Consider the following 144,179-nt stretch of genomic DNA (forward strand, 5'->3'; position numbering starts at 1 on the left):
TATTTGTTCCAGTTTGGAGCTGTCTTCTTCTTACTTGGATCACCTTTAATCCTTTCAATCCTGTTTGCTTCATGCTTCAGAGCCACTATTGGCCATTCTTCAAAAAGGTTCTCTTCAGCTGGATAGAATTTTTCTTTCATGATATATGCAATAAGTTCTTTTCTTATCGCCTTTCTTTGATCTGTCTTTTCTTTGCTCAGAACTTGTGCATAATCTTCCATCAGCTTAACTTTTGTAAGTAGGAACTCCAATCTTTTAGAAATAGCTTCATCACCCTGATCTTTACATTCGAGTTTAGCTCGAATCTTTGCTTGCCTTGCTTTCATTTCAAGATATTCATCCATGTATTCTGGAACTATGAAGCCTATGAGAGAAGGAAATTTTCTTTTTGAAGGATCATCCTCGGTGTAGAATTGTTTCATCTCATTTTTATAGCATCTAGTTCCAATGGATATTTTGCAGCAACATGATCAAATTTTTCATCGGTGGCTTGAGTTGTTTCTCCTTTTCTTTTGTAAAGCTTTGTGGATGAAAAGGATTTTACTTGTGACATAGGAATGGTGAGAGCAGTGGTGGATGATTGACTAACAGCAATTGAAACAACTGGTGTTTCAACCGCTGTTGTCATTACAATTACTGATGTATCAGCAGATGTCTTCTGCTTTTGAGCAGGGGTTGTGATGGCAGTTGTCTGAGTTGTGATGAGTGGCTGACTAACAGTAGTTGGAACAACAGGTGTTTCAACCATTGTTGTCATTACAACAGATGTTGTAACATCTGTTGTCTTCTGCTTTTTGATAGGAGGTGATGATGGGGTGGCTGTTTTTGATGGTGATGATGGTTTTGGTGCTGTAGACACAAATGGTGGTGGAACAGTAGTTGTGGTGGTGTGTGGTGATGTGGTGTGTGTTGATACTGCAGTTTTGGTTTGGCTACTTTCTGGCTCAACATATATACCATCATCAATTCCCTTTTTCTTCCACTTGATCTTCTCCCCCTTTTTGGCATTATCTGAGAAGGGTTCGTTCATGAAGAGAACAGTGGAGGGAACTTTTCCAGAGGCACTTTGAATGTGAGCTTTGATAGCTTTGATATCTGCCTGGGTATCTTTGAATCTTGATTCCACCATATTTGTCAGCTTTTGAACATGTATAGCATGCTGCTGATCTGCCATCTGCTTTTGTCTTTCCAGCAGTGGTTGGAACATGTTCCATAACTCATTTGCAGCAGGTGCCTGTTGAGCAGGTGCTTGAGCTGGAGGAGCAGTGGATTGGGCTTTCTGAGCTTTTAACAGCTGCTGCACCATCTCCTTTATTTCAGCAACTGAGGTTTCCAGGTTTTCAACCCTGCCCGTCAATTCCTGGTATTTTGAATCATCACCTGAATTAACAGGATCATCTGAATCCCCACCAGCAATGGTTTTACCAATGTATGACTTAGGAACAGAGTCCCAAAAATCAGCCATTGATGCCCCTTGTTCTTGGTACTGTGGACTTCTTTCTTCAGCACTTGATAACCTTTTGATGTTGCCAGTAGTTAAAACAATCTCACTAGTGGTTCTCAGTGGTGCTATTGAAGAAATTGCCTTCAAGGGAGTCTTATGAATGTAACCACTGTCCAAATGTAAACCAGTGGGTTCAACATTTGTAGTGGCTGCTCCACTTGAACTACTGACAGGAATTACTTGTAATTCCTGTAGTGTAACCTCCTCAGTTGTTGCTGGGATAACAGAGGTATCAACATCAGACCCAGTCACTTGTGGGAGTATACCCTCAGTGATAGGTGTTTGAGAGGAACTGGTTTGTGTCTGAGTAATACCAACTGTATGCAACAAAGGTATCATTGATTGTGGTAATATGGAGGGTGAGGGTGAAGGGGTTGAAAGAGACATGTCCTTGGGATTAGGACTGTGGAAGATGGATCCGAGTGGGTCCAGAGCTTCATATTGTGGGGTCCCTGTGCTTACAACCTGATCCTTTTGTGAGGATGCAGGAGGAGTTTGAGGCAAGGGTTGAGATCTTTCTTCCATCTGCTGTGAGGAAGTAGCAGCAGTGGTTATTGGTGACTTTTGTGCTGTCACTGGCATTGACTCTGGGATCTCATCTTCCAGAGGTGCCTTTGGTTTGGGTTTGGTGGGCTTTCTGGATGTTTTCTTTTTGGTCTTTTTAGTTGTGGCAGGTGTGGGTTTCAAAACAGTGGGTGTACTGCTTTGATCACCTGGAGCAGTGGGCTCAGCAGCAGATACCTGAGGAGCAGTTTCATCTGCTAAATTCTGCTCAGGCACCTCTGCTTTTGTTTTTATTGGTGCCAAAATTCTAGAGAATGTTTCAGGTGTTAAACAGTTTATTTTAAAAGAAGCACCTTGTTTGGGCAATTCTGCATCTTCCTTTACAAATTTTTGTTTAAAATAGTAGCTTAGAAATCGTGGAAAGAGCAGAAATGCTTTATTATCAATGTTTTTCACCAAATCATCAAATATTTCCTGGGAGTAGTTAAAATTTTTATTATTTAAAATTGCATACCCCAGGCATTGAATTTTTGATGGTATTTCATTAAAAGACGTTGTTTTATTAGAAACACACATCAATAGAGTGTGAAATAAAAATCTGGGTGCAGAAGGAAAATAACCCTTTTGTAAGGTATCCCTTTTCGGTTGCTCTGCATAGCCCCTGTTCATGAAATCCTTTTTCAACTCAGTTTTAGAAAATGAGGTTTTACCTTTCAAGTCATTGAGTTTGAAGACTTCAGAAATAGATTGTGGAGAGATTTGAATCTTCTTACCCTGTATCGAGGAGTTGATGGCTATGACAATGTCTCCTTGTTTTTCAAGAGTGGCATTTTTCCAGAACTCTCTCTGGGTTTAAGATAAATGGGAGCGTCTGCTATTAACAAAGTTTTATACTTTGATGCAGATAAGGTATCAATGATGGAGTCGAAGGTGTTGTCGGTTGTGGGTTTTGTGAGTATACCCACATAATTGTGAGGAGCTTTGTAACGGATTTCTGTGGTTTCAGCGGCCATTTGAGTGGCGTCTGTTGGGGTGGAGGAAGAAGATGGTTTTGATTTTGACTTCGATTTTGGTTTCATCATTTTTTATGAAGAAGATCGAAGAAAGTTTTTGTGAAGAAGAGTGGGAAACTGCTTTGAGAAGAGAATTTTGGAATTCAATTCGACAGTGTGAGCCCCTGTTTGGGTTTAATCAGGGTTTTATTTTAGGGAAAAAGTGAATGCTGATGTGGCAGCGGTTATAACGATTTGACGACTAAAAAGCTGACCACGTGTCAACACCTGATGAAAGAGTAAATAATGGAGGACAGTTGTTTTGACAGCCACTGATGGATCAACCATCAGTAGTTACAACGGTAACAAAATAAGGCAGTGGATGATTTTTACTATCAGTGGATAGTATATCAGTGGATAGAACAATGATTTTGAACATCATGTTTTTCAAGATTTTCAAGGAGCAGGGGTTGACTTTCAGCGGTGGACAGACTTTAGAGAGCAGATGTTGAGGCACAACAGCATTTAAGGTACAACAGTGGTATAAAGCAATAATGAGGGTCATTAGTATAACAACTGTTTGTGCAACAGTGTTTTGACTTTTAAATAATTTTAGCATCTGCTTGATCAGAAGTGGGTATTGATTTTGCCTTGTGTAAACACAATATCATGTCCAACATCTGTTTACCTTCAGAAATGCTATACTCAACAATTTACATTTTGGATGTAAATTCTCAAGTTTAAATTGCCAGCGGTTATCTCAGAAATCTCTGTTCAAGGCTTTGCCACATGTTCATTTTCCCTGATAGTGGTTCAGCATCCCAGATGATGAAGACTTTTCTACTAAGGCTACTCAATTTGTATCTAATTATTTGAATTAGAACATGAGTGTCTCAGTAGTTCAAAATCAATTTGCAATCAAATGATGATCTGTGACAAACAAACTTGCGCTTAATATGACTTTAACATGTGTGCCATTTCCTTTTGATCAGATTTAGGGATAGTAATTTCACACAAAAATAAGGAAATTATATCCTAACCGGTGAGAAAACTTTTACTATCAAAAATGAGTAAAAGTCCAAAATATATTATTCGAAAAAAATGAAGTAATATATCCGGTTTTATTTGAGAAAAACACCTTAAGAAATGGTTAAAGGAAGTTTTGAAAATAACACCAAAAGGATCTAACAGCTTTTCAAGTAAGAACATGATCATATCATTCTCAAGTTATTTTGACCATTGTTTAGGGTCATTTTCTTGACAATTGATTGTAAATTCTTCTTTTAAGGTCAATCACTGGAGATGCCATTGTTACAAGAACGATTCCTGTATTTGATGAAAGCACACAGTTGCATGATGACCACTGTTTACCCAACTTTGACCTCACAAGTGTTTTATGCTTATACTCCTTTTCTTTTGGTTTCAAAAGCTTTGAGATAAGCACACTTTTGAGTTTTGTTCATTTTCTTCTTCCCTTTTTACCCTTCCCATTCATAAGTAATAAATTACTTACTGGGAGGTTTTTATGAAAGAATCCTTAATTCCAAGATCATTTTCAGCAATGTTTTGAGAGATCTGGCTACATTTGTACATGTTTTATTACCAATTCTCACATTTCATATGATTTGGACTGTTTTGACCCCAGATTTTCTTCATGTGTTTTGACAGAGTTGATTTGGTCCTCCTAAGGATACTCACCCTGCTTTTTAACACATAAGATTTCATGACTAAAGCTTTATTTCCCTCTTTCTAAGTTAGCAAAACACTAGTATTTATCATGAACATAGGTTTTGTTAATCTGAGGTTCATACTTTAGCATAAAACATAATGAAATCATCACAAATTCCATAACAACAGTTGAAATCAATTTTGAATGAAGATAATCATATCATAGTTACCAGATAAGTTTCCAGATCTGGGGACTATGAGTGATTTGTGCATGACATCACTAGTTGTATGAGATTTGTGAATCTTATGACATCTTGGTTGTTTTACAGAGTATCAGATTAATCATTTTGAACATGATTTCTCTTGCTCTGTTTTTCAACAAAATGCAATCAACCTTAGTATCAATAAATTTTTGAGCTGAACTGTTATGTCAAATTGATTGTTAGATCAAATTTGACTGTCCAAGCTCTGATACCAATTGTTAGGATCGGAGGCTGTCATGATTATGCTTGTTTGTAAGAATTTGACAAATCAATGGATATAAAACAATGTAAAGTGCAGCGGAAATGGATACAAACTTTATAAACACAATCAAAGAAGAGAATAGTTTGATAAACACATGCTTTCTCATTAATGTTTTGGTCAAAAATCAGATGAGGATAATGCAACCAAACTCTTTGTTACGGGGTATGATGCTTGAATTGAGGAACAACGATAAGGATCAATTAAATGTAAATTGCACAAGTGACACAAAGATTTGTACGAGGAAAAAGCCCTTGATCAACGAATGATCTCCGGCATAAAAAACCTCGGGTGATGGAAACTACCGATCACCAACTTCAAATTAATCAATAATTGTTTACAACTTCGGATAATAGCGAGCTAGGTACAAGGATCACTATAGTGTAACGTGCAAAAATGTGTAAAATTGCTAATTGTTTTGCTGTATGCTCAAGAGTGCGGTTGTACGAGTGTGTGCAGCCAAAGTTAGCCAAGTGTTTCTCAAGCTAGCTCGCTACCCCTTTTAAAAATAGAAGTTAACTAGCTTAACCAACTATCCGCAATTCGTGCCATGCTCCCACGTTCTCCACAAGACCAACCGAGGATGCCAAAGTCTCTGCCGCCATAGTGATGTACAAGACCAAACTGTTTCTCAAGCTAGCTCGCTACCCCTTTTAAAAATAGAAGTTAACTAGCTTAACCAACTATCCGCAATTCGTGCCATGCTCCCACGTTCTCCACAAGACCAACCGAGGATGCCAAAGTCTATGCCGCCATAGCGATGTACAAGACCAAACTGCAGATGGCCTTGGAAGCTCAGGATCCTGATTTTGACAGGAGCACCTGGGATGTGGAAGGCTGGAAGGCAAGGTTGGCTGAGCTGGACGATGAGGAGGAAGCTGAGGAGATCTTGACGATTGAGGCTGGAAGTAGTGGCAAGGATCATGGGGGTGAAGCAAGTGGAGCTGGTGGTGGTGATGCAGCGAAGGTTTAGGCTGCGTGATTGGGCAATGATGGACACTTCTAGACATAGCCGGAGCCCAATTTTTTTGTTTTGTTGGTAGTTTGTTGAACAATTGTCGGTTTGTACTTGAACAATAGTTTTAGGGTTAAGGATCCAGGATCCTTCAGACAATAGGTAGGATTGCAAATGGTGGAGGGATCCTCTGTTTGCGGGATGAAGCCATTGTGATCCTGCCGCCTTTTAATTACCTGCATGCTAAGACCGCACAAACAATGGACACCTGTTGCCAACCCATGTGGACGGGCCACGTTTTGCTGGTAGAAACGTAGGTTGGCAATCTTGACAACTTTTGATGGTTTATCCTTTGTTAATAAAATAACTTTAATCTTTTTTAGCTTATCTTGTGTTGTTATCCTTGTTTGTCTTTTTAATTTTCAATTGTTTTGATGTATACTTATCTAAATATGAAATCTTGAATAAGTTAGATTGAAAATAATTAGGATATGATCCAGGATCAAATATCCTATAGTTGAAAAATCCCAAAAAGTAGTATATTTTTAAGGATCACAGGTTTAGTTGTCAGAATACAAGGGTTATTCAAATAAACAATGAACAAAATTAAAATAGTTAAGGATCATACCTGAGGATCCAAGTTAGGATCCTAACCTCTAATACCATAACCAGGATAACTATAAGACAAACCTTAGAGAGAAGTAAGGATCAAGGATCCTTGGTTGTTTAACTTCAAAGACCTGAAATAGAACATAACCTGGGACTAAGCCAATATAAGATAAAAGTTAGCAACTGGGGACAAGCCCAAGGATAACTGGGGACAAGCCCAAGGATAACTGGGGACAAGCCCAAGGATCGTTTGTAAACTGGAGTATGGCCCTAACTGGCGACTATCCAAACTTAGTGACATGAAGATGCCAAAGCCTTAGCTAACGTGAAAACGTTAGAAACCTTAGGAACGGATGTATGGTACGTCTACCATTATACGTAGGATCCTAGGTATAGCCAGTACAATGGAATTATCAGCCCCTAAAGCGAGTACTGGTCCCACTGCCATGAACTATACCAGGATCATCATGCGCTACAGGCGGAACTAGGGTCAAGCCCAGATAACTGGGGTCAAACCCAAGTGACTGGTTGCTTTTGTGGATAACCATCCTTTTGCTAAGGATACCTAAACTTGCAAAACTCAGAATCACGTGAGAAGTGGATGAAGGATGCAGGATCCTTATCCTTAGGTGAGAAAGTAAGTAAATGAAATAGTTCAAGATTAGGGTGTTTACCATAGTAAGGATCATCTGTGCTTTAAGGATCCTTCAAGGATACCCATAATGTAAGGATCATCTGTTTTATGAGGATCCTGTTCACATGAAATATTTCTTCAAGTGGACAGCATTCCAGGCTCTTGGTAGCAAATCACCTTCCATGGTCAGCAATCGATATGCCCCCTTTCCTGCCTCAGCTTCAATCAAATAAGGGCCTTCCCATTTTGGTGCCAATTTTCCATCAGCAGGATTGGTGGTATTCTGAAATGCTTTCCTTAACACCATATCACCAATTTGAAACTTCCTGATCCTGACATTTTTGTTGTAAGCACCAGCCATCCTTTGTTGATAACTGGCCATCCTTATCCTAGCCAGATCCCTGATTTCTTCAATAGTATCCAGGTCTTGAACCAAGTTCTCATCATTTCCTCAAGATCACGGATACTTGTTCTAGCGGTTGGAACCACCATTTCTGTAGGGATCACTGATTCTGCCCCAAATACCAAAGAGAATGGAGTCTGACCTGTAGCATTCTTGGGGGTTGTCCTATCAACCCAAAGCACATAAGGTAGTTCTTCTGCCCATTTCCCTTTTTTGGATCCAAGCTTCTTCTTCAAATTGTTGATGATGATCTTGTTGGATGATTCTGCCTGACCATTAGCTTGTGGGTGGACTGGTGTTGATGTTATCATCTTAATCCCCCAGCTGTCACAAAAGTTAGTAGTTCTGCCCCTAATAAATTGGGAACCATTATCACATATAATCTCAGAAGGGATGCCAAATCTAGTAATAATATTTCTTTTAATGAAGGATATAACTTCCTTTTCTCCGACTTGGGCAAAAGCTTCAGCCTCTATCCACTTGGAGAAGTAATCAGTCATAGCAAGCATGAACACTTTTCCACCAGGTGCCTTAGGGAGCTTACCAACTATATCCATACCCCATCTCATAAATGGCCAAGAGGAGGATATAGGATGCAAAAATTCGGCTGGTTGGTGAAGGATATTGCTGTGTCTCTAACAAGGATCACACTTCTTAGCATACTCCACAGCATCTCTTTTCATAGTTGGCCAATAGTATCCTGTCCTCAGGATCCTTGAGAATAATGCCCTGCCCCTAGTGTGGTTTCCACAATCTCCTTCATGGAAGTCTTTTAAAACTTCTTGGATTTCAGGATCCTCAATGCATCTTAAATATGGTCCTGCAAGAGATCGCTTATACAACATATTATTTAAAATTGTGAATTGAGATACCTTAACTTTGAAAGCTCTAGGGTTTTCTCCTGTAGGAATCTCTCCATGTTGTAAGTATCTCATGATTGGCAGGATCCATGATCCTGATCCTGAATGAGATCGAGTATCCTCACTAGGGATAATTGCAGAATCCTCTCCTATTTCCATGGCCACGTGATCCTCGATGGCAGGAGCCAGGATATGGATAATGGGGATACTTATGTCCTCCGGGATCTTCAAAGATGATCCTAAATTAGCCAATGCATCAGCTTCTGTATTTTCTTCCCTTGGTACCTGTGTCAAACTAAAGGAAACAAAAGAGAGTGCCAATTCTTTGACTATCTCTAAATATTTGGTTAGCCTTTCACCTTTAACAGCATAGGATCCATTAAAGTGATTAGTAATTAGCAATGAATCTACATGTACCTCAAGATACCTGATCCCCATATGCTTAGCAATTTGCAAACCAGCTATCAAGGCTTCATACTCAGCCTCATTGTTAGTGGTTTGGAACTCACAAGCTATAGAGTGGGTTATTATGTCCCCCTGTGGCGATTTTAGTAGTATTCCAAGCCCAGTGCCTTTGACATTTGAGGATCCATCAGTATAGAGTATCCAAGGATCCTTGGTCTCTTCTAGGTGCTGGACTTCCAATTCAGCTTCCTTTTGCAAATCACTACTGAAATCTGCCACAAAGTCAGCTAATGCTTGGGATTTAATGGTTGTCCTAGGCTCATATCTTATATCATATGCACTAAGCTTCACTACCCACTTAGCCATCCTTCCTGACATTTCAGGTTTCCTGAGGACATTCTTAATTGGAAAATTAGTTTTAACAATAATAGCATGAGTTTCAAAATAATGTCTTAATTTAGTAGATGCCATAATTAAAGCAAGGATAAGCTTTTCTAGGTGTGAATACCTGGATTCGGCATCAAGTAAACTCTTACTTACATAATAGACAGGATGTTGTGTACCTTCGTGATCCTTAACAAGGACTGCACTTACTGCTTTTAAGGATACTGCAAGATATAAGGATAGCACGTCTCCTTTTTCTGGTTTCATCAAGGCCGGGGCTGAGGATAGGCAATCCTTGAGAGCTTTTAAGGCACTTTCATGCTTCTCAGTCCACTCAAATTTCTTATTCTTCCTTAGGATATCATAGAATTCCTTGCATTTCTCTGAGGATTTGGATATAAATCTATTCAAAGCTGCGATCCTTCCTGTTAGCCTTTGGACATCCTTAGCATTGGCAGGAGATTTGATATTCACTAAAGCTTTGATTTGTTCCGGGCTGGCTTCAATACCTCTCTTTGTCACCATATATCCTAAGAATTTACCTGCTTTAACACCAAAGTGACATTTTGAAGGATTAAGTTTCATATTATATTTGTCAAGGATATCGAATGCTTCCTCCAAGTCCCTTAGGTGATCCTCGGCCTTTCTAGATTTTACCACCATATCATCTATGTAAACCTCCATAGTTTGTCCAATCTGATCCTTGAACATCATATTCACCAGCCTTTGATAAGTTGCACCTGCATTCCTTAGTCCAAATGGCATAGCAATATAACAATATATACCGGTTGGAGTCATAAAGGCCGTATCCTCTTGATCAGATGGTTCCATCTGAATTTGTTGAAATCCAGATGAAGCATCCATAAAAGTCAACAGTTCATGACCCGCCGTTGCATCCACCATGGAGTCAATGTAGGGTAATGGGAAAGGATCCTTGGGATATGCCTTATTTAAATCTGTGAAATCGACACATACCCTCCACTTTCCATTTTTCTTTTGAACAACAACCACATTGGCCAACCATCTTGGATACTTGACCTCTCTAATCATACCTGCTCGGAGCAATTTCTCTACCTCTTCCTGGATAATGGCATTTCTTTCTGGTGCAAACTTCCTCTTTTTTTGATGGATTGGTTTGAATGACCTGTCAATGCCAAGTTTATGAGTGATAATATCTTTAGATATACCTGTCATATCCTCATGTTTCCATGCAAAGGTAGTTTTCCTCCTTTTGAGGAAGGATATGAGGTCTTCTTTCATTTTGCCAAGGATCCCTGATCCGATATAGATTTTGGATTCAGGATCACCAGGATCCATGAGGATTTCTACTACATCCTGCTCTCTTGCCTCCAAGACATTCCTTGGAGGATACTTTGATTGCTATTGTTCCCTTGGCTTTGAGGCTGGTTTCATCGATGAAGTGTAACAGTTTTTAGCCTCCTGCTGATCACTATCAATCTTCACTATTCCCCAAAGGACTAGGGAGCTTCACACATTGATGGTAGGTGGATGGGACTGCCTTCATATCGTGTATCCAAGGCCTGACAAGGATAACATTACAACAAGATAAACAGTCAATAACACAAAATTTTTGATAAGAATGTAAGCCTTCAATATATATTGGGAGTTTAATGTCCCCCAGAGTATTCTTAGTTTCGCCACTGAATCCCACGAGCACTGAGGATCTTGGTATGATATCAGACTCAGGGATATTCATCTTCTTGAGAACATCAAGCTGGACAATGTTCACAGAGCTCCCTCCATCTATAAGGATCCTGCGAACAAAATGATTAGAAATAAAGAGAGTAATAACCAAACCATTGTGATGAGGATCCTGAATATCAACACGATCATCCTCATCAAAGGTTATGACTTTTCCTTCAGAGACACTTGATGTTCGAATGGGTCTATCTCCATTATCCATTTTGGTTTCCTTTGCATGCCTTTTAGCCGCTGAGAAGGATGTGCCACAAATGTCTGATCCTCCAGAAATAAAGTTTATTACTTGTGCATCTGCTGGAGGGGCCGGAGCTTTCTCAGGGATCCTTTCAGGATCCTGAGTCCTTGACTTTTTTCTCCCCAATAATTCCTTCAGGTGCCCCTTGCTCAACAAGTATCCAATTTCTTTTCTCAGTGCAATGCATTCTTCTGTGAGATGCCCAAAATCTTCATGGTATGCACACCACTTTGATTTATCTTTAGTTGCAGCTGGTCTGTCATTTTTCCTGGGCCATCTAGCATTATCACCTAAATTCTGCATCGCAAGGATTAGTTCATTGTTATCAACAGAAAAACAATATTCAGAAATTGGAGGATAATCCTCATCATCCTCTTCTTGATCAACCGCATGCACATTCTGGTTATCAGATTTGTTATAGGATCTGAACTTGTTGTTCTTGAACGAGGATCCTTGCTTTTCTTGTTTTGAGGATCCTGCTAATCTCTCTTGAATCCTCTTATCATCCTCTAGCCGGATGAACCTGAGTGCCCGGGTTCTTACCTCATCTAGGTTCCTACATGGAGTCATAACAAGATCATCATAGAACAATGAATCCCTAAGCAATCCCATTTTAAAGGCCTCAACAACCGTGGCTATATCCAGGTTAGGAATGTCTAAGGATTCTTCACTAAATTTAGTGATATAATCCCTTAATGATTCATTATGACCCTGGGTTATCCTATATAAATCACTAGTTAAACGTTCAAATTTTCTACTACAAGAAAACTGATTATTAAATAGGTTAACTAGATTAGCAAATGAGGTAATAGAGTAGGGGGAAGACTTAGCAGCCATTTGAGAGCTGATCCAGTAAGAGTGGATCCAAATCCCTTGCATAAACATGCTTCCTTTAACCTTTCTGGGATTGGACTGATCTCCATCCTCTCCCTGTATTGTGCTATGTGTTCTTCAGGATCCGTTGAACCATCATACAACTTCATGGTTGGCACGTGGAACCTTTTGGGTATCTCAGCATCACAGATTGGTGGTGCAAAACGAGATATTTTATGGCTCCCATCTGCAATCTCCGGGATAGGTTTGACCACTCCTGGAACACTTGATATCATATCCTTTAACTTTTGCAATTCTTTGGCCATGGCATGATTGATACCTGTATCCTGCATGAATCCATGGTTAGTGGTAAGAGAATTAAAAGTGTTACCTCCCAGCGGGTTCAAATTAGGAACACCGGATGTGAACCCATATTGTTGAGACTCTGGGATGATCGAAGGACCAGTGAAGCAATGGTCTGCATTGGAATAAAATCTCCCTGATGGACATCCGAACTTCCTGTTTGCAAACTCCTTAAGGATCCCGGCATCTGGAAGGATCCTTGAAACTGGGATGATCCTGGAACAAAGGATGATCCTTGAACCTGGGATGATCCTGGGACAAAGGAGGATCTTTGAACCTGGGATGATCCTGGGACAAAGGAGGATCCTTGAACCTGGGATGATCCTGGGACAAAGGAGGATCCTTGAACCTGGGATGATCCTGGAACGAAGGAGGATCCTTGAACCTGGGGTGATCCTGGAACGAAGGAGGATCCTTGAACCTGGGATGATCCTGGAACAAAGGAAGATCCTTGAACCTGGGATGATCCTTGAAACGGCCAGAACCCTTGAATCTGCTGCGCTCCTGGGCATCCTCCTGAATTCGTGAAGGATCCTATATGCTGAGGATGGGATCCTGTTGGCTGGAAGTATGAACCTGATGCCTGAGTCACTGTTGTTGATCCGTAGTGCACTCCTTTTGGCCCTCCCACATATTGAACGTCTGGAATCACTGAGGGCTGAGAAGTTATCACCGGAGTATCAAAATTCAAAGATCTGGGCACCAGTGGGGAATGATCCTCTGCCGATCTCTTTTGTTTCTTGAGATCTCCAATTTCTTTGAGAATCCTTTCGTTGGTCTTATCCTGCTGTTGTATATGCTCCTTCATCTGCAAAATCAAAGTAAACATGTCACTAGTAGTAGGAGTATACAAAGCAGAAGAAGTTGGAGGTTTTGAGAAAATGGGAGTTGGTTTCTTCTCAGCATTTTTCTGAGATCCAGCAGGTGGTGGAGGCAAAGGTGGAATGCCCTGAGATGAATTGACCGCAGACATTGCAGTAGAAGTATCTTTTGATGATGAAGCCATGTATTTGAATGCAATGAACCGGAATGATCACAAACAGAAAAACTTCTTAGGAACGAAGCACCAATGGCCCCACGGTGGGCGCCAAACTGTTTTGGTCAAAAATCAGATGAGGATAATGCAACCAAACTCTTTGTTACGGGGTATGATGCTTGAATTGAGGAACAACGATAAGGATCACTTAAATGTAAATTGCACAAGTGACACAAAGATTTGTACGAGGAAAAAGCCCTTGATCAACGAATGATCTCCGGCATAAAAAACCTCGGGTGATGGAAACTACCGATCACCAACTTCAAATTAATCAATAATTGTTTACAACTTTGGATAATAGCGAGCTAGGTACAAGGATACCTATAGTGTAACGTGCAAAAATGTGTAAAATTGCTAAGTGTTTTGCTGTATGCTCAAGAGTGCGGTTGTACGAGTGTGTGCAGCCAAAGTTAGCCTGTGTTTCTCAAGCTAGCTCGCTACCCCTTTTAAAAATAGAAGTTAACTAGCTTAACCAACTATCCGCAATTCGTGCCATGCTCCCGCGTTCTCCATAACGTCCATTTCCAGTCAAACACGTGCGAAATAACCGTGGAATATTCCTTAGTAACGTTGCCAAGACCAAGTCCAACAGGTTACTCCTGCAAAACAATACGAAATTCAAAGTAAACAATCGTTAGAATAAGGATCCTTAGGGTGATCCATGATCCTGATCCTGAAGCACTTTTGAGGATCACTATCTGTCACAGAAGTAAGGATCACTAATAGGATAACAAGTGAGGATCATAGGTCATTAAAAATCCTGCCCTAACAATTAAGTTGAATGATTACAATGAAAATCAAAAGATTACAAGCATGCTTACACAACTAAACTCCCCCTCAGCCTGATACCCCAAGGTTGGTTGCACAAGATGAAAGGATTGAACTGAGGAGAAGAACTCACTCAAAACGATCAAGTGTAACAGTACAGAGTACTGTTACATTTATAGACAATCCAAACCACTGAAGCATCTCAGTTGACGTCACCATGAAAGTGACATCTAACAACCTAACAAACACTATCTACTGATCTACACAACTACTGCTTTGCTAACTACTGATATTGCATTACATTTCAAGAGATGAATAAAACTGCTGCTGCATCGTTCTACTGCTGTGAACCCAGCAGTGCTTGTCATGATCGGCAGTGCTTGAATCAAGGCAGCAGATTGAACAGCAGTGCTTTTGGTCTTCATCAGTCCTTGAATGGAACAACAGTTGTAGGTCAGCAGATGTTGATAGAAGCAGTACTTTGGAGTATAGCAGATGTTGGAGCCACAGTCAAGGGGAAAGCTTATAGTAAACAGTTGCTTATTGTGAGTCCGTTGTTGTGATCCGGTTTTGGCTTTCATTATCTGTTCCTCTGGTAGGGTTCAATCCCAACACCGATAAATTTTCAAACTTGGATATGTCACAAATTGAAAGAACTTTCTTGATATAGTAGGTTGGGTTTTAATTTTTCGTACTATCAAATTTGAATCTTTGAGAAAGCATGTATATAACTTGTGGCTTAAATCTCAAAATAATGGACTAACAAGGTGGGTATTATTATTGGCTTTTTGACACCACTAGTATTAAGTTGTGTGTTTCATTCAACATTCTCTTCGGATCTCCTTAGGGTAAGGGTGTTAATTTAGTATTGTTTGATCAGGATGGATTTGTATGGGTTTGTTGGAGTGAGAAAGAATGAGGTGACAGAATAGATGATGGATTGGTGTGATAAGAAACAAAGAAGTAAAGTGGGTGACTAGATTGATCCATGGCTCACAAATGAACCTCTCAAGGAAATGTGCCTAAACCTATTTAAACTAGTTTAATGCCCGTCCGGTGGACGGGTTTTTAGTGTCGTAATGACATGTATAATATAAACTCTACAAATGAGTTCACATTAACATGTATAATATGAATAAAAACGAAAAAGCAATGTTAGAGACAAATTCAATAACTTAGATTGCGAGGTTGGACACAGATAGTAAATGAATAAATAACTTTGTAAATGAATCACCACATTATCAAATTTTTGTATCCCTCAAATTACTATACATCACATAAGCATAAGTGAAAAGGGCATGCCTGGTAAACTAATATTTGTGATGTCTTGGCAGCATCATGAAATAGTGTCCCAAATATTTTGGGCCAAACCACATGCCAAGCCAAAAAAATCACCTTAATAGGTGTCTAACTGTTCCAATCAAAACTAATCCCGTTCCCCGAATATCTAGCCTGTTGAAAATGTAGTTTAAGACTTTTTACTGAGAACACACCTGATGCATCCAGAGACCACTTCCATCCATTCCCGGCCTCAGCCCAACCAACCTGAACACCTTCGACAAGTCCTGGAGCTCCCTTAATTCTACATCAGATTGAAGTTGTCTAGACCATTGAAACTGTATAACAACTGCCCCATCCACCAACCTGACCTGCTCTGCTACAACCACATTCTTCAACCTTTCCAGCCCGAACAGAATAGGGAATCTGACCTGGAGAGGAACTTCCGAAACCCAACACTCTCTCAAGAACTGTATGTTGGTGCCATTACATGGAATACCCTTAAACAAACTTGCAAGACCCAAATATTTGCTATTAAGTAAATCACTTATAAGGTTAATTAAGGAATTTCTCTCGCAAAAACCAGTTAGCTATGAACTTGGTTTTAAAAAGCGATAGCGCACAAAAGCGACGAGATTTAAAATTGAGGCACGAAGCGCAAAAGCGGTGGGCTTTTCTCTGAGCAAGTAATGTTGAGCACTTGTACAGAGGGTGTAAATTTCTAGAACGCTTAGCACTGCATGGTATGGAATGTAGTGAAGTTGGAAATTAATATAAGAAAACAAAACACAAGCACTATGGGTGGATTAAAAAGTTAGTTTTCCTTCTCAGACCTTAAAGTCAGGTTCATGCTTTCTGCAGCAGATAAACGAATCCATCTCAGTTTGAAAACATAATCAATCAAAATCATTAGGTGCTTACTGATCCCTTTTGCGATAACTGATGATTTTTGAAAACCTTACAGTATATGCAGATGACAAGAATGAATAGATACATGCATCAATAATTAGACTCATTTATTGCTTAAATAAAACAACAATTTATTTATTCCCTGAAGTGATGATTTTGAAAACCTGAAGCATTCTATTTACAAATAGAAATAGTGTAATCCAAACCAAACATATTCACACACTATCAAATTCAAATCATCAAACCAAACACATCGTAAATAACTTTGCAAGCTGGTACCTTTGGGATTTAAGAACTGGATGACTGTTCCATCCTTAAATATGTTAACCGCCTAATAATGTTGAGTTTACTCCTATTCTCTTCAAAGTGAACTAAAGCCTTTTATGCACCACCTCATCTCTGCAAAGAGAACAAACCACAAACAAAGACTGACCTTTGGGTTATGTGCACTAATATTCATCGTTTTCCAGATCTCTAAATCAATGCAATCAATTAAATTTAACTATTAAAAGTCTTGAATCAATTAAATTGCTAATAAATATGATGATACCTTGAATAATTGTAAGAAGGAGAGAAAATGACCTCTGCTTTGAGAATTCCATAGCGTAAGGGAGGACAAAATTGACTGTACAGGGGAAACTCATAGTTTTCTGACTTCACATATCAAATTGAGAGGCTCAGGGGAAACTCATAGAAGAATATCACCAAGTACTGAATAGTTTTCCAACTGACGACAACTGTTGAGAAAAGCACATGTAGGTTCTCGGCATCACCAGGTGACTTCACTTGACTGTAAATCATTCAAAATTCACTATCATATACAAAACGAAAAAGAAAAGAAAACAATGGCGTGAAGAAATTAGGGTTAATTACCTTGCTGAATTGAGATAGAGGGGGATAGTAGCAAAAATGGCATCTAGAAGCAACAGTCGTACAAACTCACATGAACCCTAATTTTTCCAATTTGGGTGTAAAACAAATGGATGATTATATGCCTTCACAATTGGAAGAACAAAGATGAATGTTCAAACGAAACCAGGAGGTTCCTCTGCACGCTGTTTTGTAGGGTTCTCATCGAGAATTTACAAATTAAGTAGGGGAAGGAGGAGTTGATTTGTAGAACGTGGGAAGAAGCAGTTGTTTGGTAGAACGTGGGAAGAAGTGGTTGATTTGTAGAACGTGGGTGCGATTGAAGCTGTAACTGCCAAAAGAGGAGAGACTCCTAAACCTCCAGTAACTGCTGCTTTTATAGTTATTTTGGTGAGTTTAAATGGTCAGGATTTGATTTCAGCAAGATTAATGGTTGAGATCCATTTGAAAGGTAGTTAGACTTAATGGGTTCCATAGATATATATAATTGGAAGCTGAAAAAAAAATACGTGGTGGGAAATAGGCTTTGCAGCAATAATAATTATGGAGGGTACAATTGGAAGTGGAATAGGGGGCCTGCTTCATATATAGAAATTGCAGAATATAATTGGGACAAGTGGGACTGGATCAGAAGCGAATCGGACAAGTGGGACTCCCTATCCAGCGGCAGTGACAAGTGGGACTGGATCGGAAGCGAATCAGAATGCTTTTCGATTGGTGTCGTTAAACGGTTACTTCGAAAAGGTGTTGACAACAACGACAATTATGTTATGAAATGGAGCAAGCTAGTTCTTTTGAAATGTAATGTGCAAGCCTAGAGAGCGGAGATGGGGAAAATTCCTACCACGGCGGCGCTTCGAAACTGGAATATTAACATTGATGACGTAAACCGCCCCTTTTGCAACTCGAATGAGGAAACAGTTGGACATATCTTCACTTCATGTTCAGCTGCATCGATAGTGTGGCAGCATGTTAGCATTTGGTGTAAGGTGACCCCGTTCTCCGCCTCGACGGTTAGAGAAATTCTGGAGATACATGACCACGTCGACCTTAAAGGGCCGGCTAAAGACGTGCTCCACGGGATCATTATTATTGGTTGCTGGAGTTTATGGCGGGCTAGGAATGGTATCAAGTTCGAGAACAAGCAAGTGCGGATTGAAGACATTATTAGGGAAGTAAAATCAGTAGGATACCTTTGGATTAGTAGTAGACTTAACGCAAGGTCCATCTCATGGACCGAATGGTGTAGTTTTGTGAGTATGTAGTTCGGCTTGTGTTGGTTTTGTCCACCCCGTTTTGTGGGTTGGTTGTTTTTATGAAGTTTATGTTTCAAAAAAAAAAGTGGGTGACTGGATGAGGGCAGTAGTATCGCGATTTGGGTGAGTGGATACTTGTGTTTTGTATTAATTTTTTATTGTATTGTGTCGTATAGTATCGTGTCGTGTCATGTTGTGTCTTGTTGTTACGTATTGTACTGTATATTTTTTCATTATTAATTTTAAACATTTTATACGTATTGTAGTGTATCATTACATATCGTATTGTATTATATCATATCGTGTTGTATCGTATTATACATTATACGCAACCAGCCAACCATTCAACACATTGTAAGTAAACATTACAAATATAAACAAACTGAAACTGCAAATTTAACTAGATAATAAGTCTGTACATACATAACAAAATCAAAATACATCAAAATGTGAAAATACAAAAAAGGACAACAAACTATCCTAAACCTACGCCTGACCTCTGCGGATCCTGACCTGCATCTGACCCTTGTGAATCCATAACCCCCGTCGGCGGGCGCTGATCGTCAGGATACAGTCGGTGCGATGGTGTCGGTAGGGGCCCGTGACCAAGATGCTATGCTCTCTGAATACCCCCTGGAAAACATGTATCAACATGTCCTTAATATGATCGTGGTGGCGGTCTATCTTGACGGTTGTATATGTTAACAAATTACATTTTTTAAATAATGTTTTAAAAATTAACTTAACAAAAGTTATAATTGTCAAGTCAAATTTATTAAATATATATCTTGACGGTTGTATATGTTAACAAATTACATTTTTTTCTGTTTGCATCATACATAGGTTTATTCAACCACACAAGCGTATGTTTTTTATAAAACATAACTTTTTTATTATTAATTATATAAAATTGTATTTATCAATGCATGTAATACACCTGAACATAATGTAGTATTTATATATAATAAATCCGGAGAAATATTACATAATTTGGAACTTGGAGCAAAGTGTACATAGCTAAACATTATTGTTATCACTATTATTACATCTTTGTAATACGCATATTTATTAATTAAAAGAATAACTTTATTTTTGTAATAAGCAATTTTTATCAACTAAAAGAATAAATTTATTAAAATAACTTATTCTTGAAGTTAGAATGTGTTTCTTGTTATGGACATGGATTGAAAAGAGAAGCAATTGGTTGATTATGTTTTTCTTTTTCTTTTTTGAGTTGCAATTGGTTTATTATCTTAACATCAATTTTATGATTATCTGGTATGCTGGACAGATGTGATGTATCTGTAAATGCTAATATTTGATGATAAGGTTTTTTACAACTCGTTAGAGTGTCTTTTTCTAGTAAATTAGTGATTGTTTTCTATACGTGTTATTTATGATAAACTTATTAATACCCCATATGTGGGATCTTTTTTATGTTTCGAATTTGTTAACTTTGTTAAAACTTGAAATTATAACAAATATAGAACTGGTAGAATAAAATTTGAATTCTAAGTATTACAACTTACTTTAAAAATGAGTTTGAGATCGGGTTTTGTATGTCCAGAAAAAGCCATAAACCTTGGGTACACCATAAAAATGAGGTCATATTTAGAATACACTTTTAAAGATAAAAAGTAAACTATTAAAACACCTCTCAAATCGATCCATTTTCATCCCTAATCTTTTCTTGATAAATTTTTGTGAATCATGTTCACACGTTCAAAGTCAAGACTAACTTAATTTGATGTATCTGATCTTTGATTTATGAGAAATTAATTATGATACAGAAATTTGATATAATATTTTTTTTTTTACTATGATACAGAAATTTGATGTAACATGCTAAAAGTAGCCATAAAAAGCACAATAAAGGGACCTTTATTCATTTTTTTTTAATAAATATCTATTTCACGTCTTTAAGAATTTTGGTTTTTTAAAGGAATTGATGAATATACTATATGTTTTATGATAAATGTCTATTTACATAGGCTAATTCTATACACACCCCCCCTTTTCCTGATTATACCCCCCCTGTGAGAGGAAAACTGTCGGTCCCACGCAGGCCCCACCTGTAAGTATGTGAGAGGAGGGGGGTGAAAAAAGTAGATAGGGGGGGTGTAGAAAGTAGCACCCATTTACATATATCTTTATGCCGTACAGGCTAAATGAAGATTAAAATCTACACACATATATATAGAAACGTGTGTTATCCAAGTTGCCATTCTTATTACAAACTTTATCACTTTGCGTTTAACTTGATTCGAAATTCTTGTGTTGCTAACTTGTCATTTGTTGTTTTATGGTTTCTTAGACAATATGTGCAAACTACTAAAAAGAATTATAGTAAATCTATGTGACATCTTAGAGATGGCTAATGGTTTTTTTTTTTAATTCATCTTTAAAAAAAAAAAAAAAAACTTTGTTTGATACCAAGATATTGCATAATCCTAAGGTTAGAGAGATATCACAAAATGACAGTAGAATGTATTGTGATTCACTTAAATGTTAAGTAATCCAAGTTATGTTGAAAACTGAAACTGCAGTTCTCCACATATGTGAATCTTTAGTATTGGTTGTAGTTTGGAAAATTTCTTCTTATGTTTGAAACTTTTTTTCATTTGAAAGTTTACATATTATGATGTATACAACTTAAATCTTCATGGGGATTTACCATATATATTAATGATACATAACCAAGTGGCGTTTTTATCATTTCTAACACTTGAATGCGAGTAGTCAAGACACCGACATCTACTGTTGGACCGTGTATTGATCGTGCTCCCTTTGTGGAGAATAATGTCTCTTTTTCTCTCATAAACATGATCGGTTTGTTGATCATTCTTAATGGTTCATTTTACATTGTTTAAAAATCCCAAATGAACTTGTCAATAGGTGTTTTTGATCATTTAACAAGTTATTCAACATTTCACTACTCTTTTGAAATATTGAGGAAGTTTGGTTTGTTATTTTGAAATATTTCAAAAAATATATATATATAATCTGAGTGTTTTTGTGTATCATTTAACTAATATCACAAGATGCAACATTTTTGCCAATTTTACTTCGATATTATAAATTATTTACCTTTCTAAAAAAGTTCATTTAAAATTTTGAATACAGATATTAATTTTCTCTTTCCAATGTGCTATTATTTTTAACCCATTGAAATTAGGATTCACGTGACCTTTCATTTGTGAGGTTTAACTCATTATATCATGTTACATGTAACTAAAATGAGTTGGAAGATACCTCAATTTATTCAATGAAAATAAGAAAACATGTATTATCTTGATTATCCATACTCATCTCATTTTGCACCACTTCTTCAAGGTATTCTAGATCCTTCCAAACTTGATTGTCACATCTATAGAGCAAATTTTCATTTTTTTTTCATCTTAGGAATTTTGATTCTATTCTCAAATCATTTTTTATTATATTTTGTATTTATTATGCATAACACATGCAATAATCTAGTTTGGAATTTTAATATAATCCCCGTCGTTAAAAAAACTAGTATGATTTTTATTTGAATCCATAGAAAACCGTTTTGTGGCTGGTCAGGCTGTGTCGAAGGTAGAATCAGAGAAAGTTGCTAAGCATGAAAAAAGTTTGTGCTAAGAATCAACATGTCTTCATCCCCTTTGTCTTTGATACATTTGGTTCACTTGTTCCTGAAGCTGTTGCTTTTTTGGACAGAGTGCAGAGGGTCGTGAACAACAATTTCTCGACGCCAAGGAACCAAAATTTTATTTTCGATAGAATTGGATTTGCTATTTAAAAAGGGGTTGCGGCGCAGCTTATTGCCCGTTTACATGCCATTCTTATGTAATTTTTCCGATATCTATCCAGTGGTATTAAAAAACACAAAACTAAAAAAAACCTCTTTAGACACTCAAAAAATCCATGGATCAATATTCTGATCTTTGTAAATATATATTAGCTATTAGCTATACTTTTATAAAACAAATTTTAACAAGTATGAACATAGTTTGAGTGAATGTGTGTAAGTTTGATGACAACTTTACGAAAACTTTGGTTTTTAAGATGGCATTAGTTAGTGAAGAAATTTTAGGTTGATAAACAACAAGGAATATATTAAAGTTATAGAGATGTTACAACAAAACAAAGTTACATTCTGTACATCCATCGTCCATCTCAATCAAAGCATGAATTCTTACTTGTTATATCTCGTAGACTTTTGTTTTTTAATTAAGGAATATAAAGTATCAACATATAAGTAATTCTTTTTTAATATTTATAATACATTTTCAATTTTTTCTTATTACTATCACTAATATTTATAATACATTTTCAACTTTTTCTTATTACTATCACGACAAAAAGATACATTTTATAATACGTGATCTTGCTTACAATAAGGTAACTTCTTTTAAAAAAACATTACACCTTAGTAATTAACTAATTAATTAATTATTTAAAAAAAACATTACACCTTATTAATTAATTAATTAATTTTAATAACAATTTTAAAGTTCATGAATGGTGATTTACTAATTTTAAATAGATTTTTAGGTTTTAATTTCACTTTTTATACTTTATGCAATACCCTGAGTATAATTTTTACTGATTTGAATTCTTCTTAATAAATTTTGCTCGTTAACCTTAGAAAGAAAATTGAATGCGCGGTTGTATTTAATTTTCTTTTATTAACATTCCGAAGTAAATATTAATGTTGAAAACAGACTTCAATCTATTCAAAATCAAATATCTTTTTGTATCGTAAACTATATTGAGTACTGGTATCGTGACGAACCGATTCCGATCACACAATATTGATATTGGCATCGGTGTTATCAAAATTGGTTTAGGTCATACAACTTTCATGTAATGAAACCATTATAAATAAGATTTTTTTTTTCTATCGTAACTATACTCGGTACTAGTAACGTAATGAGTTGAGCTACAACCAACCAAACAATATCGGTATCAATATTGGTATAATCAGAACCGATGTCAGTATTTGTTTTTATTATTTTTGGTCGTCTCAAAACACGTGTCGCTATCTCTTTGGGTATATCACAACTTTAAGTTTTTAGTTACATGAGACAACTTTTGTATTGTAAATAACTTTGCTTATGGTAACTTTTTACCAAACTAATATCATCCGAACAATTTGGTACTGGATACCAATACACTTAAATCTTCTAGAGTTTTATGCTATTATTTTCATGGATATATAATCACCATTATCTTCATCTTTGGATACATCCGAAGTTGTGGCGTATTTCATTAGAGAGATTCGTGGCGGTATGAAATTTATCAATCATTTTGTTGAGAGCTCGTATCAGCCACGTACAATAGAAATCAAATCAATCGAGCTTGTGCAGCTGTTCATGAGCAACTTGTACGTGATTTTCTTGGTGGCGAGCCTTTTTATAATGATCAAATGTTTAGACGTCGTTTTTCGTATGAATCGATAATCCGAATGGATAGTCGGAGATTTGGAGCACGAGTTTGATTATTTTATACAAAAAAAAAACGAAGCAGGAGGTAAGATAAGAAATGTAATGTATGTTTGCATTATTTACATAACATGATCGTGAGGATCAAGGCTTGACCATTTGCCAAAGACTATTGAGCCAACTATGATGCTCAATAACGAATAGAAAGAAACAATTAGTCGACAAATATGAAATAGGGAAACACGTAAGTTTTTCACCGCAGATTTAGTTGTACATCTTTTGAATTCATCATCGTGCTGAAGATTACGAGTATTGTTTTCGTATTTTTTGGTTCTTATGTATGTAACGTTTTAATATTAACTAGGATTGCGACCCGCCGCAATGCGGCGGGGATTCTTTAGTTATAACTAAGTCAATCTAGGACCCGCACGTTATGTTAAACCTGTCAAACGGGGGAAAAATAGACGATGTAAAAACGTTCACCCAAACACGCACGTTGCGTCATGTTAACTCGCAAAATTTAGAACGAAACGTAAAACCGTTAAATCAAAGACGCACGTTGCGATGTGTTAAGTCACAAAATTTAGAACCAAGCATAAAGCGAAAAATTTGCGGAAAATAAATCCATAAAGGATCAAAGTTGAAAGTAAAAAAAGTTGTGAAGATAGATTGTAAAAGATAAAAAGTTTTGGGTTAAAAGTAAAAAAAATAGTTTTGGGTTAAAAGTAATTTATGAATTACTTTTGGGTGAAAAGTAAAAAAAAATCAATTTTTTTTGGAAAACCCCCAAAGCCAACGTTACGACAACCATATGTGTAACCAATTTTTCTTTGAAAACCCCTCAAAGCACACCCCGCATTGCGGTTGGGAGTAAAACGGTGTGTCAAATAGTACTAATGTCACACAACCGTCATCTACCACCAACACTGACTCGACCTCCGATATGCGTGTTGCGACAAACCCGTCAATTATGGAAAAATAGAGGTAAAAACGTTGAACAACACATGCACGTTGCGTCGTTTAACTCAAAAAAATTAGAACTATACGTAAAACGAAAATTTGCGAAAGATGAAAAGTACAAGTAACAAAAGTTGCGAAGTTAAATTGCAAATAATGAAAAGTTTTGGGTTAAAGTTAAAAAAAACAAATTATATAGGGTTAAAATTGGAAAAGATAAAAACTTTTTGGTTAAAAGTAAAAAATCAACTTTTTTTTGAAAAACTTACAAAGCACAATGTACAAGTGTTTATGCACAAAAAACTTGCAAACTTATATATGGAATAATGTTACGGTTATTTTTTTTGTTATTTTCCAACTTCCAAGTAAATTTATTAAATACAATGTTTTGTTAAATGCTTAAAATAATAATAAAAAAAATACATATAGGTTATGAAATATTAAGAATTTATTACAAAAATGCTCTGTACACGAATGAGTACCGCACCCCCTAAGCATTAAGAAGTTATTACAAAATGCTCTGTACCCGAATGAGTAATGTACCTCTAAGCTGTGTGAGTGTTTTGTCACCTCCTACTTATGTGATGCTGAAGTGTCGTCTAGAAGACAACATTTTTGTTTCATATTCACTTAGCCAACACAGATGTCCTAATAGACTAAAGTAACCTAATCATTTTTTAACCAAAAACGTTTCTTAAGCATCGATACCAGAAGAATGTTGTGAACATTTTTATAAACATTCAAAGTAACCTAAACGGGAGATCTTAAGCATCGATACTAGAAGAATGTTGTGATCATTTTTATAAACATTCAAAGTAACCTAAATGGGAGATACATGACTAGTTATTATTCTTTTCAAGTTTTTTTAAGTATTAAGGTAAAGTGATAATCGTAAAGAAAAACATATCACCAAATAATAACTGTTTTTCTTTATTTATTTATTTTTTTAACAAATAACTTACACATCCTCCAATCTTAAATCCACACTTTCATCCCTTTAATACAAAAAAAATAATTAAATTTTAAATCATCCAATTGAAACAATTACCGTAAATGCCACGAAATCATATTAAAACAAATTTACAGTTAAAAAAATATGATTTAATTTATTACAACATTAATATTCCATTATTTTTATACATATCATAAAACCTAATATAAGATTTGTTTACATTCAAACCTAATAAGATACAATATGATGATTTTATCAATAATTTAAGCATTCAATGACCCAATTCATCACAAAGCATTTATCAGTTGTCACAGTTTGTTATACTTCTCAAATCCTAATTATAAATTCTTAAACTTTAAAAACAAAGATATTTGAAATGCATTAAAATCCAATGGTTACAAATGTGTTACACCTAGGAGTACACGTGGCATAACATCTGAGGAAAAAAAACCTCCCCTTTTAAGATTCTTCAGTTACTCTTGAAAATTTAAACTTTTTATTCCAATTTTTATGATAAAAAGATATGATGAAAAGCAGGATTAACCTCGGCTTTTCAATTTCTCCATACAGATAAACCTCCTCTGCATGTATATATACATACATACAGAATCTGTATCTACACACCATTCCTCTGTTTCAGATACAGAGCCATTTAAACAACTAAACGGCTAGAATTCGAAAACCCAGAGTTATTATGGAAGAATTCACTGTTTTTTCCGTTTAATTCATGGGTTTCTATCTGGGTTTCTGCTAATTTAAACAGAGGATTAAACCCCTGAATTTGGGGGTTTTTGAATCTTGAATTTTTTATGTTGATTTAAGCTGTGATTGTTCTTCGATTGGTGAATTTAGTGTTCGTGATGGCTGATGTTTATTCTACTTACAAGAAGCGAGATGATATCTGTGACGATGTTTGTGGTCAGGTATGTAATTTATCCAATTAGGGTTTTATAGTGTTCATAACAATTTTCGTTTCATTTTGGGAATTTTGATGAATTGATGAGAATGCGCTTCGATTTGGTGCTAAAATCGAAACCCCTTTAATCCTAGAACCGTTTTGATTCACCAAGTTTGTTAATTTTGCCCCAATTTTGCATTTTTCCGTACCTCTGTTTTCTAGGGTTTTAAGAATTTTTCCCCAAATTTGGGATTTTTAGTATGATTATCTTTGAAAAGGTTTAATCATTAATTTAATTTAATTATTTGTTTGTGTGCAGGAAGTAAGCAGGATGTCAAGAATCAGATGCATGATTCAAAGTCTTGATTTTAGAACAATTATAATATTATTTGTGATTATTCCAACTGTGTTCATGAGTATATACTGTCATGGACAGAAAGTCACATACTTTTTAAGACCCATATGGCAATCACCCCCTAAACCATTCATTCCAATCCCTCATTACTATAACGAAAACGTGTCGATGTCGACTCTCTGCAAGCTCCACGGCTGGACCGTACGCGAATACCCTCGACGAGTGTTTGACGCAGTCTTATTCAACAACGAAATCGACATGCTGACAATCCGATGGCAAGAACTCTACCCTTACATAACCCAATTCGTCCTCCTCGAATCCAATTCGACATTCACAAGCATACCAAAACCACATTTCTTCGCGATCAACCAACACCGGTTCGAGTTTGTAAAGCCTCGGTTAACCTACGCCACGATCCCAGGCGGGTCGAGAAAGGGGATAAACCCGTTTTACGAAGAGGCGTATCAACGAGTGGCCCTTGATCGCCTCTTACGTATCGCAGGCATCGAAGACGATGACTTATTAATCATGTCGGATGTCGACGAGATCCCCAGCGCGCACACGATCAACCTCTTGCGATCGTGTGACGGCCCACCGCAAATAATGCATCTTCACTTGAAAAACTTCTTGTACTCATTTGAGTTCAATGTGGAACATAAAAGCTGGAGGGCTTCAGTTCACAGATATGAAAAGGGTAAAACAAGATATGCTCATTACAGACAAACTGATTACTTGTTTGCTGATTCAGGCTGGCATTGTAGCTTCTGCTTCAGAAAGATAAGTGACTTTGTGTTCAAAATGAAAGCTTACAGTCACTCGGATAGGATCCGGTTCGCTCACCATCTTGACCCGAAAAGGATCCAGAAAGTGATCTGCAATGGGGATGACTTGTATGATATGCTGCCAGAGGAGTTTACATTCAAGGAGATTATTGGCAACATGGGGCCCATTCCTCATTCATATTCAGCAGTTAATCTGCCATCACATTTGTTGAATAATGTTGAGGAGTTTAAGTATCTTTTGCCCGGAAACTGTGTCCGGGAAGGTGGTTGATAATTGATTGACTGCAGGTGGTTGGTGTGGGAAACTGAGGATATGGTGGTGACATGGGCAATGCATGTTTTGATTGTACTGTGCAAGTAGTTGATGCATGTTTTGATGACATGTAGGTAGGACAATGGATAGATGTTGGTTATGGTGTTTTTTTTGTCTGGTATGCAGCCAAATATACCTTTGATTTGGAATATGTTTTTTTGTCAGGTTTCTGCTGGTCCTCTGTAATCCACATATTATAATCGCTTATTCTTATTTTGTTGGTTTCAACAACAAAATAAATTGGAATTTAAAAACAACATAAGGAAAATGAATCTGCATTCTAATTCTATCTAAATTTTATTTCGTTTTGCAAAACAAATACATCTAAATTACAAATCAAATTTCAATTTTTACACGAATTCCCATTCCAATTCCATTACAATCCATGAAACGAACACTACCTTAACGTACAAATTGAAGGTTTTGCTTAAAAACGCGGTGACATTTTCGTAATTATCAAAATGACTCTACAAATGATCTTGTAGGGTAATTTTGAATTGTATGTTGTTTCATAAACTAGTAGGGTAATTTTGATATTCTTGTAGAGTAATTTTGATAATTACCCTACAAGGACATTTTACAAAATTATCCTACAAAATCAAAATTACCATACAAGATTATTTGTAGAGTAATTTTGATAATTACCCTACTAGCAAATAATTACGAAAATGCCACCGCGTTTTTTTTTGTTTTTTCATGTCTTTCGTACGTTTTGTACGATAAGACACTTTGTACGTGAACTTAATTCTATAATCATATGATTATTTTGATAGGTAGGAAATCTAATACTAAACCAAATGCGAAAATCAATGTTTTTTTGAACCAACTGGATATTGAACCAATCGTTTTACTGGTGCGACTGGTTTTTAAAACCGGATGACGTTATTCGCTAAACAAAATATGAACATATTTTATGTTTTGGTGTGAATTTATAATTTTAATAAAATATGAAAACTTAAGGAAAAAAATATGGAGTTTATTTGCAATTTTAATAAAAAATATGAAAACTTAATGAAATAAAATAGAGTTTTGAGGATTCAATGAGTAAAAACTAAAAAGTATATTTTTAGGAAAAAGTAAAAACAAAGTAACCTAAAAATCTGGATATTCCGGTCCGATCATCCGATTTGGTCAGAATGTTTCAAACGGTGAACATGCTAAATGGATTAACCAGACCAGTTTCATGCCCGGGTCCCAATCCTATAGTATGGTCTAGTTATGAAAACACCGGCTAAAACAGACCCTAATCATTGGTTATGGTAAATAGATCCGAACCTAAAAGGCAAACCCAAACGTTCTAGATGAGTATTCGGGTACGATATTAGTATTACCAAATTTTACGGGTATGGTGTTACATGTATGTATCTTTATTTTATCGAGTAAGTGTTAATTCATTGATCTTTAGTTTTTATTTTATTTTATTTTATTTCTATCACATTGCTTATTAAAATTGTATGAAGATTAAAACAATAATAAATGTAGGTGAGAATTGCTACGGGTAATTTTAAACAAACTAGTGAAAATACTACATACTAAACGGATATAGAACATAATTTTACAATTGGGTATTGTTGTACATCAGTATGAGTAACGACTAGGAATAGAATTTCAAGAGAAACACATAAACAAAAGTAAGATTGAGATACAAATTCACCACTCAATCTATTGCGAAACTAAATAAGAATCAAGATACACACCACTTAACTTAGATTTTCATTGCAAACGGTTCCTTTTACATAGAGAATTAAGTCCATGATCCCACGTTTTCTTAGAGAACAACAAAAATTAAAGGAAACTGCTACTAAAAGAAACTACTAGAATACCACATGTAGGAGAACTAAATGTGGGTGATTAATAAAACTAGGTTTATCACTATGGCCGCGTTGCGGCGAACTTTTTTTTAATTTAGTATGTGTTTATATATGTTTTGAAATCATTATGAGCGCGTTACGCACAGAACCGCTGACAAGAATAAAAAGAAAATGTAGAAAAAAAAACAGTATAAGATAACCGAAAGAAAATCAACAAAAAAAAGTTTTATGGTAATGATGTTGTTCGTATGACACCTGTGGTCAGAGATGAGCAAATGGTATTGGGTACCGGTACTGAATTTCCCGAACCGAAAAATTTTAAGTCAATTCGGTAGCAACTTTTGGCGTTCCTGGTACCGGTTTGCTACCAGTTTTTACCTTCGTATACCTGTACCGTAACCGGTATTTTGGTACCAGTTCCAATTTAGTATCGGTTGGCATCGAGCTCATCCCTAGCCCTTAAACTAAAAAAAAAAAAAAAAAAACACTAAAAGTTGAAGAAAATCAATAAAAAAAGTTGTATGATACCGTTGGTGTTTGTAAGATACCCATGATCAGGGATGAGCAAATGGTATTGGTTAGGAGTACCGAATTTCCGGAACTAAAAATTTTCAATATCAATTCGGTACCGACGTTTGATGTTTTCTATACCAGGCTGGTGTCGGTTTTCACCTTCATGTACCGAGACCGAACAGGACCGTACCGGTATTTTGATAAAAGATGGATAAATGGAAAAAAATACTGAATTTCTTATACCGAAAGATTTTCAGTCAATTCGGTAGCAACTTTTAGCGTTCCTTGTACCGGTTTGCTACCAGTTTTTACCTTCATATACCGTACCGTAACTGGTACTTTCGGTACCAGTACCGATTTAATATCGGTTAGCACCGAGCTCATCCCTAGCGCTGAAATTAAAAAAAAGGAAACACTAAAAGTTGAAGAAAATCAATAAAAAAAAAGTTGTACGATACCGTTGATGTTTGCACAATACCCGTGATCAGGGATGATCAAATGGTATTGGTTAGGAGTACCGAATTTCCCTAACTAAAAATTTTCAATATCAATTCGGTACCGACATTTGATGTTTTCTGTACCAGCCTGTTGCCGATTTTTACCTTCATGTACCGAGACCGAACATGACACTTACAATAGGCTTGCAACGTGGCAAGCTTTGAGTGGTGAGAGCACTATTGACAAACTTGCCTTTTTAATATATAGGAGAATTGATAATTAAAAAAAAAAAAAAGACTTCACATGTGCTCCAATTTTGCTCCAAATTGTATGAGGTGGATTTTTTTTAACGACAAAGGTTACATAATCATTACTTTTAAATTACATCAAGTTTATATCATGCTAGGAATTGAACCCTGGTCTCTCTACAAGAGGTACAAAACCTCTACCACCCAACCAAAGTGGTAATGGCTATGAGGTGGATTTAATTGTCAAAACACCTCGTCTTGCATGGGAATACAACACACATTTACCATAATGCCCTGTATGTTGGAAGTGTTGCTTGGATTCTTTTGGGGAGCATGCAGTCCATTGCAAAGAATTACCAGGATTTAAATATCGACATGATTTAGTTCAAGATGTGCTTTATGATGTCCTTAAGCGAGCATGGATCTCGGTAAAAAAGGAAGCTCCGGTGAACTTCTTGACCGATCCATTAGAAGGGAGATCTACCCTACGACCCGCTGACGTTCTTGTTTTTGGATGGGAAGGAGGGAAACATGCGTGTGTCGATTTGACAGGTGTATCCCCGCTCGTTGCGCTAAGGGACCACGGGTTTGTGGTGGGACAGACGATAACCAAGGCAGAGACGGGCAAAGTGGCTAAGCACGAAAAAGCTTGCATCGAGAATCAGCACGTGTTCGTCTCGTTCGCTTTCGATACCTTTGGCGCTCTCGCCCCTGACGCGGTGTGGTTCCTCAAACGGGTTCAACAGGTGGTAAGCAGTAACACCGCGCATGTTAAGGGGCAAAATTTTGTGTTTAGCAGGGTAGGGTTTGCTATTCAGAAGGGGGTAGCGGCGCAACTTGTTGCTCGTCTACCTGCCGTTAGTCTGTAATCGTCTCTGTTTTAAATAATTATTTAAAAAAATTAAACAAAAAAAATTAAAAAAAAATATAAATATGCGGAAAAAGATAATGACTAAGGGATGTGTTAAATTTTGAATGGATTGATGGAGTAGTCTTTAATCAATATTTAATTTCTTTTTATTAAATTTGTTTATCAAGATTAGAGAGTTAGAGTACGAGTTTGCGACAAAGGATTGGATAATAGGATAATATGCATTTAATATTGAACTAACAATAAGTTTGAACATCTAAGGGGGCGTAGGAATTGGAATTGGAATTTGATGGATTTCTTTGAAATCCATAGATGTGTTTGGTTGATAAATGTATTAATGTAATTGGAATTTAAAAATACAAAATTACCCCTAGTAATAAACTTAAGGCAAAAGTTTTAAAAACAACTATTTTAGATAAAAAGTCTTTCAACAACCGACCCCCCCCCCCCCGGGGCGCAAAAAGAAAAAATGAATTTCTTAACTTAAAAAAGATTGTTAATATTTATTATCCATAATTCTAAAAATTATATGATTTTACATAAGAAAACAAAAAAAAATCTTAAATAATCTTAATTAAAGTTATACAAAGTATTCAACCAAAATAAATTAAAAATGAACATATTAGCAAATATATGAGTTATAAACATATTATACTAACCGAAAGTTTAAACATACGATTAACAGTTGTTTAACATACGACTACAAGTAGTTCCAATATGCGACTAAAAGTTAACTTAAACATACAACTAGAGTTGGTTCCAAAATGTAAATACTACTTCAAATTCTTTAAACAAGTTTCTCAGCCAAACTTAGACAGCATAAACCTCACTCAAGCCTCTCTTTCTACTTCACCCAAAGTCCAAAACGTCATCACCCTACTATGGTCATCATTTATTATATGAATTGCCGTAAACATTTCCAGTTGACTCAAATATGTCGTTTTTGAAAGCTATGAAGGGATCATCAAAGTTTTCTTTTTTATGTCAAATTCAAATTTTATGTCTTCACTCAACTCGGCCGAAGTCTCTTTAAGACGATCACCAAATTGAACAACTGCATCATTGAAACCTTGAAATAAAGTATTGACTTGGCTAGTGCGTTTCCTCTACTTACTATGACCACTTGAAGTTTCTTCAAATTGAGAACTTGCATTTGTATTTTCATTATGGCTATGTTCACCAAAATCATCATCCCTTTGGTGCTCTTGTTCTTCCATGTTCACCTCTTGTTCCATCTCGACCACACTTTTGGCTCTATTGCCTTGAGCTCAATCTTTTCAAAAAATAATGCACAATTCTTCGTAATACAGAAGATATCTTTCTTTCCATTTACCCGCATGTTTATGATTCTAACTAACCAAATACAAAAAAATGTAATAATATAAAAATCTAGTACCTCAAGATAAGCATCCCATACTCCAGGAGCATTAGTGGTCACACAATTACGTTATTTGTCATAGCCAAATCCATTAGTATTTAACAAATCATAAACTGCTTGCCAATCTTTCCTCATCGTCTTTATTCTAGATTCAATGTGAGGTCTAGCCAAAATGCCCGATTCTGGAAGTGATTCTTTCAAGCAAGCTTCTAGGTGTTGTAAAAAACCTGGTTTAAAGCCATTATCAGACTTATATCTTCCAGTGTTGACCATATTTACTAAAGCCTCAACAAGCTTTTGATCTTCAAGTTTACTCCATCCTGGATAGTTTCTTTTATTACTCGTCATTCTTGTAGGAAAATATGAACTAAAACATAAAGGATGTATCAGTTAACTATTAATGCGAGTAAAAAATAGAAGCACCATCATAAACAAAACCAAACATTTATATACACTCTAATTTATAACATTTCTATGCAATAAGGGTTGTACATCCTGCTGTTGTGGTATTCCCTGCATATTTGTGGTGTACCTCTTGGTTCATGGGTTGTACTCTTCTTTTTGCATACCACGTTTACCCATGAGTCAGATAAGAAACTAATGGTTTTAGAGGAATACCATCAAACATCAAATCCTTCATCCTTCTATCAGATTAGATAGAAAAATTGCAGGGGGGAATCGATTCTATGGTTGTTTGATGGCGGTGGGTTTAGCCGAAGATGTAGAGAGGTTGTGTCGTGACGGTGGTTCTGCCACCGGTGATCACCATTTGGGCTCCGTTCCAACACAGTAGATCAGAAACCACAAACCTCATGTTAGAGTTTTCATACGCAAAGAGTAAGAGACTAAGAGAGAGAAAGACCTTACGGTGTACAGAAGGAGAGAGACAGGCGATGGGGTTTAGGGTTCCGCCTCCTCCCTGACCTTCTTCAAAACTATTCAAAGAGAGAGAACAGCGTAGCGGCTCCGGAATAGAGAGAGAAGGATGACAGATTAGAATGCTTGCCTGCCACCGATCTGCCGTTGAAAGGCGCAGAAGAACGAAAGGAGGTAAGTATCTCTATTCATACGTTTGCAGTTTGTTGGGGTTTTCTATTGGCTTTAATTTCTTGATTTTGGTTTGTTGCATGTTGAATAGCATATTCCAACCTGATTTCACTTGGGTTGTTTCCTCTGTAGCTTTCGAGGCAGCGCCCACTTCCAATTTCATCAGCAATTGGTAAGTATACAGTACCTTTTACAGTAACTATTCTTTTTGCTTTGTTTTCACTCGATATCGTTTGTCTTGTCGTGTGCTAAATCAGTTTTTATCCAGGAACAAAACATGTGATATACAAACCGTTTCATCAAGGTGATTTCTAATACCCATACATTTTTAGGTGATTAAAAGACCTAAATAAACTTTATGGTGAAACAAAATGGGTTGCAGGAGCAAATTTTGGTTGTAGATTGTTTAGGAGGTAGGTAAAATTTGCGTTCATTTCTATATTTTTGAGTTTTAAAAGGGGATTATAGTGATTTTTATGCCATGTTCCAGTTCTGGCTAGAACCAATAAGGAGCAATAAAGTTTTAGGAGCCGATTGTCATGTCAACATTGGACAAATCACTAGGTATGAATCCACGTCTCTTGATCTTTTGTGCTCAAATTATTAGAGCGTTCAAATGCTCATTTTTTTAAAGAAAATAAGTCATGAAATTAACACACAATGTTTCAAATTTGTATTTCCTAAGAGGACCTTTTAATTCATCAACAACAGGCAAACGATGTGCTAATGTTGGCATTGTTCTTTTTTTATATGAAATTAAGTTAGACTTGGTATTAAATTTGACTTTTTATAATAAAATGCTATGAATAAAAATAAGATACAAAAATTGGCTTATTTTTTTATGATCAAACTCTTATGTCACACTAGCCTAATGTTGTTCTTCAAAAATGTTGTTCTGAGAATATATTCTTATAATTTGGGTTCATGTAGTTCTAATAAGCTAAAGGAATCTATTGTTCTTTTGTGTTGGTGCCACTTTGGTAAGGTACATGACTACGCCTTCACTCTTTATTTAAGTTGGTTGAAGTTTTTAAAAACCCAAAATCTAGAAAACAAATCACTTTTACACAAGGTTTAAAGAACGGAAACGAGCCTCAACGCACTTTCCGTTAGCGTTATGAGGCGTAAGCCTTGAGGCTATGTGGGAAGACTGATGTTGTATTGTACTTTACTACCTTTATTAGTTGTTATACATTTCATACACGTGTGAAAATAAATTTTGGGTGGTGGCTAAATTCGAGATTTTAGGTTTGGAAATTCAACCAAGACCCAAGAAAGGCTCCGGGCGACTCATGCGACTACAAATGATTCATGAAGGTATCCATTTAATTAGACTTACAAAACAGCTATTTAGAATTCTTAAATATATGTTCGTTTTAAATTTTTCAATTTGAATGAATTAGCCAGTTATTTAATCTAATTCTTTTCAGTTAAACATTATATTAAATAGATAATTAGCTAAGCCTCATTGAAGATTCAAGCTTCCGATGTGGAATGATGACGCAAGAAGATTTCAAATTTCAGCATTGAAAAATGAAATTTGGTACACATTAGCCATTTGTTTAATTAATCTATTTGTTTTTAGTTTAGTATTCTATGTCTTTTGTATGTTGATTATATCCATATACATGGGTCAAGAATAGAATGTATTGAAATGTTGTTTGTGGAAAAATGTAGGGAATTTTCGGGATTGCTTTTCATATCACGATTCAACCATGGTGTGTAGGAAGGATGCCACCTATGTTATCATAAAGCTTGATGTTTGAGGGTGATTATATCAAATGGGAAAAGAAAAGAAATATCATTCCATGGAAGTTGCTTATGTATAAAAGTGGAGATCTTAAATAGGTATCCTTCTTTAATAGCATATTAAATTATGTAGATAGGCTTTATAGGTTATCCTATTGTATAGTTATGTTTGACCCGTAATAGTCATTATCAAATTGGGTTTTAGTTTTAGGTCTTTTTATTCTGCATTGTATCTCATTGTACAGTGCATATAAATATACAATTTAAGGTTGAGCAAATTATGGTTTACTTTTAATGAACTCTAATAATGGTGCTTGATGATAGCATTGTTTAATTGGTACAAAACAATTGTAATTGCAGGAGAGGATAATGTTCGTGAACTTCCACTAGCTCAAGTTCCTAAGTTGGCTACAAAAGTTGAGTAGCAGCAATGCGTCAAAACAACAAAGCAACCATGAAGTTAAAAACTTCGCTTGATGTCATATGCTATAGCGCGTGTTGGCGATGTTTCGACATTCGTTGCCCGCGCCGCAACGCGTGCGGGGTCTAATTTCTAGTTATATATAAAAAGCAACATTATAAACAAAACTAAACATTCTATCATAAATAATAGTTAAACATACTTGCTCATATTAAAATTAGTTCCACACTTAAAAATAGCATAACGACATAGAAATAACATAAACAACATTATAAATAATCCATGTGTTTGTAGGAGTTTCTTATCAATTGATAGCATTCCAAGCGTCAAACATGCTTTGGGCTAGATTGTTTCTAAACGTTGTCCACTCATTTGAAGTCTCAATTTAAGTTATATTATCCTCATCTCCATCTCCATCCCCAATCCCATCCCCATCCCCATCTCCATTTCCATGTTCATCTCCAAATCCTTCATCTAGCAAAACTCCCGTCTCAAATGGATCAACCGGCATCTCTCTTCTTATAAAATTATGAAGAAGACAACATGCCATTATCATCCTATTTTTTTATGTCAAGTTCAAATTTTATGTCTTCACTCGACTCTGTCGAAGTCTCTTTAAGACGATCACCATCACCAAATTGAACAACTGCATCATTGAAACCTTGAAATATAGTATTGACTTGGCTAGTGTGTTTCCTCTTCTTACTACGACCACTTGAAGTTTCTTTAAATTGAGAACTTGCATTTGTATTTTCATTATGGCTATGTTCACCAAAGTCATCATCCCTTTGGTGCTCTTGTTCTTCCATGTTCACCTCTTGTTCCATCTCGATCACACTTTTGGCTTTATTGTCTTGAGCTCAACCTTTTCCAAAAATAATGCACAATTCTTCATAATATGGAAGACATATTTCTTTCCATTTACCCGCATGTTTATGATTCTATTTCACATGATAAGAATACAATAAACAAAACATTAATATCTTTTATAACTAACCAAATACAAAAAAAAAAAGTTGTAGTAATATAAAAATCTAGTACCTCAAGATAAGCATCCCATACTCCAGGAGCATTAGTCGTCACACAATTAGGTTCTTTGTCATCGCCAAATCCACCAGTATTTAACAAATCATAAACGGCTTGCCAATCTTTCCTCATCGTCTTTATTCTAGATTCAATGTGAGGTCTAGCCAAAATGCCCGATTCTGGAAGTGATTCTTTCAAGCAAGCTTCTAGGTGTTGTAAAAACCTGGTTTAAAGCCATTATCCGACTTATATCTTCCAGTGTTGACCATGTTTACTAAAGCCTCAACAAGCTTTTGATCTTCAAGTTTACTCCATCCTCGATAGTTTCTATTATTACTCGTCATTCCTATAGGAAAATGTGAACTAAAACGTAAAGGATGTATCAGTTAACTACTAATGCGAGTAAAAAATAGAAGCACCATCATAAACAAAACCGAACATTATATATAAAAAAAGCAACATTATAAACAAAACGAAACATTCTATCATAAATAATAGTTAAACATACTTGCTCATATTAAAATTAGTTCCACACTTAAAAATAGCATAACGACATGGAAATAACATAAACAACATTATAAATAATCCATGTGTTTGTAGGAGTTTCTTATCAATTGAGAGCATTCCAAGCGTCGAACATGCTTTGGGATAGAATGTTTCTAAACGTTGTCTACTCATTTGAAGTCTCAATATAAGTTATATTATCCTCATCTCCATCTCCATCCACTTTATTAAAGATAATGTGTTGTTCTGTTCTTTCTAAAGCCTCCTTTTCGTGCTTTGGTAACGGAGTTCCACTGTAACTTGTGATGATGCAGTTGTGACTGCAATAATTCAATTTATTAAAGCTTCCCGCTTTAATATTTTGAAGGTTGCTTAGGATTTTTAAGAATCCTTTAGCTCTAATTTCCACCCAATCTTCGTGGTCTTTATAATCCTCAGTCATTACCTTTGAGAGATTAACGGTTCTTGCTTTGGCGAGCCCGATTTCTAGGTGATGGTAATTTTGGAAAGATGTTCCTTGATACCAATCTGGAAGTGTAGAGTTACACTTAATGAAGATGTTTGCATCTTTTGCTGCAGCAATCTTCTTTCGAAAGTTTTTTATCGCTTTCTTTATCCCTTCTGGTAACATGCCTGATTTCAAGCAAATTTGGGGAAGGGTAAATGAACTTTATTAAACCAGTAGAGAATGCTAGTGAAACAAGTTCTGGACTTGCACCTTTAGAGGTATTTCTTTCTTTCCACACTCGGCTGAGTATCGAGTGGCTTCTAGTTGGGCTTGTAGTAAGGACCCAAATTTTTTGTATGTTACCGGTTTTCCAGAAACATAGTGAGACACAATGGACCAGTCTTCATAAATGCCTCTATGCTCTCCATCAAAGATGACATAGAATCTAGATTTAAAATTTTCTGGCTCTTGAGTAATTTGTGAGTAACTTGGTCTGAGAGAGACCTGTTCAGTTTTTGGCAAACTGTCAGCCATCAACGGATTTGATATGCCTTTACCAGAGCCGTTTGCATCTGGGCTAGATGAAGATCGTAGTTCTTCATTTACTCTATATTTGCTTTTTTCCAAAACAACAGGAGTCAACGGACTTGATTTTTCTTTACCCTTAGCTGTTTGTAAGGGAATAGATTCAGATTGTATCCTTTCGGATTCCTATTCTGAATTAACAGTTGTTTCTAGACTTTCGTCATAGAGAGCTATTTTTTCTTGAATAGCTTTTAATTCTATTAAAAGAATTTTTTTTTCAGGCGTAAAGCCTTTAAATTTTCCATATCTTTTTTAAGAGTAAATCCTGCTTTTGTGAAAGTGATAGGTGATTCTTTGTTTGAAGGATGTGTGCTCCTTAAATAGGCATAAAAAGCATTTGAAGCATGTATTTTTTTATTTTATGTTTTTTGAAAATCTCGTGTCAAGCAATCAGCCAGCACGTTTTTAGCCCCCCTCAAGATGCTCAATGTCGAAAGAATATCTTGAAAACCACATCTGCCATCTGACAAGAAGGCCTTGTTTGTTATCTCCGGAAATTTTTGTTTTCAGAAAATAAGTAAAAATTTTATTATCTATCCTGACTAGAAATTTTACAGGAGTAAGATAAATAGAAAATTTAGAAATAGTGTTTTTTACCGCAAGTAATTCTTTTTCATTACTGTGGTAATTTCTTTCGGCTTGTTTAAAGCTCCCAGAAGTATACTTACATATTTCTTCCTTTTCGGTTGTTCTGGCCTTCAAAACTCCTCCCCAATAATCGTGAGAAGCGTCTGTTTCTGTGATTAAAAATTCATTTTCTTTTGGAAGATAAAGTTTTGGAAAACTGGTTAAGTTTTTCTTTATCTTTTTGATATAGTCTGTATCGGATTGTTTACATTCACATATCTAATCTTTTTTTAATTTTACCTGTAAAGGTTTCCTAAGTTCTGCGAGTTTAGGAATATAACTCTCAGCATAGGTTAAAATACCTAAAAATCTTTGAAGATGTTTTTTATCTTCTAAAGTATCTGGGAATTTGTGTAAATTTTCCAAGATATGTTTTTGTGGACAATGAGTCCCTTGATCTATTTCGAGACCTAAAAAGTTTATCTTTGTTTTAAAAAGATTAGCTTTCTTTTTTGATAAAATAATTCCAATTTTTTAATTGTTTTTAAAACTGATAAAACATGAAAATAGTGTTTATCTTCAGAGTTTGAGAAAACTATAATATCGTCGACATAGACGGTACGGTAATTTTCTAAACCTCTTAAAGCATTTTGCATATGTCTTTGAAATATCCTTGGTGCTTGTTTTAATCCAACAGAAACTACCTTCCATTGATAATGACCATCTGGACATGTGAATGCGGTTAATAACTTAGATTCTTCATCTAACAGTACCTGCCAGAAACCATTTTTGCAATCGAAACCAGAAAATAGGTTTTTCCTCTCAAAAGAGTTAATACTTCCTGCATACAAGGAAGATTATGGCTGTCGCCTTTAGTAGCTACATTAATTGCTTTGTAATTTACAACCGTGCACTTTTTTCCTCTTCTTTTATCAGCTTCATTTTCAACTAAGAATGCTGGAGACATGTGTTGGACCGTGTTCCGACCCTAAACAGTCAGTTGAGATAGTTCATCTTCACGTATAAAGGCGGAATCAATATATGCGAAGTAACACAGCTTTTCCTTTTCAATTCCTTCTCTTCTATTGCAATTTGAATCAAATTTGACAGAGTTCTAGTACCAAATGCTCTCAACAGTTCCGCTTCAACATACACACACGAATGACCAGATTTCGCTTATGAACCCTATATATACTCCATGAGGTTTCGTTTGAATGACCATGACTAATAAGTGAAACCTTCATGTTGACTTATAAGCGAAACCTTCATGTCATATAAGCGAAACTACAATAAAACATGTTTTTTACTTTCTAGACCCTATGTTGACCTATCTTGACCTAAGACTTCATGCAGACGTAGTCAACAGACATTCCATGCATCAACAGACTCCCCCTTGGATGTTGACGTAGTCTTCAGCAGTCTCCAGCTTCTGAGTCTTCAGTCTTGGTCTTTTCTCTAACTCTCTGTTTTTACATCATTTAATCTTCACAGGTTTTGAATCACAATCTGACTCCATCTTCAGACTCCCCTTTATCTGTTGATCCAGACTCCCCCTTTCACAGACTCCCCCTCTCGATATGCTAGAATCTGAGGTTTCTGGTTCAAGCTTTGACATTTAGCTTCCGTTGGGAATAATGAAGTCCAAACCTGTTACTCAAACAATAACATTACAATCTATTTTCAAAATAAATCACAAACTCAATCAGCTTTTAGAAATCCACTCAAGTATTCAGGTCCAAGTTAATGACCCTGATACTCAATTAATCTACCAAGTTCAACTTAATGACCCTGGCTGATCATCTGACGAATCAAACTGATTTTATAAAAACATTTTTATATTTTCTAAAACAATGTAACAAGCATCAACTTAATGAACTTGTTTTATCTTTGAAAACATTTCAAACTCTAACAAAGTAAGCTCTCCTCATTCTTAGCTCAGAATCTCCTGCATCTGCTTCAAGTCTCAAGAATCAGACAATCAACTTTCTACTCTGGTTTGTCTAAACTAAAGCAGAATTGTAAAATCTTTTTGGATTTTTAATGTGTTCTAAACTTAGAAATGAAATAACAGAAAACTTAAATTGCAGAAAAATAAAGAAATTGAACTATATACAAACTTATTTTTGGCGAGCGTGTCAGGGAATCATATCAGCTTTTCAGACAAATTACTAGTACCGTTAAGCTTAATTACATACTCAGACTTAAACAATTCACCTCGATTGTCGATATACTGATCCATCTTAAATTCTCACACAGATTTCAATCTATTCAGGATACGATTTTAGATGTTTTAAGAACTTAGCTCAATTCATGTGTCCCACCTCTTGAATATACTCCCGTATCCAGAATCCCAATATTCAGTCTTACAGGTACGTATACTACAATGATATCTGTACATAAATTAGGTATGCGAGGGCCGAGGGATCTCAGGTCGATACTTCCGTATACGCAGAGAGATATCAGCTTCGACTTTTCAGTATGTCCCCTTTTAGAGAATCTTTTAGCTTACAACAGCAGCGACTATCAATTTTATTGTTTCATCTGCATGCTGAGGGTTTATGCTGTGTTTCAAACATTTTGGTGAAAGTATTAGCCAAGGACTAGGTCAGAACTTCTGTTCAGCAGAAGTCCCGGAATAATACCCCAGACATCATTGAGTATAAAAACCTAGTATATCAGAATACGAGACCTTTCAAACGAGATTTCAGGGGTTACCTATATATTCAAGTAGTGTTCCCCACGAATTTCACAAGTTTGAAATTTTAGGTTTATATCCTGAATAAATCTACTAAATGTGCGAAAACCTATCGACACATCATTAGTGAGACTGTTTAACTCATTTAGTCTTTATAATTCTTTAGCATATTGTAATTGTCTAGCCGATGTACTATCATTTTCCCTATATACACAAGCTCTTTTTCAATTTTATCATGTTTTTGTATTTTTCCATTTTTTACTGTTTTTGTATTTTCTGAAAATATATCTATATACAACTAACTATACTCCCCCTAAATACCAAAACACGTAAAAAATTGACAAACCATTGCAGATTGTTTCTCGTCGTCATCCGCAACAGTACTTTCATCAACGCTCACAATTCCATCCGACACCGAAAGCAATTTCATACCATTAAGTTTTAACAAATATTGAAACCGATGTTTATCAAAAGCTTTGGTATGCAAATCAGCTTTTTGTTCGTCAGTGTGGATTTTTTCGATTCGTATCAACTTTTTCTCGAAGCAATCGCGAATAAAGTGATGACGAATTTCTATATGTTTAGTTTTAGCGTGATGTACTGGATTTTTAGTTATATTTATTGCGGCCTCATTATCAACAAACAGAGGTGTGCTAAGAAACTGCAAACCGTAGTTGTAACACCTCGAAAATTCCTGTCCAATTGAATAAAGACACGTGTCCTCCGTGAAAGACATGTCAGAAAAACCGGATTTAATAAAGAAATATGTGGTAGGATTTCTAATAAAAAGGGGCGTCATGTTATTTAAAATACCTCTGAACGACCCAAGGGCGACACGTTATTAAATCACCTCTGAGCGACCCAAATTTTATAAATCCCAAGATCCTTAAATCAATTGATGATCATCTCATTCGATAACCGGTTGCTCTTGAATAAATAAAGTTTTATCTTTATTAAGGGCCATGGAATTATAGGTTGTTACTACTCCTAAATTTAAATAAAACTCTTGTAAATAAGAATTGTTATAGCTTGGCCAAGTAATTGAGAGTCCAAGACTCAATTTTGAAATCTCCGTCATGTAACAAGTCCCTTTTTGCGTAAAGATTAAATGGGGGACATGTAAGGGCAAATGAGCCATGCAATGGCTGGTCAAGACGGTCCCACAAACTGAAAAGTAAAGGCATGTTTCGGGCATTGATGGTTGCATGGTCAAGACTTAAAAGCTTTCAAACTTTTGTCTTCTGGCCATCGCTTATGGACCGCAAGGCCCCAGGCTTACGGTCCGTAAGCAGGGTACCTAGGAATGTCCCGCAAGGATCGGTTACGGACCGCAAAGCCTTAGGCTTACGGTCCGTAAGAAAGGCACCTGAACCACGTTTCAGTAAGGCCGGTTACGGACCGTAACCCCTGTAGCTTACGTTCCGCAAGAGTTCCTTACGGACCGTAAGGCCTCAAGCTTACGGTCCGTAAGACCGTCGCTGGCAGTGAGTTTTGGACAGCTGCCTGTCCAATGCATTTAACCGACTTAAAACGTAACATTTCGATTCTATGGGCCTTCTAGGCAGTATATAGACCCTTAGGGACATCTGGGATGATCTTGTAACTATCCTAGAGTTGCTTGGCAAGATCCTAAGGCATCTAGTTCACTATATAAAGAGTTCAAGTGTGTTCTTTGAAACTTGCTCATTTGGAACATTTGGCTAAAGACTTTCTGGAGCTCCTCTGGTCACCAACACATTTTCTTAGACTCTCTAATCCATCTTAGGACTCTTGTAAGTGTCCTTAACCATCTCTAATCCTTTCTAGCTTAGCTAACTAAGTAAAAGTCAAACCGTCGTAATTAAGGTTTGACTTCGTGATTAAGCATAATGTGCTTTGTCTAATCACGAATTAAAGATACCTTTAGGAAGGTAATTAAGTGGGTAACAAACCCTTAAAAGGGTATTTCCAGATTCCCACTCTAAGCATGTCAATTGTCGAGTCAAAGCTAATTATAAAAAGTCAACAGAATGCTTAATTTCGAATTAACGCATAATTAGCAATGTAGGTTGTATGTAACCTGTTTGAACATTAATATAACTTGGTAATAAGTATAAGAACATGTTCCAACATGTTCAACTCGACAATTTTCTGTTTAGACCCGGTTCGGAACCGAAAGTCGCATAGTTTGACTTTCGCTTTGACTTTCAGTTCTGACCCGTTTTAGTTTAGATTAAAAATACCTTAGAGCTTCTTTTGAACCTATTAACATGTTAGTATATCCTCCTGTGATCATACAATGTGGTTCATTAGATATCTTGTTCATATGCATGTTTCCATTAAATGCCCATATGATGACCATTATGCCCGAATGTCCAAAAATTATAATTTTTGAAAATGTAAAAGGGTAGACACCTTAGTTACTGAAATATAAAGTTGTCCCCAAAATTTGACATCAGTTTGAGGTCTAGATTAAGAGTTATGCTCGTTAGCGTGATTAGAAGCTTTCTTAATAAATAATTAGCGTATTTAACGCATAACCTATCTAAACCCGAATGTTATACCAAAACTTTATACCCACTGTTATATAATAATATTTTGGGAATTTTAAAGATTTTTATTCATTTTTAGGCTGAGCATAACTATAGGGTCTAAGCTTATTTCGGCTTATGCCGGTTTTACCCTTTTTGGTCCTAAAATGAGTTTTACAAAACCTTTTGACCTCAAACCTTTTTCTACTGATTTATTATGTTAAATATGATATGTTGAGCCTTCTGGAAATATAAAAATATCGGCTTTTCTTTTAAAATCCGGAAATGGCTCCAAATCGCCTTTTTAGGCATTTTTACGACATAGTATATGTCAGAACGAGTTTATATATAAAAGGTCTAATACCTACTGATATATTTTATAAAAATATATATTATAACAGTAGACTAAAGTTGGAAACTCAGATTTTCCGTTTTTACCCTTTTAGCCTATGTAAAATTACCAAAATGCCCTTATGAGGCGTATTTGGCATATGAAAACATTTGGGGCATATTTGGACATACCTTACTGATATTACAATATATTTGGTACATATAATCTCAGGAAAACTTGCATATGACTTATATGGTTACTCGTTACGCACTTTCGCGTTCGGATCGGCTTATGTGACTAGTTCACGCATATTAGCCGAAACGGGTCAAACCATATCATCTAAGTCTCAAAATTCAGAATGTGTTTAGTTTACCCATATTATACAAGTATCCAAGCTTGTAGGGTCTAAATCACATTCCTTCCCGGTTTTCGCATTCCTCGCGATTAAACCATATTTATTCTTCGAAACTAACCGGTCTAAGCTTAGGCTATGTTAAAAGACCCGTTAGGATTCTAATAGGTTATTATAACCTTCGTTCCAGAATAGGAGCCCAGTAAAAGACACGTGCATTTTTGAATTTGTGGTTATACTTGCTCAGGTAAATACTTTTAACTTATTTTCCCTTATACGGGCTTGGGGGTACGGTATATAAAATACCGCTTGGTCGGGCGATTGACCCCATCTCATTAGTAGTTGGGTATTATCAATGGGACCCGTTTAAAAACTTGGTGTTGTTTGTTTTTATGCCTTTGGGAGCTTAATGACCATGTCCCGGATATCCTTGGCATCATTTTTGGCCACGACCTTGACACCCGGGTGTAGGCGTACACCCGGTATTATGTCCATTATTTTTAAGGTATTAACGTTGGCTTCCCGCCGCGGACTTATACCATGTGGTGTGTCATTTAACCTTAAACCCGATACGACTCGGGCGACTGAACGGTTAACAAACATGTAAATCTTTTACAAGTTTAACTTTGATTAATTATTCCCAAGTTATAAAATGTTTTGTGCCTTGTGCATTCAAAACCAATTTTTAAATATTTTCAAAATGAGTCAGTTAAATTGTATTTACCAGTGCAAACTGACGTATTTTCCCCAAAAAGATTAAGTGCAGGTGCTATACGCAATAGGCTGGTTTCTCCTTAGCATCGTAGAGTCTCGCAAGCTTTTGGGATGCATGTATCTGTTGAACAATTTCTTTCTTTTTCTTCGATCCGCCTGTGGATCTATTTTGACTGGTTGTGATACTTGATATTACAATTAATAGTTGAAATAAATCTATTTTCATTTGCTTCCGCTGTGCATTATAATTTGTGTTGTTTGACATATAATGATATCAACTACGTCACGTAATCCCCCACCGGGCCCACCGGTGACACGTGGAAATTAGGGGTGTGACAGGTAGGTATCAGAGCCAACACTGAGTGAATTAAACACTAGCCTTTTGTGTTTAATCTCAGTGCACAAATTGCACATTCTTCGAGTTCCTAGTCTAGACATTGAACATAGGACAAACTCTGAATTGTTTTATTTTTGAGTCTTTTATTATGTTGTTGTTGTCTGATTATCGTATGCAGGTCATCATGCCACCCAGATTCCTTCGCGGTAGAGGCAAAGGACCCGTGACAGGTCATGATCACGAGGCCGGGCCGTCGCATCGATGTACTCCTTCCATCACCATGAGCACCAGCCCGCAAGAGCCATGAAGGCTCTATGTCGAACCCGGAAGGCGATCAGTATCCCTTAGCTCCTCTCCTTCGTACCAACACTCATTTGGGCCCCATTCTGAAAACGAGCCCAACAACCAGCCGCCAGCTTTCATACCTCTTCAGAGATCCAACTCTCATCATTCTTTTGGCGACCCAACACCCGTTTTCCAAAGCCGATTTAACCCGGCTAACCTTCTGCCAGAACCTGTGGGTTTTAACCCACTTGGACTAGAAGACCACTTTTCAGGGGAAAGCGACATGGATGAGGATACTGACCCCGTGGAGCCTGCATCAGGAACGCCAAATCATCCCATTGAGATCTCAGATGGGTCATCATTCCATGGATCGCCATACCGCGGACCGGACAGTTTTATGGAGAAATTCAACCAGTATGATTGGTATTTCACCCCGTCTGAGCACTCGCATCACGAGCAGCAACAGGATCCTTCGGTGGGTCATCAATTTGTGGCAGTTACGCCGCCGCCGCCACCGCCAGTAGAGCAGCAGCCGCCTCCGGAGCCACCGAGGCGAAGAAGGTCGAACGCACGGATGTCCGTGCGAGGTGGAGTTCGGATTAGTACTCCCCAGCCATCAAGTGGCAGCCATTATCCGCCACTTCAGGAGGAAGAGGACCCATATAATGGTGGTCCGTCAAGCCCTATACCAGATGTTAACTCAATACCTGTGGTACCACCTTTGGGTTTCGATAACCCGATTCCTGCGTATGCTGGGTCAGCGGCATACAACCCATTCGAGCAGCCAACGCACACCCACTACAACTACCACTATGGTTATGCGGAGGTAGATCCGTACCAAGTAGCTCGGGACTACAATGCCCTTCATCCTGAAGGACCATATGGAGGGCCATGGACTACTGGTTACCCGACTTATGGGTACCAGCATCAGCCACCTCCTCCACCGGTGTATCAGCCGCCACAGCCACAGATTCAGCAGGAGGTCCTCGAGAGGCTAAACCAAGTTGAACAAGAAGTTCGTGAAGACCGCAGAGAGCGGCAAGGTTTCTTCAAAGGGCTGTCAGACTTGCTTAAGGGGAAGTCGAAGAGGAGGGGTCATTGAAAACCCTGATTATTTTATTTATGTTGTCATTCAGTCCCTGCGTGGACTTATTATTCCAGTATTCAGCTCCTGCGTGAGCATGTGGTTTGTATTCCGCTCCTGCGTGAGCAAGTTTGGTTAGTTAACCCCTGCGTGGGTTTGTTCTTGTTTCCCGCCCCTGCGTGGGCATTTTTATTTATTTTTAGTAGAAGTCCCGTTTGGGCAATTATTGTACTGTTTTAAAACAATTGGTGAGATGTTTTAAGTTTTCATTTTATTAATTGCATGCATAAAATATGAAAATAAATGAAATATTTAAAAGGATCTGCCATTATAATTAATTGGTAAAATCTAAAGTGAACCAGGACCTAGCTTTATAAAACAAGGCCAAGATGGTAGTTCCATAATTAGGTTAAGATCCATAATTAACATCTCAATTTAGGACTATTCTGCGTTAGTTACTAAAAGAATCTTAGAGGTAAAACCTAGCCTTTGTGTTATTCAAACCTGGCCAAGATGGTATAACCCACATAATAGATTCCAATCATTAACATCTAGTATGTTAATGCTCTTGGCAAACTGTGAATCAGTAAAGTCACACAGGCCATGTATATTTGGGTTAATTTTAAATTCCCTTAAAATTATTGAACCACTTCTTTGAAAGTGAAGTGCCTGTGGGCAATAATTGAATGTCCTCCGTGACTAAAGACAGTGGTAGCTTATGACTCCCTGTTAATTAATGATAGAGAACTATGATTCGACCTAAAACACCTAGATACTGTAAAATCTTGGTTATTAAATATCTTAACTGTCTTTGTGACTAGGCCTTATGTGCTAATAATAAAGTATTATAGGATAATAACAACATCTTAATGTTTTAATAAATTAACCTAAAATGGCAATCTAAAACCTTGGTTAATAAAACATAAAATACTATAAAGAGCCTTTAAGTGAAAATCTTGTCTATTAATTATATGTAGCGTTGAAGCTACATGACCAGATCAGAGGAAGCCAATAGCCATCCGGTTGAGAACCGTGATGATGCAAAGTTCCTAGTGACTAGTGCCGAGTTGAAAGCGATTGTGAATGAAGCGGTTGAGAAAGCCTTAGCGCGACAGTACAGTGAGTACAGTGAAACCCGCAGTAGAACTCTGTCTGCACCACATGCGAAACCAAAGAATCATTCTGAGATTCGCAACAAGCCGCCACCTACTCCTCCCAAACCTAAGAAAGATGAGGATCGTCATTCCTCAAATGAAAACAGTGTTCACCCCAAGAAGCTTGTGGTTGATGAAGCCCCACGTGCTAAGGGTTGCACGTATAAGTATTTTGTGTCATGTAAACCTCGAGAGTTTACAGGGGAGAAAGGGGCAGTTGACTGTATGACATGGCTTGATGAGATTGAGACAGTGGTAGACATCAGTGGATGTGCTGAGAGGGATATGGTTAAGTTTGCATCCCAGTCTTTCAAAGGTGAGGCTCTAGCCTGGTGGGGAGCATTGATCCAGGCTTCTGGAAAAGCTACCCTGTACAGTATGTCTTGGGAGCAGTTTGTTGCTCTTATCAAGGAAAACTACTGCCCTCAGCATGAGGTTGAGCGTATTGAATCCGATTTCCTATCCTTGGTTATGAAGAACCTTGATTGCCAAGCATACCTCACCAGTTTCAACACCCTATCCAGATTGGTTCCTTATCTGGTAACCCCTGAACCAAAAAGGATCGCGCGTTTTATTGGGGGTTTGGCCTCAGAGATCAAGGCCAGTGTGAAGGCCTCGCGACCTGTTACATTCCGATCTGTCACCGACTTATCTCTGTCTCTCACTCAGGATGCAGCAAGACAGAGAGCTCTAAGAAGTTCGGAATCTGACAAGAGAAAACGTGAAGATGATAATTCACGTCGATCAAACAAGAAGCATAGGGGAAACCATGACGGTAAAAAAGGCTCTGAGGCCAGAAGGAACGAGCATCGGTCGGGCGATAAGCCCAAGTGTAAGACCTGTCAAAAGCACCATTTTGGGAGGTGCAGGTTTGAACAGAAATCCCAGTCTAAGATGTGTGGGATATGCAAGTCTTCTGAACACCGGACTCTTGAATGCAAGAAGGTTAAAGATGCAACTTGTTTCAGTTGCAATGAGAAAGGGCACATCAAGACCAACTGCCCAAAGAATGCCAAGAAGGCGGAAGAAGGAAAGAAGACCAACGCCAGGGTCTTTCAAATGAATGTTCAAGAGGCCATCCAAAATGATAACGTCATAACTGGTACGTTTCTCATTAATGACGTTTTCGCAAGAGTATTGTTTGATTCTGGCGCAGATAAGTCTTTTGTGGATAGTAAATTCTGTGAGCTGTTAGGATTGCCTATTAAAGCCCTTAGTGCTAAGTATGAGGTAGAGTTAGCAGATGGTACCTTAGAAACAGTCTCGACTGTGTTAGATGGATGTGTTATATCCATTAGGAACCACTCTTTTCCTCTATCCCTGCTACCCTTCAAATTAGCCGGTTTCGATGTAGTATTGGGCATGGATTGGTTATCGCATAACCAAGCCCAGATTGTATGCAGTAGAAGGCAAGTAATAATCAAGACTCCATCTGGTAAATCTCTCACCATTCAAGGAGATACGCGTCATGGATTGCCTAAGCAGATGTCTATGCTCAAGGCGTCCCAATGTTTGAAGAATGGTTGTGTCATCTATATGGCACAAGTAACCATTGATGAGCAAAAGCCCAAGATTGAAGATATCCCCGTTATATCCGAATACCCTGAAGTGTTTCCAGAAGAACTGCCTGGGTTGCCACCAGACAGGCAAGTGGAATTCAAATTTGATATCATTCCTGGAGCTGCACCTATCGCTAGAGCGCCTTATAGGATAGCGCCAACGGAGATGAAGGAATTAAAAACGCAGCTAGACGATTTGCTAACTAAAGGTTTCATTAGACCTAGTTCGTCTCCTTGGGGAGCACCAATTCTATTTGTCAAGAAGAAAGATGGTTCGATGCGTCTATGTATCGATTACCGAGAGCTCAACAAAGTTACCATTAAGAATAGGTATCCTCTACCCAGGATCGACGATCTATTCGATCAACTTCAAGGGGCAAGCTACTTCTCCAAGATCGACCTGAGATCGGGATATCATCAGTTGAAGGTTAAGGAAGAAGACGTGCACAAGACTGCGTTTAGGACTCGTTATGGCCACTACGAGTTCCTAGTGATGCCTTTCGGGCTCACAAACGCACCTGCCGCATTCATGGATCTCATGAATAGCGTTTGCAAACCTTACTTGGATAAATTCGTCATCGTCTTCATTGACGACATTCTCATTTATTCCAAGAGTAAAGCTGATCACGAGAAACACCTCCGTAGTATTCTGAAGCTGCTTCATCAAGAAAGGCTATATGCAAAGTTTTCCAAATGTGAGTTTTGGTTGAGAGAAGTCCAATTTCTTGGACATGTGGTTAGTGAGCGTGGTATTCAAGTGGATCCCGCTAAAGTTGAAGCTGTCATGAATTGCCAGGAGCCAAAGACGCCTACGGAAATCCGCAGTTTCCTAGGTTTAGCTGGATACTACAGGAGATTCATCGAAAATTTCTCAAGAATTGCAGCACCCCTAACTTTGCTGACTCGCAAGAATAGCAAGTTCAACTGGGGACCTAAGCAGCAAGAGTCATTCGATACTTTGAAGCTGAAATTAAGTAACGCTCCCGTGTTGACGTTACCTGATGGGATTGATGAATTTGTAGTATATTGTGATGCATCACACACCGGGATGGGTTGTGTGTTGATGCAGAAAGGCAAGGTCATTGCCTACGCTTCGCGACAATTGAAAGTGCACGAGAAGAATTACACCACTCATGATTTGGAATTGGGTGCCGTTGTATTTGCACTAAAATTGTGGAGGCACTATTTGTATGGCACTAAATGTGTGATCTATTCTGATCACAAAAGCCTTCAGCACCTGTTCAACCAGAAAGAATTAAACATGAGGCAGCGACGTTGGATGGAAACTCTAAAAGACTATGATTGTGAAATAAGATACCATCCCGGCAAGGCCAATGTAGTCGCAGATGCCCTAAGCAGGAAGGAAAGGATAAAGCCAATCAGAATCAATGCCAAAAGCATTGAGGTCAGGAATAGTCTGCATGAAAGGTTGTTAGCTGCACAGAAGGAAGCAGTGCTAGAAGCTAACTACCCTAATGAGAAGCTAGGAGTGACTGAAGAACAGTTATCCTATGGCAAAGACGGAATCCTGAGGTTGAATGGAAGAATATGGGTTCCTATTTTTGGAGGTCTTCGTGACGTCATCCTAAAGGAAGCCCACAGTTCCAAATATTCCGTCCATCCTGGAGCGGACAAGATGTATCAGGATGTAAAGGCAAATTACTGGTGGATAGGCTTGAAAAAGTCTATAGCCACCCATGTGGCTAAATGTCTGACGTGCGCTCAAGTTAAAGCTGAGCATCAGAAACCGTCAGGTTTGCTGCAACAGCCTGAGATTCCCACCTGGAAATGGGAAATGGTAACAATGGATTTCATTACCAAGTTGCCTAAAACACCGAAGGGGAATGACACTATTTGGGTGATAGTTGATCGACTGACTAAGTCAGCTCATTTCCTACCCATTAGAGAAACTTTCAGTTCTGACATGCTAGCCCAACTGTATATGGATAAGATAGTATCCCTGCATGGCGTACCAGTATCCATCATCTCTGATAGGGATACCAGATATACATCACACTTCTGGAAAAGTTTCCAAAGGTCTCTGGGTACGCAACTGAATTTTAGTACAACCTATCATCCTCAGACGGATGGACAAAGCGAGCGTACTATTCAAACCCTGGAGGACATGCTTCGTGCATGTGTGATAGACCTAGGAGGAAGTTGGGATAGACACCTGCCTCTGATCGAGTTCTCATACAATAATAGCTACCACACCAGCATTAAGGCTGCGCCTTTTGAGGCACTATACGGTAGGAAGTGCAGAACACCCATTTGTTGGGCAGAGGTAGGAGACATTCAAGTATCAGGACCTGAATTAGTCCTGGAGACGACTGACAAAGTTACCCAAATCACTGAGCACCTAAAAGCTGCCCGTGATAGGCAAAGGAGCTATGCTGATGGTAAGCGAAAGTCCCTCAACTTTGAGGTTGGCGATAAAGTTTTGCTCAAGGTATCACCTTGGAAAGGGGTAATGAGATTTGGCAAGAAAGGTAACTTAAGCCCAAGATACATTGGACCATTCGAGATCATCGAATGTGTAGGATCAGTGGCTTATAAGTTGAACTTACCAGAAGAGCTTAGTGGTATTCACAACGTGTTCCACATCTGCAATTTGAAGAAATGTCTGGCTGATGAATCGCTAGTCATACCGCATACAGATGTGCATATTGATGAAAGCTTGAAGTTTATAGAAAAACCTGTGTCGATTGAGGACCGACAGGTAAAGAAGCTTCGAAGGAAGCACGTACCCATTGTCAAGGTTAAATGGGAGGGCCGCAGAGGTCCTGATTATACGTAGGAGTTGGAATCCACGATGAAGGAGAAATACCCTCAATTGTTTCAGTAAATCTCGAGGTCGAGATTTCTTTTAAGGGGGTGAGGATGTAACACCTCGAAAATTCCTGTCCAATTGAATAAAGACACGTGTCCTCCGTGACAGACATGTCAGAAAAACCGGATTTAATAAAGAAATATGTGGTAGGATTTCTAATAAAAAGGGGCGTCATGTTATTTAAAATACCTCTGAACGACCCAAGGACGACACGTTATTAAATCACCTCTGAGCGACCCAAATTTTATAAATCCCAAGATCCTTAAATCAATTGATGATCATCTCATTCGATAACCGGTTGCTCTTGAATAAATAAAGTTTTATCTTTATTAAGGGCCATGGAATTATAGGTTGTTACTACTCCTAAATTTAAATAAAACTCTTGTAAATAAGAATTGTTATAGCTTGGCCAAGTAATTGAGAGTCCAAGACTCAATTTTGAAATCTCCGTCATGTAACAAGTCCCTTTTTGAGTAAAGATTAAATGGGGGACATGTAAGGGCAAATGAGCCATGCAATGGCTGGTCAAGATGGTCCCACGAACGGAAAAGTAAAGGCATGTTTCGGGCATTGATGGTTGCATGGTCAAGACTTAAAAGTTTTCAAACTTTTGTCTTCTTGCCATCGCTTACAGACCGCAAGGCCCCAGGCTTACGGTCCGTAAGCAGGGTACCTAGGAATGTCCCGCAAGGATCGGTTACGGACCGCAAAGCCTTAGGCTTACGGTCCGTAAGAAAGGCACCTGAACCACGTTTCAGTAAGGCCGGTTACGGACCGTAACCCCTGTAGCTTACGGTCCGCAAGAGGTCCTTACGGACCGTAAGGCCTCAAGCTTACGGTCCGTAAGACCGTCGCTGGCAGTGAGTTTTGGACAGCTGCCTGTCCAATGCATTTAACCGACTTAAAACGTAACATTTCGATTCTATGGGCTTTCTAGGCAGTATATAGACCCTTAGGGACATCTGGGATGATCTTGTAACTATCCTAGAGTTGCTTGGCAAGATCCTAAGGCATCTAGTTCACTATATAAAGAGTTCAAGTGTGTTCTTTGAAACTTGCTAATTTGGAACATTTGGCTAAAGACTTTCTGGAGCTCCTCTGGTCACCAACACATTTTCTTAGACTCTCTAATCCATCTTAGGACTCTTGTAAGTGTCCTTAACCATCTCTAATCCTTTCTAGCTTAGCTAATTAAGTAAAAGTCAAACCGTCGTAATTAAGGTTTGACTTCGTGATTAAGCATAATGTGCTTTGTCTAATCACGAATTAAAGATACCTTTAGGAAGGTAATTAAGTGGGTAACAAACCCTTAAAAGGGTATTTCCAGATTCCCACTCTAAGCATGTCAATTGTCGAGTCAAAGCTAATTATAAAAAGTCAACAGAATGCTTAATTTCGAATTAACGCATAATTAGCAATGTAGGTTGTATGTAACCTGTTTGAACATTAATATAACTTGGTAATAAGTATAAGAACATGTTCCAACATGTTCAACTCGACAATTTTCTGTTTAGACCCGGTTCGGAACCGAAAGTCGCATAGTTTGACTTTCGCTTTGACTTTCAGTTCTGACCCGTTTTAGTTAAGATTAAAAATACCTTAGAGCTTCTTTTGAACCTATTAACATGTTAGTATATCCTCCTGTGATCATACAATGTGGTTCATTAGATATCTTGTTCATATGCATGTTTCCATTAAATGCCCATATGATGACCATTATGCCCGAATGTCCAAAAATTATAATTTTTGAAAATGTAAAAGGGTAGACACCTTAGTTACTGAAATATAAAGTTGTCCCCAAAATTTGACATCAGTTTGAGGTCTAGATTAAGAGTTATGCTCGTTAGCGTGATTAGAAGCTTTCTTAATAAATAATTAGCGTATTTAACGCATAACCTATCTAAACCCGAATGTTATACCAAAACTTTATACCCACTGTTATATAATAATATTTTGGGAATTTTAAAGATTTTTATTCATTTTTAGGCTGAGCATAACTATAGGGTCTAAGCTTATTTCGGCTTATGCCGGTTTTACCCTTTTTGGTCCTAAAATGAGTTTTACAAAACCTTTTGACCTCAAACCTTTTTCTACTGATTTATTATGTTAAATATGATATGTTGAGCCTTCTGGAAATATAAAAATATCGGCTTTTCTTTTAAAATCCGGAAATGGCTCCAAATCGCCTTTTTAGGCATTTTTACGACATAGTATATGTCAGAACGAGTTTATATATAAAAGGTCTAATACCTACTGATATATTTTATAAAAATATATATTATAACAGTAGACTAAAGTTGGAAACTCAGATTTTCCGTTTTTACCCTTTTAGCCTATGTAAAATTACCAAAATGCCCTTATGAGGCGTATTTGGCATATGAAAACATTTGGGGCATATTTGGACATACCTTACTGATATTACAATATATTTGGTACATATAATCTCAGGAAAACTTGCATATGACTTATATGGTTACTCGTTACGCACTTTCGCGTTCGGATCGGCTTATGTGACTAGTTCACGCATATTAGCCGAAACGGGTCAAACCATATCATCTAAGTCTCAAAATTCAGAATGTGTTTAGTTTACCCATATTATACAAGTATCCAAGCTTGTAGGGTCTAAATCACATTCCTTCCCGGTTTTCGCATTCCTCGCGATTAAACCATATTTATTCTTCGAAACTAACCGGTCTAAGCTTAGGCTATGTTAAAAGACCCGTTAGGATTCTAATAGGTTATTATAACCTTCGTTCCAGAATAGGAGCCCAGTAAAAGACACGTGCATTTTTGAATTTGTGGTTATACTTGCTCAGGTAAATACTTTTAACTTATTTTCCCTTATACGGGCTTGGGGGTACGGTATATAAAATACCGCTTGGTCGGGCGATTGACCCCATCTCATTAGTAGTTGGGTATTATCAATGGGACCCGTTTAAAAACTTGGTGTTGTTTGTTTTTATGCCTTTGGGAGATTAATGACCATGTCCCGGATATCCTTGGCATCATTTTTGGCCACGACCTTGACACCCGGGTGTAGGCGTACACCCGGTATTATGTCCATTATTTTTAAGGTATTAACGTTGGCTTCCCGCCGCGGACTTATACCATGTGGTGTGTCATTTAACCTTAAACCCGATACGACTCGGGCGACTGAACGGTTAACAAACATGTAAATCTTTTACAAGTTTAACTTTGATTAATTATTCCCAAGTTATAAAATGTTTTGTGCCTTGTGCATTCAAAACCAATTTTTAAATATTTTCAAAATGAGTCAGTTAAATTGTATTTACCAGTGCAAACTGACGTATTTTCCCCAAAAAGATTAAGTGCAGGTGCTATACGCAATAGGCGGGTTTCTCCTTAGCATCGTAGAGTCTCGCAAGCTTTTGGGATGCATGTATCTGTTGAACAATTTCTTTCTTTTTCTTCGATCCGCCTGTGGATCTATTTTGACTGGTTGTGATACTTGATATTACAATTAATAGTTGAAATAAATCTATTTTCATTTGCTTCCGTTGTGCATTATAATTTGTGTTGTTTGACATATAATGATATCAACTACGTCACGTAATCCCCCACCGGGCCCACCGGTGACACGTGGAAATTAGGGGTGTGACAGTAGTCGCGCATCTGTTGCTGTATCCACAAGATCTGAGAGCAGCAACTGCTAGCAGAAACGTACTCCGCGTCACATGTAGATAGCGCCACAGACGTTTGTTTCTTACACTGCCAGGTAACCAATCTAGGTCCAAAGAACTGGCATCCTGCAGTTGTTGATTTGGTATTGACTTTGCAACTTCCGAAATCCGAATCGGAATACCCTTCGAGCGTAATTTCGCCTTTTCTAGGATACCACAACCCCAATGTGGGTGTGCCTTTCAAGTAACGGAATATCCTCTTAACAATGATCATGTGCGAAGCTCTCGGGTTAGATTGATATCTTGTTGCGAGGGACGTTGGGTACATGATATGAGGACGTGAAGCAGTCAGATACATCAAAGAACCTATCATGGAACGGTAGAACGTTTCATCAGCCCTGTCTCCGGTGAGATCTGGGTGAATCCCATGATTAGTCGCAAGAGGGGTAGCAGCAGGAGTAGAACTTGACATTCCAAATTTCTCTAGAATATCATGCACGTACTTCGTCTGGTGAATGAAAATTCCCTCAGGTAGTTGTTCAACTTGTAAACCCAGAAAGAATTTCATCTCCCCCATTGATGACATCTCGAATTTTTGCTCCATCACCTGTTCGAAATCTTTGCACAATTTCTCATTTGTTGACCCAAAAATTATATCATCTACATAAATCTGAACGATCAGAAGATGTCCGTCGACCTCTTTAGTGAAGAGAGTGGCATCCACTTTCCCTCTGATAAAACTGTTAGCGAGTAGGTGTTGAGACAAAGTCTCGTACCAGGCTCTCGGTGCCTGATGTAGACCATACAACGCTTTGTCCAGCAGATAAACTTTGTTCTTGTGGATTGGGTCAGTAAAGCCCGGCGGCTGACCGACATAAACCTCCTCTTTGACCTTCCCATAAAGAAACGCCGATTTAACATCCAACTGATATACTTTAAAATTCTTCCAAGACGCAAATGCTAGGAAAATTCTGATAGCCTCTAGTCATGCTACAGGAGCATAGACTTCTGTAAAATCAATCCCTTCCTGTTGACTAAAGCCCTGAACAACGAGTCGAGCTTTGTTCCTTACAACCACTCCTCTGTCGTCCCTCTTACATTTGAAAACCCATTTTGTATTAATTTTCCTTTGACCATCCGGTAAATCCACTAATTTCCACACTCCTAACTTTTCAAACTGACTTAGCTCTTCTTGCATCGCTATGACCCAAGAGTCTTCAGTAAGCGCCTCTTTATAAGTTCTCGGTTCGACCTGCGAGATAAAACAACTTAATGAAAATTCAGTTTGTAAAGGTGCTACTGTAGAATAAAAACATGTTAAGCCCTGGTCTATTTGACGTCTTGTACGAACGCCTGAATGCAGTTCTCCTATGATCAACTCCTCTGGATGATAAGAAAGGGTTCGCGGCATCACTTCGCTTGGAACATCTACACTTCCTTCCAGATTAGTAACATTCTGTTCTGCATCTTGTTCACCAACTTGGTTTGTTTGACTCGAAAACTGGATCTGCTCCCCCTAAGAGTCTGAATCACCATGATAAAAAACTGGCATGTTTTTAGCTTCTTGATTATCATTCACCTCCGATTGATTACCAGGAGCAACTTCATCATCATGTTCACCAGCATTGCTAGGACCTGCTTCATCATCATTTGAAGTTTCCCGAGGTCTTCTAGAATACTCCGCTGGGAACCTGAGCTGCGACTCATACTCTCGCAAAATATCCAGCTTATCAAAGAAATCTTCATCTTCCTCTGATTCTTCTGTCATGTCAAACGAATCCCAAAGTTTGTCATAATGATAACGCCATGAATCACCAGGATTCTGTGGCGGCATAGTGTAACCTTGACATTCAACATTCGCTGCTTCAATAATCCGCTTCTCGTTTGGAACGAAGACACGTCGCATTGGATTGGCATAAGCAACAAAGATTCCCTCGATGCTCTTTGGACCAAACTTTCCATGAGGCTCTATAACTGTACAGGGTGACCCGAACGGTTCTAGATACTTCAAATTCGGTTTGCGGTTATTGATAAGCTCAAAACACGTCTTGTTGAACTTCTTGACAGTAGGAACCCTGTTGAGCGTATAGCATGCGGCAGAAACAGCTTCAGCCCAGAAATTAATTGGTAACTTAGAATCTGCGAGCATAGTTCTAGCCGTCTCGATTAGCGTCCGATTTTTACGTTCTGCTACTCCATTTTGCTGCGGAGTGTACGGAGCACTAAACTCATGCAGTATACCTCTTTCATCACAAAATTCTTCCATCTTACTGTTTTTGAATACAGTACCATTATCACTTCTAATTCTAATGATAGGCCTTTGGTACAGATTCTCAATTCTCTTAAACAACGCCATTAAACTGTCAAATGTTTTGTCTTTCGATTTCAAGAATGAAACCCACGAAAATCTGGAATAATCATCAGTCACGACCAAACAGTAGTAATCTCCTGTTATGCTCTTGACATTCACCAGACTAGGGCTGGCAATTTTACACGAATACACGAATACACGACACGAACCTACACGAAGTTAACAGGTATCGTGTATGGCCTTAACAGGTATCGTGTACCAAACAGGTAGACACGAAATTACCTGTTAATTTTCGTGTATAAACAGGTTACATACATGTTTACCTGTTAATACCCGTTAGTACACGATAAGAACTTAAATTAAATAAAACTCATCAGCCATGTGTGTGTGAGTTCCTTAATTCCTTTATATTTTCATTCCTCATTCAATTAAAAAATATAAAACCCTAAACTCCCTCTGTAACTCTCAGATAGCATGTCGTGTTCGTGTTAACAGGTATTAACAGGTAATTTTCGTGTATAACAGTCGAACAGTCGTGTTAACAGGTATTAACAAGTAATTTTCGTGTATATCGTGTCGTGTTCGTGTTCGTGTTTGAAAAAAAGGACACGATAAGTTATCGTGTCGTGTTCGTGTATAGGATTTCGTGTATCGTGTCTTATCGTGTTGTGTCTTATCGTGTACGGGTATACACGATATGCCAGCCCTACACCGGACCAAACAAATCCATGTGAAGTCTTTCCAATGGTCTCGAAACTGAATTGACTTGCTTTGTAGGGTGTGACTTTTTCTTCTGTTTGCCTTTGACACAGCTTATGCACTCCCCTTCCAGATGAAAACCTTTGACATGAACTCCTGTGACCAAATCATTGTGCACCAAATGATTCATCTTCCTTAGGTGAATATGCCCCATTTTCCGGTGCCATAATTTTGATTCTTTCTCAGTTGCTCTGGACACAAAACAATGAGCCTGACCCGTGGTTGTAGTAGCTACGCTCATGTCTAACACGTACAGATCATTGACTCTTGGTGCCCTCATGATGATCCATTCCTCAGGTATCACAAATCCCGGTTTCAAGATCAAACATTCTTTGTCAGTGAAATGAGTAGTATACATTCTGTCACAGATCTGGGAGATACTCAGCAGGTTGTTCTCCAGCTCAGCAATGTAGTTAACTCTCTCAAACGTTACAATTCCATTGGATAACGTTCCTTCACCTATAATCTTTCCTCCTTGATTACCCGCAAAACCAACGTAACCACCATTAATGTTTCTCACATCATACAGTAACGCGGTCTTCCCTGTCCTATGTCTCGAAGCTCCACTATCCATGATCCATCTGGATATAAGTTTCGGAAGATCCTGCACATAACAAACTATCACTTAAACAACTTCAAGAAAGATGCCGATTCATGCTTCGCTATCCAGGAAGCTCCGGCAATTCAAATTGTTTAGTCAAACATGGAGTCCACCCAGGCCTCATCAGCCTTAGGTGTAACTTTGACTCTCGCAATTTGAATTTTGAAATTTTCAGCCTTGAGAGGTGGGAAATTTGCATCATAATCAACCGTAATTGATTCTTCAGCCTTTATCACCTCAGAAGTTGAAATTTTCTTTTCACTTTTTGGCTTCCAAACTTGTTGAGATAATGCAACCCTTTTGTAAAATTTGTCATTTTTAGCTACCAACTTCTTTACGGGTTCATTTTTCATACTCTTTTTCTCAACAACGATTGGTGTTTTACCCTTCACTTCAGCTTTCTTCTGTTGAGTCTTCACAATTTCAGTCTTAGGCTTCACATTGGTACACTTTCGTGGAATGTGACCAACTTGATTACATCTAAAGCAAGTTCGAGTATCAGCCACTCGACTTGTGCCTTCAGACTGAGACTGAGAAGCTCTTTTCTCAAAGAACTCTTTGTTTGATTTTGAAAAAAAATTCTTTTTCTTCATCAGCAAGTGAACTTGAACTGTTCACAAATTGTTTCTTCTCGACAAACCTCTTGTTTTGAGCATTCCATTTCTGATACGATTTACCCCCTGATAACCACCCGACCAGTTGTTTCTGTTGTTATTGTAAAAACGCGGTGGATTAACAGATTTCTTGTTGTAAACCTTTTCTTTCTCAAACTTCATTTTACTTTTCTTTTGACTCAGATTGTTCACTGTTGACAATTCAACTTTGACCAGTTTGAAAACATTTGTCAATTTGTTCAAGTTTACATTCTCGATCGGAAACTCTGAATCCGAAAACAACTTATCCGAACCCAACATCTTGTACATGACAAGATTTGATTCTTCACTTAAGTTGTTCTTGGACTTTTGTTTCGGAATGTATTTGTCCAAGAAACACCCATCTTCCTCAGTAGTGTCACCATCCGGTTTTAACACGTTTTCAACAACACCTTTTACCACATCATTTTGGACACTATCGTCATCGGAAGATGTGAACGTGACATCAATGTTCTCCGGAAGTTTAAATTCATTTACTTCCTCAAGTTCAACCAACCCAGATTCCTTTTTCGTGTAATTATGCAAAATCGGCGGTGGAACTTTGTGAAAATCCACCCCGGTTCCATTAGAATACACGTCTTCGCCAGCTTTGTTTTTCCCGATGGGTTTGGGAACAATGTGCTGCAACACAAAGCTTGCGGAGCTATAGCTGTTAAGCTTCAACTGGATTCGCTCGTTTTCAATTTCAGCCTCTTGAACCTTAAGTTTCAAATTAGCGATTTCATCCAGTTGTTTGTTAATTGATTCTTCTTTTACTCTCAGCACTGCTTTTAGATGTTCGTTTTCTTTAAAAGTTTTACCATTTCGATCATCACTATCTTTTACTGTGCTTTTGAGTTTTTCAAAATTTTCAGAAATCTGACGGTTTTCAAGAATTAACTTTTCATTTTCACGTTTAACTTTTTCATGTTCAATTTTATCAGTTTCAATTTGAGCAGTTAATTCTCTTATCCGTTCAGTTGAAGCTTTAACTGTTTTGTCACGACCAAGGATTTGATCCTCACGCTTCCGACCTTTGCTGTCAGATTTTTAACTTTCTCATCGTTGAGATACGTGACAGTGTTACAAAATTTGCACTCTTTGTTGCAATTTTTGCAATCAGCATTTCCTTCGATCTTTTTACCTGATGCATTCGTTGACGAATTTGGACTGACCTGGCCTTTTGACTCAGACACGGAGTTAGAGTCTACCTCAAGTGCTTTAGCAGCCAGCACTTTGTCGGCCATTTTCCCAGGTTCTCTGCAGTCAACTCATGCGTTGTATCGATAATGTCTGTATCAATCTTCTTTGCTTTCTCGATCTCTTCTTTCTCCTTTTCTCTTTCTCTTCTTCTTTCATTTTCTCGGTTGGAGTTCCCACCATTTGTTTTGCCAATACTCATCTTCTTCTTTATACTCCTTGATGATAGCTTCGATATCGAGTGTTTTGTCGTCGATCGCAATGTTTCCATATGGATCAAGATAACACTCTCTGTCCGGATCCCATCTTCTTGCTCGCTTTGCTTCCGAATAGATACCAGACAGTCTAATGATCTTGTTTTCAGCGATCATTTTTCTGTATCTATACTTCTGCTCTTCAGTACGATTGTCTTTTCACGGAATAGGTTCATTTTTCGCCATAAACGCATAACCAACTGCGTCTTCCTCCGGTAGAACTTCTTTGCTCCAATCATACCCCTCATCATCGTAGATCACCGCAAGAGCTCTAGATTTGTCTTTGTTATCTTCAGCCTGCTTCAATCTAGGCGGCTCAGATTTATTCTGGTGATAAATCGCCTTCTTGTAGTAATCATCTTTGAAAGGGTTCTCCGATTCATCAGCATAAGCGTTTCTGCATTCGCGTTTGAAGTGACCCTTCTGCTTACACTTGAAGCATGTCACTTTGGATTTATCGAACCCCAGCTTAATAGATGGACCACCAATCGTCTTCCTCCCGGTAATTTCCATAAAACGTTGTGCTCGACGAACAACACTTGCCATAGCCCAACGAATATCTATCAGCTCCATTTCTTCGGGATCTATCTGATCATAATCTTCCTTCGTCAGATTTGTGTTCCTGATCTTACCAGCCACCAACCCTTCATATGATTCCAACACTGACGCCAAGAAAACCATTTGTTGCTTAGCCGACTCCTCGTCAAAATTCTGAGCATTCTTCAAATCTATTGCGATGTTGCACTGAAACTTTGCATCAGAATGACTTGCAGATGATGAAGATCCACTGTGATAACCACTGTGGTTTCCACTGCTTTGACTTTCTTTGTTTGCTGTTGACACATTCTCAGCAGAAAATGCAGTCTTGGGAGAAGTAGCTTTCGGCATCGTGCTCTTCGGATAATATAGATCCAGATTCTGTTGATAAGATGAGTGATTGACTTTGTATGTCTTCTTCAGTTCCAGTTCGTGACTTTCAAGTCTCTCAATCACCAAATCCGGTTTCAAATTTTCAGGAGCAATAGTGTTCTTCAACATCAGCGCATAATATCTCCAATCCATCTCATCTGGTAATGAATCGAACAGTTTGTCAACAAGTTCTTCATCAGAATATTTGATACCATGTATTGCTAATTCCAGCTTCAGATGACCAAAACGTTCTATCATTTTACAAACCGACTCGTTTTTCAGACATCCAAAAAGATCAAATTCTTTTCTAAGAAGCTTTCGTTTGTTTTTCACAATTTCCTCGCTTCCTAAACATTTTGCTCTAAGTTTGTTCCACAGATCTTTAGCATTTGAATAATCAATCAAAGAAATGATGTCTTCCCGAACAGACTGGAACAACAAAGCCACACATTTTGTTCGGCTACAAACGAATCAATCTCATCAGATGATGTTAATGCTTCACCATTCTTGTTTCCATTATCATATCCGTTCTTCAAACTTTTCCAACTTGGAAATGCAAAAGCCATCATCCAATCTTCAAACTTTCTGGACCACCGACTGTACTCCTCGATAGCCATAAGCTTTGGGGGTTTATTGAATGTTCCAAAAGCACTTTCCGATTCCCAAGCTTCCCTTTTCTTTTCTTTTGGCGGGTTCTCGTTTGTATTGCTTGACGATGTATCATCGTTTCCTGTATTTCCTGCAAACGCGTACATATCGCTGAACGGGTTCAAGAAAATATCATCCATTGTGAACGTACCTGCAAAATCAATCAACACTTAGAAAAATTTTCAAGGTTTTGAAAACTGTGACAAATAAGCGAAACAGTATGACTGATAAGCGAAACTAGCAAGTTGTCTTTATAAGCGAAACCAACAAGTCCGGATAAACGAAACTACTAGTGTTCGTACAAGCGAAACTATCAGACTGTCACTACAAGCGAAACTAATTTTTTTCTTCAAGCGAAACCAATCAAGCAAAACGTTCAAATAAGCGGAACTAACTGGCAGTTTCAAGCGAAACTATGTCATACAAGCGGAACATATAAGCGAAAGCAGTATTTCAAGCGGAACCTTCAAGCGGATCTAGGTCTTACAAGCGAAACTAGGTCTTTTCAAGCGGAACCTTCAATGTCCGTTTAAGCGGAACCTAGTTCTAACCAATTTTCACCATGTTTTAGTCTGAATTTTAACCTGAGACTTTCTAGGATTTGTTAATACTGTATAACACACAATATAGTCAAAATTCAGGCCATTTCAACCGTAGGAACCACTTCAAACTGAAAAAATATGAGAGAAAATGAGTAGAAATGAGAGATTTCTGCAGATTCAAGCTGTAGTAGTATGAACTCCTCGTCCTGAGCTCTGATACCACTTGTTGGACCGTGTTACGACCCTAAACAGTCAGTTTAGATAGTTCATCTTCACGTATAAAGGCGAATCAATATATGCGAAGTAACACAGCTTTTCCTTTTCAATTCCTTCTCTTAATTGCAATTTGAATCAGATTTGACAGAGTTCTAGTACCAAATGCTCTCAACAGTTCCGCTTCAACATACACACACGAATGACCAGATTTCACTTATGAACCCTATATATACTCCATGAGGTTTCGTTTGAATGACCATGACTAATAAGCGAAACCTTCATGTTGACTTATAAGCGAAACCTTCATGTCATATAAGTGAAACTACAATAAAACATGTTTTTGACTTTCTAGACCCTATGTTGACCTATCTTGACCTAATACTTCATGCAGACGTAGTCAACAGACATTCCATGCATCAACAACATGTGAGGTGATTTACTTGGCATAATTAATTTTAAATCAAGTAATTCCTTAATTTGTTTATTAAATTCTTCTCTGTCCCGTGGACTGTATTTCATAGGTTTTACCCTAATAACAGTTTTTGGATCTATAAGTTCTATTGATGCTTTCATCCATCTTTGGACTTTTCAGGATCAATAGGATTTTCTGAACAAACCTTTTCAAGTAGTTCTTCAATTTTTTGAAATTTTTGTATTTCAAGTAAAAATATTCTTTCCGGTTTTATAATCTCTTGAACAATATCCAGGAATCTGTTTTATCTTTGAATATTTTTTCATGGATTCAAGAAAATTTGGTTTTCCGATTTGAAAAGCTTTTGTAATCTTTTTAATCAAAATCATTTCTTGATTAAGATGAAAAGATATTCTGTCTAACCATTGAGTGAAAGGTCCAGAAAGTTGACAGAAATTATTTCTAAGAAGTAAATCCATACCCGAGTCTTGTTGATAGATAGTAGGAATGGTAAATGGTTCTCCAGAAAAATAGACTATAAGATTTCTACAAACCTTATCTAATTTAATGACTTCTTTGTTAGCAATAATTGCCTTAATATCTTTGGGAGTGCTTTCCCATAGATCATCAGGAATTACATGTTTGCTTGCTAAACAAAGACTTGCCCCTGTATCTACATAAAAATGTAGAGCAATTGTTTATATCCTTTGAAAAAGATTTTTCCTTTGATATAAATTGAATTTGGATTAGTTATATTTGAATATGCTAATTCAAAACAATGAGTTTGTTTATTATTCTCATCCCCCCAACTAAAAGAGTGGTTAGAATTCATTCTGAGTCTTCTGTTGAAGAATCTGAGGATGACAAGTTATCTAGTATTTCTAATGTATATACTTGCGTATTCTTAGCATTATAGTATATTTAGAATTGATTTGTATAGATTATGAGATAGAATTGTTTCCATACTTATCTTGTATTAATTCCCTATATAATGGGATTGTATTGTATTGTTATGATCATCAATTAATAATACCATAGACCACTTTTATGGTATCAGAGCTACGGCTCTCTAACCCTAATCAACGCCGACCATATCCCCGTCTTCTTCTTCGTTTTCGATAATGCCAGGAGATACTGATACCCCTGAATCCTCGGCTACAGCCGAGAAACCTACAACCCTTCACCCCGCGTATTCGGTAACCAACATTCAATCCAAAATACGCACCGTGGATGGCAAAACCGTCACCTACACCTCCTGGGTAAAACTGTTCGGGTTACACGCTATTGCCTACAAGGTCCTGGCTCACATCGACGGCACTGACCCACCCAAAGACACTGCACCCGAATACCCTCCCTGGTTCGAACTAGATGCTCTGGTCCTTGAATGGATTTTGAGCACTGTGTCCGACAATCTCCTTCCCCGTTTGCTGGGACAGGTCTCCACGGCTAGGGCTGCATGGCTCAAGCTCGAAATTACTTTTCTTAGCAACAAGAAGGCACGTGCAACTGCCTTGGAAATCCAGTTTTGTAACCTCACCCTAGCACACTATTCGTCAATTGATGATTATTGTCAGCGCCTCAGCGATCTTGCCAACCAACTCGAAGACGTGGATCAACCTGTTGCCGAATCTCGCCTTGTCCTTCAACTGGTTCGCGGACTCCCACAAGAATATGATACCAATGCCCTGCTTATTCATCAGAACAATGCTGACTGGGACACTGCTCACACGATGTTACAAGATGGAGTCATTCGGATGGAAGCTCGTCAATCGACGACATCTTCTGTCCTCGTCACCCAACAACCGAACCAGCCATCTTCTTCGTCGTCATAGCAGCAGCCGAACAGCCACCCCAACCCGAACCCGAACCCAAACCCGTATCCTCAGCAGTATTCTTCACGGGGATGGGGGAGGGGTAGGTTTCGGTCTGGTCGAGGAGGCAGAGGACGCGGGTCAGCCTGTGCACAATCCAGTTGGGTCCATCAAATGCAGTCCTACCCTTACTGGGCCTGGTGGGCCACACCGCCCTGTCCGTACCCCACCCAGCCCACTTGGCAGCCCAGACCACAATCCAAACAGCCTTCGGGTCCATCTTCATTCGCCGGATACGGGTTTCCAGCCTAGCCCAACACCTCCGCCGACCATCCATCGGCCCAGTACACCGGCTTTGCAGGTCAGTCGCCTTCGACACCTACTGCCGCGTACGGCTACAACGCCTTGTGTCCATCCGACTTAAGTGTTGCCTTCTCTGTGATGCAATTGCAAGCTCAAGACCCTACCAGGTACATGGACGCGGTGCCGAGGCCCATGCTACTCAGGACCCAGGTATTATTCAAATCCCTTCTTCATCTACTGCGTGTAATAAACTTTTGGTCGGTAATGGCGCGTGTATTCCAATTCTTAAATCTGGGACCGGCTTTTACACCCTTCCAAACCGAACCTACATCTTACCTAATATCCTATACAGTCCCCAAATCATTAAAAACCTTATTTCCGTTAGACGTTTTACACGTGATAATTGGGTTTCTATAGAATTTGATCCGTTTGGTTTTTCTTTGAAGGACCTTCGGAATGGAAGAATTCTCTCCCGCCACAATAGCACTGGGAACTTATATCCATTCACCACACCGCAACTGTCTCCTGCTGCTTGTTTCCTCATCACTACCTCCGCACCCTGGCATGACCGTCTCGGCCATCCAGGAGCTCAAGTTTTAGATGTTTTAAGTCGTACTTTTAATTTCCCATGTAATAAAGACCATAGGTCTACTTTTTGCAACTCTTGTCAACTTTCGAATAACAAACGTTTGCCTTTTTATGCTTCTAATACATACACTTTTGCACCATTTGACATTATCCACTGTGATTTGTGGACCTCACCAGTTCCGAGCAAAACCGGTTATAAATATTAGATGGTTCTAATTGATAAATTTTCACACTTTGTTTGGGTTTATCCTTTAAAATTTAAATCTGAGACATTTCCCACATTTGTGAAATTTCACCGTCTTATACTTACACAATTTAACCGTCTTATCAAAACCTTTCGGTGTGATTTGGGAGGCGAATTCGATAACAATGCCTTTAAAACTTTTGCTCAACAACACGGTCTACTTTTCCGTTTCTCTTGTCCCCAAACCTCGTCCCAAAACGGTCGTGCGGAACGTATGATTCGTCGCTTAAACGACATCATACGTGCCCTCCTTATTCACGCCAACTTTCCTCCCTCCTTTTGGGTGGAAGCCCTTCACACTGCCACCTATCTCCACAACATCATACCTACAAAACGCTTAAACTTCTTTACCCCAACTTTTGCCCTTTACCTTCGCCACCCCACATATGACCACTTACGAGTGTTCGGATGTGTGTGCTACCCAAACACGTCGGCTACTCAACCCCACAAACTTCATACCCGGGCTATTCGTTGCATCTTCCTTGGTTACCCACCGGACTTTCGTGGATACCGTTGCTTCGATCCCACCGCGGGTAAGGTTCATATTTCTCGTCACGTTACATTCGACGAGTCTACCTTCCCATACACCATTGGCTGGCAATTGGGTACCTGTTAAGACACGATTAGACCTGTTTGACTGAAAAATACACCCTTTGACTTTTTTAATTTATAAAATAATTAAAATTACAATGTTAGGATCTATCATTTATTCATCTTTGTACATAAAACATAAAACTGTTTTATAAACATGAGGTAGAAAGTAGTTAAACGAGTTGTAATCATGTTTGAAACTTATGTTGTGCGCGCCGTCAGAAACCTGTTAAACCTGTTAAAACACGATTTGCCAGCCTTACACCATTCCCTCTTCGGCCACCTCTTACCACTTTTTAGACGACCAACTACCCCCGACCTTTCCTTTTTCGCCCAACCCAATCATCCCCACCACACAACAGCCCGACCCTCCACAACCACCTAAACCGACCCAGCCCTTTACCTACTCTCGTCAACCCCGTCCGCAAACCTAGGCCCAAACCTCCGTGGCTGCCCCTTCGCAGCCCAATCGTCCTTTGGCCCCACCCGGTTTTCCGCCTTTACAGCCCACTTCGTCTTCGGCCCAGCCAAATCCGGCCCAACCAGCCCACACCGTCCCCTCATCCGCTCCCTCCAACCCACCTTCCCAGTCCACTAACGTTCACCTGATAACGACTCGGTCCAAAACCGGTTCACTAAAACCCCATACACCACTCAACCTTCACACGTCCACCATCTCACCTATACCCACTACCTATGCAAAAGCCTTCTCGGATCCTAATTGGACACACGCCATGCAAGCCGAGTTTAATGCATTGCAGGAAAATGAAACCTGGGGTTTGGTTCCACGTCCGACTGACAGACCCATCATTCACTGTATGTGGCTTTTTGGCCATAAGTATAAGTCCGACGGGTCCTTAGAACGATATAAGGCGCGTTTGGTGGTTAATGGTAAGTCTCAGACTGTTGGGATTGATTGTGAGGACACATTTAGTCCGATTGTTAAACCGGCTACTATACGTTCGGTTTTATCCTTGGTCATCTCTCATTCTTGGCCAATCCATCAGTTGGATGTCAAGAATGCTTTTCTACATGGGCATTTACAGGAGACGGTATTTATGCATCAGTCACCGGGTTTTGTGGACAGACGGTGTCCGAATTTTGTGTGTCGACTGAAGAAGTCTTTATACGGCTTGAAACAGGCCCCTCACACCTGGTACACTCGTTTTGCTACTTATATTCTTTCACAGGGGTTTCAGAGCAGTGTATGCGATATTTCCTTGTTCATTTACAACAAGGGCCCTCACGTCGCGTATTTATTACTTTACGTGGACGACATTATTCTCACCGCATCCATGAATGCTCTTTTACAGGATATTATCACCTCACTCTCACGAGAGTTTGCCATGACTGACTTGGGACGGCTGCATCATTTTTTGGGCATTAAAGTAACATAACAAAACAGCGGTTTGTTTCTCTCCCAGTCACAGTATGCAAAAGAAATTATTGATCGCGCTAACATGTCTTCGTGTAAGCCATGTGTTACTCCTGTGGACTTGTCGTGTAAGCTTAGCGCTACTGACGGGGCTCTTTTCCACGACCCAACTTTATACAGGAGCTTAGCCGGTGCTCTACAATATTTGACATTTACCAGGCCCGATATCTCATACGCAGTTCAACAAGTATGTTTCTTCATGCATGAGCCGCGTGATCCGCATTTTAATTTTATGAAACGTATAATCCGTTACTTACAGGGCACGATTTCGTATGGGATTCAGATAATCAAATCGGCAGTACATTCTCTTGTAGCATACTCTGATGCAGATTGGGGCGGTTGTCCTGATTCACATCGTTCAACCAGTGTTTATTGTGTCTTCTTGGGTGACAATCTTCTTTCGTGGTCTTCTAAATGTCAGCCAATTGTATCTCGTTCGAGTGCTGAGGCTGAGTATCGCGGAGTAGCTAATGCGGTCGCTGAAGCTACATGGTTACATAACTTGCTTCTCGAGCTTCATGTTCCATTGCAACGCGCATCGGTGGTCTATTGTGAAAACGTCTTAGCCGTTTATCTCTCGAATAATCCAGTTCAACATCAACGCACGAAACATGTTAAGATTGATATACATTTTGTGCGTGAAAAGGTTCGTGTCGGGCATATACGGGTTCTTCATGTTCCGTCTTCATCTCAGTACGCCGACATCTTCACTAAAGGATTATCTCAAGAGTTGTTCCAATCTTTCCGCTCCAGTTTAACCGTCTGCTCCGCGCCCGATCAAACTGCGGGAGGCTCTTAGCATTATAGTATTTTTAGAATTGATTTGTATAGATTATGAGATTGAATTGTTTCCATACTTATCTTGTATTCATTCCCTATATAATTGTATTGTATTGTTATGATCATTGATTAATAATACCATAGACCACTTTTATGTATAGCCATCAAAAATATTTTCAGAAGGGAAATATCCTTCAATTTCAGCTTCTGAGATAAATTTTAATTTTTCCGGAAATTTTTGTCTGTTGGGACATTCGTTGGCATAATGTCCTTCTTCAGAACATATCCAGCAACGACATTTTTTCTTCCCTTGAGGACAAACCTTAGGTTTTTCTTTAGAAAAATATTTTCCCGGTGAAAATTTTCTTTTCTTGGTTTTCCAAAAACGTTTTTTAGTTTTTGTTTTATATTTATTTTTATATTTCTTTTTTAAATAACCTTTATCTCTTGTTGATTCACAACCAAAAGATAATTGTGGTAACTCGGTGAGTTTTTTACAACAGTTTTTATTAAAATGTTTTAACTGTTTTTGTTTATTAGAAAAATCACAATAGGCTGCAATTTCCTCTTTAACAATTCTTGTAGCAAACCCAAGAGAGTGCATTGTAAACTGATTTTTTTCTTTATTCCATCGTTCTTTTGCCTTATCTCCGACGATGGGAATTTTCATTAAGTAGGCATCAATCCAAGAATGGAATTCACCTGTGCCTAATTTATATAAATTTGTTTCATAAAGACAAGTGAAGTCGTCTAAATGACATATGTCACAAAGTTGTGCTTTAGCAAGATTTGTCTTTCTTTCTCTAGCAACTTTTGATTTTCTCGGTCTTTATCTGTCATGAAGTCAAGACCTAAAAACATCATGTATATTGCATTTATTATTTGATCAAAAAGATCCTCACCATGCAATTCTTCATTCCAAGTTGTTCCTTTGATTAAGTTTTGGACGATTCCTGCAGACTTATGTTCAACCAATAATAACAAAGCCTTAGCATGAGAGAACTCTTCTGGATTAGTCTGAATGATTAGACTGATCTCAGTGTTCCATTTATCAGTTACCTCTTTTCTTTTGTCGAGGTTAAAGATACAATCAATTTTAATAGTCTTAATAGTAGTTGAACTACCATTATTATTACTATTAAAATCAGGTATACCTTTATGATATGGCATGGAAAATTCCGTATTCTTTTTTCTATTAGAATTCCTGTTACTACTGCTAGTAGAGGCATTATTTACTTTATGTTTTGAATGTCTTGGAGACATTTCAATATCTGAAGAACTTTCTTCAGTTTCGGGTTCTTCTTCCTTTAAAGGAAAGATCCGTTCTTTATTTTCAGAAAAATATCTTTCATTTAAGATTTTATCTTCAGAAAACTTTTGTTCACATTCTTTGTCATCTAAGGAAATGAGATTTACAAGTTCATTTATCTGTTCAACCGGAAGGGTATCCAATTGTTCATCTAAAATTTGCTCCAATCTTTGAGTAATAGAGCTCATTTTACCCGCAAGATAAAATAATCTTTTTATCTTTTGGATTTTTAATTCTTTGTTCAAGTCTTTTTACTTGACTTTTATGAAAAATATATCGTTCATTTTGTCTTTTGGATGTATGTTCCAAAAAGGCAAATTGATGGCATTTTGAGATTTCCATATTTAGTTTTTGACAAAACTAGTCATGTGGGTGGTCTAGGTGGTCCGAAAGGCCATGTTAATGCATTTGGATTTTTAGAGCTTCCTAATGATGGATTTCCAACGTTGAAATTTGGAAATGAATATTTTTGAAAGCTTTTTTCATTGACCATATTTTCTTTTTGCTTTTCGGGCAAAAGAGTTTCTGAATTCATTTTTTCATCAAGTTTATCCGAAATATCCTTGATGATTTTTGCAGCAATTGCTTCAAGATTTTCGTTGGTAGACAAACTTTCCACCTTTTTAATTAAATCTCTAAGCAGTTCTTCTATTTTACCAAGAGAACTCATGATATAGATATTGTTGCTTTTTTAGCTTTAAGCTCAAGAATTCTTTGTTTAGAGGCAACAATGTTTCTTTTAATAATTTCTATGTTGAGAGGTTTTATTTTATGACTCATCATAAAATCTTCTTTTAACTGTTGTATCCGAATTAAAGAAGTATATATGTCTTCTTCTTCATAAGCGATTTGCTCATCAAGAATATGTAAATAATTTAAAATAGGTTTTAAAGACATTATGTCCTAATAACCTCTTTTAAAATTTCTCCATATTTGTCTATTCTTTCCGACATGGATCGTATTAGATGTTCAGTGTTACTAGATTCTCTTGTTTGTAAAGAGGTTCCAGCAAAACTGTGTCTAGGTTTTATTCCTAGAATTTGTTTATTTCGTGCAATATCAATTGCCCAATTTTCTTGTAATTGTGAAGATTCAGAAAATTTACTACCTTCAACAACTCCAATATCTGAGAAAATATCTTCAATTGTTATATTTTCTTTTTCTTTTTACTCAATTGAATGAGTACTATTAGTTAAAGCATACGAAATTAAATAATTAATCGTAAAAACTTTATTTCCTGGTTCCATAAGATCAGTTCTTTCACACTGATGTATAAAACTTAGAGTTTTATCAAAATCTTTTGAATCTTGATGTAAAGCAAATTTAGGATAGATAGTAAACATAAATTTACCATAAGCTAAATTTCCTTGAATCGCTCCTAGAAGAGCGTCTTGCCTATTGATAATTCTATTATCAACGAGGGCCATTTTTATAGGAAAAGTAATTCCATCTCTAAACTGTGCTTTTAGGAGAAAATTTTAATTGCTCCTATATGTACCATATTGAGAGATTTTCTCAATTCTGGTTTAATATGTATAAGCTTTTTTGCTATTTCTCCCTTTGTTAGGAGTGGCAAATAAACTTCTCCCGATGTATTTTTTATGTCAACAGAAAGTTCTTCAGTGTTAAAACAATAAAGTATTTTGTTTTTTTCTAGAAAAGGCTCTAGAAACTAAACTTTGTAAAGTTTTTGGTTGATTAAAAACTTGTTTTGTGTCAAGCTTGAATTTAAGCTTGCTAATTTTTGTTAGTTGATCAGAGTTAATTAATCATATAATCTGATGCAAAACCTTTTTCGTTTTCACTTAAGTTTATTACTTCAGTTGTTTGTTCTGACTCTTCTGGATCGCTTTTAAATAGATGTTTATTTTCCATTCAAAAATTAAGAAATATCTTATTTTTTAAGAAAAGAACAACAAGGCTCTGATACCAGACGCGGAATGATTCTAGTAAATTCTTGGTTACTACACAAATGGTTCTAGTAAATTTTGATGACAAAGAATATGTCATCTTTTGGTTACTAACATAGTCCTCATTTGTTGACTTTAGTGTAGTAAATTGGACGACAAAGAGTATGTCGTTTGTAAAGTGATGTTTACAAAATACTTGCCATAATTTGTTGATTGACAAAGATGCCAATGACAAAGATGTCATACCAAAAGTATAGAAATCTTTGTGTAGTAAATTGACGATAAATGAAGTTGTCATTTTACTAATAATATGATTATTTTTTGCCTTTTGTTGTAGTAGGTTTGAACAAAAGAATGTCGTTCTAAAATTTATAATTTTGAATTTATGAAATTCAGTATTTATAGTCATTTGTTGACTAAAACTTTTGATTAAAGGAATCATTCGATTTCAATAATGATTAATCGGTTTTTGTTTGTGTATGTTTTTGAAAAACAGATATTTATAAAAATGCTTAAGGAGAGATTAACATAAATATTTCGAAGTAATTTAACAGTTAGAATAGAATATACCTTTCCTCTTTATCCGGCTAAGTAAATCTTTAAGTTGATTTTTCCAAGTGACCAACCCAACCAATTCTTCCCTACGGCCTTTTGCCTAAACGGTACTCTTATGGCTCCAGGGCTCTAAGTCTTGCAAAATTTTTAAAGATGAACATGATGGATAAAAAGGAAACTGATATTTTTATTTATAACTGTTCTTCCCTAAGGAAGAACTTCTTGATATTTACATAATACTCTCCTTTAGCAAGGAGACTACTCACTTACACACATATTTGTTACAAATGAAAAGTTGGAAAAGGAAAATGATACGAGAGATAGGGATGCTTAACACTAAAATCTTTTTCCTTTATATATAGGAAATTGATTTTTACAAAAGACTATAATGTCCTTTCTTCGTCATGCATGACGTTTTTAATCGACATATCCGTGTGTTGGGTCCAACTCTCTAGTGTCTTCATCTGAAAAGTAGATGTTGTTTTTAGTAGAGGGGCCACTTGAATTTTCCTCGGTGGAGGTTTCTTTACATCATATGCACTTATGGTTTTCATGTGCACCTTGTAGGAGTTTCTTATCAATTGAGAGCATTCCAAGCGTCGAACATGCTTTGGGATAGAATGTTTCTAAACATTGTCCACTCATTTGAAGTCTCAATATAAGTTATATTATCCTCATCTCCATCTCCATCTCCATCCCTAATCCCTAATCCTAATCCCATCCCCATCCCCATCTCCATGTTCATCTCCAAATCCTTCATCTAGCAAAACTCTCGTCTCAAATGGATCAACCGACATCTCTCTTCTTAGAAAGTTATGAAGAAGACAACATGTCATTATCATCCTATTTTTTGGTCAATGGGATAGTATGAGTGGTCTCTCAAAATTCCCCACCTTGCTTTCAAAATACCAAAACATCTTTCGATAACATTTCTTGCGGACAAATGTCTCATGTTAAATAACTCCTTTGGGGTAGTGGGTTGATGTCCATCACGCCAATCATTTAAATGATATCTTTGACCTCTATAAGGAGCGAGAAAACCTTCTCCATTTGTGTATCCCCGTCTACCAAATAATAACCTAAATTACAATATAGTCAATAAACACCCAACAACTTCAAATACTAAAATTTATACCTAAATGATTATTTATATTATAAATTTACATACTCGGCCTTGAAACTTTCAATCCATGTGGCCTATCAAGAGCATCTCGAAGGACTCTGCCATCGGCCGCTGACCCTTCCCAACCCGGTAACACAAAAACAAATTGCATATCCGGCAAACACACACCTGACACATTTGTAGTAATCTCTCCCTTTCTTGTTCTATATTTAGGTTTCTCTTCACTTGGTACTAAGCACTTTATGTATGTTCCATCTAAAGCTCTTAAACAATTCTAAAACAAAAAAAAAAAAGATAAACAAAAATGTTATTATATATTTATAAATCCTAACATAAGTATAACATTAAAAATTTATAATGATTACACAGTACCTTGAACCATTTCCACCTTTGATCAGTAGAATTTTCGGGAATAGAACCATTAAAAATCTTGTGAACATACTCCCTTGAAAATCTCTGAACATAAAGCAGGACAAACAAAGCACTAACAGCAAGACAAACCATCAAGACAAACCATTATACTGATTAACAAACAAAAACTTTCTAATCCCATATTTTCTAAGATTATGTGAAAGTCAAAGCAGAGCAGAAGCAGCCAAAGAAGCATGTGAAGACACAACAACAAGCTCAAAGCCTTGAACTTGATAGAGGTCACATTTCAAACAGTTGGTGGGTATTAGAACCACCCCAACAACAGGAACCGCAATTCCAACCAGAATAAACATTACCCATGTAATTCCAATTCGTAAAAATCAGTTCAGATTCAAACAGATGATAAAACACACATTGTAGGAATCAATTTAACACATTCGATCATCAATTTACACAGGTCAGTTCAGAATTTCAGATTCTAGCCCTAATTTTATCAATATTCTAAACAAAGTGATCGAATCAATAAAATGAAATGGTTATGAAGCCCTAAACCAAACAAACACTAGAAGAAATACTAATCATATACATGAAACAAAACGGAAACGAACTGCGTTTAATTCTAACCTCTTTATCGGATGATTTCGTTAAAATTTTGCAAAAGTTTGAAGATGAACTCGATGGAGGAGATCCACAAACCCTATACCAACGATGAAGATCTTGCTATTAAAGATAGAGATCTCAGAGATGAAAGGGAATGAAACCCTAGAGAGCGATCAAGATCTCAGACAAAAATGAAAGAGGCTGAAACCCTAGACAAAAATGAAAGAGGCTGAACCGGGGGTTATTTCCGTAACTTTGAAAACATTCCTATGGTATTTTAAACTTTCCTTTGAAATTTTAGAAGGAATCTGAATTCCATTAAACAAGGGATTTTGTTGGAATTAAAATCCAATTCCCTTCAACTGATTTGTCCAACCAAACACACAAAGGAATGGAATTTAAATTCCAATTCCCTTGAAATCCTATGGATTCCTGTCAACCAAACAAGCCCTAAGAGTTTAGCCAAGCATGGCCTTTGTTTGACAAGAACTCTTACGATCAATCTTGGATCTCGAGACTACTACACACTCTAAATGATGGAGGATGGATGATGGTGGTGGGTGTTGGTGTTGTAGTGGTGGTGGAGTGGTGGCAAGTGTGAGAGAAGTGGTTTTCCAAGGGATGGATTGGAATGGAACCAAGCACCCTTATTTATAGCTGAAGTCAGACGATCAACACGGCCCCATGCCCTCCTGGCACGGCCCTGTGGCCTTCAATCTCTCTCCTCTTCATTAACTACAGTGTCACACCTTGTACTAACACGGCCCCGTGCGTCAATGGCATGGCCCGTGGCCATTATACTTGTTGTACTATCTCAGATTCTACGAATCTTAGAGTTTACCACGCCCCGTGTTGCCTTAGCACGACCCCGTGTTAGTCTTCTGATTTGTCTTTTGCTGTTATCTTTTCTTTTGTAGAGAATCTTGACTTGGGCACGACCCATGCCTAGTGAGCACGGCCCCGTGCCAGAGCTTCTGATCTTGTTATTTTGGCACGTCGTGTCAAACCTCCTTCTTTGTACTTATGTTGGTTTTTGCTACTAATTTGCTTCTTTTGTGCGTTTAAGCTCTTTTGACCCTGTAAATTAAAAAGGAACAAAGAAACATGCTTTTTCCAACATTAGTACCGAAAAAGGGTTGATTTTACGTCGTATTTGATATAATTTATATTTTGTATTTTACGCACATCAATCATAAAAGTCTTCAACATCTGTTTAACCAAAAAGAATTGAATATGCGACAACGCCATTGGATGGAAACTTTGAATGGCTATAACTGCGAGATTCGCTATCATCCCGGCAAGGCAAATGTGGTTGCCGATGCATTGAGTCGCAAGGAAAGGGTTAAGCCAATTCAGATTAACGCCAAGAGTATTGAACTCAAAATTAGCTTAAATGAGAAGCTATTGGATGCTCAAAAGCAAGCCTTGCTAGAGGCTAATATTTCAAGTGAAGGATTGGGTGGAACTGTTGACCAATTGTCACCTGGAAAAGATGGAGTCTTGAGATTGAATGATCGAATCTGGGTTCCTATCTTTGGAGGAATCAGAGATCTGATCCTCCAGGAAGCGCATAATTCTAAATATTCTGTTCATCCTAGAGGTGATAAAATGTACCAGGATTTGAGGAAGAATTATTGGTGGATGGGTACGAAGAAATCCATAGTCATCTATGTAGCTAAGTGTCTGACATGTTCACAAGTTAAAGCTGAACACCAAAAACCATCTGGACTTTTACAACAGCTTGAGATTCCCACATGGAAATGGGAAACGATAACTATGGATTTAATTACCAAGTTACCCAAGACCAAACGTGGTAATGACACGATTTGGGTCATTGTTGATAGGCTGACGAAGTCAACTCATTTCTTGCCATTCAAAGAGACTTATAGTTCTGACAAATTGGCAAAATTATATGTGGACGAGATAGTGTCCTTGCATGGCGTGCCAGTATCTATTGTATTCGATAGAGATACTAGATACACATCTCGCTTTTGGAAAAGTTTTCAACAATCATTAGGCACGAGACTGAATTTCAGTACGGCTTACCATCCTCAAACTGATGGACAAAGTGAGCGTACTATCTAAACCTTAGAAGACATGCTAAGGGCATGTGTGATTGATTTGGGTGGTAGTTGGGATGACCACCTACCCCTAATAGAATTCTCTTACAACAACAGTTATCATACTAGCATCAAGGCCACTCCTTTTAAAGCCTTGTATGGGAGAAAATGTAGACCGCCTGTTTGTTGGGTTGAAGTTGGGGAAGCCCAACTATCTGGACCAGGGATTGTCCTAGAGACCACGGAAAAGATTGTACAAATCCATGATCATCTCAAAGTTGCCCGTGATAGGCAGAAAAGCAACGCTGACAAGAGGCAAAAACCTCTTAAGTTCCAAGTAGAGGACAAGGTCTTACTAAAGGTATCACCCTGGAAGGGTGTAATGCGTTTTGGAAATAAGGGCAAGTTGAGCCCGAGATATATTGGACCATTTGAGATAATCGAATGTGTCGGTTTAGTGGCCTATAAGCTTAAACTGCCTGAGGAACTTAGTGGAATTCATGATGTGTTCCACATCTGTAAGTTAAAGAAGTGTCTAGTCGATCAGTCGCTAGCAATGTCACATCACGATGTGCAAATTGATGAAAACCTGAGGTTCGTTGAGAAACCGATTTCGATTGAGGATCGACAGGTTAAAAAGCTCCGAAGGAAATTTATACCTATTGTAAAGGTTAAATGGGATGCCCTTCGTGGCCCCGAGTATACATGGGAGGTTGAGTCCACTAGGCGACAAAAGTACCCCCCATCTTTTTGAATAAAATCTCAAGGTCAAGATTTCTTTTAAGGGGGTGAGGATGTAACACCTCGTAAAATTATGTCAAATGATTTGATGACACGTGTCCGATAACTCTCAAATATGCCTAATAATTTGGACGAGAGGGACTAATTTTGTCAAGTTGTGAAAGTATGAATGTGGAAGCCTATGTACTTACGGACCGCAAGCATATAATAATATTGTACCTAGGCATCGTATACGGATCGCAAGACCTTTGTCCTTATGGTCCGTAAGGAATTCAAAATCAGTGGGCGCTTTATGGGCTTACGGACCGTAAGCCTAAGGCCCTTACGGTCCGTAATGGACTACCATTGGCAATTTTGTTTGGAGGCCATGCATCTCTGCCCTTGTGCCACCTATCTCGCAACCCTGAACATCTTTGCAGTTCATGACACCTTAGTACCCACCTGGAGACATCCTACAACATCCCCTAACACCTGTAATGATCTTGTGCACCATCATTTAGTATAAATATGGGCCTTGAGTTCATGAACAACTTGCTCAATTCTTCATTACATCCTCTCTACTCAATTTTGGAGCTTACCTCTTCCAAGAGGCCTCCCCTGAGTTCTATTTTATCTAAGGATCACAAGTAAGTGTTCCTTTCCTGCTCTTTCTTTTTGTAGGCTAAGAATTTAGCAGAAAGTCAAGCAAATTGACTTTTACTTTGACTATCGAGTTAGACCATTATGGTCCAGCCATTATTCGAATCGAACGTAGCTACATGATCTAAATAAGGTAGGTGTTAATCTCTCAAAAGGGCACCTCCTGGAGATCACGTTAAGTTGTTCAAATGACGGGTCAAAATTAAGTTCAATAAAAAGTCGAACGGCAGATTTTCGAAAACCTATAAAAAGAACTTGTAAACGTTTTCACACATCTTTTTGACACTAAATCAGTTGGTAACTAATATTAGAACATGTATAAACATGTTCAGCCCGTCATTTCCAGTTTATGTGTCGGTTCGCAACCAAAAGTCAAGCAGTTTGACTTCTGCTTTGACTTTCGATTCTTACCCGATTTAGCAATTTTAGCTACTGATTCTAAGTTGCATTATGATCATATTATAGTGTAGAATAACCCTATGTGATTATACTACCTGATCATAATCAGTTCTTGAGTTTTTATGCAAGTTCATGAAATATGCCATATTATACTGAAAATGCCCTTATGGTGCGTAATTTGGTTTTAAACCATAATGAACATGTAAAATGCATAACCTACTGTTGTGGTAACATAATTAAAATGTTTTGGCATATTGAACTTGTTTATGGCTTATCCGATCACCCAATACTGTTTATGCGCGTACGGTTAGCTTATGTAACTAGTTTACGTAAATTTACCGAATTGGGTTAAGTCTTTTCAATTTCATTCAAATTCCAGAATGTAAATAAGTTTACCCATATTATACAAGTCTTAGTACTTGTGAGGCTTTAAACAACATTCTATCTGGTCATCGCTTAATCTAGCGTATCGTATCGTTTTCATTATTTTAAGTTAACCTGTCCAAGTCTATGACTTCAATTAGACCCGTTAACATTCTAATTGGTTATTATACATTCACTCCAGACTAAGGCATTTCAGTAGATAGCAACCGAGCTTAGTTAATTGATATATTGGTTGTGCTTGTTATAATATCTTGCATAGTAAGATTATTAAGGCAGGTAAATACTCTTAACCTATTTTCCCTATACGGGCTTGGGATACGGTATATTATTACCGCATGGTTGGGTATGGGATCAAAGACCTATGCGTTGGGGATCCAAATAATCCGTTTTAATTCGTAATGCTTGAACTTAAACATTGGGAGTTAATACGACCGCGTCCTGGATATCCTCGGCTCATTTAATTGCAAGTGGCCACGACCTAAGCACGAGGTGTAGGCACCTAACAATTGCTAATGCTATACACCATTAAGGGTAATAATGTGGTGTGCCGGTTAATCATGTTCTCGGCATAGTTTCCGGGCCCCATATGTATTGTCAAGCTTGTAAAATTGATAACATGAGAAATAGTTTATCCCAAGTTATTTACAAAAATATATGTACCATTGTGTACATGAAAATGATTTTGAAATATTTTCAAAATGTGTCGGTTATTTGTATTTACCAGTGTAAACTGACGTATCTTGAAAAGACTAAGTGACAGGTTGCAAGGTTACGAAATAGGCTGGAAGTGCCGGGTAATGCTTAAGAGGAATTTGCAACTCCTTGCATTTGAAGTCTAGTGGTCTGCATGTTTCATATTTTGTAAATTTTCGATCCGCCTATGGATCTTTTGATACATTCGTCTGTATAATATTTTTGAACATTCGAACATTTATATTTGTAATAGTATTTTAACCCAAGACTTACGCTGTGCTATTTGTGTATTTGATATCAATCGTCACATACCCCAAGTTCGGGCCCACCGGGAAATATCAGGGAGTGACAGTTAGGATGCTTGCTTATATAGTGGGTGAGTAGGTTTGGGTGTTAAATGTGGTTTAAAGACAATTAGGTGAGAAATAGGCCAATCCGTGCACAAGATAGAGCTGGCTACGGATCATGGTTCTTCGCGGGTCGCGGAAGGGTGAGGGAGGCTTGTCGCGAGTCGCGGCTGTCACACCCCAATCGATGGCGGAAACATTGGAGTGAGACGAAATAGATTGCTCGAGACTTCATAACACTAAATTGTGACAAGTATTTAATAATAAATTTCATTTCATTGCTACAAGAATCACATTACATTATTTGAAATTGAATACAACAAGTCGAAACAAAGTGAATTACATTACAACAAGTATTTAAAGTTTAAAATGCGTTTCTAGGCATCCTATTAAGTTCCGTGCATCATCATCATCATCATAATCCTGTAACATGTTTTAAAGTATAGTTCAATACAAAAAGTATTGGCGAGTATATAAGTTTTTGAAATACTAGCATAAAAGTATAAAAGAATGTCTCAAATCCAACATGGCAATTATTATACAAAGCTGAAGCTAGCATGCATAACTATAGGCCAAACCCGTGTGTCCATGAGAATAATGTGCATCCCTCGTCACCGAAGTAATCGAGACCGTAAAGTATGTTAACTTAACAATACCCCATCGGGTGGTGTGCTACTCCTATAGCTCTATAATTGTTAAGGTGGGCTAACTAAGTTAATGACAAATAGAGTGCATGAAAGTACAGTAGAAACTTGATAAATTAATACTCGATTATTTAATAAACTCTCTAAGATAATATTTTTTGCCAGTCCCGACTCGGGGATGGGATGCTAAATTAATAATTCACTAAAATTATAAGATAATACATTTTTGATAATTTCTTTAGACCCCATATAAAATATAAATTAATAATTCCTTATATATAGCATATTACATGAATGATTTATGAATGTTTCTTGAAAAATGACTCAATTGTCTTTTGTTTTTTGTTGAAATCAATTTCCCCTTGAATCTCGTCTCTAATTTTCCTTAGCATGGTAAGAACTTATGGTGTTGTTTTCTCATAACTCAACAAGAAATTGTTCAATGTGATTGCCAATAACGCTTTCAATAATTTCTTCATCAGTCAACAACTGTGCAACTACATTTTCTTCTGGGTGAGTCAGAACATCTTCGACATCCATTGCATTGCGATAACCCAACTCTTTGATCAAATTCTGGAGTCTTGAGTGCTTTCACCACCTTCATCTGAGTTCTCAAAAGTCATGTTATCTGTTGATCGAAGTTTACAATGACGAAAGCAATTCGCAATTGTATTTGCACGAACATCCATAGTCCATGCTGAAATTGCAAGATTCATTGCATCTAATACATGCATTGTATAAGGTGGGAGATTGAAGGTTTCTTTCAAATTGGGTCGTTCATTTGATATACATGCATTGTATACAATAATTAAGTGGAAGCTTGAAAGGTGTTTGTAAACTAAGTATTCTACTATAAATTAATAAAATATTAATTAATAAATTTTGGTGGTCCCAAGTGTATTATTTTATAGAGTTTCTACTGTATTATAGCATAAACAACCTAAGGATAACAAATAGCATGTTTGCCGGATTGAGTGATTGAATATGTTTGATTTTGTGTATTGTGAATTTTGATAGTTGAAACATGTTACACCCAAAAGTGCGTTAAAGCGTAAAAAGGGTCAAGTATACTCACGGTTTGCGAAGAAATTTCCACTTAGTAAGTTTGACGAGTCTTGAGTTGTTGGAACACCGAAGTTACCAATTTTGGTACTTGAACTTTTTTCCCAAAGTTGAAAATCTTGGAGATTTGAGAGAGTTTGGAAGTAATTTAGAGGTGGTGCAAGTGTTTGGAAGGTGTTAGGGTTAGTATTTATAAGATGGTTAAGTTTTTGGGGTTTAAATAAAGGTGGTTGGGAGTTAGGAGAGGTATTAAATGAGTTGGTTGGAGGTTAGAAGGTGGGTTTTGGGGTATTAAATGAGTTGGTTGGTGGTTATGGCATTAAAGAAAGTGGTTGGGGAGATGAAAATTTTCATTTTTAGTCCTTGCACTTGTATTGTTGTTTATTTTATGCTATAAAGGTGTATGTAGGTATATTATAAGTATGATACATGAATGAATGTGATTCCGAGAAAATATAATCTTGTTGTATGTCTAAGTTTTAAATTAAAACGTGTATTTCGCGACTGGTTACATATTATGCATGTATGATTAAACAAGGTTGATATAAAAATACGATTTCCATTATGATCAAAGTCTCGAGATTACAAGGATTGAAATGAAGTAAGAATACAAGTTTCTGAAAATTAAAATGCGAATACAACTTTCTAAATATGGAAAGTACAGAAAATGCGGAGCATTACAGCGGCGCCTCTTGCCCGGAACATTTTGCTTTATTTTCAAAACAGCCCCCTATACTTTGATTTTTTTTATATATTTTAAGTTATAATTTGTATAATAGGCATAATATTAAGTATAAAGCATATGGAAGCATAAATTGAGTATCGTGAATGTATGATTAAGTATTTACACGTATACTAAGTATCAAAACACGTATTTACGATTGTTTGCTTGTAAAACAAGTATGTATTTGCGTGAGAGACGAATGTTATCAAACATGTATATAAGTTGAATGTAAAACAAGTATGTATAATCAAAGTATAATTCACATAAAATGATCAAGTTTTATTACGATCAAAGCCTCGGATTTCAATGATTGGAAATGAAATACGATTACAAGAGAATACAAGTTTCCAAAAATAGAATACATGACAAACTTTCTAAATAAGGAAAGTCACAAAAAGCGAAGCGTTACATCAAATTAGACAAATGTTTGGATGTTTTGTGTTAAGATAGGCATATGTAATGGTTTAGGATGCAAAAAGCAAGGCGTTACATCAAATTACACACTTGCATTTACATTTTTAACCATTTCGTCATTTTTGCATATTTTCCCCAAAACCGAACCGAAATCACACTAACCAAATAGTTGGTGATTTTGTGTTATGGTGGACATCTTTTGAGATTTATGGGAAGATTATTTCCTTATTTTATTTATAAACTTTTTGAATTTATTACTTTTACATTGATTTTTGCCATTTAAAGGCATTATAACAACCTTAAAAATCTATTTTATTTCAATAAAAATAATATATATATATATATATATATAGAGAGAGAGAGAGAGAGAAAGTGTAACGTATAATAGGGCTTATCGTACGCTTGTACGATATTGCGAAATCGCATGTCATAAAAAAGCATGTTGGAAATCGCATGTTAGTATTTTTGATGAAATCGCATGTTGGTTTTTTAGTAGCAATTTCGCATGTTGGTTTTTCAGCACAATCGCATGTTCAAGATTGAATTCGCACCAGATCGTACGGCTGAGATGCTCACGTACATTTTGTACGATAGGAGCCATTGTACGTTATATATATATATATATATATATATATATATATATATATATATATATATATATATATATATATATATATAGGGGAGGGTTATCTTGAGAACGCTAAATATTGCGAGAACCGTGAGAACGAATGAAAAAACCAATCAAAACCAATTTTTTTTATACAAACCTCATTTTAATTAAGATACAACATCAAAACAAGAATTTATAACATCACATAATTCATTTCTCATTTCAAAATCATTCTTTTTAGATTTTTTACACATGTGTAAATATAGCAGATTTACACATGTGTAAATGGCAAACTTACACATGTGTAAATTTTCTTTATTTATGAATTCACGTAAATTTAAACGTGTAAATTGAATTTTTAACATTGTATTCGAATAATAATGATAAGTGTAGAAAAAAATTTTGAATTTGAATTGTTTTTTACCAAGTTCTCATGTTTTTTCATTTATTCTCACGGTTCTCACAAATATTTAGCGTTCTCATTTAAACCCTCCCCTATATATATATATATATATATATATATATATATATATATATGGGTAAAAAATAAATATTAAAATTATAAAACTTTATGTTTTGAATTTGTTAATTATTTTTCTGAAAATTTTTTATCATTTATCTATTCTTATAAAAACCTAGTTACAATAAATATATAACACTTTATAAAATGACGATTTTGACACTTAAAAATCCTTATTTTACATAGGCCTCATTTTATTATTATTATTGTTATTCATTGCATATATAGTAGTTTTACATATGATCATATAATAAATTTATATGATTATTAAAACAACTATATATAGGGGCAAGATTTAGAGAAAACGCCTATAAGTGTGAAAACAGTGAGAACGCCCCTCATCCGTTGGATCAAAACAATCTATGGATTAGATTGGCACGGTAGTGTTTTCATAAATAACATCAACTTTCGAACGTGGATGCGCTTCACTAAGGGTAAAAAGGTAAATGTGCATCTACAAAACCCATCAAACGGGACCGAAACATATATACTTCCCAGAGAAACCTCCCCAATTCCAACGAAAAATGCGAAAACCCTAGAAAACGTGAAACCACAAATATTATGGCGTCTAAAGATCAAACAAGATCCAGAGGCAAAAAATAGAGTGAGTTAACTTCGATTTACATTATGCTAGTTTTATGATGTTTTTGGCGTTTTAATTTTATCAATAAATGTGCAGTTTCTATGGGTGTGGAATCCGGAGAGTCACCTGCTCCAAAACGCCGGCAATGAGGCATATGGAAACGTATATGGGGTAGTTGGCTGGTTGGGAATGAGGTCTAGCAATAAAAGATGCCCCAAATGACCTACAACAAAAACAGCTAAATGACATCAGGATCAAATACATTGCAAAAATCCTGTTGCATAGCTAAAATGAAAACAGAAGAAAACTGCTCAAATCTTTAAATAAAAATTAGGGGCAGCAATAATATATGAATTGTATAAAAGAGGGCACAAGAGAATAGAACAAAGGATGGAGGAATATGTAGATTAGCTTAAACGCCTTGAATTGCTTTCATTTTATAATTTTCATGTTGACTAATGTATTTGGTTTAGACTATTGCATCTACTTGTTTCTTAATAAAACATATTAATGAAAACGCTATTAGTTGAATAATAAACAATAAGAAGAACTGATGTTACTGTCTTCCTAAAACATGTTAATGAAAACCCCATAAGTTGAATAATTAACTAATAGTAAGAACTATTGTTTATAAATTAATGCTAATATTCGTAACTAGTCAGATACACGTAACCAGGTGTAAAACGCCATTGATCGTAAACAATAAGCATATATTAGAACCCAAACGAAAATTAACATTAATAATTAAATCGCCAAATATTGAATATAGGAAGAACGCCACTGAAACATAAACTTCATTTTCAAAAAATTACTTTGAAAAAAAAATGCCATTGAAACAAGCATAAAGAACAAAACACCATGTTGTTGGAATTTTGTTTGAAACGAAATTATAAGGCCATTTATTGAGGGGAATGTGGACAATGACAATCATGCCCCTGCATATCATTTAGCGCCCCCTGCCACGTGTTCGACCAGGATCCGTTCTTACCGTTTCACACTTCCAATTGTTTTCTCCTAATCTCATTTCGCTATATATATAAACATTTTTTTTAATCAATATTATGAGGTTTTATCCTTCATTTTTTTACTTTTACGTTTTCATTTCCTTTTTATTTAATCTTTCATTTATCCTTTATTCCCACACTTATACATTTACGTTTTTACCCTTTTAGGCTAGACTTTGTTTGCTCGCCCTACTCATATGCTTGTTCGTGACATATCTTGGTTTAACTTCGTAAAACCGTGAGTATACATGATCCCTTTTTACTTTTACACTATTTGGGATTGAAAACATGTTCATCTATCAAACGCTACAAATTTCACATACTTATTCAAATACATATCCACTTACATGTTCATTAGTCTATATGCTATATGTGTTACATATTTGTTTACAATTATACCTATGCAAATTCATTAACCTTGCAAGTCGCCCTTAACATGTATAGCTCTATAGGATTGACAACCCGCCTAGATTGATCCTTTCGGATCCGTGGTCATTGTTAAGTTTACTTAGACTTAGCATTTTGGTGCTAAGGAGCTCAAATGTCTTACATATTAGGTTTGAGTTATGCCTTTTGTACTCGCATGTTACATATTGCCGTATTAGATACTTTTGATATGTGGATTATGCCTTTTTCTTTTACGTTATACGTATCAAACTTGTATACTCGCAAACTTTTTGTTGATCATTATTTTAACATCTTTTCAGGCGATGCTTGAGATGTTATTACAAGATTGAGATCACATAGGGCTCGTACCTAGACTATCAATTTAATTTAAATGTCATGTTATCGTTTCTTTTCCTTTGTTGAACAATGTGATTCATTTCCTTGTATTGTTGTAATTTCAAATATTTCAATTTAGTATCTTTGAACAATCTATTACGTCTCGCATAGATGTTTCCGTCATCAGTTGGGGCGTGACATTAAAATTCCCTCTTGTAATATTACCTTTGAAACAAATTTTTTTCTCATTATAACTTTTTAATTCATTACAGCTTCCGAATTGTAATATATACAGCTTTCGGTTAGAGTAGTGGACGCCCTTTGTGTGGAGGGTAGGAGGAGCAGAGGAAGGCTCAAACTGACTTGGGAGGAGCGGATTAGGCAAGATTTGCACCTTTCTGAGGACATGGTCCAGGATAGGAGTTCGTGGAGACGTAGGATTAAGGTTACAGATTTTTAGGAGAGAGTGATGAGGTGTCTGAGATTTTTGGGTTAAGGGTTAATATTTCCTACTTTTGTAGGTGGACAACATGTATTTATCATCTTGTGTGTGTGTGTGTACGTGTGTGTATATATATATATATATATATATATATATATATATATATGTTGTAGGGGCTATAGTTGTGTCTATTCTATTATGTTAGTCGGTTACCACTTATTATGTGATTGATGGAGTTCTATTGCTATGTCTGTAGTTCGCATTGTTTGCTTGATGTTTGGTTGCGAGCAGGAGGTCTTTTTGGAAGCAGCCTCTTTACCCATATGGATAGAGGTAAGGTTTGCCTACATCCCACCCTCCTCAGACCCCACCAATAGGTTTGGTATTTGTGGGACTTACTGGGTACGGTTGTTGTTGTTGTAACATTTCTGTTTAATAAATGTTACACATTTATTTGGTGTTCTCGGTTTCTAGAGTCTTCCGAGACTGGGTTTCATTTTTATAATGAAAGCTTTGCTGTTAAAAACAAGAGTTAAATGTCATTTTAGTCCCTGTTGTTTGGGCCATTTTGTCAGTTTAGTCCAATGATTTCATTTTTCTCCTATGGGTCCAAAAAGATCTCACTATTGCCATTTTAGTCCACTGGGTTAAATTCATCCATTTTTTCTGTTAATGAGAAGGGCAATTCGGCGACCGAATTGCCCTTCTAGTTAACAGAATTACATATAAAATGACCGGATTGTCATTCTAGTTAACAGAAAAAACGATAACCGAAAAAACTTGAAAATGATTTATATCCATAACTAAAATCCGACGTTTCAGTTTTCGGTTGCACAAATCTTGCTTATTCTTTGAATAAACTAAATAATAACCTGTTTAATCAAATAACATAGTAGAATTAATCAGTTTAATAATAATCGATCAGTTACAATTATGTTAGACATATTTCTAATTTAGATTGGCTACTCTTGTTTTTTTTTTCTTTCCTTTCTTCAAAAATCAACATTCATTATTTTCTTTATTCTAATAATCAAGTTTTTTTTTTAAACGGTAAAGATTACATAAACACTCCTAAATTAATTTTTTTGGAAGGTGTAGATCAGCTGGCAAACGACACTAGCCCAAACGAGAAGACCCAGGATCGAATCCCACACTTGGCCGGTTGGTCTGACCGGGAGTTCCAAGCGGGGACTGACCCCCCACAATCCTGTGCGGGAAACCACCACAGACCAGGATCGAACCCGAGCCTATGGGGAAAACCCTCACATTTTATAATATGCCTTTTAAAAAATCATTATTTTATTTAATCTCTAATTATCATTTTAATATGCCTATAAAGGGTAAGGATCCTGTAAAAAGTGCTCAAAGTGTAAGAAGTGTGAGAAGTGTATTATAACACTATATATAATACTATATAACACCATATAAACACCGTATAACAATATGTAACACCATATAATACCATATAACACTATGTAACACTATATATCATTATATAACAAATATAACACTATACATCTATCATAGACATGCTATCAGACAACCTATAGTGTTATATTTGTTATATAATGATATATAGTGTTACATACTGTTATATGGTATTATATAGTGTTATATATTGTTATACGGTGTTTATATGGTGTTATATAGTATTATATATAGTGTTATAATACACTTCTCACACTTCTTACACTTTAAGCACTTTTTTTACAGGATCCTCTACCTGCCTATAAAAACATCATTTTAATCTTCCCAAAGGAAAATCAAAATACATTCATAAGCATATTCATGATGAAAAGGGGAATTTTCAAGTAGATTGCAACAAATTCTATGTTTATCTCCCCGCGAAAATCTTCTTGACTTGTGCAAACACACGATTGTTCAGTAAGATCTACGTATTTCTCTTCAACACGTGCATAATTTCTCTTCAGAAGCAGAGGAATTTCATCTACGGTAGTGTTTATGTTTTATCTGTATCTGCCGATTGAATCATTAATTACGACCGATTGATGTTTTTGTTTCAAATGGATCAATCATGTATAATGTGCAACGTTATAATGTGGATTTTTGTTTACAAAATGTTGATTATTGATGGAATTATTATGAGTTAATATCCTGTTAGTGTGTTTCTTGGATCTAGGGTTTGTTTTGTTAACATAATTGAGAATATGCTGGTTTTTTTTAATATATGCTGGAATTAAGTTAGGGTTTTTGGTTAGAATAGAAATGAAACTAGGGTTCACATTGCAATTAGCTTCCTATTGTTTTTAGGGGCTGTTTGGCAACTTTTGAATGGTTAAGTGCTGAACCAATAAGAGGTCTGAACCATTAAGAGCCAGTATAATGCTTAGCCGTTTAGAGGCAAATGTCTGACCAATTCAGATTAGAGGTCTTAACCATTCAGACTTAGTATAATGCTTAACCATTCAAAGGCAAATGTATGAACCATTCAGACATCTGCTCGCGAAACAAACATTCTGAACCATTAAGTGTTGAACCAGTAAGAGGTCTAAACCATTAAGAGCGTCATTAAGAGGTAAACAAACAGCCCCTTACTAGTTTTAATGACTTAAAAATTAAAACGTTGACCAAGAGTTGACCTTGATGTATGGGTGAGATGGGATTGGATTGGATTGGATATATGTGTTGTGGGTTATAGTGTTACCCTTGATTGTTTTTTTTTTCGGTAAGAAATCTTTGTTTATTGAGAGTTAATGCTTTAAAAGACAAAAACTTTGGCCTTAAAACTATATTAACCTGGGGGACTTTTTAAGTTAGTATGTGAACACACATGTATACAAGTTAAAGTTGCCTTTTTTCGCTTGCATTAATGGAGGTATCGTCTCTTTGTTGCCTCCGCAAATTCAAATAAATGAGCTACTTGGTTAAGAGAAAAAAACAAAATGATTTTGGTTCTAGATTTATTTTCGTGTGCTAACGTCAAAAGGCTACATTTATGTATGTACATATCCATGCTTCATGAACCTGAATCTCTTTTTGAAATTTAAAGTAATGTTGCTCTAGTTACTGATGTAGTGAAAGGTGTAGTTTTGTAAGTCCAACTTATTTTTATTTTAAAAAAATTTAGATGACTATAATAAATTAAGGAATAATGGTTAGAGTGAAACGTTCGTTTGACAGTAAAAAAACAACTTGTTCACATTCAGCAGTATGTTATGAAATTATTAGTAAGACGGTAATTTGTGCTTTTATATAACCATTTAACAAACATTACAATAAACGCTGTGGCAACATATTCATATAATTGCAACATTTCTTTTCTGCCAAACTATAGAAGTTTGGAGACCGAGGGATCATATTAATACGTGTTAGTTTAACAAGCTTCCTAACGATTTTTCTTGTATTGTTGAGTAGGCATTGAACAAATAATTTTGATAGCACACGAGGCGATAGTTGTTAATGGCGGCTATAGCGACCGCTATAGCGCGCTATGTAGCCATGCGACCAAGTGTCGCTATATGGGTCTTAGCGATAAATAGCGAACTTAGCGACAGTTAGGTTTTTTTTTTTTTTTTGATGATAATATCAATTAGATATAGCTATAAAATAGCTGGATTTATAGGTTTTTGTTAAATATACATGTAAAATAGCATATATACAAGGGTATTTTGATGTAATATACATATAAAAATTTTCAAAATTCTTTTTCTAGTGTAATCGCTATTTATAAAATAGCCGTCGCTATTTGTCGCTATTCGCTACGTAGCCTACAGGTGCCTTGTCGCTATTCGCCATCGACAACTATGCACGAGGCTTATGAAGTTATGATTAGAGGTTGAAGATATGTATGAATACCATAAATTATATATTTTTTTCTCTCTTAATGCTTATGTAGCATAAATTATGAAACTTGGATACTATTTAAGTATTTATCACCAATTGTCAATCATGTTTAATGGATATGGGCCGAACTACTATAATAGGCCCCAACCATATTTCCTATATTACCCTTTCCATTTCCAACCGTTTTCCTATGATAATCAAATTCCCAATCATCTGCATCTAATTGTTGTTTGTAACACGATTGCTACATGTTTGCAGCACATTCAAAGCTCTAGAGGCAAGCTTTGTAATTTCTTGAATTTAGCGGAAAATGTCGTCGCCGGATATTTCTGGAATTTTAGAACAATCAAAGGAGCTTGATCGTTTAAGGAAAGATCAAGAGGATATACTCCTTGAAATCAACAAGATGCATAAAAAGCTACAATCAAGTGAGTGTCATACCATTTTTACAACTTACCGTTGTACTTTCTTATTATCATCGTAGTCTTAGGGGAACATCAATATTCAATACTCTAGGGTTTGATATCTATGATGGATATAGCCGATCGAATAGGATTGTTTCTTAACTAAGCTTGTTGATGTTGTATGAATATACCTAAATTGCATATTTGATTTTTATGCTCGAAGTTAGTAGCTTTCTATGTTAAGAAATTCTCAAATTCCAGCGTTTGTGCAAAGCCAGCCGACATGTATTGTGTGGATAACTGGCGGAGTTTTCTATGTTTAGAAATTCTCAAATTCATTTTACAAATAAGTCTTTTCTTATTAAAGGTCCATATTTCTAGTTTTACAAAATAGTCGTTATTGATGATATCATTATGATTGTATAATTTATGCTATAGTGTTCACAACATTTTGAAGTGTGTGCGCGTGTGTGTGTGTGTATATATATATTAATCCATGTTCATAGTTGTATATATATTTTAATTTAATTCTCTTACTCATGCAGCTCCTGAGGTGGTGGAAAAGCCCGGTGATAATTCTCTTTCAAGGCTTAAGATGCTTTACATTCAAGCAAAAGATCTTTCAGAAAATGAAGTAGCGTACGTCTATCCTTAAACTGTCATTTTCATTATTTTGTTTCCGTTTAACCGCAATACTTACCAATTTTTTTTTTTTTATTTTGGGTGCAGCGTTTCCAGTCAGTTACTAAGTCAGTTGGATGCTTTGATACCTTCCGGGCCTCCCGGGCAACAAAGGAGAAGGATGGGTGGTAATATGCATAATAAAACCGTTGACACTATACATTATACATATATATACACTCTCTACCAAAAGCTTTATGAGGTTTTTTATACTGCAGAAGGTAACGATCAGAAGAAGAAAAGAATGAAGGCTGATCCAGATGTACCTAGGCTTTCTCCTGCTCTTCGAAACCACCTTGATCATCTTGCAAGTTTAAAGGGGGAACAGGTAATTTCACACTTTTTGCACTTTATCTTTTTTATTTTTTAATAATGATTTTGTTTATACTTGCGTGTGCAATGAACGTAACTTGTAAATGTAACCTTGTCAGGTTGCTGCTAGGGTAACTCAGGAGGATGCCGACAAAGACGAGTGGTTCATCGTCAAAGTAATTCACTTTGATAGAGAAACACGAGAGTAAGTACATAACTTATAACATATTTCATATGTTGAAAGAATCGAGTGCGCATATGGCTGTTTATAATGCGACTTTGATGTTTTTATTAGTATCTGTCTATATGATTTTTGTGACTTTATGCAGATTTGAAGTTCTTGATGAGGAACCAGGTGAAGATGAAGAACCAGCTGGCCAGAGGTAAAAATGTTGCTAATTTATAGATCAATGTTTTTTTTTAAATTTTAGATAAAAATGTCGTTTTAAATGTTTTCAGGAAGTACAAGCTGCCTATGTCACATATTATACCGTTCCCAAAGCGAAATGATCCATCAACTGCTCAAGATTTCCCTCCTGGAAAACATGTATTGGCAGTTTATCCTGGAACCACTGCGCTGTATAAAGCAACGGTCATCAATACTCGCAAGGTAATTTTATTTCATACACCTTTCCGCTGACACTCCTCATGTTTCAGTCTGTTATATGTTACCAGTGACATGTAATGTAACTAATGTTTTTGTCATTTGCCTGTTGCTGTTGTTTCCGGACCCAATGCGAAAATCTACAGAGGAAAACTGACGAGTAAGTCAAACTTATCTAACCTATGAGAAATGACTTGTTTGACCTCAAAAGTCAATCACATGGCAATAATTTTTAGTAGTTTACTTGACTCTCAAATTGGTTGTCATTGGTTGGGCAGTTATGTTCTTGAATTTGATGACGATGAGGAAGATGGATCGCTGCCTCAGAGACATGTGCCCTTCCACAAGGTGGTTACTCTTCCTGAAGGTCATCGGCAGTGAAATAAAAATCAAGATTTGACCCCCCATGAAGTCACAAAGTACCGTTAGGTTGTATTTAAACTGTTTTCTTGTGTGTCTTGTAATATAAACCAAATCAAAATGGAGTCTTTAGTTTTGTATGTTTTCCAGAATGAGATGTTTTAGGTTTATATATTTTAATTTTATGGAAAAAGGGCAAGTTTGTGTTGGGTTTGCAGTTTACTGTTTGTATGATTCACGTCGGTTCAGTTTTTTGGTTTAAGGTTTAGACATGATGAACAACTGTAGCTTGTGGCAATCCCTTGGTCATATGAGTATATGGTTATGGGACAAATTTTCCGACTACGTGCATGGGATGAGTCATACCATACCGAACGTAAAACCAGATCAAGCCGAACCCACAGCGAGCTTGCCTAAGCTCGACTCGACTCATTTTAAGCTCTATTTATGTAACTCGAGCTAGGTTTGATTACTATTAGTTAACTAAATTATATGCGCTTAATATTTATAGTTTTTGTATATATGATAAGTGAAACTTGGGTTTGGACTCATTTACACCCCTAAGAAGAAAAAAATGAGAGGGAAAGGATTAGCTCAAGTGGGCAGCTATGAGAGACTCAGAGTTTAAAATACATATAAATTTAACTTTTTATAATACTTTTTTTTCTTTTCTGTTATGGTATTTAACATTTTGTTTGAAGTTCTTTTTGTTGTACATATAGCTTGTTTTATTAACATAAAGGTGAAGAAAACCTAATGTATAAGCATTTTATTATCTTACTTTGATGGTGTTAAAAGATTTACAAATTAGAAAACATTCTTTATTTATAAAAATAAATTTACAAAATAAAAAATGATTAGTGTTTGCTAATATAGTGAAATACTTATATGAGATAATCTGCAGTTCCAAACCACCAAAATGAACCAACAAATATTCGATTTGAACTTGAGTCAAATTCAAGCTCAAATTACTCCATAACACCAAGATCTGAACTCTTTAACAGCCCTTGTCGGATGGGCGTGAAAAGCTTTACAAGAACTCGAACCGACTCCTTGTAAGTTCAAACTTGAGTCGATACATGGTTCAATCTAGTAACTAAAACTTCAACTCGCTTGTGGCAACACAAGCGAGTCAATATAATAAAATCTCATCCCAAACAAACATCTATAACAGAGCATGTTCTAGATTTCAACGGTAAACAAGATATCCATACATCTGAAATTGTTCAAATGCATAGAAGGATTAGAACTAGAACTCTACTAGTGAATGATAAACAAGAGTTAAATAGATATGAAATTGTTCAAATACATGGGAAGATTAAATCTCACGACTTGTTGCATAAAAATGTATCCATCTATGACTGCACGCTACCCCCTTCTTTACTCAAATGTACGCGCTTCAACAAAAATATATCAGAAAGAAAATATGTCCAATATTCGTTCTGCAATCTGCATCCCCGTCTTCCTTAATTGATCCAAAACATCCTCAATATAATAAATTGATAATGAGTTTGAACTCTGTCACCTAATTGAAAATTAACGATTCAAAATCTTGCAGCCTCCTCTTCATCATCATTATCATCTCCCCATAGTTGTTTTCTAGCAATTACAACTCTTTCATCGCTAAGAGATAGAGCATCGGTTTTTGGTTCTACCTCCAATGAATATCCATCCCATCTTAAAGCAGCCAAGAACTTTCTTATGTGGTCAACTACAGTTGACTTGTCTCTTATAATAACAAACCCTTCGGGCCTTAGCATACGATCCATCTCAATTAGTAAATCTTCCACACTGCAGCCACGATCCTCGATCTCTGAAAAAACCGACCATGCGTGAAGCAGGTCGTAAGTGCGTGGATATGTAGAGAAAGATTCACACCTGCAAAACACAATCCCATTAAGTTGAAAAATGATAAGCTTTTTTAACGTGTTATAAGTACAAAGTACAAACTACAAACCAATCATGAACCGTTCCGATTAATCCACGGTCATAAATAATCTTCAATTTGGAAGACGCGTTAACCGGAGCAACATTCATCACCCAAACATCTTTTTCCTTGAGAGCAGCGGCAAATCCACCGAGATTTGAGTTCATATCCATCACATTTCTAATTGAATCTTTCTGTATCACTGATCTCATCTGCTTCCAATAATCCGTCACTCTCTGAGACCATGTGTTCTGCATCATATAATGAGCATATAGAACTTAAATATCAGTAAATAAATAAATTAATAACAACGATCTCTTATTAAACTTAAATGCTTACAGTGTCTTCTTGAAACTGATCATGACTAACACCAATTTCATCAAGGCGAGGAGGTGGCACACTAATCCTACTCGGCCATGGTTGAAGTCCACTACCTTTTCCCTTATGCATCTCTGTATTATCCAAAGACACGTATAAAGAAGATGATATACAACGGTTACCAAAGATACGTATAAAGAAGATGATATACAACGGTTAAAACCATACGATTAGAATATTAGATACCACTTACTTGCAGAGTATGGAGTAATGCATGCTTTCATCTGCACATTCCAACTGGCATCTGGATCGTTATCGGAACTGCAGAGAGGTGGGTTGGTTCCCGGTGCTCTTTTAAGATAACAGCTATTACTTAGTGATTTAGCCCATATAACCGTTTGATCTCTCCTCGAAACAACTCTCCAGCACATCCTTTTCAATAGATCGTGCATAGCATTCCAAATTCTTCTATTTTCCTCATCATGTGCATACGCTTCCGGTGAAGAATACACAAAATAACCTCCTGGTCTAAGCAATCTATCTAACTCCAAAAGCAGAATCCCATCCCTCTGAAGCCAATCTATCCTACAACGCGAACAATGCGCCAGTTCAAATGATCTACTTGGGTAAGGAAGTCTTTTGGTACCCAAGACTCCTAATGTCGATGGAATCCCACGCTCAAGTGCAAACTGGATTTGATTCTGATGCACATCATTCGGCGCGAGAGACATAGCTATTATTCCTAGAGGTAAAAGATAAGCCCCGAAACTTGCAACACCACAACCCACATCGAGAACGGTTCTGATATTTCCTCCATTGTTGAGTTTATCACCAGGAATCTTGAGCATCTATATGATCATGATAGTTATGCAAGTTAATCAAACCATAACTTATAACGTAGCGAATGATATCAAAATAACCTACCGATGCAATCGAAGCTATGTACTTATCAGCACCGTTATGAAAATGCGTTCCTCCACCAGGAAACCTAATCTTTTCCCCAAACACCGTCATCCAATTCTGATCCGATTTTTCTTGTGCAAGATGAGTATGAGGTATGTTAGCCTTCCAAACCTCATCCCTACTTTGAGGCCACCTAACCGGAATCTACAATTACACAGAGCACCAATCATAACTCAACAATGCATACCTACTCTCTATTAACCTAACTCAAAAACTAACATCTTAACCAAAAACAAACCGAAATGAAATCGCAAACTAACCTTATATCCAACCGGAGGCGGAATAAGACAATTATACCTCCTTGCTGCAGGCGGACAATGCCGCTCATAATGCTCCATTAAACTCAAATTAAGCTTCAGCTTCATTTGATATATAAGATGTCTATCCAAACACGGTATCAATTCCGAATACCTCATATCACAAATCTTCACAAAACAAACACTAATTAACCAAACACACTAATTTAACCAAACGCCCTAGTTTAACCAATTCAAAACAATTTATAACTCAACTACTTACAGGTAAGCTTTTAGGAACTTCAGGATTCAGTTCATGATCTTCAAACAACTCATCGAAATAATCACGTTTCGGAAGAAAGCTTCCAACGACCGGATCCGTACCGTCATCCACCGCAACAACTTCCTCCTCTCGCCGTAACGCCGGAGCGAACGTTGCGCCATTGTATAAACAAATCAAACCGAGTAAAACAATTAACCCTAGCAGAACCTGTTTGAGATACTTTTTCCGGCGAATGAGTTCGCCGGCGGTTGACTTCATTCCGGTGAGATAAGATGCGATATCGCCGATGCGGTGGTCGGATTTCAGGTTGTTGATTTTGTGAAAAGTGAAAACCCTAGGGGTGAATTGTTCATGTTATTTTGAAAGGAGGAAGAAAGGAATATGTGAGAGTTCAGTGTGTTTAAGGTGAAGATAATCTGAGGCAAGTTGCAATAGAATATTGGAAAAGATCTCAGTGTGTGTATGTGTGTGAGAGAGAGTGACGGAGAGACGACGGGATTGGGAGGAGTGGACCGCCAATGGCCGCCGTTGATTGTGATCTAGGTTGGAATATGTAATAAAAGTTTTTTAACTTTACTTTAGGGATTAATTAATATTATTACTGCCCCATAAGTTTGAGAAAAATAATGTTTATTCAGTTGTATACACATTTTAAGAGTTAAGTTTACGTCTAAAGTACGAATGGGTGATGTTATATTGGTAAAAGCAAAACCTTTAAATATTTTGAGAGAGAGAGGTTTTGGGTTCAAAAAAAATTTACGTCTAAAGTGTCTTATCGTACAAAACATACGAAAGACATGAAAAAGACAAACAAACGCGGTAACATTTTCGTAATTATTTACTCGTAGAGTAATTATCAAAATTACTCTACGGTAGCGTTTGGTATGCAGGAATGAGAGGTGGAATGGAATGGACCATTGAGAAGCAATGAGGAAAAGAGTGTTTGGTTGGTCGATGGAATGGAATCGCCCATTCCAAAATGCATTCCATTCCCTCAAAATCATTCCATCCGTCCCCCCTGTTTTTTTTTCCATTTCATTCCCTCTTCACCATTCATTAACAACACCACAACCCACTAGCGTTGCCACCACCCACCACCACTGTCATCCGCCACCCGCACCGCCGTCACCCGCCACCGTCGTTGCCGCCACCCACCCACCTTCGATCATCGCTGGCGATGATCGCCACCATCGCCGCTGCCACCTCCGATCATCTCCGCCGTCGCCACCCACCTCCGCCATCGCTATCAACCACCACCACCCACCGCTACCACCTTCCACCACCGTCGCCACCGCTACCACATCTGACCACCGCCGCCACCCACCTTCGCCGTCACCCACCACCACCACCACTGTCACCACCCGTCGCCGTCCCCACCGCTACAACTGCCACCTATCACCACCCACCATCGCCGCCCATCATTGACCACCGCCATCCAATTTCATTCCTTCATCTTTTCTCGCATACCAAACAACAAAAAGTAATGGTTCATTACATTCTCACATGGTAACCAAACAAGACATGGAATGGTAATGATCAATTCCATTACCTCATCCATTCCATTACCTCGTCTATTCCATTCCCCCGTCCATTCCATTACCCCATACCAAACAGACCCAAGTGATCTTGTAGAGTAATTTTGTAAAATGTTCTTATAGAGTAATTTTGATCTTGTAGAGTATCATAATTACTCTACAAATGATCTTGTATGGTAATTTTGATCATGTAATTTTGTATAGTATTATAATTACTCTACAATTGTAGAGTAATTTTGAATTGTACGTTGTTTAATAAACTTGACGAGTAATTTTGATACACTTGTAGAGTAATTTTGATGAAGAGTAATTTTGATACACTTGTAGAGTAATTTTGATAATTACGCAACAAAATCAAAATTTCGTTACAATAACATTTTACAAAATTTCTCTAGAAGATCATTCGTAAGGTAATTTTGATAATTACTCTACGAATAAATAATTACGAAAATGACTCCGCGTTTTTTCAGCAAAACTTTCAGTTCGTACATTTTGTACGTTAAAGTTGTTTGTATTTGATCTTTTGGCGGTATATAAGTAAGGTATATCTATGGAAGGTTTATCTAGGGAAGATATATATGGGTAGATAATAACTGAGGAAGATATATATAGGTAGATAACACTTGTGGAAGATCTATATGGGGTAAGAAGTATTCACTACCTATAAAAAGGAAGATTATGATTCGTTTTTCCTTGCTCATTCCTTCTCTTCTTCTCTCTATACGTTGATGTTCTAACCAATAATCACTTATACGATATTATGTCCGATCAATCAAGGAACCAACTAATGAATGCCAAAGTGCTGTCTGAATTAGGCTACTTTGCTAACTTACGTTATGGTTCTGATCTCGTGACCAAAGTTAGGTTTGATTTGGTTTTACACTAATACATATTCTACTTTGTTAAACTACATGTTTAACCATCGGAAAACTCCGAACTATAAACTTACAATCAAAATGGATGCTTAATTACTAGAAGATTCGAAACTATAAAAGTAGATGCTTAACTATCAGAAGGCTTAGAATCAGGAGGCCTGTTAAATCAAGGACTATAGACCTACATGGTGAGTCATTCTCTTTTACCCAAATGATTTGCAAAACCCTAAATGTTTTTCCAGCTATTACTTATATTACAATGATTAAGGCTTTATATTCTTACTGGGAAATTACTATCAGTATGTGGGGTTTTGTATACACTACTTGATAAGCTTCACTAGTTGATTGAATGATCAAGAGTTATATGAACACAGTTATAGGAATTTCTAAGTGACAAATACCTTTGGGTAATAGCAAGATATAAACAAATGTAAAAACTCTTAATGTTGTAATTATAAGAATGTGTCTTTTTATACACAATGAATGATCTCACCAGCATTTCCTGCTGATAAAATGTTTTTAAACATGTTTCAGGTGATTACAGTAGATCTGAATAAGAGTTATGATACGGCACCAAAAGTCTCAAAGAATTGACTTATTCTATCAATTAAAATTTAGAAATTTTGTATTTGGGTTTATCCCCTATTAAAAGCTATCGTTGTAATACATGGGCTTTATTCCCATTTGTTATAAATAAAATAAAATTCCGGTGTTTCTAAAACTTTGATAGTTTTCCTAACTCACGGTCCTCATGAAATTTCTGTTGTAATATTATCAAAATAACCACCAGTACCACTTGACAGTTCACGGCTCCCGTCCAGGGTGTGGTCGGGGTTGTGACACAATACAACCCCTATACTATTTAATACGTAACAAGGAAGCATTGCCTTTTTTTTTACAATTAAAGATCATGTTTGCGATATAAATTTATATCATAGCTAAACCAATAAGTGAAAGGATCATTTACAAGAGGCATAATTCGTAGAAAGTATGGGAGAAATTTTTTTTTTCTAACGATAAATTTGGATAATTGACCGACCACTAGAGTATCATCATGCCACCGGCGGAATCGCCCGATCATATCCATCTCCACTAGACAATAATGTCTCTATACACGAATTCAGGATGAAACCCAATAAAGAGTAAACTGCTAAAATCATCCCTGAGGTTTGACTCAAATTGCTAGATCAGTCCAAAATCAACTTTTTTTGCTAAAACAGTCCCTGAGCCTAGTTTCTGTTGCTATTTCAGTCCAATAAATTAACACCGTTAGAACCTCCGTTAATGAATGGGTAAAACTGCTAAATTCGTCCCTGATGTTTGATTCAAGTTGCTAGATCAGTCCAAAATCAAGTTTTTTGAATTTGTTAATTATAAACTTATTTAGGTATATAATTTTTCTAGACTTGCATTAATTTTTTGAATTTGTTAATTATAAACTTATGTAGATTATAAACTTATTTAGGTATATAATTTTTCTAGACTTGCATTAATTTTTTGAATTTGTTAATTATAAACTTATGTAGATTATAAACTTATTTAGGTATATAAATCATTAATATCATAAGATTATAAACTTATTTAAGGCGGGTCCAGTTATATTTATGTTCGTTGAATAAATCATTAATATCACAAGAGAGAAAAAATAGTAAATGACAGGTTCTTAATGCATCAATATTTGTACCAAATGCATTATATATTTTCTTAAATGTCTTAAAATTTAAGGTAGACTTGTAATTTATCTTAAATTTTAAGACATTTAAGAAAATATATAATGCATTTGGTACAAGTATTGATGCATTAAGAACCTGTCATTTACCATTTTTTCTCTCTTGTGATATTAATGATTTATTCAACGAACATAAATATAACCGGACCCGCCTTAAATAAGTTTATAATCTTGTGATATTAATGATTTTTATACCTAAATAAGTTTATAATCTACATAAGTTTATAATTAACAAATTCAAAAAATTAATGCAAGTTTAGAAAAACTATATACCTAAATAAGTTTATAATCTACATAAGTTTATAATTAACAAATTCAAAAAAATTAATGCAAGTCTAGAAAAATTATATACCTAAATAAGTTTATAATTAACAAATTCAAAAAACTTGATTTTGGACTGATCTAGCAACTTGAATCAAACCTCAGGGGCGAATTTAGCAGTTTTACCCATTCATTAACGGAGGTTCTAACGGTGTTAATTTATTGGACTGAAATAGCAACGGAAACTAGGCTCAAGGACTGTTTTAGCAAAAAAAGTTGATTTTGGACTGATCTAGCAATTTGAGTCAAACCACAGGGACGATTTTAGCAGTTTACTCCCCAATAAATTTGGGAAAAAACTCTTTTGTGGGAATCAAACCCAGGACCTAATGATCGCTACGCCTTTGATAAGCAAATACAATGGTTGAGATTGAGTGACCCCCAAATCTATAAATCACGTAAGAGAAAACAAGTGGGGAAGATCAAAACAGGAAGATCCAATAGTGGTGGCTCATAAACTCATTTTTCCCACGATTTTCAAACGACTATAACTTTTTTCATGCGATAATATTTTATTTTTAAAATTACACTCTATTAACGAGTATTTCCTTCTCTTTAATTTGAGTAGGCTGTTGATATAGTTTTCTTAATTTTAGAAAATTTAATTTTACAAGCTATAACATTACGTGATTTTCTAACGTTACGTAATTACGTTGCAGTACGTAATTACGTAATATGTATTTTTATTCATGAAACAACTATAACGTTACGTGATTTTGTATCAATACGTAATTATGTAACAATACTTAACTATATATTATTACTATGTAATTACATGATTTTGAATACCCATTACGTGATTTCATTGCAATATTTATACGAAAACTTACTAAGTGATTATGTAATAACCATAACTGTAATAAAAAACTAAACATATAATGTAAAGGATAATATTTTAGGTCTAATTACGAATTAAGTATATAAAGCAATACAAAACATTAACCAATCAACCTATAATAACAACGTAATGTTGTATATTACAAATTTAATCACGTAATAAAGCATAAAATTAAGTTCTCATTATTGAATGTGTAATCACGTAATAAGCATAAGTGTAATAACATCAAGTTTAACAAATCATATTAAATGTTTAATCACGTAATGATTTATATTGAATGTGTAACCACGTAATTTGTAAAAATTAAAAATTAAGAAAACTATAGCAACAAGTCATTGATTCGCCAATGACCTCTAGCGCAAGTGGTAGGAGGACTTGAGTTCTTCTTTAAAGACTTAAGTTCAATTCCCATTAGGTACAAAAAAAAGTGAGGCATTGGTGGGCAGTGATAGGAGACCCAGGGAAACCTGAGTTCGATCCTTGAGCCAAACGGGTTTTACCGGTAATTTACCGTCGTGCATACAGGCATGTGTGTTACTGAGTGTTCCCCGGAATTGGTGGTGGACGACTCGGGTTACTCTCGGAGTACTTCGTTTGTCCAGTGGGTGCCCCGAGAGTGCTCAAGATTGATTTGTTGGCCGTTAAAAAAAAAGGTCATTAATTCGATATATTTTTTTTAAATATTATCGTATGAAAAAGTTATACTCGTTTAAGAATTTTGGGGAAAATGGGTTTACGAGTCAACAATATTGGATCTTTCTTAAATACCCTTATTTCTTATACTTTAAACGAAATTACTCTCTTATATAGTAACCAATCTCAAACCAATAAATGCACTAATAAAGTAGAGCATATGTTTATGATTTTAGAACGGTAACCAATCTCAAACCAATAAATGCACTAATAAACTGGAGTATATGTTTAAGATCGCACCCTAACGTGGTTGGTACTTATCAAGAGATAAGGGTCCACAAGAGTATGAAATGGAAAACTCCCATCAAGGTTTGGATATCACTCCTAACTTGAGGGTAGATTTCGTGCAAAGATCAAAGTATAGCTGAGTGAAAATCATCACAAAGTGTGGGAATCACCCCTATCTTAATGAATCATTTCGATTGTGTTGTAAGAGTGTCTTCAAAGCCTCCATGTGTGTATTGTGTTAGCCTTAGGAAAGGCATGTATATTAAGAGTCAAAAAGAAAGTAGAGGGAAGCAAGGAAGATAGAAGGGAAGTTGTTTTAAGAAACACATAGTGAAAAAGCTCCTAAACTATAGACTAGGCAAGGCATTCCTAATTCCCTATAGTTATGGCTCTGATACCAATCTGGTATCAGAGTACTCCTACTATAGGCTAGGCAAAAGTAAAGCAATCCTACCTAATTCCCCTATAGTTATGGCTCTGATACCAATCTGTCACACCCCAACCGATGGCGGAAACATCGGGATGAGACGAACAAATTGCTCAAAACAACATAACACTAAATGTGACAATATAAATTAAATCATTTTATTAGATTCTAAAGGATAATACAAAGTTTCAAACATCCAAATATAAGTTCAACAATAGTTTATTTCTAAAATGAGTTTCTAGGCCATCCTAGCTTTCTTTCTTGTATCTTGATAAATCAACCTGCAATATGTATTAAAATAAAGTCAACAAAAGCATGTTGGCGAGTATACAAGTTTTCATACATAGCATAGTACGTGTTTAAAATGTTGCTCATATCCAAATGTGAAATACAATATCATATTGACAGTATATACTCGAAACGATGTTACTCTACGTGTCCAAACCAAAGTTTAACGCAATTAAAGTGCCTACCCAAAAGAGTATGGGTGGTTTTAACATAGATTAACCTAACAATACCCGTTAATATAACGAGAGGGGCGTTTCTCAACCTATAGCGCTACCATTGTTAGGGGAGGCTTGTACGAAGTTAATGAACACATAGTCATGAATGTTTACATTAGCATAACATGTCTAACATGATTAAAATGTATCACGTAGAGTAAGGATAGAGTGTGCATAAAATGTTTGATGTGATTGTGATGTTTGATATAGAATACATATTGCACCCAAAAGTGGAAAATAGAAAATGGGTCATGTATACTCACCTTGATTGCGTTGCGTTTTCTTGGAAAGTAAGGAGTGATCGAGTTGGATGCACACTGGTGGCAACAAGCACAAGAGATTGCAAGAGGTGCAAGAGATTACCCTATTGTGATTTGGAATTCGTTAATTTATGTAGGTGAAATAATTTAAATATTAGAATGGTAATTTTCATGGGAAATAACAATAGTAATATTTTTTTAAAAAAAATTAGAAATGAATATGTTATACTAAAATTTCTAATAATGTTATAATATCATTTCTGATTTCATTTAGTAATGATAATGATAATAATAATATCAACTTTATTTTTGTAAATCAATAATAATGTTAACAATAATAATTTTGGTTATTATTATCAATATGATAATAATAATAATAATAATAACAAATATAGCATTATTGATATTAATATTAACATATGTAATATATGTTAATATTAATAATAAATTATCATAATATTGAAAATACTAATTTTGATTAATAGTTGAAATTCTGAAAATAAAAATAATAACAATATTAATTTGGATTAATAACAAAATAATATGATAATAATAAGAATAAAATTCTGATTAAAATATTAATAATTCTATATTAAAACAATAATTCTGGAATAATAAATAATAATAAGAATTCTGATATAAATAATAATTCTGATATATATACAAAATTTCTGAAATAATAAATCTGATTATAATATTTAATCTGATTTAGTAATAATATTCCTGATTAATATAAATAGATAAAATAATACTAACAAATCTGATTATTATTATTATTAATAAAAACGCTGAATTTATAATAATAATGATATTATTACTGGTTTAATACAATAACCATAATAATAATAATAGTAACAATAATAATAATAATGATAATAATAATAATAATAATAATGATAATGATAATGATAATAATAAGAATAATAATAATAAATGGATTTAAATTACTGAAATGAAAGTAACCGGAGGAACGGGGGAAAACGGTTACCGGAAGTCGGTCGAGTCGTCTTCTCCGGCAGGTCACTGGCGTCTCAGCAGCAGCTCCGACGGCACAGCAGGGTTCCGGCGGCGGTCAGTGGAAGGGTTTCCGGCAACGGAAGAAAGAAGGGAGAATGCGGAGGTGTGTGGTTTCAGCCGAAAGTGGTGTTCCGGTTTATATAGGGGTGTCGGGTTTGGGCAAAAAAAAAGAAACGAGGTGTTTTATGGTGTGATTGGTAACCGGATAAGGGAATGAGATCGGGTAATTATGGAAACGAGGAAAATTACGAGGTGATAGTCGGAAATCACGAAGTCGAGGAAATGGAAAGGTTGACCGGAAAGAAACGCGTTTCAGTCTTGTTTTTAGGCGGCAAATTTAAAAGGAAGGTTCGCTAGATTGTGAATAAGAATTATAGGTTTCCATAATTGTTCGGATGTGGCATGCCCGGCCGAGTGGTTAAGTGTGCGTTTGTTATCGTCGAGGTCACGAGTTCGAGTCTCAAAGGGGCCGGTTCTCACCCAGGAGAACCCCCTTTTTTACTCCTTTTTTATTCTAACTGAGTTAGTGGTTCCTTTGATAAATACTAACAATGTTAGACTTAACTTGGTTAACTTCAAAGTTATAAAGGTTTAACTAACTTAGTTAGCTTAAATTAACTTAAATCTAATAAAATTCCTTTATTTATTTCATATTAATTTTGAAAAAAAACAATTTATTTATTTAATTAATTAAATTATTAAATTATTTAATATCGATAATTATTAATTATTTGATTTAAGCCAAATTTCTGGTAATCTACCAAATTAACGTACGAATTCCCGATTTTTGTCCGGTTTAGGGTAATCTCTTGATAATACTTGTTTCGAGAGTCAAGATTCGGATATCTTTCCACTGTTTTTACATGTTTGACATAGTTTAATGTGTTTTAACGTGTTTAACCATAACATAGAATTCAAACAAGCATATGATCAAAACAATGCATTTTTCATTATGATTCAAGTCTCGGTTTATAATTTGGAACGAAATAAAGTGCAACGAGAGTACAATTGATTAATTTGGGAAAGTACGATACGACTTGCTAAAAATAGAAAGTTCAGAAATATGAAATGTTACAGTCTCCCCTACTTTAGGAGATTTCGTCCTCGAAATCTAAGAGAAAGACTTTAGAAAAGGTGATTTTTAAAAAAAAAAAAACGAGAATAGATGAGACCTTGATCATAATGTTTGTTTAGGAAAAACTTGTTTTCATGAATGCACCATATAGCACCTTGTTTCACATAGAATTTCACATAGTATAACATGAATAAAGTGACATGAATTTTCACATAGAGTAACATGTATGATGAAAGCATAATAAATTTAATTTGTTCACGATAGAGTAACATTAATTTTTTTTTTTAGGTTGCGACAATAGTATGAATCGTGACTCCTCGCTTGAAATGAATATAACGTTCAAACGTAAAACACATAGAAATTGAGATAACATAAAAGAGATTTAACGTAAAACATGGATTGTCACGGAACGTAACATACGACAATTCCAAAGTGAATCGAAGTCCTTTTCGAATTAAGGAAACATGCTTTGGCCTAATGGACAAATACTCTCATCGAGGAGCGACTAACGATATTTGTCCTTCCAGTTACTACACGTCCTTAATCGATTGGGAAAATCGAAACTTTGGCGAGAGCGAAAATCGAGGAGTGGGATTAGTTAAACAAGATGCGAGTATCACCTCTAACTTGATAACATCGTACCCTAACGTGGTTGGTACTTATCAAGAGATAAGGGTCCACTAGAGTATGAAATGGAAAACTCCCATCAAGGTTTGGATATCACTCCTAACTTGAGGGTAGATTTCGTGCAAAGATCAAAGTATAGCTGAGTGAAAATCATCACCAAGTGTGGGAATCACCCCTATCTTAATGAATCATTTCGATTGTGTTGTAAGAGTGTCTTCAAAGCCTCCATGTGTGTATTGTGTTAGCCTTAGGAAAGGCATGTATATTAAGAGTCCAAAAGAAAGTAGAGGGAAGCAAGGAAGATAGAAGGGAAGTTGTTTTAAGCAACACATAGTGAAAAAGCTCCTAAACTATAGACTAGGCAAGGCATTCCTAATTCCCTATAGTTATGGCTCTGATACCAATCTGGTATCAGAGTACTCCTACTATAGGCTTGGCAAAAGTAAAGCAATCCTACGTAATTCCCCTATAGTTATGGCTCTGATACCAATCTGTCACACCCCAACCGATGGCGGAAACATCGGGATGAGACGAACAAATTGCTCAAAACAACATAACACTAAATGTGACAATATAAATTAAATCATTTTATTAGATTCTAAAGGATAATACAAAGTTTCAAACATCCAAATATAAGTTCAACAATAGTTTATTTCTAAAATGAGTTTATAGGCCATCCTAGCTTGCTTTCTTGTATCTTGATAAATCAACCTGCAATATGTATTAAAATAAAGTCAACAAAAGCATGTTGGCGAGTATACAAGTTTTCATACATAGCATAGTACGTGTTTAAAATGTTGCTCATATCCAAATGTGAAATACAATATCATATTGACAGTATATACTCGAAAAGATGTTACTCTACGTGTCCAAACCAAAGTTTAACGCAATTAAAGTGCCTACCCAAAAGAGTATGGGTGATTTTAACATAGATTAACCTAACAATACCCGTTAATATAACGAGAGGGGCGTTTCTCAACCTATAGCGCTACCATTGTTAGGGGAGGCTTGTACGAAGTTAATGAACACATAGTCATGAATGTTTACATTAGCATAACATGTCTAACATGATTAAAATGTATCACATAGAGTAAGGATAGAGTGTGCATAAAATGTTTGATGTGATTGTGATGTTTGATATAGAATACATATTGCACCCAAAAGTGGAAAATAGAAAATGGGTCATGTATACTCACCTTGATTGCGTTGCGTTTTCTTGGAAAGTAAGGAGTGATCGAGTTGGATCCACACTGGTGGCAACAAGCACAAGAGATTGCAAGAGGTGCAAGAGATTACCCTATTGTGATTTGGAATTCGTTAATTTATGTAGGTGAAATAATTTAAATATTAGAATGGTAATTTTCATGGGAAATAACAATAGTAATATTTTTTTTAAAAAAATTAGAAATGAATATGTTATACTAAAATTTCTAATAATGTTATAATATCATTTCTGATTTCATTTAGTAATGATAATGATAATAATAATATCAACTTTATTTTTGTAAATCAATAATAATGTTAACAATAATAATTTTGGTTATTATTATCAATATGATAATAATAATAATAATAATAACAAATATAGCATTATTGATATTAATATTAACATATGTAATATATGTTAATATTAATAATAAATTATCATAATATTGAAAATACTAATTTTGATTAATAGTTGAAATTCTGAAAATAAAAATAATAACAATATTAATTTGGATTAATAACAAAATAATATGATAATAATAAGAATAAAATTCTGATTAAAATATTAATAATTCTGTATTAAAACAATAATTCTGGAATAATAAATAATAATAATAATTCTGATATATATACAAAATTTCTGAAATAATAAATCTGATTATAATATTTAATCTGATTTAGTAATAATATTCCTGATTAATATAAATAGATAAAATAATACTAACAAATCTGATTATTATTATTATTAATAAAAACGCTGAATTTATAATAATAATGATATTATTACTGGTTTAATACAATAACCATAATAATAATAATAGTAACAATAATAATAATAATAATGATAATAATAATAATAATAATAATAATAATAATAATAATAATGATAATGATAATGATAATAATAAGAATAATAATAATAAATGGATTTAAATTAATGAAATGAAAGTAACCGGAGGAACGGGGGAAAACGGTTACCGGAAGTCGGTCGAGTCGTCTTCTCCGGCAGGTCACCGGCGTCTCAGCAGCAGCTCCGACGGCACAGCAGGGTTCCGGCGGCGGTCAGTGGAAGGGTTTCCGGCAACGGAAGAAAGAAGGGAGAATGCGGAGGTGTGTGGTTTCAGCCGAAAGTGGTGTTCCGGTTTATATAGGGGTGTCGGGTTTGGGCAAAAAAAAGAAACGAGGTGTTTTATGGTGTGATTGGTAACCGGATAAGGGAATGAGATCGGGTAATTATGGAAACGAGGAAAATTACGAGGTGATAGCCGGAAATCACGAAGTCGAGGAAATGGAAAGGTTGACCGGAAAGAAACGCGTTTCAGTCTTGTTTTTAGGCGGCAAATTTAAAAGGAAGGTTCGCTAGATTGTGAATAAGAATTATAGGTTTCCATAATTGTTCGGATGTGGCATGCCCGGCCGAGTGGTTAAGTGTGCGTTTGTTATCGTCGAGGTCACGAGTTCGAGTCTCAAAGGGGCCGGTTCTCACCCAGGAGAACCCCCTTTTTTACTCCTTTTTTATTCTAACTGAGTTTCTTAACTCAGTTAGTGGTTCCTTTGATAAATACTAACAATGTTAGACTTAACTTGGTTAACTTCAAAGTTATAAAGGTTTAACTAACTTAGTTTGCTTAAATTAACTTAAATCTAATAAAATTCCTTTATTTATTTCATATTAATTTTGAAAAAAAACAATTTATTTATTTAATTAATTAAATTATTAAATTATTTAATATCGATAATTATTAATTATTTGATTTAACCCAAATTTCTGGTAATCTACCAAATTAACGTACGAATTCCCGATTTTTGTCTGGTTTAGGGTAATCTCTTGATAATACTTGTTTCGAGAGTCAAGATTAGGATATCTTTCCATTGTTTTTACGTGTTTGACATAGTTTAATGTGTTTTAACGTATTTAACCATAACATAGAATTCAAACAAGCATATGATCAAAACAATGCATTTTTCATTATGATTCAAGTCTCGGTTTATAATTTGGAACGAAATAAAGTGCAACGAGAGTACAATTGATTAATCTGGGAAAGTACGATACGACTTGCTAAAAATAGAAAGTTCTGAAATACGAAATGTTAGGGTGCACGGGGTGCCTTCGGCAACCCCATGCGGTGCACGATTTCCCCGAGCGGTAAGACACCGCCATCACTGCGGTGACCAAGAGAGAGGGAGTGTTCCCGGTGGCGGCTCACCGAAGAGAGAGGGAGGAGAGAGAGAGGCCTTGTCCAATCAATGCTTTTTTTTTTTTTTTTTTAAAAAAAAACCAATTCACCTAAGAGGGGAGTGCCGCCATCAATTTAGGGTGTTAGGGGAGTTTAAGAGGGGAGTTGACGTGGCACACGAGGATTGGTTGGGCGTAAGAGAGGGGACTCACCTCTTAGGTGAGCACCCCTTACACCCTTACAGTCTCCCCTACTTTAGGAGATTTCGTCCTCGAAATCTAAGAGAAAGACTTTAGAAAAGGTGATTTAAAAAAAAAAACGAGAATAGATGAGACCTTGATCATAATGTTTGTTTAGGAAAAACTTGTTTTCATGAATGCACCATATAGCACCTTGTTTCACATAGAATTTCACATAGTATAACATGAATAAAGTGACATGAATTTTCACATAGAGTAACATGTATGATGAAAGCATAATAAATTTAATTTGTTCATGATAGAGTAACATTAATTTTTTTTTTAGGTTGCGACAATAGTATGAATCGTGACTCCTCGCTTGAAATGAATATAACGTTCAAACGTAAAACACATAGAAATTGAGATAACATAAAAGAGATTTAACGTAAAACATGGATTGTCACGGAACGTAACATACGACAATTCCAAAGTGAATCGAAGTCCTTTTCGAATTAAGGAAACATGCTTTGGCCTAATGGACAAATACTCTCATCGAGGAGCGACTAACGATATTTGTCCTTCCAGTTACTACACGTCCTTAATCGATTGGGAAAATCGAAACTTTGGCGAGAGCGAAAATCGAGGAGTGGGACTAGTTAAACAAGATGCGAGTATCACCTCTAACTTGATAACATCGTACCCTAACGTGGTTGGTACTTATCAAGAGATAAGGGTCCACTAGAGTATGAAATGGAAAACTCCCATCAAGGTTTGGATATCACTCCTAACTTGAGGGTAGATTTCGTGCAAAGATCAAAGTATAGCTGAGTGAAAATCAACACCAAGTGTGGGAATCACCCCTATCTTAATGAATCATTTCGATTGTGTTGTAAGAGTGTCTTCAAAGCCTCCATGTGTGTATTGTGTTAGCCTTAGGAAAGGCATGTATATTAAGAGTCCAAAAGAAAGTAGAGGGAAGCAAGGAAGATAGAAGGGAAGTTGTTTTAAGCAACACATAGTGAAAAAGCTCCTAAACTATAGACTAGGCAAGGCATTCCTAATTCCCTATAGTTATGGCTCTGATACCAATCTGGTATCAGAGTACTCCTACTATAGGCTAGGCAAAAGTAAAGCAATCCTACCTAATTCCCTATAGTTATGGCTCTGATACCAATCTGTCACACCCCAACCGATGGCGGAAACATCGGGATGAGACGAACAAATTGCTCAAAACAACATAACACTAAATGTGACAATATAAATTAAATCATTTTATTAGATTCTAAAGGATAATACAAAGTTTCAAACATCCAAATATAAGTTCAACAATAGTTTATTTCTAAAATGAGTTTCTAGGCCATCCTAGCTTGCTTTCTTGTATCTTGATAAATCAACCTGCAATATGTATTAAAATAAAGTCAACAAAAGCATGTTGGCGAGTATACAAGTTTTCATACATAGCATAGTACGTGTTTAAAATGTTGCTCATATCCAAATGTGAAATACAATATCATATTGACAGTATATACTCGAAACGATGTTACTCTACGTGTCCAAACCAAAGTTTAACGCAATTAAAGTGCCTACCCAAAAGAGTATGGGTGGTTTTAACATAGATTAACCTAACAATACCCGTTAATATAACGAGAGGGGCGTTTCTCAACCTATAGCGCTACCATTGTTAGGGGAGGCTTGTACGAAGTTAATGAACACATAGTCATGAATGTTTACATTAGCATAACATGTCTAACATGATTAAAATGTATCACGTAGAGTAAGGATAGAGTGTGCATAAAATGTTTGATGTGATTGTGATGTTTGATATAGAATACATATTGCACCCAAAAGTGGAAAATAGAAAATGGGTCATGTATACTCACCTTGATTGCGTTGCGTTTTCTTGGAAAGTAAGGAGTGATCGAGTTGGATGCACACTGGTGGCAACAAGCACAAGAGATTGCAAGAGGTGCAAGAGATTACCCTATTGTGATTTGGAATTCGTTAATTTATGTAGGTGAAATAATTTAAATATTAGAATGGTAATTTTCATGGGAAATAACAATAGTAATATTTTTTTAAAAAAAATTAGAAATGAATATGTTATACTAAAATTTCTAATAATGTTATAATATCATTTCTGATTTCATTTAGTAATGATAATGATAATAATAATATCAACTTTATTTTTGTAAATCAATAATAATGTTAACAATAATAATTTTGGTTATTATTATCAATATGATAATAATAATAATAATAATAACAAATATAGCATTATTGATATTAATATTAACATATGTAATATATGTTAATATTAATAATAAATTATCATAATATTGAAAATACTAATTTTGATTAATAGTTGAAATTCTGAAAATAAAAATAATAACAATATTAATTTGGACTAATAACAAAATAATATGATAATAATAAGAATAAAATTCTGATTAAAATATTAATAATTCTGTATTAAAACAATAATTCTGGAATAATAAATAATAATAAGAATTCTGATATAAATAATAATTCTGATATATATACAAAATTTCTGAAATAATAAATCTGATTATAATATTTAATCTGATTTAGTAATAATATTCCTGATTAATATAAATAGATAAAATAATACTAACAAATCTGATTATTATTATTATTAATAAACACGCGGAATTTATAATAATAATGATATTATTACTGGTTTAATACAATAACCATAATAATAATAATAGTAACAATAACAATAATAATAATAATGATAATAATAATAATAATAATAATAATAATAATAATAATAATGATAATGATAATAATAAGAATAATAATAATAAATGGATTTAAATTACTGAAATGAAAGTAACCGGAGGAACGGGGGAAAACGGTTACCGGAAGTCGGTCGAGTCGTCTTCTCCGGCAGGTCACCGGCGTCTCAGCAGCAGCTCCGACGGCACAGCAGGGTTCCGGCGGCGGTCAGTGGAAGGGTTTCCGGCAACGGAAGAAAGAAGGGAGAATGCGGAGGTGTGTGGTTTCAGCCGAAAGTGGTGTTCCGGTTTATATAGGGGTGTCGGGTTTGGGCAAAAAAAAGAAACGAGGTGTTTTATGGTGTGATTGGTAACCGGATAAGGGAATGAGATCGGGTAATTATGGAAACGAGGAAAATTACGAGGTGATAGCCGGAAATCACGAAGTCGAGGAAATGGAAAGGTTGACCGGAAAGAAACGCGTTTCAGTCTTGTTTTTAGGCGGCAAATTTAAAAGGAAGGTTCGCTAGATTGTAAATAAGAATTATAGGTTTCCATAATTGTTCGGATGTGGCATGCCCGGCCGAGTGGTTAAGTGTGCGTTTGTTATCGTCGAGGTCACGAGTTCGAGTCTCAAAGGGGCCAGTTCTCACCCAGGAGAACCCCCCTTTTTTACTCCTTTTTTATTCTAACTGAGTTTCTTAACTCAGTTAGTGGTTCCTTTGATAAATACTAACAATGTTAGACTTAACTTGGTTAACTTCAAAGTTATAAAGGTTTAACTAACTTAGTTAGCTTAAATTAACTTAAATCTAATAAAATTCCTTTATTTATTTCATATTAATTTTGAAAAAAAAACAATTTATTTATTTAATTAATTAAATTATTAAATTATTTAATATCGATAATTATTAATTATTTGATTTAACCCAAATTTCTAGTAATCTACCTAATTAACGTACGAATTCCCGATTTTTGTCCGGTTTAGGGTAATCTCTTGATAATACTTGTTTCGAGAGTCAAGATTAGGATATCTTTCCACTGTTTTTACGTGTTTGACATAGTTTAATGTGTTTTAACGTGTTTAACCATAACATAGAATTCAAACAAGCATATGATCAAAACAATGCATTTTTCATTATGATTCAAGTCTCGGTTTATAATTTGGAACGAAATAAAGTGCAACGAGAGTACAATTGATTAATTTGGGAAAGTACGATACGACTTGCTAAAAATAGAAAGTTCAGAAATACGAAATGTTACAGTCTCCCCTACTTTAGGAGATTTCGTCCTCGAAATCTAAGAGAAAGACTTTAGAAAAGGTGATTTTTTTTTTTAAAACGAGAATAGATGAGACCTTGATCATAATGTTTGTTTAGGAAAAACTTGTTTTCATGAATGCACCATATAGCACCTTGTTTCACATAGAATTTCACATAGTATAACATGAATAAAGTGACATGAATTTTCACATAGAGTAACATGTATGATGAAAGCATAATAAATTTAATTTGTTCACGATAGAGTAACATTAATTTTTTTTAAGGTTGCGACAATAGTATGAATCGTGACTCCTCGCTTGAAATGAATATAACGTTCAAACGTAAAACACATAGAAATTGAGATAACATAAAAGAGATTTAACATAAAACATGGATTGTCACGGAACGTAACATACGACAATTCCAAAGTGAATCGAAGTCCTTTTCGAATTAAGGAAACATGCTTTGGCCTAATGGACAAATACTCTCATCGAGGAGCGACTAACGATATTTGTCCTTCCAGTTACTACACGTCCTTAATCGATTGGGAAAATCGAAACTTTGGCGAGAGCGAAAATCGAGGAGTGGGACTAGTTAAACAAGATGCGAGTATCACCTCTAACTTGATAACATCGTACCCTATCGTGGTTGGTACTTATCAAGAGATAAGGGTCCACTAGAGTATGAAATGGAAAACTCCCATCAAGGTTTGGATATCACTCCTAACTTGAGGGTAGATTTCGTGCAAAGATCAAAGTATAGCTGAGTGAAAATCATCACCAAGTGTGGGAATCACCCCTATCTTAATGAATCATTTCGATTGTGTTGTAAGAGTGTCTTCAAAGCCTCCATGTGTGTATTGTGTTAGCCTTAGGAAAGGCATGTATATTAAGAGTCCAAAAGAAAGTAGAGGGAAGCAAGGAAGATAGAAGGGAAGTTGTTTTAAGCAACACATAGTGAAAAAGCTCCTAAACTATAGACTAGGCAAGGCATTCCTAATTCCCTATAGTTATGGCTCTGATACCAATCTGGTATCAGAGTACTCCTACTATAGGCTAGGCAAAAGTAAAGCAATCCTACCTAATTCCCTATAGTTATGGCTCTGATACCAATCTGTCACACCCCAACCGATGGCGGAAACATCGGGATGAGACGAACAAATTGCTCAAAACAACATAACACTAAATGTGACAATATAAATTAAATCATTTTATTAGATTCTAAAGGATAATACAAAGTTTCAAACATCCAAATATAAGTTCAACAATAGTTTATTTCTAAAATGAGTTTCTAGGCCATCCTAGCTTGCTTTCTTGTATCTTGATAAATCAACCTGCAATATGTATTAAAATAAAGTCAACAAAAGCATGTTGGCGAGTATACAAGTTTTCATACATAGCATAGTACGTGTTTAAAATGTTGCTCATATCCAAATGTGAAATACAATATCATATTGACAGTATATACTCGAAACGATGTTACTCTACGTGTCCAAACCAAAGTTTAACGCAATTAAAGTGCCTACCCAAAAGAGTATGGGTGGTTTTAACATAGATTAACCTAACAATACCCGTTAATATAACGAGAGGGGCGTTTCTCAACCTATAGCGCTACCATTGTTAGGGGAGGCTTGTACGAAGTTAATGAACACATAGTCATGAATGTTTACATTAGCATAACATGTCTAACATGATTAAAATGTATCACATAGAGTAAGGATAGAGTGTGCATAAAATGTTTGATGTGATTGTGATGTTTGATATAGAATACATATTGCACCCAAAAGTGGAAAATAGAAAATGGGTCATGTATACTCACCTTGATTGCGTTGCGTTTTCTTGGAAAGTAAGGAGTGATCGAGTTGGATCCACACTGGTGGCAACAAGCACAAGAGATTGCAAGAGGTGCAAGAGATTACCCTATTGTGATTTGGAATTCGTTAATTTATGTAGGTGAAATAATTTAAATATTAGAATGGTAATTTTCATGGGAAATAACAATAGTAATATTTTTTTAAAAAAAATTAGAAATGAATATGTTATACTAAAATTTCTAATAATGTTATAATATCATTTCTGATTTCATTTAGTAATGATAATGATAATAATAATATCAACTTTATTTTTGTAAATCAATAATAATGTTAACAATAATAATTTTGGTTATTATTATCAATATGATAATAATAATAATAATAACAAATATAGCATTATTGATATTAATATTAACATATGTAATATATGTTAATATTAATAATAAATTATCATAATATTGAAAATACTAATTTTGATTAATAGTTGAAATTCTGAAAATAAAAATAATAACAATATTAATTTGGATTAATAACAAAATAATATGATAATAATAAGAATAAAATTCTGATTAAAATATTAATAATTCTGTATTAAAACAATAATTCTGGAATAATAAATAATAATAAGAATTCTGATATAAATAATAATTCTGATATATATACAAAATTTCTGAAATAATAAATCTGATTATAATATTTAATCTGATTTAGTAATAATATTCCTGATTAATATAAATAGATAAAATAATACTAACAAATCTGATTATTATTATTATTAATAAAAACGCTGAATTTATAATAATAATGATATTATTACTGGTTTAATACAATAACCATAATAATAATAATAGTAACAATAATAATAATAATGATAATAATAATAATAATAATAATAATAATAATAATAATAATAATGATAATAATAAGAATAATAATAATAAATGGATTTAAATTACTGAAATGAAAGTAACCGGAGGAACGGGGGAAAACGGTTACCGGAAGTCGGTCGAGTCGTCTTCTCCGGCAGGTCACCGGCGTCTCAGCAGCAGCTCCGACGGCACAGCAGTGTTCCGGCGGCGGTCAGTGGAAGGGTTTCCGGCAACGGAAGAAAGAAGGGAGAATGCGGAGGTGTGTGGTTTCAGCCGAAAGTGGTGTTCCGGTTTATATAGGGGTGTCGGGTTTGGGCAAAAAAAAGAAACGAGGTGTTTTATGGTGTGATTGGTAACCGGATAAGGGAATGAGATCGGGTAATTATGGAAACGAGGAAAATTACGAGGTGATAGCCGGAAATCACGAAGTCGAGGAAATGGAAAGGTTGACCGGAAAGAAACGCGTTTCAGTCTTGTTTTTAGGCGGCAAATTTAAAAGAAAGGTTCGCTAGATTGTGAATAAGAATTATAGGTTTCCATAATTGTTCGGATGTGGCATGTCCGGCCGAGTGGTTAAGTGTGCGTTTGTTATCGTCGAGGTCACGAGTTCGAGTCTCAAAGGGGCCGGTTCTCACCCAGGAGAACCCCCTTTTTTACTCCTTTTTGATTCTAACTGAGTTTCTTAACTCAGTTAGTGGTTCCTTTGATAAATACTAACAATGTTAGACTTAACTTGGTTAACTTCAAAGTTATAAAGGTTTAACTAACTTAGTTAGCTTAAATTAACTTAAATCTAATAAAATTCCTTTATTTATTTCATATTAATTTTGAAAAAAAACAATTTATTTATTTAATTAATTAAATTATTAAATTATTTAATATCGATAATTATTAATTATTTGATTTAACCCAAATTTCTGGTAATCTACCAAATTAACGTACGAATTCCCGATTTTTGTCCGGTTTAGGGTAATCTCTTGATAATACTTGTTTCGAGAGTCAAGATTAGGATATCTTTCCACTGTTTTTATGTGTTTGACATAGTTTAACGTGTTTTAACGTGTTTAACCATAACATAGAATTCAAACAAGCATATGATCAAAACAATACATTTTTCATTATGATTCAAGTCTCGGTTTATAATTTGGAACGAAATAAAGTGCAACGAGAGTACAATTGATTAATTTGGGAAAGTACGATACGACTTGCTAAAAATAGAAAGTTCAGAAATACGAAATGTTACACCGGGCTTCCGGCTGGAAGACATAGTCACCACCTTCGGCCACTTCCGGCCCAGGGGTGGGGCTCGCAACACCCAAATAGATCTATTACTCATGTCCCTCGGTCCTTCTATGAGGATTAATGGTCTTAAGTGTGTGCCTACCCATTCACATGATCTAACAGTTCATTCCTTAGCTAACCATACCATTTATAAACGTTAGTAAACATTTGTAACATGCATTTCATCCTCGAAGTTATAAAACGGAAAACAGTTAAAAGAAAAGGGGGACATGAACTCACAATCTTGCGTTTAGCAAACAGGTGTAACTCAAAGCTTCTCCTCGGTCGCACGACTACCTACACACGTGTTACGGTTTATTAGACGGATGGGTCGTGCCTTGACTTTTAGTCTTATCTGTTATGACTTAGTATCTTTGAGTTACATTTCTTGGTGTCATAAATATTATTCCAAAGTATATAATTATTTGCTAAAATAAAAATATTTTAACTTAAATTATATTTATTAATTATTGGAATATTTGTTAAAATAATATATTTTAACTTATTTGTTTTGTAATCCTTCAAAGAATATTTTCCCCCAAAGATGGGTATACTTATACATGTATTCTTAGACTTGTGTATTTTGCCAAGTATTGGTGACGTATTCCGGTGTATTTATATGTACGAGAATACGTATTTTTATTGTATTTAGTAAGTATTTTTATACTTAATTATTGTATTTAATTTTTCCGGAATATTATAAAAATCACCAATATGTATATTCTTAAAAAATATATATATTTTTTAGGAAAACTTTTATAGAAAATTATCCATAACTTTTCTCTTGGCAAAAATAATTGTATTTTCATATAACTTCAAAAATAATATATTTTCAAGATTAACTTAGAAAATATTTGTAAATTCATTTTTCACCCCAAAATAATATGTTCTAAATTTATTTAAGAAAATACATATTTTTTTCGAAAATATTATATTTTCCAATCGTTCAGAAAACATATATATTTTCTTTTCCCAAAAATAATATATTTCCTTCTTGAAAAAATATGATATATTTTTGTAACAATTATAAAAATCATATTTTTCGTTTCCTTGGTTTCCAAAATACCATTTTACGCCCTTGTCAAAATATATATGAATTTAATTCCGGAATATTTTGTAGTTCACATTCCTTGTTCGGTTTGTCCAAATTTTTGGGTATAAATTATACATTTATTTTCTTGGAATTTTGTATTATAATTCTTGGTATTTTGGTGAGTTATATTATTTCAAGTCCTAAAATAATATAACTAATACACATAATATACAAGTAATCACACAATTGGTGACATCTAAATATATATTTTCCTAAATACATAAGTCACTTTTATTTATCAAAATCCAACCTCCAATATTTGTAATTTTTGTAACAAAAATTATGGCAAATTTTATATGAAAACCATGGTTAAAATTTACTTATAAACACTTGTTTAAAAATATTTTTCTAAGTGTTTAAATTCTAGAAAATTTTTGCCATAGTTTCCCCTTAAAAATGGAGGTTTCCATGCTTTCAAAGCATATCATTTTCTTTTAAAATCATCACAATTCAACAACAATCAAACAACACTTACCATAAGCCAACATCATGCCATTTACACTACTTCATGAACTTGAAATTTTGTAAAAAATTGTAGTAACTTAGTATGTTGTTAAGTAAGCTTAGTTACCCTTTAAAGTGTGGTTATTTATTTATAAATCACATTCTTGCAAATTTTAGACTTTCATAACTTGTAAAATGATTTTTCTAAAAATGATTCTTTTGAATTTTTCTTGTTAACAACATATTTCTACACTTGATTTAACACTAAAAATGTGATTAATTTCTTTAAAAGTCATGGTTATGTAAATCTTGTTTATAAACTTGGTTTCTTGAGAAAACTAGTTTTGAAATCATCCATGTAATAAACGAATAACATGTATTCATAATCATCTTCCACAAAATCATCTTTGTTTTCAAGTTCACGATGAACATAAAGGATGTACATCTTGGTTTTTCATAAGATCATTCACTCACTTGCTAGATCATGTGTTTAATCACAATCTAGCATGTTTCATATGATGTTTAACATCATAAACACAAATAATCAACAATCAAGAAGCATACATACACTAAAACAACAATGATTCTTATGATTTTTAACTTTATGTTAAGAGTTATGTTCTTGACCTTTGATGTTCTTCACATTTAGTTACTTACATATGCTTTTAACTAATCAAAAGAGAAGTAAAATGAGATTAGAAGAGCCTTACTACTAGCACAAGGCTAGGGAAGAGATTCAAGATGAAGATGATGATAAACTTGGTGGTTAATAGCCCTTGAGAGAGGTCCTTCAAGCTTCAATGGCACCAAGCTTCTTATCCTAGCTCCTTACACCTTAGAATCACTTGAGAATGGAAGAATGAGAGGTGAAGATGATGGTGATGGTGGTGGTGGCTCACGGTCGTGACAAGGGAGGAGAGGGAGAGAGGTGAAAGTGTTGGTGTGTTTAGAAAATGAAGTTATGATGGACTTGTGGGTTTATAACAAAAATTCTCCAATATGACTTAATCCAATGGTCTATGTGCTTCTAAAGATTGAAACAAGATCAATTAAAATATTTCAACAAATCAAGGGTGGGGGCCACCCTTGTGACCGTAAACATGAGGGGGGGGGGGTATGGTTATGTTGTAATGGATAGTTAAGTGAACTAGTTGAAATCTAAGTGTATGTTTAGTGTTATTAGTTGTTATGTTATTATAAGAGGTGTTATGATATTCGGGGATCATAACTAGCTCGGAAATGATAAAACAGTGCTTCTAGTGAAAATTTGGTGTTTCGAGTATTGTCCGGTAATTCGGTTGGTTACCGATTCATTAAGGTGCTAAATTACACAGTTTAGTGTGCTTTATGTTCTCTTTTGTGACAGTTTTGATTGCCGACACCTAGGAAGGTATTCTGGACCATTAAACCATAATTATGCATAATATTAAGTTGTTTAAATGCTGATTTTTGCTGAAAATTGCAGAATTATGCAGTTTATGTGAGTTTTAGGCACTTTTCGGCACTTAAACTATCTCTAGGAAGGCAGCTTTATGATCCTTACTTTCCTACACACTATACTAGTGTAACTCTGGGTTTCTGGCTTATTCTGTGCTCTAACATTATGTCTGTCTGAGTACCGAACTCCCGTCAGTACTTCTGATTTGTCCGATAACTATGCTAACTTCGTTTTGTGCATCATTTGAATCATAAAGTGTTGCATGCAATACTGATATGAAATCATGCAATATGTGATGCACTTGTATGTATATGACAGAAACCATTCATGTCATTAATTTAAATCAGCACAGTCATTAAGCCACACATTACTGTTTAATTAATGTACGGACACATGGAAATTTGACAATTGTCACATGTGTTTGGCATTTGTGGATGATACTTATGGTGACGGGAAGTACGTAGGAAGCAACAACCTACCATACCCTATTCAAATACATCTCATTTTCATGAAATTCGAAATCTTTTGAGCATCATTGAAAAAACCACGATCCATATAAGCACGTTATTCTACAAACATCAGATTAGAGAACTCATAGCATACTTGCAAATACAATTGTAGTAAAAACGCTTGCAAGCAATATATCACACCCCAAAATTTAAGCATTTAACTTTTATTCGAATTACCAGACAAATCATAAACAAGTCAATCATCTCAGATCGGAAGTCTAAATTAAAAAAATACATACTACGTTTAAAAGCATTTAAAGTTTCAAACACTCATCAAGATCAATGGAACTCCAAATGTTCATCCGAACAACCTATGCCAAGGTCTATCACCTATCAAATAACCAATCAAATGTCACTGGTCATGCAGTCACTGGTCATGCAAGACCCTTTCCTTTGCTACTCAATGCATTATACCAGCCCCAAAATACACGCTTAAACATGTTAGCTTACACGCCAGTGAAATCTAAGCTAATATTTCATAATACATTCATTAATCATGTTTAAACTCGTGCCATTTTAAGTTTTCTAACACTAACATGTTTACTTAGAACTCAAAGAACATATCTACCAAATTATTAAAAAGAGAGAAAAAAAGACAGTATTCATGATAAAACGTCTTACAATAATGTGTTTAGTAATTGTTGTTGTTTTAAATCATAATCGCTTGCATCTGCACATAATAATAGCACAAGAAAGAACAAAAAATACATATAAGTGTCACTTGACCCGTGTAACGCCTCACTTTTTAGAACTTCCCTTATTTAGAAAGCGTGCCTTGTATTCTATTTATGGAAACTCGTATTCTTTTGTAATCGTATAATCGTTGCCAATCAGTAAAAACCGTCGCTTTAATTGTAATAAAAACTTGGTCATTCTACTTAAATTATGCATTTATTATACGTACTCGTTTCACATTCAAACTACATACAAGTTTGATATACATCCATCTCCTGCACAGACTCATATTTGTTTTGCTTACAATCAGTCCTTTAAATAGGTGTTTTGATACTCTTTATACGTGCAAATACGTATACATGCATTCACGACACTCAAATTATGGTTGCATACATGTTACATACTTGAAAATGTACTAAAAATGGAAGTTATGGCTTAAAATAATAAGAACATAAAAATTCAGGGGCCAAAATGCAATAAATCAAACTTGGTGCTGATAAGGTGGGGTCTCACGAGGCGCGATACCCTAAGCCCTATCTATCGCGGTCCATGAAAACCCTTAATCTGTAGAATATTGTTTTTAGCTATGGGATTGGTCCATTTTCACTCATATCTCCCACCTAACTTCATTTAAAACACTCTTAACTCCTAACCCTAATCACCCACTATATATACACCTATTCTAACACCCATTTTCACTTTCCAAACTCCTCAAACACTCTCAAATCCTCTCAATTCATCCAAATTTCCAATGTTGGCAGATTATACCTTTGCTCAAAATAGTGAGTTTTGAGCACTTTTCTCCATGTTTTCTTGTAACAATCTACTTGGATGACCTTTAAGGATGTTATCCAAGATTCACCAAGGTGAAATCACATGATACATCACTTATATAAGGCTCCCAAGTCAGATTTATCTTCTGATTTATAAAAACTTATGCAAACTCATTTCTTTCATTATTTATCTTGTGAATCTTGTGCCAAACTTGTCCTCAATCAACCTCATGGTTGTAGGACTTGTTTATAGGTGATTCTTATGAGTTTAAGAGGTGCAAACAACTCTAAACTTTCTGTTTTGTTCAATGTTCATGTACCTTTTTTTCTCTTTGCTAAAACTTGGTGGAATCTTGTACCCACCAAGCTCACAACTTAGTCTATAGTTGTGGGTTTTTGTTGAGGTGATTTCCATCAAGTTATGGGTTCAAAACTCTTTACGTTTTAGTTCATACATATCATAATCCAAGTGTTGAAAACAAGCATGATTCATCATCTTCTATATGTTGAACTTGTGACTTGTAAAAGTGTGAACCGTGGGAGCTTTGACTTTCCAATCTAGTTCCACTACCTCACTTGTGAACCTCGTGTATGAACACTCAAGTGGCTTCCTAGTATCAAAGTAACATAACCCCGCCTAGCATCCGACATTTAGCTAACGCTTTCCATGTCGTGGTGGTTCACCCGGGTTAGGATTTACTTGGCCACTTGAGCGTGTATTAGTTAGTTCTTATTTCTTGTTATTCAGGACCCTCCGAATCATCCTTGTGATGATTTGTGTAGTGGTGAATCGTATAACGAGGATAATCCTCCATGCTTGACATACATGATAATATATGACAATCTATGATGGACTTAGTTTTAGGATTATTATATAACTATATAACTATATGTGCATATATGAACATAGCCAACTTTGTGATGGTAATCAAATTATGGTTATTCGTCATGAACTTAGGCTACTTTATCTATGAATCTAAGTCTCTCGTTGATGATTCTAATGGGAAAACTAGGACCCATGAAATCACATACAACTTAGTGTCAAAAACGAGTACTTAGACTAGATATACTTTTATGCATAACATACTTTTGTATTCAAAATTCTAATTCCCGAATCTAATCACTTCATAAACATCGTATAACCCTACCTTCGATTCCTTAAATCATGAACAACTCGTCACTCACGGATAATCGGAAAGCTTTTGCAATATTGTGAGTATACTCGAACACCCTTTTTCATTTTACACTTTTGGGTGCAATATGTTTACTTATTCAACTTACACAAACACTTATACTTTTATGCAATCACACAAACAATCCAATACATATTTGTTGATCATTATTTTAATATATGTTGCAGGTAATAGACGATGAGATGAAGAAACACAACTAGGGTGGACTAGATACACGCCTAAATTATAAACAACATTTATGCTTTATGTTTTTTGTTGCTACAATTTGATCATGTTTTGTTTTGTCGAACGATGTATGGCATTTAATATTTATGAAATTTTGATTAATCATATATTGTCACAATTTAGTGTTATGATGCTATGAAAAATCATGTTTTCGTCTCACTCTGATGTTTCCGCCATCGGTTGGGGTGTGATAGATTGGTATCAGAGCCATAATTATAAGGAATTATGAAAAGTAGGAATTTTTTTACCTAGTCTATAGTTTAGGGACATTATCCTTATTTGTTCTTTAAAATTAATTGCATTCTATCTTATTTGTTTCTATCTATTCTCTTTGGTCTTTAATATACATGCCTTTTCTAAGGCTAACACAATACACACTTGAAGGCAAGATGAAGACACTCTTATTCCACAATCGAAACGACTCACCAAAATCGTGGTAATTCTCATATTTGGTGATGACTTTCAATCCGCTATACTTGTTATTTTGCACGGAATTCGTTTCTTAAAATCCAGCCTCGATTTGATTCAATACAGTATAATTCTCTACTCAAACACAACCCAATTCAAAGTCAATTACACTATTTCCTAAACAATATAATACATCAATTTGTTAAAAAAAAATTCGTAAACTAACAAATAGTTTTGATAAACAACCCATAACCAATCTACCTTACATAATTGAAACTATTATATTCTATCCCTTTCACTATCTATCACAAAACACATCCATTTTCTAATGTGGCCTACAACTAAACCTAACAACCCAATTCAAATGATTTCGCACTACCAAAATATAATCAACAAATTGAGTAGACTTTCAAGAAATTAAGTAGACTCAAACAAAGACTTCCATAAAAATAAAACAACCCACTAATTGATCCAAAAAGCAACGTTGCTTTTCGGAGACATTTGGAATCCGCCATTGATGCTCTCGGATACATTTGGAATCCGCCACTATTACAATCCACAACTGCTGCTGCCTCCTTAACGCAATCCAGGTTTCTTTATCTCAATCATACTTGCAACTTTTGTATCTATTTCACTCGATTTTCAGATCAGATTCTTGTTGTTGTTGTTGTTCTTCGATTGAATCTGCAGACAGATCTGGTTTCATTTATTTGTGTAAAACTCAACTTAATTCGTATTAATTGCTGATTTATTGTTGATTATTTTGATTTAGAGATAATTTAACGTCATTAAATTCCGGTGTCGTAAGCGGTAGGTTGACGTGCAACCGACTAATTTGCAAAATTTTTTTCTTTTTGTAGAAATAATAAATAATGAGTCGTACACGAAATTATTGCATACAATGATGTCGGCGAAGCTTCTTCGTAACCGCTTATTTTAGGGTTCCAGAAAATCATCAGTGTTTTATCTCATGATTTCGTACGGTTAAAGTATTAGTCAACTTTATTATTATTGTTATTATCTGTTGGCGATTCAATATATTTATGGTTGGTTGGTTTTAGGGGCTTAATTGACAGATTGTTTGAGATTATTGTATTGGAATTTTGCAGATAATTTGATTTGAGTTTGATGGGGGGTAAGAGTTCAAAAGAGGGGAGTTACAGGCATTCGTCATCGTTTCAATCGGGTTCTTCGTCGTTTACCGGAAGCCAGTATGGCAGTAGTCCTCAACAATCTTATTCATATCCACCACCACCACACTATGCTGCTCCTGTTCAGGAGGCTTATCCGGCGTATCCACAGCACTATGCTGCTCCTTTTCCTTCGACCGTTCCTGCACCCGCTCCGGCTCCGGCTCCGTCTAGACCGCAGAAGAAGCTTGACCGGAGGTATTCCAGAATTGCAGATAATTACAGTTCTTTGGAACAGGTAGAATTGCTTGCATTATTTGTATGTATACGGATTTATGGTTAGTTGGTCTTTGTTAATCTTGTTATAGGATTTAGATAATATTATACGGTTGAATTTTGTCTTTACTGTTTGGATTGATCATTGATTCTTGAATATGTTGATATTTTTAGGGAGATATTTATCGAAAACACGTCACACTTTTGTAATATTGTGCATTGTGTTGTAGTATGTGCAAGTTAGGGCTAGTAATTTGTTTTATTCGGTGGAACTTTTATGATGGCTACGTTAGTGAAAGTTATTGCATTTTTGTGTATTGTTTTCTTGTAGTTAAGTCAGGAAAATTCGTTACAAGTAGAATGATGCTTTCACTTTTTATGCAGGTGACTGAAGCACTTGCGCGTGCAGGGCTTGAGTCTTCTAACCTTATTGTTGGTATTGACTTCACTAAGAGCAATGAATGGACCGGTAACTTTATTATCCTTGTTTCTTTTCTCTTAATCATAATACTTAAGAAGAAATATGTTAACTATTTACTGGCTAAAATAGGTTCAAGGTCTTTCAACAGAAAAAGTCTACATCATATTGGAGATAATTTGAATCCATACGAGCAAGCAATAACAATTATTGGGAAAACATTAGCTGCCTTTGATGAGGATAATTTGATTCCATGTTTTGGTTTTGGTGATGGTATAGTTCTGTAAGCCAGCACCTGTCGTTTTTAGTAATGATTTAATAAGTATTGACCTTAAATGTTACATTTTGCTATCAACTGGCAGCTTCAACACATGATCAAGACGTTTTCAGCTTTTATTCAGAAGAGAGGTTTTGTAACGGTTTTGAAGAAGTATTGAGTAGGTACAGAGAAATCACCCCGCACTTAAAGCTTGCAGGTCTGAAATACGCTCTACTGTTTTTCTTTACATTTTGCCCTTTATGTAACTTTTAGCTGATGGTTCTTCTAAACTGTTTATTTGTCATGTTACAGGACCAACATCATTTGCTCCAGTCATTGAACAGGCGATGACCATCGTTGAGCAAAGTGGGGGCCAGTATCATGTGTTATTAATTATCGCAGATGGGCAGGTAGATTTATATCTTTGGTCGATAAGAATTTCTTTAATTTTTGTGAATGGTGAATCGGTGATCGTTGATATCTAACATCTGAGCATCTTGGTTTTAAATTGCGTGATGCGCTCCGATGCGTTTAGTCCAAAAATCTGATGCGTGATGCGCGATGCGAGCGCATCACGTATGTGATGCGTTCTTTATAAAAAAATAGTTAAAAATTATTTATACATAAAAACTTATAAAAAGATACTTAAAGTAAAACAACTGACGTAATTAGAAGATAAGAGTTGTGTTTTTTGGTTCAAATCAAGCATACTAAGATGTTAATTATGGAAAAAACCGAACACAGTTCAGAAAATCTGGAAAAAAAGCATAAGAAACAATGTTGCGTGCATCAGAGCGCATTATGCGATGAGCGCATTATGCGAAATGCGCGCAATATTCTCGCATCACGTAAACGCATCGCATCAGCTGTTGCGATGCGCTCTCATTAGTGCATCAGGCGCATCACGCATTATGCGCGCATTTTAAAACCAAGCTGAGCATATATTTCACAGTTTATGACATTGGATTGGGATGGGTATGCCGTACAACGTCTGCAAATCATAGTTTGATGATTATAGTGTCTTGTAGTTTTCATAAAAACTGAATCATTATTTATGGATGAAGTTACAAAATACTAAGTGGCTTTTAATAAAAAATGACCTGTCAAGTCTCTGATTATATTGTTGTGCAGGTAACAAGAAGTGTTGATACGGAGCCTGGTAATTTGAGTCCACAAGAACAAAGAACCGTAGATGCCATAGTTCAAGCAAGGTGTTTGTCGTTTGTACAACTTTAGTTCGATGTTTCTGTTTGTTCTTAATGAAATATAATTTCCCCTTCCCATTTTTAGCAAACTTCCACTCTCGATCGTATTAGTTGGAGTTGGAGATGGGCCTTGGGATATGATGAGAGAATTCGATGATAACATCCCCGCTCGAGACTTCGATAATTTTCAGGTAAGCAATAATCCCACATTCAGTATTATTCCCATAGGTGTTAGCATGGTATATGTTATAATGCTATTTTATGTTTGTATGCTAGTTTGTCAATTTCACGGAAATCATGTCGAAGAATGTGCCTCCAATGCGGAAAGAGACGGAATTTGCTCTATCAGCTTTGATGGAAATTCCTACTCAATATAAAGCAACAATCGAACTTAATATACTAGGGTAACCAACACACTTTTCGTTCTCTTATTTTACTTGCTAGAGATTAAACATAACTAACAATTTAACTGCCTTTTTTATTAATTTTTTAGCGGCCGGAAAGGAATTTCTCCGAACAGGGTTGCTCTTCCTCCACCGATTCATTCTGCATCCTCTTATAGCAGCTCAAAACCGTCACATTCAAGTAGCTTTCAGAAGGGCTCACAGTTTAACTATGGTCAAACTAGTCCCGTTTCTTCTGCTGGGTCCTACTATGATCAAATGAGTTCTCAAAGTCCGGCTCCACCCGCTTCAAATTCTACATATGACAATCAGGTACAAATAGCTCTGCCTACGTGTGAGTTTTTGGTAAACTTCTAAATGGATCAGGATGGGTCAAGTCTGAAATCTGAATACTCTTTTCTTCCATGAATTTTAAATGTTATTAATTGTTAGTTAAAGTCTCATGATTTGAGAGGTTTTATGCATTAAAAGATGTTGGGTGACTTTCAACTTGTGTGACACGTTTTCTCAGTAGGATAACTTTGGGTTATCACTTATTTGCTAACCGGTCCAATGGGTAAAACCGAATTTTATCTGTTTTGATATTTACCAGCAGAATCTGTTCATATTGTTACTTTCATTTGCATTCCCTTTACTTACATATGTTGCAGGTATGTCCCATTTGCCTTACTAACCAAAAGGACATGGCATTTGGCTGTGGCCACCAGGTACTTGATTATCTTCATCTGTATTCGTTAAAGTCAAACTGAATTCAAATAGTCAACTCTGTTACGTGTTTTATTTGCAGACTTGTTGCGAGTGTGGACAAACTCTTCAGTTGTGCCCTATATGCCGAAAATCAATTGAAACTAGAATAAAGCTCTACTAGATCTGCGATGTGTTTATTTTCCGTATGGTTCTAACTTCTTTTGGTGCAAGATGTTCTTTCTGTGTTTGGTGAAAAAATAATTGTTTGCGTGAGTTGTTTTGTGGATTTGTAAATGAAAGTCAATGTCGTTGTACAGCCGTCGGTTTGGATTTTTATTTATTTTATTAATGGTATTTGATTTGATTCTTTCGCCATTTTGGCAGGATTCATTTTCATGTTTACTCAATCACTCCACTGTCTTTGATAATAGGCTGATAGCTTGTGTCCATTAGAAAGATGATTATGAAGATTAATTTGATACCACGTGTTATATCTTTGTTAGATGTTGCTGCACCGGATTCACTGCTTCTCGACAGTTGTGCCGTGTGCGTCTATCTGGACTTGCGCATTGTAAACACTGTTGAGTCTTGTCATCCGACTCCCGCATGTACCAAGACTCCCAAGAGTTCTTGAGAGTGAGCAGTTGATGTGTATTTGTCTGCTTGTTTTGGTGGTAGCTACAGGGTTGCGTTCTGAAGTCTACCTAGTCAGTAATTTGGGGTAGACTTGTGTTATTTCGCTATGACCATTACCTGATCCGTAGTCGAGTGTGCTTGATGAACGAGGTTAAACTGAGCCTGAGCTGGATTTACCTGCAGACATTACTAGACACCACTAGGCGTATGATTTTATAGGCCACTGAATTTACCTTGTTAATGAAATTAGCAACTTTTTTAGAACGGCCACTCCACGCCTTGCCCACCACCCCATCCCCTCCTTCACAAGGTGTTGCCCCTTCCCCATGAAGATCTCCACGGGTGTTTGGGCATTTGACTTTGGTGTTGCCCCTCTTCCATCATCGACTTTTAGGAACCGGTTTTTAAAAAAACCCGATTTGTGCACCACTACGCTCTAGCGGAACACGAGTCCTTTGTGTCTTGGGTGTGCTTAACACCATTGGGTTAACACGTTTGTGAATTGTGATGCATCGTTTACATTTAGGTCATATTTTTTATATCCTATAAATTATTAAGAATACTTTATTATATTTATATTTTGTCTTTTTTCTATATTTATGTACAAGTATAAGTCACTATTTAGATTTTTTTTTCTGCTTTGTATATACATTTCCATATACATCGCAAACTAAGTAGTATTCATTATAATATATTTTATGAGATACATCTCAGTTAAAAATAAAATAAATATTGATATATAGATACAAATAAATAGGATCATTATATATGTCATGTCATAATAATATCGTACAAATGGTGTTGACATACATGACTTAATAGTTGCGTATCTACTTTAACTCACGTATATGATTTAAACACGAAGATTAAAGAGAAGCAACATGAAAGTGAATTCATACCAAGATTTTAATCGAGAGTCAAAAAATATTTAGTTTATAATGGTGTTGCAAATTGTGGAAGTCATCATCAAGTCCCACATATTAAAAGGCTTGATTGCACTGAAAAGTCCTTATAAGTTGGAAGCACAAGCTAAAAGTCGTTTTAAAGTTGTTAAAAGTCTCCTTTGTAATTATGTATTTCGTGTGCCCAACTAAAGGGGATTTAAAGGTGATGTGCGAATATCACCAAATAAGCATCTCCAGCGTGGTTAAAGAGGATAAGGCAGACAACGACATGGCATGGGCAGGCATCAGGTGGGCGGGCGCCCTATTGGAGGCTCGTCCTGCTCCGATTGTGTGCATCCTGATATTCAGATGCGAGCTAATGGGTTCATGTGAGGGCCATGTGTGAAACAACTATATAACTTTTTAAAAAACTTTTTAACTACTACAAAAGATGAATTAATTTTATAGAGTTGTGAAGGCTTCTTTAAGAAAAAAAAACTGTTAATTTTTTTTTTTGTCATTATAAATACAACTTATGCTCAAACATTTTTTTCTGCCTGTATAATAGACCAACAAAAGAGACAGCCAAGCCAGTAGAGCCAATGCTAGATATTAGCCAAGGGGCTGGGAATCGCAAGACATGACCCGTCCGTTTTGCTAAGCATAACCATACTGGGAATGTCACAATTCCAAAAATAATTATTAGAAAAAAATAATACATGAATAATTCAAATATTTGGGTTAAAAATCACAAAGTCGAATTCTAATGCTTACATGATTCCAAAATTCGAATGCTAATGATTGGAAAAGCCATGTATGAAGCTATTGATGGGAGAATGAAAAAGTCCCGCTAGAAAAGACAATGAGATATATTGATAATTGCATATCCGTCAAGTACCCATTTGTCAGTATCCATAAGGCATCGAGTATACCCGATTAGGGGTGTTCATCGAATCGAATAACGAATTAATCAAATCGAATTATTTGATTTTTTGTTTTTTAACCTGAATTCGTATTCGATTAAGATTTAATTTATTCGATTCAATACGTATTTGAAACTCGAATATATTCAAATTCGAATAAATTCAATTTCACCCTAAACAATAAATTATTTAACTTCATTTTTAAATCTTCTACAAACTAATTATTTATAACTTAAAAAGTAATAATCTGCGATACTAATAAACTAAATTTAGAAGTTAGGCCGGTTACTATCAGCGATGTAAGTTAAGTAAGAATTTAGAAATTAGTAATATGAGCTTTGTCATTAGGTTTGCTAATATTATGAATGATAGATTTATCACTATGTGTGTGTAAACTGAATCGAGTTTCGAATCGAATTGAAAATCATAAATTCGTATTCGATTACTGGACTCGAGTCGAATTCTGAATACTCTTATAACCGATTACTTGTTAGTTTCTTAAAACTTGCTTGTAGGGATTCCCAAAAACATTTACTACCATTGTTAATTTTGTATAACTTTATTACCCTAGTATTTAAATTAGTAGATTTCCCTGTTACCTAAGAATAAATTTACCCTAGTAAGTTAGAATTATAAAAACTAAGAAGTTTTTAAATTAGTAGATTTCCCTGTCATCTAAGAATCATCATCATCATACTCAGTAAATCCCACCAACAGCAAAGCAAAGGTAGGATCTGAGGAGGGTAAGATGTAGACAGCCTTACCTCTACCCCGTAGGAATAGAGAGGCTGCTTCCAGTGAGACCCTCGGCTCAATCTGTTATCTAAGAATAAATAAAAATTAAAAAGAATGTTTACTTGTACGGTTGATGTAAATGAATGTTTTAGGTTATGCGAAGAGTATGAGGAAATGGTGGATCATTTATTCACTGCATGTTCAATGGCTATTCGGGTGTGGGAGGCTATCAGTACTTGGTGCCCCCCCCCCCGGATCTTCGCTTTCGAATTCAAAAGATTATCCTTGGATTGGTCATTATTTCGTGTTGGTGTATGTGGAAAGGTAGGAACGAGTTGGTTTTCAATCAGATCAGGAGAAGCCCGCACGATATTATGATAGAGATTAAGTCGAGAGGTTTTGGGTGGGTTAAAAATAGAGCGTCATGTAAATATAGGGTTATTGGATTTTATCACCCCTAACTATTGGCTATTGGCCACTGCAACCCTCAACAATCACTTTGACGCCTGTCACCCCCAACTTAACACTTAGTGTGTTCTGTCACCACGTCGTTAACCGATCACTAACTTTTGATGTTGTTTTTATACTTTTGGGGTGCATAGGGATCTTAAGAAGGTTTTAGAGATCTTTGGACACCCCCAAAAAGTATATTAACAAGCTCAAAAGTTAGTGATCAGTTAACGACGTGGTGACAGAACAAAGTAAGTGTTAAGTTGGGGGGTGACGGACGTCAAAGTGATAGTTGGGGGTGACAGCGGCTAATAGCCAATAGTTAGGAGTGATAAAATCCAATAACCCGTAAATATATTAGTTGGAAGGAATAGTGTAAATACCCTCTGTATATGTTGTAGTTTTGTCCTTTGCCCGTTTGGGTCGGGGTTTTTTTTAGTATTGGTTTTTTGCCCGTTTTGATCAGAGGTTATTTTTAATGAGGTTTAATTTAAAAAAAAAAGAAGATATCACTTAATAATTCAGCAAAAAATTTTTCAACTAATCTCATGTTCTCTTAAATATTTTTTATTTTGGTTTTAGTTACTTCATTTGAGATCAACCATACCTATTTTCTAATGAGTCATGACCACACAAATCAGAAAATAATAAAATAATAATAAGAAAAACCCTGATCCATCATTTGTAATTGTAAAGATTGGCCACAACAAAACTTCTCAAGTCTCACCAAGAACACAACTTTCCACATGAACACCCTCCAACCAACCCTCAAACCCTTCAAATGGAACCCAATCCCCAAACCCACAACAATCTTGAAACCCAAAACCCAAATCAACCCAATCAAATCACAATCAGCAGGCAAGATCAAACGTACAGTTCTCACAAAAGAAGGTAAAACCAAACTCAACATATCTCCTGACAGAGACTTCTATGCATACCCAAGATTTGTAACCCATGTAGACAACACCTTCATTCACACATTAACCAATCTTTACCGAAACCGGTTGCGCCCAGAGTTTGAAATCCTTGACCTCATGAGCTCATGGGTTAGCCATCTGCCCAAAGAGGTTAACTACAACAAGGTAGTTGGTCATGGGCTCAATGCACAGGAGCTAGCCAAGAACTCTAGACTTGATTACTTTGTTGTTAAAGATCTTAACCAAGATCAGAACTTTGAGTTTGATGATGCTAGTTTTGATGCTGTGTTGTGTACAGTTAGTGTTCAGTATTTACAAGAGCCCGAAAAGGTTTTCGCTGAGGTGTTTCGGTTGTTGAGGCCGGGTGGGGTGTTTATAGTGAGTTTTAGTAATAGGATGTTTTATGAGAAGGCGGTTGGAGCGTGGCGAGAAGGGACCGGGTATGGGCGGGTGCAGTTGGTGGTTCAGTATTTTCAATGTGTTGATGGGTTTACTGAGCCTGAAGTGGTGCGGAAACTAGGCGATGGAAAGACGGGAGATGGGTCGGTTTTCGGGTGGGTTAAAGGGGTTTTGGGATTGTTGTCTGGTTCAGATCCTTTTTATGCTGTTATTGCTTACAAGAATTTTAAGCCTATCTATGATTGATCAGTTATTAAATTTGTTGAACATTTGAGTTATAGCTATCAGATTGTCTTTGATTAACCAGCCGTTATGAGATGTGATGCAAGTTGTAATTTAGAGGTGTTAAATGGATCGTATTCGTAGGGTGACAAGATGAAACCGAACGCGGCAAGAAGTTGGAAACTGTGGCAGAGATATGAACCCGAACATGACACGAGTTTTCTAGTTTATATTCTTTTCTTGCATATTTAGATTTACATATGTACTACTAGAAATACAAATGCATATAAACAAGAATGTTTAATTACCCTGTTTTTATTTTATTTTTTAAATCTGATATAAAAGACTCAGTTATCTGAACGTGACTGGTATTAATCTGCAACTAATCCGAATCCGTTTAGCTTAAATGCTTGTCTGTAAGTTCAATATAAGATTTAAAACTATTTAACGTCTTGATATCAAGCAAGCCCCTATAGCTCAGTGGTAGAGCGCCAGTCTTGTAAACTGGAGGTCTGTAGTTCGATCCTGCATGGGGGCAACTTTTTAACATTTTATTTTTTTTTATTGTGAAAAAACCCTAATTAACTTATTTTTTCCAATTAGAGCAAATTTTATCATTGACTTTTAGGGCTGTAAACGAACCAAACGTTCGGCGAACAGTTCGTGAACCGTTCGGCGGAAACGAACACGAACAAGAAATTTTGTTCGTTTAGTTAAATGAACAAACATGAACACAGGTCGCGTTCGTTCGTTTATGTTCGTGAACGTTCGGCAACGTGTTCGTTTGTGTTCGATAGATCATTAGTGTTTTTACTTTTTATATTTATTTAAATACTTCAAAATTCTGACAAATTAAATATTTAATAAGTGTCAGTGTATTATATATTTTGTTCATGAACGATTATTTGTGTTCATGAACATTAGTTTGTGCTCATTTGTGTTCGACAACGTTTGTTTTTGTTCGTTGCCTAATATTAACAAACAAACACAAACGAACACGAACAAGTTCATTTCCTTAACAAACGAACATGAACATAAAATCTCGTTCAATAAGTGTTCGTGAACGGTTCGCGAACACATATATTTTCTAACAAACGAACACGAACAATGTCTTGTTCGTGTTCGCTTGGTTCGTTTACAGCGCTATTGACTTTTACCTTAGATTCCATTTGGGTGTTTCTTAAATCTGATTTCTCAAACTGGGTTTGGTGAATTTGTTGACCCATTACAAGAAATTGTTTTGGGTGATGATGAACTTATTATATATTAGCATGAAGAATGAAGAACCAGATCAAAGAAAGAACCCTAATTTTGTAAATTTTCTTGCTGTATCATTAATCTTGAAAAAGTTCAAGGGGTTTGACTTTTATTAAGGTTTCCTTTTATCAGCTTGCATAAATGGGTATTAGGGTAAAATCTTGTGACAAATTAGATGCTCAAATTCTAGCTTTTCCTGATCATGATTTAATCAGTAATTGTTGTTTGAAAATGCCATCTTGCTTGATGAGCCCCTTCCTTAATATGATTGGTAAAAAAAAAAAAAAAAAAAAAAAAAAAAAAAACAAAAAAAAAACAAAAAAAAAACTTGAACAAAGTTTAAGATGGGTTTCTCATGTATGATTGATTAATGTTGAAACAGGGGAAAGAGCAAAAAAGCTTTCCAGATACAGGTGCATTTTGACAATATATTCCTGTGTAGAAACATTTATCTACCTTTTGATTAACCAAATGCTTTAAAAAAAACCCAAAAACAGCAACTATTCAAAACAACTTCAAGGTTACATTTCCAAATTAGAGTCTGTGGATGATAGTCATGTAAGTCATGGAAATGAAGTCGGCCCACCCGTCATAGGATACTTAGGGGCGTGCTCGCTGTACTCAACTATAGCAGTTGGTGGAAGACGACCAGTGCAAATCTCATGAACCGTTGTGAACAACGGAAACATCTCTAACCAACCTTTGTGTTTCAGAACCTCGTATACCTCTTTGGCTGTTGAAACGCCCTTCAAAATCAAGGTGTATATGCATTTTCAGCGGTTTTAGTAAGCAATAGTTCAATGGTATTCGCAGGCGTTATTCAAATAATCGAATTCAAATTACCTGTAACTTTTGTCCCTGCAACATCTCAGCTTCAAGATCATCAAAAGACCTGCAAATCGTAACAAATAACTAAATACCATACAAACCGTTCATGGAGTATAACGTTATGGTCCAAAAGCCGAACCTTTTGCCACCGTTCTTAGCAAAAGCCTCTGCACATCTCCTGTTTCGTCCTCCCACTGCCATAACAAAATCAAACCATATTAATGCTATAAAAACCATACGAAAAAGAAAAGAAAAGAAAAGAAAACAAAGAGAAAGAATGTTCATCATTACGGCAAGTTGTTATAAGATCAGCAACGCCACAGCTTTCGAAAAATGTACTATCTTTAACCGAAGAGAATAAGAGCTTTGATAAGCCTTTCATCTCTCTCAATCCAATTCTCATTATTGCAGCCTGAAATAATTGAATAAACAAGAAAATAATCAAGATGATAATTAACTTTATTTATCAATGTTTTTTTTTCAAGATTTTTAAAAGTTTTTTGCATTTACCTTTGTATTATTTCCCATGTCTAATCCATCCACAAACCCTGTCCATAACAAGTTAAAAAAAAACCCGTAAATTGTGATCAATATAGCTGACTGACTAATAAATTAAAAAAAAAAGAGTTAATTACTGTTTTCGTCCTTGTGGTTTGTCAAAAATCACTATTTTAGTCCATTAGTTTAAAAATTGCGATTTCAGTCCCTGTGGTTTTATTTTTGTAACAATTTCAGTCCATCTCGTAACCATTTCAGTCCCTGTACTAACAGAATAAATGGATTGAAATGGTTACGAAAGTGAAACCACAGGGACTGAAATCGCAATTTTTAAACTAATGGACTGGAATAGTGATTTTTGATAAACCACAGGGACGAAAACAGTAATTAACTCAAAAAAAAAAAAAAACCGAACCTGCTGCTATGGCAACCACATTTTTCAAAGTCCCGCATAATTCAACTCCCTCCACATCTTGACACTATATTTGAACGAATACGAGAGATGTCTTTACAGTAATTCAATATATAAAAACCACAAAATCAGGCAAACGGGCGTTGAATGTGCGTTTGAAACTTGAAAGTAATTATCTGACTATTGTGACTTCATGTATTCTTTAATACTAGTTGCAACAAAACTGATTATCAAATGATAAGAGCAAAATTACTTATATACCCTTACTACCATTTACTTTATCAACAAATGTGCAAATAATCAGAATTTGTTAAACATTCAACATCATCAATATGACCTTTTACTATAGCCAATTATCTAATCTTATTACTTTATAATATAATCCAAACAAGCTTTAAATAACTCGTAACGATTAATCAATTGTACTTACAGCTGAGACCGCGAAGTAAGGAGTGCTGAATAACTGCACCCACTTCTCTGCAATATCTCGGTTACCTCTATATCCTACCGTCGCTTCGCTAAATTTCTCAACTGCAATCTGCTTATACATCATTAGGTGTTTACCGATTTGAAACTAGATCATCACTTTTAAATAATTTAATCAAACATCACCTCGTTAGCGATGTTAGCACCCATAAGAACACAACAATTAACACCTAATTGTTGCGAAATTAGGGTGGAGATCATACAAGGACCTTCTTTCTTGACCTCCATTCCTTTGATCAAAGATATTGCTTGAGCATCGCTCCGAATCTTTCCAACTAACCTCTTGCAAATACCTTCCATAAATTGATGTGGGGTTACAAACACCAACATGTTTGCATCCCGAACTGCAATATTAACCGAATAAATTACACACACGTATATAAAGAACCCTAATTTTTAATAAAATAATCTTTATCAAATATTTTGTTCCCTTGAATTCCAAGATATCTAAACACAATTGTTAATGACAATTTATTTGCATATGCACTATAATAATCCAACAAAATCATCCTTTTTAAGGCTGAGAAAAGAATGTATAAATTATATACGTGTATATAAAAAAAAAACCATAATTTTTAATAAAATAATCTTTATCAAACATTTTGTTCCCCTGAATTTCAAGAAATCTAAACACCATTGTTAAGGAATATTATTTGCATATGCATTAATATATAATCTTTATCAAACATTTTGTTACCCTGAATTTCAAGAAATCTAAACACCATTGTTAAGGAATATTCTTTGCATATGCACTAATATATAATCTTTACCAAACATTTTGTTACCCTGAATTTCAAGAAATCTAAACACCATTGTTAAGGAATATTATTTGCATATGCACCAATATATAAACTTTATCGAATATTTTGTTCCCCTGAATTTCAAGAAATCTAAACACAATTGTTAAATACAAATTATTTGCATATGCACTAAAATAATCCAAAAAAAAACATCTTTTTAGGCTGAGAAAAGAATGTGTATGCTATGCACGTGACCATAATAATAATATTATAATTTCAAGATTCATATTTTTGGCAGAAAGTTGTTAACAAATGATAATGATACCGGCATTTTCAAGATCTGGGTCAGCAACAACATTATGCCCAAGCTTAATCCCCGGTAAATATTTCACATTTTCCTGTTAATCAACAAAAAAAAATCAAAACTTTCAGACAAATATGTAATCAAAAATCTTAAAAACATTCTTGAAAAAAAAAATCAAAACTTTCAGACAAAAAATACAATCTTGAAAATAATCTTGGAAATAAATAATCTTGAAAATTGGGGAAAACAAAAACAATTACATTGGTTCGATTGATGGCATCTGTGAGTTTTTCACCACCAGGCAACATTTCTTCAAACACCCACATCTTGACTTCATCTAAAGATTCAATCAAGATCAAACATAATTTTTCACGAAGCCATTAGAAAAAGAAGAAATGCAAATGAATCCAATATGAACAAACCATGAAAAGATGAGAGCTTTAAGGTGTTGGAGGCAATGAGTTTGGAAGCAACACTGCCCCAATTGCCACTTCCGACGATGGTGACCTTGAATTTTGGTGGGTGTTCATCATTGTTGTTAACAGGGGCCATGAGGGAATGTAGAGAGAGAGAGAGAGAGAGAGAGAAAGGGTGGATTGGATTGGAATGAATGGGAAATTGGAGATATAATAACGAAGAAGAAGGTGGAAATTGGGCGGAGAAGACAGACACGTAATCGTCGGCAGTTTCGATGTTACTAAACTCAAGTTAAAAAAGGAGGGCGATGTCCTCTATACCAAACAATATGGAACATTTCAGGGTTTTTTTTTTTTTTTTTTTTTTTTTAATATGATAAAATGATAAAATGGGTCAACGAACCTTGTGGTAAATTGATAGCCAGATCACCTTTCAAGGAGGTTATGGGTTCGAGTCGTTTAAAGTAAAATTGTTTTGAGTTGAGTTAGTGGTTTTATTACAGTGGATTTTTGGCGGTGAATTTCCTTTAAAATGATAATGGGTTGGGTCACTGGTGTGGTTTATATTTGCAGACGTGAATGACCTTTTGTCATTAGGTTTACTTAAGTGATTAGAGTTTTATTGATCGGTAAAAAAAATGATAAAATGGTAAATGCACAAAAAAGAGTTTTGAGTTTTTGTTGTGTTTAGATGTTTTCAGATTTAGGTTTATGAAATAAACTTTTTTTTTTTTTGTATTTACTTTGCCATTTATGGTTAAAACTAGAATTTCTAGAATTCTTTGATTGGCTTTTACTTTTTCCTCAAGGGTATCCTTTCTTTCCATTTAGCTTTAAATTTTCTCACAATTCGTGTAATAAGAAATCTTTTAACACGCTCAAACAAAATCCCATTTTGTTTTTTAAGTAATTAGAGTTGTTTTCTGCTATGCACCGAGAATTTTGTACATGTAATATTTGTAATCTGCAGTCTGACTTCTTAAGGTATGGGCGGAAATTGTTTACAATACAAAAAGATATTTTATTTGAATACAACTATTGTTACACCCCGCTTTCTAATGGGCCCGGATGTAAGGTTTGAGCGTGACAATTGTATACCAGTTTCACAGCGCAATGTCAATAGGGAGTTATGTAATATTAAAGTACGAGTATTTAAAGGCTCCGAAATTATATTAAAACTTTAGGAATCAAATATTCGATATAAGGTATCCCAAAGGCATGATCAAAATAAAATAGATTTTGAGATATCATAGGCCTTGGACATTGGAGTCACAAATTACAAAGTTATTGTCTAGGTTCGTCACTTGTAATTCAATATTTAAAAATATGTCAGCTTTTACTGGTAAATACAATTAACTGACTCATTTTTTAAAAGAATTATTTTTCATTGGGACAAGTATCCTTATTACTAGATTTACATGCTTGTCACGTTCGAGAACTAGGATGGAAGCCAGTATTAGATCAATATACACACCATATTTAGTGACTGACAGGTGTATGCCTACACCCCGCACTTTTGGCAATTACAATAAATGAATCTAAGAACAAGGATACGGTACTATCAACCGCCAATCGTTTATGTTAATCAAACAATACGGATTAAATCGGGTTATTGCATTATGAACACATTTAGCCCGTTACAATACCCGAACCAAGGGGTTAAATATTATATCCCAAGTTTTGATAAAAGTAGTTAAAAGGTATTTACCCGTACTAGCGTAGAACACAACGTATTCAATTCATAGTACAACCGGACTCAAAGTTTATTGTTTACAGTGCGATTACGATTACTGTAGGACTCTATAGTCCAGAGTGAATGGAACTA

At 35.9% G+C, this 144,179-nt stretch overlaps 8 protein-coding genes, 2 long non-coding RNA genes and 1 other non-coding gene across 20 annotated transcripts; 8 read left to right on the forward strand and 3 right to left on the reverse strand.

Annotated features, from left to right (window-relative positions):
• Positions 1-18,261: 18,261 nt before the first annotated feature.
• LOC110876206 lies at positions 18,262-18,699 on the forward strand. The gene has a single exon (XM_022124383.1). It carries the CDS (start codon positions 18,262-18,264, stop codon positions 18,697-18,699), a length of 438 nt encoding a protein of 145 aa, XP_021980075.1.
• A 7,803-nt stretch (positions 18,700-26,502) lies between these two features.
• On the forward strand, positions 26,503-28,537 carry LOC110878366. The gene is made up of 2 exons (XM_022126657.2): positions 26,503-26,948; positions 27,243-28,537. Exons 1-2 carry the CDS (start codon positions 26,886-26,888, stop codon positions 28,329-28,331), a joined length of 1,152 nt encoding a protein of 383 aa, XP_021982349.1. The 5' UTR covers positions 26,503-26,885; the 3' UTR covers positions 28,332-28,537.
• A 4,435-nt stretch (positions 28,538-32,972) lies between these two features.
• On the reverse strand, positions 32,973-34,142 carry LOC110878368. The gene is made up of 2 exons (XR_004867042.1): positions 33,651-34,142; positions 32,973-33,527 (listed from the first exon to the last, which is right to left on the reverse strand). It is a non-coding gene; the product is annotated as an uncharacterized LOC110878368 (long non-coding RNA).
• Positions 33,484-37,060, forward strand: LOC110878367. Of its 7 annotated transcripts, none has more exons than XR_002557871.2 (10): positions 33,484-34,682; positions 34,771-34,851; positions 34,948-34,983; positions 35,062-35,092; positions 35,170-35,243; positions 35,610-35,664; positions 35,928-35,996; positions 36,130-36,222; positions 36,357-36,527; positions 36,789-37,060. It is a non-coding gene; the product is annotated as an uncharacterized LOC110878367 (long non-coding RNA). The 7 variants fall into 7 exon arrangements; XR_002557872.2 differs by having other exon boundaries at positions 34,812-34,851; XR_004867039.1 differs by having other exon boundaries at positions 34,948-35,092.
• Positions 37,061-49,276: 12,216 nt separating this feature from the next.
• LOC110876208 lies at positions 49,277-67,787 on the forward strand. The gene is made up of 4 exons (XM_022124384.2): positions 49,277-49,549; positions 50,111-50,273; positions 50,598-50,687; positions 67,084-67,787. Exons 1-4 carry the CDS (start codon positions 49,277-49,279, stop codon positions 67,785-67,787), a joined length of 1,230 nt encoding a protein of 409 aa, XP_021980076.2.
• Positions 67,788-91,320: 23,533 nt separating this feature from the next.
• LOC110878369 (SAGA-associated factor 29 homolog A) lies at positions 91,321-95,950 on the forward strand. Of its 2 annotated transcripts, none has more exons than XM_022126660.2 (10): positions 91,321-91,518; positions 93,628-93,797; positions 94,319-94,412; positions 94,503-94,582; positions 94,676-94,782; positions 94,886-94,971; positions 95,096-95,149; positions 95,226-95,376; positions 95,517-95,530; positions 95,649-95,950. In XM_022126660.2, the coding sequence occupies exons 2-10, from the start codon at positions 93,680-93,682 to the stop codon at positions 95,749-95,751; spliced, it is 807 nt and encodes a 268-aa protein (XP_021982352.1). In that variant the 5' UTR covers positions 91,321-91,518; positions 93,628-93,679; the 3' UTR covers positions 95,752-95,950. The 2 variants fall into 2 exon arrangements, with proteins under 2 accessions (XP_021982352.1, XP_021982350.1); XM_022126658.2 differs by having other exon boundaries at positions 91,322-91,518; positions 94,673-94,782.
• A 946-nt stretch (positions 95,951-96,896) lies between these two features.
• LOC110878370 (probable methyltransferase PMT9) lies at positions 96,897-99,996 on the reverse strand. Its single transcript, XM_022126662.2, has 7 exons — positions 99,458-99,996; positions 99,199-99,363; positions 98,900-99,082; positions 98,229-98,823; positions 97,997-98,109; positions 97,688-97,908; positions 96,897-97,608 (listed from the first exon to the last, which is right to left on the reverse strand). The coding sequence occupies exons 1-7, from the start codon at positions 99,713-99,715 to the stop codon at positions 97,275-97,277; spliced, it is 1,869 nt and encodes a 622-aa protein (XP_021982354.1). The 5' UTR covers positions 99,716-99,996; the 3' UTR covers positions 96,897-97,274.
• Positions 99,997-128,197: 28,201 nt separating this feature from the next.
• On the forward strand, positions 128,198-132,633 carry LOC110878371 (E3 ubiquitin-protein ligase RGLG2). Of its 3 annotated transcripts, none has more exons than XM_022126665.2 (13): positions 128,198-128,458; positions 128,729-128,857; positions 128,978-129,296; positions 129,659-129,743; positions 129,825-129,965; positions 130,055-130,168; positions 130,264-130,361; positions 131,083-131,162; positions 131,242-131,347; positions 131,433-131,560; positions 131,650-131,872; positions 132,211-132,267; positions 132,348-132,633. In XM_022126665.2, the coding sequence occupies exons 3-13, from the start codon at positions 128,997-128,999 to the stop codon at positions 132,426-132,428; spliced, it is 1,413 nt and encodes a 470-aa protein (XP_021982357.1). In that variant the 5' UTR covers positions 128,198-128,458; positions 128,729-128,857; positions 128,978-128,996; the 3' UTR covers positions 132,429-132,633. The 3 variants fall into 3 exon arrangements, with proteins under 3 accessions (XP_021982357.1, XP_021982356.1, XP_021982355.1); XM_022126664.2 differs by having other exon boundaries at positions 128,729-128,846; XM_022126663.2 differs by lacking the exon at positions 128,729-128,857 and having other exon boundaries at positions 128,199-128,458.
• Positions 132,634-136,553: 3,920 nt separating this feature from the next.
• On the forward strand, positions 136,554-137,720 carry LOC110878372. The gene has a single exon (XM_022126666.2). It carries the CDS (start codon positions 136,622-136,624, stop codon positions 137,435-137,437), a length of 816 nt encoding a protein of 271 aa, XP_021982358.1. The 5' UTR covers positions 136,554-136,621; the 3' UTR covers positions 137,438-137,720.
• A 159-nt stretch (positions 137,721-137,879) lies between these two features.
• Positions 137,880-137,951, forward strand: TRNAT-UGU. The gene has a single exon. It is a non-coding gene; the product is annotated as a tRNA-Thr (tRNA).
• A 1,054-nt stretch (positions 137,952-139,005) lies between these two features.
• LOC110878373 (glycerol-3-phosphate dehydrogenase [NAD(+)]) lies at positions 139,006-142,657 on the reverse strand. Its single transcript, XM_022126667.2, has 11 exons — positions 142,361-142,657; positions 142,199-142,275; positions 141,960-142,032; positions 141,021-141,238; positions 140,839-140,946; positions 140,412-140,475; positions 140,009-140,046; positions 139,790-139,910; positions 139,638-139,692; positions 139,514-139,562; positions 139,006-139,416 (listed from the first exon to the last, which is right to left on the reverse strand). The coding sequence occupies exons 1-11, from the start codon at positions 142,488-142,490 to the stop codon at positions 139,234-139,236; spliced, it is 1,116 nt and encodes a 371-aa protein (XP_021982359.1). The 5' UTR covers positions 142,491-142,657; the 3' UTR covers positions 139,006-139,233.
• Between the last annotated feature and the right edge of the window lie 1,522 nt (positions 142,658-144,179).

Source organism: Helianthus annuus, chromosome 9, assembly GCF_002127325.2.
Source record: "Helianthus annuus cultivar XRQ/B chromosome 9, HanXRQr2.0-SUNRISE, whole genome shotgun sequence".
In the NCBI taxonomy this organism is placed as follows: domain Eukaryota; kingdom Viridiplantae; phylum Streptophyta; class Magnoliopsida; order Asterales; family Asteraceae; genus Helianthus; species Helianthus annuus.

Bases quoted from the DNA above. Each gene is read 5' to 3' on its own strand.
- LOC110878373 (XM_022126667.2), bottom strand. From the start codon at position 142,490: ATGGCCCCTGTTAACAACAATGATGAACACCCACCAAAATTCAAGGTC. The intron at 140,947-141,020 runs GTGATGTTTGAT...ATGTATAAGCAG, and splicing joins GTGCTAACATCGCTAACGAG to ATTGCAGTTGAGAAATTTAG. The intron at 140,476-140,838 runs GTAAGTACAATT...GTTCAAATATAG, and splicing joins CTTACTTCGCGGTCTCAGCT to TGTCAAGATGTGGAGGGAGT.
- LOC110878370 (XM_022126662.2), bottom strand. From the start codon at position 99,715: ATGAAGTCAACCGCCGGCGAACTCATTCGCCGGAAAAAGTATCTCAAA. The intron at 98,110-98,228 runs GTAAGTGGTATC...TGGATAATACAG, and splicing joins CATTACTCCATACTCTGCAA to AGATGCATAAGGGAAAAGGT. The intron at 97,909-97,996 runs GTAAGCATTTAA...TATATGATGCAG, and splicing joins ATCAGTTTCAAGAAGACACT to AACACATGGTCTCAGAGAGT.
- LOC110876208 (XM_022124384.2), top strand. From the start codon at position 49,277: ATGACCAGATCAGAGGAAGCCAATAGCCATCCGGTTGAGAACCGTGAT. The intron at 50,274-50,597 runs GTAAGACCTGTC...ATTCTGGCGCAG, and splicing joins GTCGGGCGATAAGCCCAAGT to ATAAGTCTTTTGTGGATAGT. The intron at 50,688-67,083 runs GTACCTTAGAAA...CGATAATGCCAG, and splicing joins TGAGGTAGAGTTAGCAGATG to GAGATACTGATACCCCTGAA.
- LOC110878369 (XM_022126658.2), top strand. From the start codon at position 93,680: ATGTCGTCGCCGGATATTTCTGGAATTTTAGAACAATCAAAGGAGCTT. The intron at 94,413-94,502 runs GTACGTCTATCC...TTTTGGGTGCAG, and splicing joins CTTTCAGAAAATGAAGTAGC to CGTTTCCAGTCAGTTACTAA. The intron at 94,972-95,095 runs GTAAGTACATAA...GACTTTATGCAG, and splicing joins TTTGATAGAGAAACACGAGA to ATTTGAAGTTCTTGATGAGG.
- LOC110878366 (XM_022126657.2), top strand. From the start codon at position 26,886: ATGGCTGATGTTTATTCTACTTACAAGAAGCGAGATGATATCTGTGAC. The intron at 26,949-27,242 runs GTATGTAATTTA...GTTTGTGTGCAG, and splicing joins GTGACGATGTTTGTGGTCAG to GAAGTAAGCAGGATGTCAAG.
- LOC110876206 (XM_022124383.1), top strand. From the start codon at position 18,262: ATGGGGAAAATTCCTACCACGGCGGCGCTTCGAAACTGGAATATTAAC.
- LOC110878371 (XM_022126665.2), top strand. From the start codon at position 128,997: ATGGGGGGTAAGAGTTCAAAAGAGGGGAGTTACAGGCATTCGTCATCG. The intron at 131,348-131,432 runs GTAAGCAATAAT...TTTGTATGCTAG, and splicing joins GAGACTTCGATAATTTTCAG to TTTGTCAATTTCACGGAAAT. The intron at 131,873-132,210 runs GTACAAATAGCT...CATATGTTGCAG, and splicing joins ATTCTACATATGACAATCAG to GTATGTCCCATTTGCCTTAC.
- LOC110878372 (XM_022126666.2), top strand. From the start codon at position 136,622: ATGAACACCCTCCAACCAACCCTCAAACCCTTCAAATGGAACCCAATC.